Below are 144,179 nucleotides of genomic sequence, written 5' to 3'. Positions count from 1 at the left end.
TGAATCTTTGCACAGATTAATGGACCCAAATAAAAAGCGGTTGGGAGGGATTTTTTTACCTTCAACAACATGATGTCATTACTTGGATCATTGCCGTCTGTAAATTTTGGATTTATGTGGTGCTCCTTTATTGGTATGCGGTCAAAGTCATTGCCATTGAGATCATGAGCACCAATCACTGCTGTCACTCCTGAACCTTTCAGACTGTGGAGAAGAACCAGGTAGTGGTTATGCAAGAATATATATAGTATTTTACTCTTTTATCATTATTGTTATTATTATTATTATTATTCCAGATGGTATTAGAGAACAAAGTGTTTCACATAAGCTCCTTCTTCAGGAGAAACTAACAATAGCCGAGGGAATTCAGTTCATCTTGCACTGTTATGTACTTTATCTGTCCTACAAGGGAAATGCTTAGTTTTGCTGCCTAGCTATACTCAATCTGGAAGCAGCATAGCGTCACCAGCAGAACTGCACCACTTGGGACAATGGCGGGTTAAGTGGCTTGCCCAAGGGCACGATCAGACGTACCTAGTCAGGTTTGAACCCACAACCGTCCAGTTGATGGCTCACCTCTCCTACTAGGCTACCAGCCACCCATTTTATGTACGATGCTTGTTAGTCATTTTATGTACGATGCTTGTTAGTCATTTTATGTACGATGCTTGTTAGTCATGTGCTTGGGTTGGATCCCCCTTTCACAGATATGGTTTTCTATGTGGTCTTGGTGAGCAGTTTATAGCTGCTGGGTTCAGGATTAGTCATTAGCACTTTGTTTACTGTAAAAAGTTTGAGAACCACTGCAGTAATGTATGTAATATAAATCTTTATTATATCCTTTAAATATTTGTTTCATGTACAACCCCATTCCAAAAATGTTGGGACACTGCGTGAAATGTAAATAAAAACTAAATGCAATGATGTGCAAATCATTTAAACTTTATATTTCATTGAAAATAGTACAAAGACAACAAACCCAGTGTCAAAACTGAGAAGTGGACTGAGAAACTGAGAAATATATTTTTGAAAAACAACATTTTACTTTAAAAATATGGTTCACATCACTGCATTCTATTTTTATTTACATTCTGCACAGCATCCCAACTTTTTTGGAAATAGGGTTGTACAATCAATGGGTGTAATTCACCAACCATGCCTAAGAAGAAATTGCTCACACAGTTTTTACAAAGATTCTGACATTCAATAATGTTTTCTAATCTGAGAGTTGTTTTTAGGTAAGAACAGAATCTCCACACACTCAAGAGAACAAAGGTGCAAACAATTCTGCACGTTTAGAGCACATCATGAATCTGACATAGGCTTCTTTCACAGGACCTTTCTCAAGAACACATTTAAGGAAAAAAATTTGATGAAGATATTGAAAATATTGGTGAATGAGCCCCATGGTTCTTAAATGGTCAACTAAAACGATTATATTATGGCAGTGCTTCTCAAATTTTTACAGTTCCGTCCCCCCTCAGACATTAAACGTCCTGCTGTGGACCCTTATGTGAGACATTTCGGCTTGTAAAATCAATCCACCTTTAAGGTTCTGTGAAGGTATGTTTGTCACTTATCAAGGTACAAACAATGTAAATGTTCCCTCAAAGGTACAACAGTTGTTTTAAGGTCTAATTGTGTAACTTAAATAAGTTTTTGGAAAAGTACAACCCCAATTCCAAAAAAGTTGGGACGCTGTGTAAAATATAAATAAATGTAAATAAAAATAGAATGCAATGACTTGTGTCACGATTGGCTCATCCCAGTCCTCCATGTGCTTTTGTTTTGTTTTGGTCTTGTCCGTGTGCTTTCTTTGTTTTGAATCTTCCCTCTCCTGCCCCCTTGTTTCTTGACTCCGTCTGTTTGGTGTTATATCTTTTGGCCTCCGTTTTATTTTCTGTTCTCTGTTGTGTTCATCCTGTGTTTCTTTTTGTCATGTCTGTCCCCCGTTCTATCTGTGTTGGCTCTCTGACCCTGGACTGCTTTGACCCTGATAATGGATTCGCCTTTAATAAATCTTGCTTCTCTCAGCATGTGTGTCCACCTCATCATCGCTCCCCCACGTTACAATTTGCAAATCTTATAGACCCATATTTTACTCACAATCGTACATAGAACACATATCAGATGTTGAAAGTGAGACATTTTACCATTTCATGTAAAACATTGTCTAATTTAGAACTTGATGGCAGCAACGCATCTCAAAAAAGCTGGGACAGGGGCATGTTTATCATTGCATTTCTTTTAACAACACTCTAAGTGTTTGGGAAGTGAGGACACCAACTGCTGTAGTTTTGAAAGTGAAAGGTTTTCCTATTCTTGTTTGATAAAGGATTTCAGCAGCTCCTTGGGGGGGGGGTCTCTTTTGTCATATTTTTAATTTCATAATACAATAATTTTCCACTTTGCCTCAGTCCATCTTAAATGAGCTTGCTTCCACAGAATTTGGTGGTGTTTCTGGATCCTGTTTATATATGGATTCTTCTTTGCTTGATACAGCTTTAACTACCATTTATGGATTGCAGGGCGAACTGTTTAAGGACAATGATTTCTGGAAGCACTCCTGAGCCCTTGCAGTGATTTCCACTGAAGGCCTGAGGCCTGGAGATTCAAACATCCAAAATTGACCATTGGCCTTGTCCCTTGTGTACAGGAATTACTCCAGATTCTGTGAAGGTTTAGATGATGTTATGTATTGTAGATGGTGGGATGTCCAAAGTATTTGCAATTTTACATTTTTATGAATTTTTTTCCACAGTTTTTAGATGCAGTTTTTCACAGACTGCCCATTCATGTGAGTTAGTTCCAAATTGCTCCTCCAGCTGTTTTTTTATTAGCACCACATACTTTTCCAGCCTTTTGTTGGCCCCGTCCCAACTTTTTTGAGATGCGTTGCTGCCATCAAGTTAGAAATGAGTAAATGATTTTTCATGAAATGGTAAAATGACTCACTTTTAACATCTGATATGTGTTCTATGTTCAGTTGTGAATAAAATATGGGACTATGAGATTTGCAAATCATTGCATTCTGTTTTTATTTACATTTATTTATAATTTACACAGCATCCCAACTTTGAAATTGGGGTTGTACATATCTGTACCTTTTCATAAACTAATGTTTTAAAACAGAACAATAAAATAAAATGTTTAGAGACAAGATGGGTGTGTGGAGTCAATACAGCTTAGACAATTTGATTTCAGTGCAATATGGTACAGTTATGTTCCTTGAATAAAGGTACTGAGATATATACCCTTTAGGGTACATACCGACCCCAGTGACAAGAGGGGCACTGCCCCAGTGATAGTTTTGTGCCTTTTTTTCTGACAGTGTAGGTAGGGAACATAATTACACCATATTCAATTGCAAATATATTTTTATAAGTTACACTGATTCCATAATCTCCATCTTTACTCATTTTTACTTTATTTTTCTGTTTTTCTCTGAAATATTAGGTTTTAAAAAGGTGCAAAAACAAAAGTGTATTTATACAGTTTCTGACGGTGCATGGCAGACATTTACTTAATGTTTACCCTTTATGTGTATAAAGCTCTATAAATAAACAACATAAGGGATAATTCTGTTCTACAGTATTGTAGCTGGGAGGCAGAGTTCCTGGCAGAGCTCAGGGTGACAGGGGACAACTTTCGATATTTCGGAATCGGAAAGGCTGCAGCCTCAATATAAGGGCACGTATGTGAGAGTCTGTGTCTGTGAAATGAACAGTGAGTAAAAAAATGTTCACTCATTTGAGACATAGTCTCATAGTCTCATAGACAGTTTCCAGTTAGAATTTCACACGTAAACAAAATACTAACAGCTCAGCGTTGATCACATCAGCCACAAAATAACAGCTTACAGTAACCACAAACGGCAGTGAAAAAACAGTGTGAAAATGAAACTGAAGTTCACGACTAACAAGTGTCATACAGGCCAGGCTTTCTCTAAATATAAAGTAGTTTAGAGAACTTCCCCATAAAGTGAGTATTTTCAGAAGAACCCTTAAAGTGGTACATGAAAAGGTTCTTTCTATATGTTAAAGTTTCCTCTCATATACAAACTTGGTTCATAAATTATTAAATGCGTAACTAAAATGTTTTTTCTGTGGCATCTCTTAGAGCATCCGTAGGAGCACTTTTTTAAGAGTGCATTCAGGGCACAAGGTGTCACTGAATGGTTCAAAGTGTATGAAAGTGATGTAATTCATATGCTAACAGCCTTCACAGTTACAATGATTCAACTCAGTGAACACTTACACTCTCAGAAACGTAGAGGCAGTGGCCCTCTTGTCACTGGGGTGATACCCTTAAGGTAACTTTAGTCATAACTGTACCATAATTGTACCATAGTCCATTGAAATCATATTCTCTAACATACCCCATCTCATTGCCAGCCTTTTTATTTTAATGTTCTGTTTTTAAACATTAGGTTGTGATAAGTGAACATTTACATTGTTTGTACCTCAATGAAGGAAAAATTAACCTGCACAGCACCTTTATTTCTAACAGTGTATGAGAGATTTTGGACTGACAAGTTAGATAGCGCTCTCTGCCAACATCATCAAAATGCAGATTCAGGGGAAAATCTGCCGGAAGAATTGTACAGTGTAGTTCCTAAGAGTAGTAGAACGTAGGTTGAAATGCCCTGAATGTGTTCTGGTGGCTCATGGTGGCCTTATTACAACACCTCATTTCATTAATTTCCCTTAATTTATCACCTATTTGTATATTTATGACTTTGCATAAATTTTCACCTGATTATCATTATATAGTAGCATTATTTAAAAAAAGAATATTAACTTATTGTTTTCTGTTACTGCTGGACAGCATAGAACACTTAAAGTAAACAAACGTACCTTTTCCAGCAGTGCGCAGCCGTCATAACAAAGAGCGGAGAAACGAGGAACCCACCACACACGTTTTGTTTATTTCCTTGAACAGAAACCATGTAGGGCCTGGAGTGGGGTACAGCCACTGTTCCATTCACTATCTCAACATCTACACTGGCTGAGAGAGGAAGAGTAACGCCCAGCTGATTATAACTGTACGTACACTTATGCAAACATTTATGTTATGGACTTTATGGACATGGACACTTGCATCTGTAACATTGTTCATATGGGCATACTCAGTAAATTAAGCATTCAAAGATACAAAGTATTCCTTAAAAACAGTATATATCTCTTATTTTTCAGGTGTAATTTCTGATTACAGGTACTTGATTTTGGTCATCAGATTATGTAATCCAGATTACACGTAATTCCAACACTAAAGCTGTGTGTAGGTGACACCTACCAGAGTGGCTCAGATGTGTCAGCAGGGCACCCAGCAGAAGCAGGGAGACGAGAGCCATGATGCAGCAGACGGAGTGTCTGTTCTCTTCAAAGAGGAACAGGAGTTTAAGTAGTAAACACTCCTCCTCAAAACCCCATTTCCTCCCTACAGTGAGCTCTGCTTTCACAGAGATGTGTCTAATATTAGTGACAGAATTTGCCCTTAATGTCAATGAGCACAGTGCACAGCTCTTGTACACATTTTTGAATGCATTATAACCTCACAGTCAGACATAACAGAACATATAGCTAATTTAATTCAACATCATTTATGACTTGTGGATTAACACCCTTATCAATTCAGTTTACAATCTCAACCCTTTAAATGGCCAGGGCCCACTGGTGGGTCCAAGGTGTTATTATACGCTTCTATAACCTAAGAACAGCTCAGCCAGTTTGTACTAAGGTCCCTGTAGTTACTGAATGAAAAGCCTTATTATGTAATAAGCCTGGGATGTTAAGGGGTTGATATAAAATAGTAAACGCTAATATGCACAGTGGGGGACTATTAGAATGAGGCCCTTAATTTAGACAATAAAGTTAAAACAAAATACTACATACTTACTTTCTTTTTTCTTGAAGTTTCTGGAAATCGTCTAAAGGCCCATGGCATGTCCTCTCTGAATATAGCTGAAAACCAGTGTTGGGTTGTATTGTGACAACATATAATCTGGATTACATAATCCCAAATCAAGTACCTGTAATCAGAATAGCACATCAGATTTCATTTCCTTTTTTGTAAGTATTACATTAGTAAGCCGTTGTTATTTTGAATTTAGCAAGTGTGCTCATGTACTGCATAACACACTCTCAAAAATAAAGATTCCTCATTTGGTTCTAGGTCATTATGTGGAGACAAGCCTGGGGGTGCACAAGCATGCACTGCACCTTCAGTTTGAATATTTGCACCTTTTATTGAGCTTTGGGGTAAATGCAGCTTGACTGAGACCAGTGGCACAGCAGGCAGATAACGGTTTATGTATGTAGAGGGGCTCCACTCAGGTAGTATGGAGACTTTTTAATCCATGTAATGCTTGTCTGAATGAAAGGTGTTTGTGTGACCACTGCAAGCTGTAGATGTTTGATAATGTCAAGGAAATTAATCAAATGAAGCTAGCATGTAGATTTACTGGCATGGACATGTTAGGCTGTGTGTTCACATGGTTTGAACTATGAATTATTTGGTAACAACCATGATTATTTTGGTAACTATTATGAATTATTTATTAAGCACTATGTATTATTTGGTAGGTACTATGAATTATTAAGTAACTACTATAAATTATTTGGTAACCACTATGACTTATTCAATAACTACTATGAATTATTCAATAACTACATGAGTTATTTTTTTATGTACTATGAATTTTCAGTAACTACTGTGAATCATTCAGTACTTATGAAGCTGCTCAGACAGCCAGCAACGCCGTGCCCTGTAGAGGCAAAGGATGTGATAGTGTGATAGTTTTGCGGATTTTATATTGGGACTTTATATCAGCCCCTGTGACAGATTCACTGTAAGTTTCCACTCGAAGACTCTGTTTTACCCCTCTATTCACATAATCCTGACACAGAAAGATGAAAAATGTGTACTTAATAGCTGTTTAGACTGGAAATGTAATGAAAACAAGTGTTTATCTCCAAACTCTGTCTATAAGAGTTTGGTGCGGTCAGATGCCTACAGATGCAAATCTATGACTATTTAATGTTCCATTTATGCAGTTTCTCATGCATTTAATGATCAGGGGGAAATGGGCAGGAAATGTTCTCCTCATATCAGATAACAACTTGCTGATGAAATATTTCAAAATTAAGCTGATAACCACAAATATAAGATTGTGTGACAGCCTTGCCTTCCACACTTCTACTATGAGCTGGAGATAAAAAAAGGAGCTAACGAAATATAGTCACATTAGCTATGAGTGAGTGATTATTTTTCTCATGGCATTCTGACTCAAGTGCATATGGGCATGCTTGTGATACACATCAATATTTTTTCTCAGGTTGCAATGTGCTGAGGCTCATACTGTATAGAAGTTCCCAGTGTTCTGCTGACTCAATTACTGCAGAGTTCCAAACCTCCTCTGGCATTAACATTAGCACAAAAACTGTGCAGCTACATGCAAGCACAACGCCAAGCGTCAGACGGAGCTGTGTAAAGCACGCAGCCACTGGATTCTGGAGCAGTGGAAAAGTGGTGAATGCTCAGGGGAACATTACCTGCCTGACTGCATTGTGCCACCCATAAAGTTTGGTGGATGAGGGATAATGCTATGGGGGTGTTTTTCAGGGGTTGGCCTATACCACTTAGTTCCAATGAAGGACAATCTTAATGCTTCAGCAGACCAAGACATTTCAGCCAATTGTACACTTCCAACTTTGTGGGAACAGCTTGGGGAGGACCCTTTTCTGTTCTAGCATAACTGAGCCCCAGTGCACAAAGCAAAGTCCATAAAGGCCTGGCTCAGTGAGTTTGGTGTGGAAGAACTTCACTGGCCCACACAAAGCCCTGACTTCAACCCCACATATGTGTCTGACCTCACATATGCTCTTCTGGATGAATGGACAAAAATTCCCACAGAGACTCTCCAAAATCTTGTAGAAAGCTTCTCAGAAGAGTGGACGGTGTTAGAGCTGTAAAGAGGGACCAACTCCATATTAATGCTCATGGATTTAGAATAGGATGTCGTGAAAGCTCCTGTGTAGGTGTCCCAGTGCTTTTGTCCATGTAGTGTATATGCCATTTTCAAATACAGGGCATATATTTCAGACATACACTATATTGCCAAAGGTATTCACTCACCCATTGAATTCAGGTGTTCCAATTACTTCCATGGCCACAGGTGTATAAAACCAAGCACCTAGGCCTGCAGACTGCTTCTACAAACATTCGTGAAAGAATGGGTCGCTCTCAGGAGCTCAGTGAATTCCAGCATGGTGCCGTGATAGGATGCCACCTGTGCAACAAGTCCAGGCGTGAAATTTTCTCGCTACTAAATGTTACACAGTCAACTGTCAGTGATATTATAACAAAGTGGAAGCGATTGGGAACGACAGCAACTCAGCCACGAAGTGGTCGGCCACGTAAAATGACAGAGAGGGGTCAGCGGATGCTAAGGCACATAGTGCGCAGAGGTCGTCAACTTTCTGCAAAGTCTATCACTACAGACCTCCAAACTTCATGCGGCCTTCAGATTAGCTCAAGAACAGTGTAGAGAGCTTCATGGAGTCGGTTTCCATGGCCGAGCAGCTGCACCAAAGCCTTACGTCACCAAGTGCAATGCAAAGCGTCGAATGCAGTGGCGTAAAGTGCTGCCACTAGACTGTAAAGCAAATTAAATCAAATTTATTTGTACAGTGCTTTTTACAACTAATGTTGTCACAAAGCAGCTTCACAGAATTCCAGTAAAGACAAAGTTTTGACATAAATGTAAAAACACCCAGGTGAGCAAGCCAAGGGCGAGCAGTGGAGCCAGAGCAGTGCAGACTTATTCAGTACTTATGAAGCTGCTCAGACAGCCAGCGACGCCGCGCCCTGTAGAGGCAAAGGGTGTGATAGTGTGATAGTTTTGCGGATTTTATATTGGGACTTTATATCAGCCCCTGTGACAGATTCACTGTAAGTTTCCACTCGAAGACTCTGTTTTGTTCAGTTGTGCATTTCTCAGGTGTTCTGTATGTTGTGAGATGTATTTTTATTTTTTTGTAATTTGCTGGTTCGTTCTTTTGCATATCTCAATATGAGTCAATTACATTTTCAGACCCCTCTATTCTCATAATCCTGACACAGAAAGATGAAAAATGTGTACTTAATAGCTGTTTAGACTGGAAATGTAATGAAAACAAGTGTTTATCTCCAAACTCTGTCTATATAAGAGTTTGGTGCTGTCAGATGCCTACAGATGCAAATCTATGACTATTTACTGTTCCATTTATGCAGTTTCTCATGCATTTAATGATCAGGGGGAAATGGGCAGGAAATGTTCTCCTCATATCAGATAACAACTTGCTGATGAAATATTTCAAAATTAAGCTGATAACCACAAATATAAGATTGTGTGACAGCCTTGCCTTCCACACTTCTACTATGAGCTGGAGATTAAAAAGGAGCTAATAAAATATAACTCATTAGCTATGAGTGAGTGATTATTTTTCTCATGGCATTCTGACTCAAGTGCATATGGGCATGCTTGTGATACACATCAATATTTTTTCTCAGGTTGCAATGTGCTGAGGCTCATACTGTATAGAAGTTCCCAGTGTTCTGCTGACTCAATTACTGCAGAGTTCCAAAAAAACTGTGTGCTGGGAGCTTCATGGCCTGGGTTTCCATAGCCGAGCAGCTACATGCAAGCACAACGCCAAGCGTCAGACGGAGTTGTGTAAAGCACGCAGCCACTGGACTCTGGAGCAGTGGAAAAGTGGTGAATGCTCAGGGGAACATTACCTGCCTGACTGCATTGTGCCACTCATAAAGTTTGGTGAAAGAGGGATAATGCTATGGGGCTGTTTTTCAGGGGTTGGCCTATACCGCTTAGTTCCAATGAAGGACAATCTTAATGCTTCGGCAGACCAAGACATTTCAGCCAATTGTACACTTCCAACTTTGTGGGAACAGCTTGGGGAGGACCATTTTCTGTTCTAGCATAACTGAGCCCCAGTGCACAAAGCAAAGTCCATAAAGGCCTGGCTCAGTGAGTTTGGTGTGGAAGAACTTCACTGGCCCACACAAAGCCCTGACTTCAACCCCATCAAGCACTTTTGGGATAGAGACAGGCCCTCTCATTAAACATTAGTGTCTGACCTCACATATGCTCTTCTGGATGAATCGGCAAAAATTCCCACAGACACTCTCCAAAATCTTGTAGAAAGCGTCTCAGAAGAGTGGACGGTGTTAGAGCTGTAAAGAGGGACCAACTCCATATTAATGCTTATGGATTTAGAATAGGATGTCATAAAAGCTCCTGTGTAGGTGTCCCAGTGCTTTTGTCCATGTAGTGTATATGCCATTTTCAAATACAGGGCATATATTTCAGACATATTGCCAAAAGTATTCACTCACCCATCCAAATCATTGAATTCAGGTGTTCCAATCTCTCCCATGGCCACAGGTGTATAAAACCAAGCACCTAGGCATGCAGACTGCTTCTACAAACATTTGTGAAAGAATGTGTTGCTCTCAGGAGCTCAGTGAATTCCAGCATGGTACCATGATAGGATGTCACCTGTGCAACAAGTCCAGTCGTGAAATCTCCTCACTACTAAATATTCCACAGTTAACTGTCAGTGATATTAAAACAAAGTGGAAGCGAATGGGAATGGGAATAAAGTGGTCGGCCACATAGAGGTCGCCAACTTTCTGTACAGCCAATCACTACAGACCTCCAAACACCAAACATGTGGCCTTCAGATTAGCTTAACAGCATAGAGAGCTTCATGGAATCAGTTTCCATGACCGAGCAGGTGCGTCCAAGCCTTACATCACCAAGCGCAATACAAAGCGTCAAATGCAGTGGTGTAAAGCACTACCACTCGACTCTAGAGCAGTGGAGATGTGTTCTCTGGAGTAATGAATCACGCTCCGTCTGGCACTCCTAACCCTTGTGGAAAGCCTTTGCAGAACAGTTGAAGTGTTATAGCTGCAAAGGGTGAGCTGACATCATATTAAACCCTATGGATTTAGAATGGGATGCCACTCAAGTTCATATGCATGTGAAAGAAGATGAGCGAGTACTTTTGGAAATATAGTGTATATTAACATACACAAACATATGTTTAATACATAAATTTAGTAATATGTGCTGCTTCATGTTATATAATAGAGGTGGCGGAAAAATCGATTCTTAGACACATGGCGATGCAGACATGCTTTCCTCCCATTTCCGGCAGGACACTGTTTTATGAGGCTGAAGTCGCTTCTTATTCTCCAGCTTCTTGTTTGAGAAGTTCGTTTCTTGTTCGTTCCACCTTAAATTCTAACTGACTATAAATTACTTAGAAACTACTATGAATTATTTGGTAACTATGAATAATTTGAATAATTCAGTAAGTATTATGAATTATTCAGTAACTACTATAAATTATTTAGTAACCACTATAAATTATTTAGTAACTACTATAAATTATTTGGTAACCACTATGACTTATTCAATAACTACTATGAATTATTCAATAACTACATGATTTATTTTTTTATGTACTATGAATTCAGTAACTACTGTGAATCCTTCAGTACTTATGAAGCTGCTCAGACAGCCAGCGACGCCGCGCCCTGTAGAGGCAAAGGGTGTGATAGTGTGATAGTTTTGCGGATTTTATATTGGGACTTTATATCAGCCCCTGTGACAGATTCACTGTAAGATTCCATTCGAAGACTCTGTTTTATTCAGTTGTACATTTCTCAGGTGTTCTGTATGTGAGATGTATTTTTATTTTTTATTTTTATTTTTAATGTGCTGGTTTGTTCTTTTGCATATCTCAATATGAGTCACTTTAATTTTTAGACCACTCTATTTTCTCGTTCCACCTTAAATTTTGACAGAGGCGCCGAATGTAAATGCGACACCATTTAAGGTGGAACGGGAAAATTAGGAGAAGCAGACCTCATTTTCACAACGGTTTAGTGTTTGACAATTGTACCAGGAAACCAACTGCGCTGCTTATTGATGCGAAAAATTTTGCTATTTCTCTTTGCTATTCCGTTTGCTTCTAGCTTGGCGAGACTGCGTTGCTAGGTGACCAGGACTGTGCGCGCACACACACACACACACACACACGCTAACACCGCATTGTATCGCGTCTCATCTGCTCCAAACGAGATCACTGAATAAGAGCCTTCCAGTCGCCACATCACTTCCATTTGATTTATTAATGAAAGATTTTGGAAGTAAATTCATTATGGATCATTACAAGTACTTCAGATGGCATTGGTGACGTGCACATCTATGAGGGTACCATTAATGCTCAATGGTGTAATGAAGGCCACGTCTTCAGAGAAGGCCTTGCTTATTTCAGCAAGACAATGTCAATCACATTCTGCATGTATTACAGCAGCATTGTATTAAAAAATGTATTAAAAGAGTCTGCGTGCTAAACTGGTCTGCCTGGAGTCCGGTCCTGTCAACACTGAAAACATTTGAACCACAGTGAACCACAGTGGTAAACAAGCCCCCATCCCAACTTTTTTGGAACGGGTTGTTGGCAACAAATTCAAAATGGGCACAGATTTTTCAAAAAAGCGGATCATCTGCCTCCATCTTGCCCTATCCATTGCCTCCTCTACTTTCACACCAACCATCTCCATGTCCACCTTCACTACATCCATAAACCTTCTCTGAGGTCTACCTCTTCTCCTTCTACCCAGCAGCTCCATCTCCAACATTCTTTGCCCAATATATCCACTATTCCTCCTCAACACATGTCCAAACCATCTCAACTTGACCTCTCTGGCTTTATCTCCAAACTGCTCCACCTTCACTGTCCCTCTGATCTGCTCATTTCTAATCTTGTCCATCCTTGTCACTCCCAACGAAAATCTCAGCATCTTCATCTCCGCCACCTCCAGCTCAGCCTCCTGTCTTTTAGACAGAGCCACAGTCTCCAAACCATACATCATAGCAGGACGCACTACTGTCTTGTAAACCTTCCCTTTCACTCTTGCTGCTGTCCTTCTGTCACACTCGTTTTGAAGTTAAACCGAGAAAATAACCAGTTCAGGGTTAATCAGGTCGTAGCTGGAGAACCAAGTTTAGCTTTAACGTTAGCTTGCTGCCTCACTGCTATCATTCATCTGGCTGGCTGGGTAATATTAATATGGCTAGCCTTAGCTAGCACAGTAACATACATCTTAAACTGAAAAGGCGATCTCTTCTGATTGTGTGAATCTATTCCCGGTGAAGTTCGGGATCTTTGGGGAAACTGGAAGCTTTGACCTCTATTAGATTCCTTTATTTTTGAATAAGTGCATTTGGGAACGCAGCAGTGAGGCAGCTTTGCTAGAACCCAGTGGTCCAACGCTACTTTCGTACCCTACAGTCTCGTTTTGGTAGACAAAGGTGACGTAGGTGAATAAAGCATATAAACTGACCAACCTGCTGTCTTTCAACCACTTTGAGAAGCTTTTCTTCATCCCTACAACATCTTTTTCTCTCTCCCTCTTCCGTTTTCTGTTTTGTGCCCCGGAGAGGGTGGGGACGGAGTGGACGGGCGCCTGTTTAGTGCTGTGCTGTTTTTTGATGTGTATTATCATACTTGAACAAACAGCTCTTATAGAAAATGCAGACTAGAAATCATTTTCCGGCATCGTTTTGGCGCCCCTCTAGTGCAGCGCCCATATGCGCCGCATACGCTGCATACCCCCTTTTTGCGCCACTGACTAGTACATTTCCCTCTCTATCCTTTATCAGCATAACCTGCTGCACATCCTTTCCAGCTCTATATCTCTGTTTAGCCAAACGATACAAGTCCTTTACTCCTTCTTTACTGTCCAGCCTCTCATACAGCTCATCATAGGCCTGAGCCTTTGCCACCATTCTTTTTGCTATGCAACTAGCCTCACACTTACTCCTGCCTACTTCCTTCATCTCTCTGGTTAGCCCACTTTTTCTTAGCTGCCTTCTTCTTCTGAATACTCTCCTGGACTTCCTCATTCCACCACCAACTTTCCTTGTCTTCTTTCCTCTGACCAGACGAAACACCCAACACATTCTTGCCAGTTTCTCTCACCACCTTAGCTGTAGTTTCCCAGTCCTCAGGTAGCTCCTCACTGCCCCCAAGGGCCTGTTGCAATTTTTTCCTGAACTGCCTGCAACCATCCTCCTCCTTCAGCTTCCACCATCTAATCTTTGGCTCTGTCTTCACTCTCTTCCTCTTCTTTGTTTCTAATCTCATTCTACAGACAACCACCCTATGCTGCCTTGCTACACTTTCCCCTGGTACCACTTTACAATCTCCAATCTCCTTTATGTGGCATATCCTGCTAAGGATATAATCCACCTGTGTGCACCTCCCTCCACTCTTGTATGTCACCCTGTGTTCTTCCCTCTTCTGAAAATATGTGTTCACCACAGCCATTTCCATTCTCTTTGCAAAATCTACAACCATCTGACCTTCCGCATTTCTGTCTTTCACACCATACATACCCAGCACCTCTTCATCCCTTCTGTTCCCTTCACCAACATGTCCATTGAAGTCTGCATCAATCACTAATCTCTCCTCTCTAGGGACACCATCTACCACTTCATCCATCTTACTCCAAAATTCCTCTTTCTCCTCTAACTGACAACCAACCTGTGGTGCATATGAACTGACCACATTCAAAACTACACCATCAACCTCCAACTTCAGGCTCATGATCCTGTCTGACACTCTCTTTACATCCAGAACACTTTTCACAAGCGGTTCCTTTAGGATTATCCCTACTCCATTTCTCTTCCTCTCTACACCATGATAGAACAGTTTGAATCCACCTCCAATGTTCCTGGCCTTGCTACCTTTCCATCTGGTCTCCTGGACACACAGAATATCTACCTTCCTTCTCTTCTATCTCTGTCTGCAAGCTCTCTGCCTTTACTAGTCATTGTCCCTATGTTCAGAGTCCCTACTCTAACCTCCACACTCCTGCCTTTCCTTCTCTCTCACTGCCTTCTAACACGCCTTCCTCCTCTCCTCTTTGATGGTCTTCGACCTACAGAAGTCCAATTTCCACCGGCACCCTGCTGGTCAACAGCACCGGAGGTGGTCGTTGTTTACCTGGGCCTCGACCGATCCGGTATGGCAATCATATCTGTGATCCGCATGATAGTTTTGGCACAAGTTTTATGCCGGATGCCCTTCCTGACGCAACCCTCACCATTTATCCGGACTTGGGACCGGCACCAGAAGTACACAAAGTACACCCCTAATGGCTGGTATATATATATATATATATATATATATATATATATATATATATATATATATATATATATATATATATATATATATATATAAAAATATATGGACACATTTGAAAATATATGCCTGACCCTTCATGATATATATATGCACATATATGACCAAATATCAGATTTAAATATGGGGGAGTTCTGTTCCACCTTCTCAGTGCATGACACTGTGTCAGAAGAAATTAAAATTCAAAGCAAATGGCACAGTAACAGCTGCTGCTCATGTCTATACGGCAATCTTGCTGAAAACCTGAAGCTCTGGATACAAATAATTCCAATTCAGGTCCAGCCACGTTCCGTGTTGTGTCTTGAGGTGGGCGATATGGCAAAAATATTAGAAAATTTTCACAATACACGATAAGTCATGATATAAATTTTTCCAGATATCTGATCAGTTGGAAGAGAGAAAAAAGAAGCAGAAGTTCTACAGTTTCAAAAATACTATCAAAACCTGTGAATACAATGTTTTTCATTTAATATTCGTCATATATTTATATATTTATATTGTTATATATTTATATATTTCATTTAATATTTGTCATAGCAAAGACCATGCAAAGTCATAAAAAAATTGACAGTGTCCAGTGTATGGTCAAACCTGCAAGTCATGCAACAAAAGAAACCACTTTGCAACAATTCGCTAAAGTCAAAGCTAAATCTGTTTTAAAAAAATGAAGACCAGGAAGATTTCTTCGTAGGAACTGTTGAAATCAAAGGAATTGAGAAGCTAAGAGCAGCTGAGATTCTCACAACTGAAACAAGTGAGGGAAAAATGATCTAAACACGTTAAAATAAGAAATAATAGAAATAGTGCTTTCAAGCTCAACACAGATGCTGAATGCAGCGTCATTTTGGAAAAAATCTACAAATCACTTGGAATCAGCGAAAAGCTGATTTGCAAAAGGCTACTTTGCAAGCTGCTCACATACTCTGGCCACCAGATGTCGCCAGCAGGACAAACATGATTTACCTGCGAGTACAAAGGACAGAAACACAAACAAGAATTCCAGATCATCAGTACTGATGTTCAAGCCATACATGGACAACCAACCAAAATTAGGCTTGGTTAAAAGAAAACATGAAGTCAAAGCCAAAGATGATAAAAGGGTGTGGTCATCAGACAAAACCTAACAAAATCTGAACCTGCGTTGATCCACAACAGCTATCAGGTATGAACACTATTCACTATGCACTGTTGAAGAGGTGGTATCAAGCATGCTAATCCAAAGGCACTCTCAGTACTTGATGCAAATCAAGGCTTCTAGCAGATCAGATCTGACAAAAAAGCTCCAAAATGCCCATTGGGAGATGCAGGTTCCTTTATCTTCCATTTGGGGTATAACCAGCCTCTGAGGTGCTGCAGAGGGCAATAGCACAGATGATCGAAGGTCTGGACGGTGTTGTCATCATCAATGATTCTTGTCCAGAGGGAAACAGCTGAAGAGCACGATCACAGACTTATCAACTTGCTATAAAGAGGTAGAGACTGGAATCTCAAACTAAACAGAAACAAATGCAAAATTAGAATCAAATAGGCCTTCCCTGCAGAAGGCCTCATGCCAGATGAAGAGAAAGTGAGAACTATGATACATATACCACCACCCAAAGACAAGCAAGGAGTCATGAGATTTATGGCTATAATGCAATACCTTTCAAATTCATACTCAACTTATGAGAAGCCAGTGCTCCTGTCAGAAGGTTACTAGAATGTGATACTAAATGGCCCTTGAACAATGAACCTGAAAAACCTGTGTCACTTTCAGTGGATGCTAGTTTAGAGGGAATCGGAGCAGTTGTACTGCAAGACAGCAAGCCAGGAGTGCTAATCAACTGCCAATGCAGGTAAATGCAAATAAAAAACAAACCTCCTGCCATCGTGTATGACTGTAAACAGGTCCATCAATATGTTTATGATAGAGAAATTCATGTAGAGAATGACCACAAGCCATTTGGGGGCATCTTCCCTGTCCCTGAACAAAGTCCCACCAAAGTTGCAGAGAATGCTTCTCAAGCTTCAAAGGTACAGTCTCAAAGTTATATACAAACCAGAGAAAGAAATGCATACGCAGATTCACTGAGCCATGCATACCTTGATGAACAGACTGAAAACATTTGCTGAAGAGCTGGAAGTCAACCGGGTCACAAGTCAGCTGCCATATCCGAGGAAAAGCTGAAATGCAAATCCCGCATACAAGTAACCAAGAGAGGCAAGGGAAGAAGTGCAACTCCCAGAGAGATCCAGGCATACTGGATATTCAAGGAAGAAATAAGCTACACATCAGGGTTGCTGTTCAAAGCCCTGAGGTTCGAAGCAGAATTCAGCAGTTCTGTAAAAGACTGGGAGTTTCAGCACATCACTTCGAGCCCAGGCCACAACTAGGCAAGTGGCCAATCTGAGAGAACGGTTGAAAAGCTACTCAAGAAGACACAGTGTGGTAAGGCTAAGATCCATATATTATTGCCCTATTGGGGTGCCTCAACACCACTTGAGGACCTAGTTTTCCCCCTACGCAGCTTCTGATGGAACATTCCAAACCTCTGGTTTCTACCACTTTCCTAAACCTGAAATAACATTTAGATACAAGACAAGTTCAGGGTGAAATAACTCTCTACAGACAATGTGTTTCTCAGACATTCATGCTGGGGAAAATGTAACAATTCAAAGAGGCAAGTGGCAAGTGGCAGGAGTACATGAGCAGCTAAGATCATTCACTGTTCAGACACCTGAAGACATACAGAATAACCAGAAAGCATCTTCTGAAAATAAGAGAAAAACACTTTTGTAGTAGCTTCAATCAGTGCAGCTGCAGATTCACAGTGAGAAAGTCATGTCAGTGATGCTGACACCTCCAGCAGTCACAAGACAGTCTCACCCACAAGAAGGCTACGAAGACTAAGAGAATGATTTGTCCTTGAATGGACAGTAAAAGGTCCATTTGTTGCTGTTGTTTTTTTTTCTCTCTCACCCTATCTGTTCCCTTTTTGTTCACAAAAAATCACCCCAGAAAAGGGGGGACTCCATGTACCTAATAGGTATCTGTACTACAAAGTGCGTTGTATTGATGTGAGGTATGTTCTGAAAAGAGGAAATGAAAAAAGAGAGATGCTGTAGCAGCAATGAAGGTTTGCATGCTGATCACCAAAACCACCATATGTTGTGTTCTGGATGCTGGTGTGCTGGTATGACCATTCTGGGTGAGCAGCTAAACCAGCACCAGACCAGCACTAGACCAGGACAGACCAGCATAGAATCATTAGATGCAGCAACCAGTGCTCAGTGGCATGATACAGTTATTGTGGAAAAAACCTTCTGTTACCAGAGCAAGTTTAAGGAGAGCCTGGTCTCTTCTTATCACTACCATTATATCAAAAACCAGACTGAAAAATTCTAGAGACCATTGGCAAGAGTTAATGGAGCTAAACAGCTATAAATGAAAACTCAAGCATGTTTCTAGCCATTGGTGCATGACCTTCCTTTCATTTTGGAAAGGAGCATGATGTATTCCATCAAAATATTAAAGAAAACTTAACAGTATCTTTTCCTTTCTCTACAGGAAATGGGTTTTTTTGGGCAGCAGGACCAAAGGATATACTACATGCTAATCGGTGGGTGAGCTGATCAGCTCATTAGCTGAGTAGAACAGTTCACCCTCACTGACGTCATACTGTATGTACTGTTAGGCTGGCTTTTACATGGTGAAACTTTAGGCGCTTGAAGCCTACATGAAACTGAATTGCACTTTGTAAAGTGTCCTGCAACTCATTTGAAACTCGCAACAGTTGTATGATAATCAACCAATCAAAATGCAGATAGCACAACACGTAATCACTCAGACCAGTGGACAAGAAAATAAAAAATATTACCACAAAAATATCAGTAGTGTTGAAATATTTATGCTGTACTCTGTTCAGAAATGTGCTTTTTCTACACAAAAATGATTAAGGATTTACAAGCTAGAGCCCATTCATTTGGCTATAGAGCACCCTTTAATGTTTGACAAACGTGGAACAATTCTGCAACGTTATCACCAATAACAGCACAGGTAGCTCTTTCCTCAACTGATCAGATAATATTGCCTAACCATCAGTATAGTAACACATCAGACTTATTTAAGCGTAAGTGTAATATTTAATCATTGCTAATGTCCTGAGTTTCTTAGACAAGTATCTGTGCAAATAACATGAACAAACACACATGTGAATGCACTGGGCATTGCCTGATTCACTGTGTGGGTACACATCGGTATACTGCAGCTGTAAATGGCACAGCTAAGCTCCCATATGATTATTTGCACAAGAGCAGCCAGATGATCCGTTTGATTAAAACTTCCTACAATGACATTTCCGTTTACTCCAGAGTGTGAGAAAGAGAAGAAAACATAATATAAATAAGATTACTGGAAGCAGTTGGCTTTTACATGTCAGTGTTTGAATAGCTTCGAAGAAGTAAGTGAAGGAAAGATAAGAGAGAGTGAGGTTGTGATACAAAGCCCTTAACAGTTTATTTCCTTTTTCTCAGATATTTATACAGGAAAAAAGGAGCCACGATTTCATCTTCATCAAGTGTCCTGTAAGCAGTGTTCATCTAAAGCTTACATATACAAAAACACAAAACAAATTCCAAATATACAATACAAATCACCAAAGAACAAAGTATCAGAAGTAAATAAAATGTACTGCTTTCAGTAAACTGGCCAACCACCATCTGAACTAGTCTTTCTTCCTCTGTTTTGAGTAATTTGAGTGCTTGAATTCAGTCTTATGATTACATTTCTCCTCATTTGGATGTCAGATGTGAAGTGTGGGCACGTGGGCTTGGCTGTGAGGAGAACAGCAGAAGAAGGAGTGAAAGGGAGATGAAGTGTCTTAGGAAAAAAAGGACAACCTGATGCATGAAAAGAAAATACAAAAGACTAAAATATGACTATTAATAAGCACTACACTGAGGCAGCGTGACTCATGACTCATTGTTTTGCAATGCTAACATCACCTATCTGCTTTAAACTTGGTCAAGAGTAGAGGTAATAACACTTTCTACCTTTTCATCTTTATAACATACAAGAGTTTGCGCTAGTCTAACATAGTCTAGTTTCATAATAGTAAACACTGGTGTCCTGTTACACCACAAATGACTAACAACGCAACTCTCTGCTTGAGCAGCTCTGAATAAAACTTCCATTTTAAGGTGATTATTTACAACGATTAAAGTTAAAATGTCAGCACTTCAGACTTTTTGCTTGAAAATACCACAATAGATGGTTATTTAAAGGGAGATTTCTGCATAATTCAGCATTTGAACAAGTAATTCAAAGTGGTTTGACGTTAAATAGTTAAATTAGTGATCAAATAATATACTATAATAATAATATATTATAAATAATATAAACTTTGCCTTACAAATATAAAATATTTGTAATATCCTATTTTAGGCTGAAATCTTATGTCCAATCTATCGTAAAACAATGCCTCGAAGATCAAGCAGTGTAATCACAATCATGTGATGTAATAGCTTTCTATGAGGCATCTTTTAGAGACATTCAATGACTCAGATGTCTGGTTCCACCACTGTGAACAATTCTGATTTGGGAAGCTCCTCTAAAATGTATAATTTCACGTCAAACCACTCCGAAAGGCTTTGTTTAGATCTTAACAATCTGTATTAAATGGATTAAGATGTACTTGTAGTGTACATCTCTGTTTAGTTTTTCATTTTCCCTTATAAATCATGTAGCAAGAAAATCATTTGCCTATTAATAATGAAACTAATGTATGAAAATGAAAATAATGAAAATAATGTTAATATTTGCAGTTGTATCCAATGAATTAACCCTACAACTAAGCAGCATACTGACATGTCAGATCTGTATCCGTCTAATGATCTAGGTTTAACTATTTCTTTATATATTTTGTTTTACACGTTACACAATGCACTATTTTGCTGCTGAAAATATAGTACTGACTCTAAAGGGACAAGGGGAGCTTAGTCCTGACCATTATCACCCCAGACAAGGTACTTTTAGTAAAAACACTGGATTATTTCTGACAAAATCTGCCTTAAATTACAATTTAATGAATGATTTAAACCTTTATGCTTTATTCATTATGTTAAAAATATCAGCTTTCCGATTACTGAACTGATTTGACAACTGCAGAACTTACTGACGGACTGTGGCTAGTGACATTGGCAGATACAGTGGATAAATAAGCTCAGTGGTGCTTCACTGTTGGACATGTTGAGCCCCATGATGCCCTACATACATATACTTACTAAGCAATAAAAACCACTTAGGCCTTGGTTAATTCCTTCATGCCATAAAAAACAAAAACATTCCTCCTTCAACTGAGGGCAGACAGCGAACCAAATGATTCTTAACTTTGTTAAGATGCTGCAGGTTGTGTTATTTTAAATATCTTTTTCATTTTATTAAATATATCAATATTTTACAATAACACTGGACCTAATCTCCTTATAAACCTATTTAATTTCCATGTGTCTTGCTTATATGACACCACATACTAACGACTGATTATGAGCACCTAAGACCACAAGATAAATAAGAATTTACACACAATTACATAGAAATCAACTACAAGAATGATTAAAATAAAGACTACACAAATGAGTTAAAGTGTTTCAGTCTGGCCTGAAGTCACATACCTGGCATTGCACAAGTGAACCAACAACCCAAGTGGCACCAGAAGCACAGTGTATCAGATATGCAACATTCCTTCAAGACAGTGAAGAGTGACTAAACAGTTTCTGAACAGGGTTTCTGAACAGTTTCCCGTAATAAATTGTTTCATGAACAACATGTGCTAGTTTTGTGAGTGTTTCCTGAAAACCTTTGTGATTGCTAACTAACCCGGAACCACGTTTGGTAAAAATCCCCACTTACCCACAATCAAACTACTGAGTCACAAATTCCTGACACTTCCGACTTCCGATCTTGTGGGATATTACAGTGATTGTTGTTATTACGATGATAAAAACTTAATAAACCAAAGTTGCCTATGTACAATTACTGTAATTATCATATTTAAAAGGTCATGAAATCTTGAAAACATAAAAAGGCATTCTTCTGAGAATGTAAAAACAATTGTATGTCATTTTTAACAGACGCAGCACAAGGTTGCATGGTCATGCGAAGCATGCTGCCTGTCTGTCATCAGTAGAGCAGGCCAGGGTGGAGTTACAAAGCACTTTACCACTGGTTCGACTAGCTGATTTGCAACACAGTGTTTATACAGTGGACAACCCTCCATTTGGCAATGGAGAGAGTTAAAGCAAGAGAGTTAAATTCTTGAGATGCCCACTAGAAACTGAACTGGTATCACAACATCAACTTTCATTTGCCCAGTGTTTCAGACTGTTTTACCAGACAAGTTTAAAATACATAAAAAAAACTTGTTTCCTTTACGGAAAAAATTTTCCTTTGTGGAAATGTATTTTCTGTCTGGTTATTGTTTATAATACAGTGTAAGGTTCTATTTGGTGTAATCTGAGAAGAAGCAGAACAGGACTAAACAGTCCAGTCAAAAAAAGCAATGTTAAGTTTGTAATAGTGTAGCAGTACTTCATTTACATGAATTCATTCATTTTTACTGCAAACTTTTTTTATCATCTGTTCTCATGATACCATGGCATATTTACAAAATAGATTGATATTTAACTTTATAATACTGTTCAGCACTACTATGTGATATACAAAGGCTTTCAGGAGACATCTGCACTTTCATAATAATACAATCCTATAAGATAATTTATATCATTAAAAAGTGAATTTACCATGCAAGTAGGACTCCTTTTGGGTGCTTGTCCCAACTATGGAATGGGTTTTAGCCTTCCAGTTCTATACCTCAGAGGAGTTTTTCAGGAAAACATTTTCCTTCATTCTAAAATGATCAGTAAGGAAAGTTTTTTTGCCAACTATGTGGATCAATCCACATCTACAGTGAACACTCCTCCCTCTGTAGGCATTGACCACCTTCACCACCATCATGCCCTGTATCAGCATCTAATGCAGAAGCAAAAGGAGAAATCAAAAAGAAAAAATGTATATTTTGTGATGGTGTTGAATGGCTGGAGATATAGGAGCCCATGTAATGATCTCTTCTGGCATGTTTAACTAAATCATACCAGGGCAGAGTGATTTTTGCTAGAAGACATCTGGAGTACCATCTTTACCACCCAAAACAAGAAAAATATGGACTACACCAAAATGGAAAAGGTTAGTTGGTTTGTCCGCAGCATTTAGTGATAACGGGAGGCCTTCAGTGGCCTGGGCTGCTCACAGCACCCCATACTCCTGCAGAGACTTGATCAGCACAGTGTCCTTAACGTCACTGAAGACCATGCGGATGTTGTTGGTGTCTGTTGCGCAGGTGAAGTGAGAGTAGACACTTTTGCTCTTTTTCTCAGGGCTCAAGGCCTGCTGGGTATACATGTTACGGATGTAACTCATGGCGGCATCTGCATCCCGACGCTTGCCTAAAGGAGGCGTCCAACAAGACAGAACAAGAATGGTCAATGCAAAGGACAACAGGAGTCAGTATACACAAGTAAAGACAGGTAGAACAAAATGTGAACAAATGAGGAGAAGTAAGAGAGACAAAGAAAGTTCCAGATCTAAAAGTTCTCTATTCTGGAGCATTTCTATCAGTCCATTTGTCATGAACGTTTCATACAATGTAAAGAGTGGCTGCTGTTGTTAAGTGATGTCAAACTTTTTAATAAAAAAATGGAAATACATGTTTTTTCTTGGACAGTGACAACACATTATATTATTACATTATATCTAGCTATATCAAAGGCAATCCAATTCTGATCCTTTGTTATTCTACCAAGTTGCACTTTATCCATAACTTTCAGCACTGAGTTGCTTTTTTCAAAAGTTGACACAGTGGTCCAAATGTCTGCAATCTGGAACTACTTGTAAATGAAAATACTGTAATATGTGCAATGTCAGTTTTTTTTTATTTAAGGTATCCATCTTTCTTCAGAACGCAGTTAAACTAGCCACATATAAAATCTGACTGTGCAGCTTAGCAATAATAACATATTTACTGCTGAGAAAAAGGAGTAGATCTAATTTAGAAAACAAAATTTAAATATGTAAGTAGCATATTCAAGACACTGTGCATTTTCATATCAAGTTACAGTCTATCAAACTACGTGCACACCAAAAGTGATTCTACTGCAGCATTTCTAAGTAATTGGTATGGCCAAAATCAACAGATCACTCAATAAATCTGGATCACATGTCAAAGAAAAGCAGAAAAAAACAGTAAGCATACCCTAGAGTGATTATTTAAAAAAAAACATATTCAGAATAGCTCACATAATGAAAGAACTTGATTTTACTGTACTCTAATTGGCTTCACATATGATGACTTACCCAGATAAGACTAATCTCAATGTACTTGAAGTGTGTACTTTTGGGGGTGCACTACTAAAATATAGACATCAGACTGGGACTCAGTATAGGCAGATACTCAATATTAAATGGCTCAGATAAGAATTTGGGGACAAGCCTTGACTGAGTCAACCCAAACAGAAACAACTAAGATGATGATTGTTCCTCCTGGAACTGCTGATGCTCCTGTGCTAGAGAGTCACCTTTAAAACAAGCCTTTTTCTTTTGGTAGTAGCCTCATCAGTGCAGTTCACTAAATTGTCAAGTCAAATTTACATCAGTAAGCAACAGGGGCATCACAAATCCCAACACACAGGCAGCTGTCATAGCCAAAGGATGAAACTTCAACCCAGCTCCAGCACTTAAGTGGCCTACCTTCCTGTCTGATCCCTCATGCAAAAAGCTGGCTATTTTATGGTTGCCAGGGGTAACAGAGGGAAACGAGAAAGTGGAGATTTGGAGATACAGAGATATGCAGGGTCCTTTCCAGGGCCTCCCATATCAGCTTAAGTAGGATGGATTTTTGCTCTTTCCCCTCAAGTGTGTGTAATTTGAGTAGCAGATTCATCGTACCTGTGAAGTTGGAGAAGTAATCCTGCAGGTCTGATGTCTTGATCTTCTCAGCTAGGATGTCCATTTTGTTGAGGAAGAGAATGATAGAGGAATTGGCGAACCAGGGTGAGTGGATGGTGGTGTAGAACAGCGTCAGACTCTCTTCCATACGATTCTACATCAGGGGGCAGAAAAAAAAGGAGAGCAGAGTGGTTTATTCATCTTAAGGGATAATAAAAATGGGACAAAGATACTTATTCATACACTGAGAATGCAAGCATTTAAAGTGATAGTTTAGGAAAAAATACAATTTCCCCCTGGTTTTGTAGTCATCTTTATTAAAGTTAATTTGTTTAACCAACTTAGATTTGCTTGTTCATCCAACATTAGGCTGCCAATAAAATGTAAAACTTCGGTACTGGTCATAAAGCTTCATGACACCTACATAAGCTTGTAATGGCAACAGACATAACCCTACATAAATGTTCTTAAATGCTTATACCAATAGGTGTAATTTACTATAAAGGTTAACTTTGGTAGTTTTTCTCAAAGTTGCCTTTATTACAGCCCTTATGATTTGTATTGAAATAAACATTTAAAAACATTTATGTAGGAGTATGTCAGTTGTCCTGACAAGCTTATGCAGGTGAAACTTGGTATACAGTATATTTACGCCCTTTGGCAGAACATCATGTCTTAACAAGTTTTTAATAAACAAATACTTGTCTTTAGCTCACAGCCTCGCTAAAGAGCCCAGGGTTTGATTCACTGCTCAGGAAAGACTCCTAATGCTATATTAATTGCATCTGTAAGATGATCAGATGGCAAGTCAATGTAGATAGGAGAGTCTGCCCAATGCCACAATTGTAATATAGGCAAAGTTAAAAAATATATATATTTTATTGGCAGCCTGTGGTTGCATAAACAAACGAACATAAGCTTTATTAACCTTTGTAAGGATGACTACAAAAGCAAATGTTGAGAAAAAAAATTTAATGTATCATGTTGCTTTCAAATGTTGAGTTCTCTGAATTGTTTCTATTTTTGACAGTGAATCTATTTGTGTTTACCTAACAACTCTACACAGTTTTAGGGCAAATGTGTTTGCACCTTGACAACTGTTGGCAATAATCCAACTCATTAGAGTTGAACCTAATAATGCAGAATCATGCTTCTAACTGATGTAGAAATCACAAAAGCTCCCCACCCCACAATATAATGTTATTGTAGTACTTTACTTCTTTAGTTCTGAACAGGAGCTACAAGACTAATATCACCTGTTAGCAATCAGCCTTATGGCTCCCATGCAAAACTACATAAGCAAACTTTGGACAACAAATATTTATTGGCTGATTGATTGCCGGTGGTGTAAGGGAAACTGTGCAAATTGACTTTGGGCCAAACTACAGCTTTAGGAGTAGGGCAAGTAAAAGGAAGGGCAGAGAGAAGGAGGTAAAAGCAGAGTGAGATACACTGACACACTTGAGCTAGTTTAATAGAAGATATGCCAACCACTTCCCCTCAGGGATAATGATATACAGGGAGTAAGGTAAAGAATGATAAAGAAGCACAAAATCCTCCACTTACATCGCTGTTGTTCTCCTCCAGGACCTGGTCATACTCGCTGAGCGAGGCCAGGAAGATGAGCGACGTCACGTTCTCAAAGCAATGGATCCATTTCCTCCTCTCTGACTTCTGTCCCCCGACATCCACAATCCTACAGCAAGGAAAATGTGATTCACATACAGCTGCACATTATTGTTTGTTAATCATTATCATGACGTTGACTTAACCCATATGAATATCTTTTATGTGGCAATACCGGATTTCAAATATATGACCTATACAGTATAATATAACATAACAATTTCACTTAAATCCAACTATATTTATCACATGTGGACATATATGTGACCTTTACTGAAAGTGGCTATTTTCAAATATGGGACATATATTGTAGCCACATATGAACATATACAAATATATATGTGTAACATATATTTAACAATATATGCTAGAAAACATTCATGTATACATGGCCTATATTACACATACATATGAGCTTCATGTTATATATCAAAGTTTATGCATCTTTTTTCTTTCACATACGTCCTAATGGATTGAAAATTAGTATAATAGCTACACATTTACACCCTACAAACATGCACTTTGTAAGCTATGAAATTAAATCATGAAATCATTAAATAAATAAAGATACTATTCCCTGACAAATTTGCATATTAAAAACTAAACAGTTAACATAGTTACTATAGCTACACAGGGATGTATGTATCATATACACTCACCGGCCACTTTATTAGGTACAATAATTGCTAGTAAAAGGTTGGACCCCCTTTTGCCTTCAGAACTGCCTTAATTCTTCGTGGCATACTTTCAACAAGGTCTTGGAAACATTCCTCAGAGATTTTGGTCCATATTGACACGATAGCATCAGGCAGTTGCTGCAGATTTGTCAGCTGCACACCTATGATGCGAATCTCCCGTTCCACCACATCCCAAAGGTGCTCTATTGGATTGAGACCTGGTGACTGTGGAGGCCACTGGAGTACAGGGAACTTATTGTCATGTTCAAGAAGTTTGAGATGAAATCCCAGTAGATCAGCAGTTTCTGAAATACTCAGACCAGCCCGTCTGGAACCAACAACCATGCCACGTTCAAAGTCACTCAAATCACCTTTCTTCCCCATTCTGATGCTCGGTCTGCACTTCAGCAAGTTGACTTGACCACCTCTACATGCCTAAATGCACTGAGTTGCGGCCATGTGATTGGCTGATTGGCTATTTGTGTTGAACAGGTGTACCTAATAAAGTGACCGGTGAATATATATATACGTGACCCGCTTTGATAAATGTGCATATATGGCCATTTAACAGACATGGTAAAGGCTCTAATGTACAAATACTTATGAGGACAGGAAAAGGCAAGGCTCACTTTAAGCATACATAAAATTAGGCCCAGTCTTGAAATTCAGTTGACTACAGCCAAATCGGGCTACTCACACAAGAACTCATTTGTGGGTCTCTGTCCATCAACACTACTTTTTCATCCAAAATATCTCAAAACATAAACAGCAGACAGTTATCAATCAAACAAGCTTGTTTTGCCTTTCTGTCAAACAGCAACTTGGTTATCTCCACATCAAGGAAATAAACTGCAGACACAAATGATCTGCACACCACAGCTGCCTGAAAATATTAACAGTTGACATGTTTGATTTACATCATGTTTTTTTCCCCTTAGCTTTTGGAATTGATTTACTAAGTAATGGCCCTGGCTGATCATGTCATTCATTTAACATGGACGAAATGGGCTAGACAGAAAACAGTAATGGCTTAGGACATGACACTGTGTCAGAGAATTTCTAATGCCTCCACAAAAATTAATTAAGCGTGATGAGGAAAACACTCAGATGTCAACATCTCAGTACTGCAGGTCATGCCAACGGTGTATAAATCCCTTATGTATAAATCCCTTATGTATAAGTAATTTTGTCCCCAGTGAAAGTTGAGTTACTGCATGCTTATTACTGTATCTGGGAGTGATCTATACCTGAGTGTGATCATTTTGTGCTAGGTCAAACTGCTTATTACATTACCTGAGTGTGATCCTCTCCACTACAAAAGAGTAGTCATTGATGCCGGTGGTTGGAAAACGCACCCGCAGCACATCCTGGAATGTTGGGATGTAATCTGGGGCTGCGATGCGGTCTAGATTGGTGATGAAGCTATAGAAAAGTTGTTATTAGTAAGAAGCAGCACTGTTGTAATCATAAAAACATGTAGAGCGAAGCATAAGACACGGTTAATTAGACAGAGTACATATGGAAGTTGTTATCTCTGAATATGTGTACATTGTGTTAGAATAGAGTACTGGCTTAGCCTGAGCGTTAATTAAATGTCCAGGATTTGTTTGTGTTTCTTATCATGAAAGAGTTCTGAGAACTGATTGAATAGTGAGAGGATATATGAGCGACAGAGAGAGAGAGAGAGAGAGAGAGAGAGAGAGAAAGAGGCAGGAAGTCTGTGACAGGGAAGGACATGATGATAAAAGGTAACAGGAAAATGCCTAGCTCTGTCCATCACAGGAAATTGGATGATAATGCGTAATGCAGAGTTTAATTAATAGATCTGTTTTAGGAGCTCGCTTATTAAACAGTAAGAATAAATTGTGTGTTATCTGGAGGCTCAGTGCAAGAAAAAACTGAGCATGAACCTAATTTGACCGCAATCCTGAACACTGGAGTTTTAATAATATATAAACACAGCAGGATTTTCTCTGGTTCTGATCATGCTTCATTTCTAATACAGCCATGTGGCGCCATCTGGTGGACATATTTGGTTCAGTACAAATTGCAGCATGAATGTGCTCAAAATGTGCTCTAACCCCCCACCCCCCCAAATACAGTGTGACTTTACATATTACGAACTATTCAGCAAAGTATTTTTAGATACTTTATTCAATATTTCAATAATTCTGTGATAAGGAAGTTATTAAATTCTACATAATATACTGTAATCCATTTCCATTACTTTTTTGGCAAGTTGGCAAGTCATCTTGACTTGACTTTGGATTTGATCTTCTGGAATACAATTAAATCTGGACATTATATACTAATAAAATTATCAATATTCTACAGCTTTCTCAGGTGTTTTAGGGCTGTTCATTATTCTGGGCACAACTAAAAGTTCTTCATTTCTATTTACAGCTTATGATTCTTCTTGAGCACTGATTCTAAACCTTTTGAACAGTACAGTATTATTCATTAATTACTATAATACTATAAGTAGTAGTTAAGAGAGTGCGGAGAGTCGGCTGCACACAGACCCTCAGGACATTAGGGGAGTTCTGAAAACTGCCAATGGAAATGTCTTTCTTCGTTAAATATTAAAGTCTATGGACTTATCAATATCCTTATCAATAAAAACAGCCTACTAAACTATATCTGCAATACCACAGTACAAGACTGTCTCTATTAGGTTTAACTGTGCAGTTCTACACAGAGCTAAAGTGAAGTCTTTGATCAACTTACTACTCTGTGGAGTCCAGTAGTTGGTATTCTCTTCGGCGACTGTAGCAGATTTTAAGACCGGAGTCTGCCCACAGACGCTGAATAGCATCCACATATCTTCGCTCCAGCTGTGTCACCTGATGTGTGATTACTTCTTGGAACCACTGAGCATACATCTATGAATATGGAGAAAAAAAAACACACAAATGAAGTGTATGATCGCAAACATAATATACACACATTCTCACTGAACTATCTGCAATTTCATGAGGATTAATTAGATGGTTGATTAGACGGCCCTTCATTGCTGTTGAGGACACAGCGGAATGCTTTAACGTTCATGCTGCAAATGTTATGTGGCCATATAAGTCCCTGACCACCTCTAAAGATGCATTAAACCTCATTCACACCTGAGCTTAGGGTTGTCCACTTATGATCGCATCACCCAAGACAGATGTTAACATCAGACATTCCTATTTTAGACTGATAGGGTTCCTGTCTGCTGTCTGCTGTTTAAAATGTATATATGTTTTATTTTGTGCTTGGATATCATTTTACTGTATTATTTTGCAACTAAATCCTATTTCGGGGCAATGACAAAAACACATTTTCAACAAATTTTCCATTTTTGATTTTTTTGTACATATTTTCAAAGTCGTGTCCAGCCTAGAGTGAGTTAACAACTTAACCTAAACAAGGACAGTGATTCACTTAGTGTCCTTCGTGTGTGAGCATATAGCAAAAGACAAAGAACAATGACTGAAAGTTAAAAAAGTCAAATTTGGGAGCATTTTCTTAAAATGAAAGATAAAGTAGTCACACAGAGCACAATGACTTCGCTTTCCACGGAAGCACAATGTTACCTTTGACCTCTAGAAAATAATCCATGCTGGTCGGGATTCTGAAGCAGCAGAACGATCAGTAAATGGTATCCTTCCCTACACGCTGGTGTTCTGACGAACCGAATCACTGAGCTATTTTAAGCTAAATCAGTTTCAAAACTATAGAACATTTGGCAGCTCTTCACAGTGCTACATACATTAGCTAGCTATGTACTATGTATTATTGTATTATGTGTGGTATGTTATACATTATTATCTTTATTATTATGTTATTATGTATTATTATCTTAAATTTTATTATTTTTTAAAATATTAATATTATATATATATTTATTTTATAATGTAATTCTTAAATATAACTCATTTTATTAACAAAAAATGCTGTGCACTCTTGCTGGAAACCTGTTTACAAAAAGCATATTTTTAAACTGATTATGAGCTGCAGCCTGAAGAGCTTTAATGTTAATCTACATATTTTATTAATATATGACATATTTTATCTATTGCATATAACTTACTGTAGCTCAAGATTTAAAGCAGGTTTAAAGCACTGCACTTTTCTGTGGTGATAATTTAACTCTTGCTGAACAGAATCTCAGTTTGTCAGAACATAAAAAATTATTCTTACTCTTCACATTTACAGGCTACATTTAAGATGATTAACCAATGACTAGTCATGACTAATCAACATTGTTTTGCAGCCCTATTCTATTATCTAATTAAATTGATTTCTTTTGTATTGTAAGATTGGAACACATACATTTCAAGGTATTTCAAGGCAACTGTCAATACACAAGTCAGCAAAGTTAAGCTAAATGGACCATTTATACTTATTTCCATGAGCACAAGCCAAAATCAAGGAAAACTACTAGTGCAGACTGTTTAAAAGCCATGCAGGGCCCCGATCTTCTGACCTCATTCTGTTGGTTGGCATAGGGGATCCTAAGGGCTGACATGGCTCCTGTCATGGCCTTCATAGCTGTGAAGATATTCTGAAAAACCAGTTTGGTGAAGGTGCGTCTGTCCTCCTCCGTGTAACCCTTTCCATGGATGATCCTCATCTGCTTGATAAAAGTGGTTTTCCCACTTTCTCCAGTGCCTAGCAGAATGAAAAACAAACAGAGCTCATCCATTAAGCAGTCAAGTATAATTAAAAGGCCTGAATCAAGAAATATGTAATCATTGTTGAGGTTTTAAAACACTGTTCACCTCCTAGCCCATTTGGTTCATATATAGAAAATAAGCTGCAAGAACACACACACACACACACACACACACACACACACACACACACACACACACACCATCTAAGCCGCTTCTCCCTCAGGGTCGTGGGGCTGCTGGAGCCAATCCCAGCGGTCACTGGGTGGAAGGCAGGATACACCCTGAACAGGTCACCAATCCATTGCAGGGCAGACAGACAGACATACACAATCACACACTCACAGCTAGGGGCAATTTAGCATGTCCAAATGGCCTGACTGCATGTCTTTGGACTGTGGGAGGAAACCAAAGAACCTGGAGGAAACCCACGCAGACACGGGGAGAACATGCAAACTCCGCTGCAAAAACAACTAAATGTATTTTTTGTGTGGTCAGGACACCAATGCATTGACTTACGTCCGACAGCAATTATATCAAAGTTACTGAAATTACCAGATGAGTGTTTCAGTCTGGAATGTTTTTGAATGAGTTATAATAATCTCAATCAGATCAGAGATCATTTACATATCGCTGCTGTCTGAAGAAAACCTCATATGTCAATTTGTGCTGTTTTTCAGTTTCTGACATACTGTATCAAAAAAGTGAAAGAAAAATAGGTTTTCCACAGTATCAGGTCTTAAATTCTAAAGAGTAATGAGAAGTTGGAAAATGGCATAATAAATAAAGAATAATAAAGTAAATGACAATTAAAATGGACCCTCATAGAGCAGGTACTGTTTGGGTGGTGGATCATTCTCAGTGTGTGATGCACTGGTACAAGTGGATCAGACACTCAATGTCACTGCTGGACTGGGAACAGTCCACCAACCATACATATCCAGCCAACAGCATCCTGTGGGCAACATCCTGTGATCACTGACGAAGTACTAGAGGATGATCCACACAAACTGCAGCAGCAGATGAGCTGTCGTCTCTGGCTTTACATCTACAAGGTGGACTGACAGGGTAGGATTGTCTAATTGAGTGGACAGTGAGTGGACACAGTATTTAAAAACTCCAGCAGCACTGCTGTGTCTGATCCACTTGTACCAGCACAACATACACTAGCACACAACCACCACATCAGTGTTACTGTAGTGCTGAGAATGATCCACTACCCAAATAATACCTTCTCTGTGAGGGTCGATGGGGGTCCTGACCACTGAAGAACAGGGTAAAAGGGAGCTAACAAAGTATACAGAGAAACAGACGGCCTACAGTGTGTAACTGTAGAACTACAAAGTGCACCTATATAGTAAGTGGAGCTGATAAAATGGATAATGAGCATAGAAACAAGGAGGTGGTCATAATGTTATGCCTGATCGGTGTATATACATGGCCCCTTGAAACTGAGGAGAAAGATCGAGAAAACCCGTCCCATCAAAAGTGCATTGTTTTCATCGATCAGTGTTCTCTCACTACAGTACCTAGTATACATTACCCAAATCTCCTCATTTCAACAAAGAAATCCTGACTGTTATTGCATTACTGAAAGTGAACCTAACAGAAACAGTTCTCAATTTTTGGCTTCTAGCAGTAACTTCAGTAATTTGGCTTCTCTCTGCATTGCTAGCTCACAGGGGAAAACAACATTTCAAACATTTTACCTTCAATTATGTGCCTCAAAAGACTATTTTTTTCAGAATTTCCCCCTCATCTTTGAGATACATATGAGACAGGGCTTTCCCTAGTACTGAAAGTGAAAGATCTTGCTCTAGAGACTCCTGTAGGGGTTATGTGGGCTTATTTACGGGATGTAGACTAACATGTAGAAACGATTACATTTTTATTTTTCGTTGGCGTGCTCTTTTACCTGCTATTTTTAATGCATAAACTCAAAAAATACAATTAACTACAATTAAACTGTATCATACTGCCTTGAAGGGTTGAGAAAATACCTTTCACCAAAAAACTTACCCATCACTGTTCTCTTACTACAATACCTAGCACACATGTGTCATACAACCATTGCGAATTCCCCCATACATGTAGAGGCTAATAAACATTGATGTTATATTCAGTTTCCTAGCCGTAACATTGTGTGGCTTCATTCTGCGTTCACTAGCTGAATTATATAAGCTATAATTAGGGGCCTTGAAGCACTTGTAGTTTTTCAAAAGTTCCTCCCACCTTCAAGATGCATCAATTGACAGGGCTTTCCTAGTCTTTAAACTTGAAAATGTCACTCTTACGCATGTAGGAGTCACCTGGGCACGCTTAGAACAGATATAGTAATGCTTACTATAATTTCCTCTTTTGGTCAGTATACTACTTTAAAGGATTATGAAGCAACCTGTGTAAATACTGTGTAAATAAGCACAACCTTTTTTCCTTTTAATTGTTCATCAATTCATCAATATTCATGACCATGTAATTATGCATTATGAATATTTTTAGTGCATAAACACGCAAAAGACTTCAGGACAAAATACAACAAAACACAATAAAAATGTGGGATATGGTCCCTTGAAACCATCCCACCAACATGAAGGGATATATGTTGCATACATGTACTGTAAATAAGTAAATTCCCTTCAGTAGACTGTCAGCCCCTTTACTGTCGGACAGTTGTACTACCCATACACCAGATACGCTGGAATGTAAACTATCCTGTTAAGAATGAGGCGACAAAACATCTGAGATGTTTTAATCACAACCAGACAGACTGCAAAGGCCGTCACAGAGCGTGTTCGATAGAGAAATCAAATGGCTCCCACTTGTTTACTTATGCACACAGACTCTTATTTTGCTAGATTTTGATTGATCTGAACCTGCTGACTCTTGATGGTGTTATCAAGCACAAGCCTTCTGTGTGTTACTGGTGAAAGAGAGCTGCTAAATGAGTGAGCTGTCCTCACTTTAATCACTGTTTTTATAAGAGCAAATATTTGCTAATGAGACCTGCGAGCAACCACGATCATCTCCCGATCAGCTGTGGGGTCATAGCTGAAGACAGATGAATGACATCAGAATCTTTACAAATACAAAAACTATTAATGTGCTTTCAGCAAAACGTTTACTCACATATTTTAAGCTGGAATTCATGACCTACAAGTCTCCAAGTGTAGCCTTCTTCGTAAAGTTAGCCGCATAGTTTTATTCACTTATCTCTGTTGTTTCTGATCTTAAGTCACTTGACAAACCACTTGTTTATCATAAGAAACATACATATCTTTCATAGCCCACAGTCTCACACTTGCATGTGTAACTTCACTGTCTGCTTCATGTGAAACTACAGTAGAGGGACTTGCCATTGAATCAATTCATCAATAATCTGCACTGCAGAATGGAAACAATAATAGACTCTGTAGTGCTCTGGTCAGGTGAATCTGACTCAGTGATTCAGTCATTTGCTGTTTGCATAGTGCTGTACCAACACAGTTGCATAACCTAATGCTATACCTACTTGTTCTTTTTACATATAATTTAAAAAGTCCATGTACCCTTTGCTTGTGTTCAGATTTCATGATGAACAGACCAACAGAACTGCTCCAAAATTACTTGGGGGGGGGGGAACTTTCATTACAAGTTAAGGGTGTTTTTTCCTTCTCCTGTGATGTGACCATTTTGAGATTATGAGGTTTTATTGTATATAAGATTACTGAACTTAAAGAATTGCCCTGTAATTCTATTTACTAAAACATAGTCATGTAGCAGCTTTTTACAGGGAAACTTTAACTTTGTTATCACAATTTTATATTGTATTTTTAGTACAATACTGTAGTACGCAAATACATCATATAACCACTGCAAATCTGCCCGTGCGGATAAAGCTGCTAGCGTAGCTTCATCCACATGGGGATACATACAGACAGAAGTGATGGTCTTCTTCCTAACAGTAATGTTAGCTATCTGGCTTTCTTGAGCCCACAAAGCCCTTAAGGACTTTCAGAAGTTTCTCCCATCTTTCAAGATACATCATCACAAGTGGCTTGTCTTAGTCCTTAAACTGGAAAATCTTGCTCTACAGATTATGCCGGCACCTCTGGAGGAGTCACCTGGGCGTGTTTACAACGTTACAACAATGTATCAAAGATTACATTTTAATCTTTGGCCAGGGCTTCTTTAAGTGTCTTAAGGATTTTGAATGAACCAATCGAATGCTTTGTAAATGAACACAATTTGTGTTTAATCAGCATTCATGTTCGGTCTTCCACATTAGCCTACTTCAGCAGTGTCACACTGGGTTCCTTCTGGGCCACAGCTCCGCAGAGATTATAGTTTTCCTCTTCTAACACTCTGTAATCAACTTATGAAGGTCTTTCTGAGCATCTAATAAGCAGAATCCGGTGTGTTTAATGAGGAACAGTGCTAAACTCCACAAAGCTGTTTTCAACCTGCATTACTCTTCACCAGGTATGTATGTAATAACTCCCACATTTTGTAAAGACCAGCATGAACTTTTTGCCCAGTTGTGGTGTGACCTAGGCTACCTGTAAAGTGTGTCAGCACTTACCTAACAGAAGCACCTTTATCTCTCGGCGCTCTCTCTTTTTCTGTTCTGCGAGGATCCGTCTTATTTCATTGTCTATGGCGACTGACTTCTTTTCATCCTCGGACAAGCAGCAGGTGCAGTTCCGGTAGCACCACCCCCAGCACCCCATCTCCCCTAGAAATGGATAGAAACGTTTGCTGATCACATATAGAGCGGACAAATTGAGATTACAAGTCAAGTACAGGAGCCGATAACAAGCCATGATCACATGTGTGTGAAATAAAGGGTCAAAAAAGCCAAATGAGCCACAAAAAGGTCAAAAATGCCAAATGAGCCCCAAAAATCAGGTCCAAAATGTACTCTAGCAAACGGCTGTGAAACTTCCAACATTCAGCATCCATCAGCACAGGAATCTGTTAGGCGCTCTTCTCTTCTATTCTAAAAAGTACTAAAGCTATAAAGTGAGGGGTGTAAGAAACAGCAGTGCAGATGCTGAATGAACTGAGTTTCTTTTCTCACAAACATACTTGTGTAGACGGTCGTAAAACCAGCAAAACTGTACTGAAATACATGGAAATGAGCAAATAAATGACTTGTTTACTTTACTCAGCTTACTAATAAGTAACTACTCACGAGTACTAATAAGTTGGTAGTGATAAAATCCCGTTAAGACTACACGTTAAGTGAAAGTAACAACGAAAAGAAAACTTAGCATGAGAATAATTCTGGAAGTTTCCTCAGTTTGCTGTGTGGACGACCTGTCTGGTCCTGTTGGGTGCCATTTTGGTGTTGTTATGAGAGGAGGACTACCCCATACAGCGCCGACACGCTTATCAATCTTGGACTTTCCCCAATAAGGAAATACGAGACCACAAAACTGTTAACGACGTATAGCCAACAGGTATAGATTAAAAGAGGACTGCCTACCAAACTATTTACCTATTAACATATGAGAAATGAAGGGGAAAATCACTTACCTTCATTCGTCGTCACACCTGTTCCGGGAAACTTAAATCTTCGGCTCTCGATGAGAAACTCGATCCATCTTTCCTCAGGTGAACTGAGGTCGAACCAGAAACTTCTTCTCTTCACCCTTTTCTTCGAAAACTCCAACGGGCTCGATATGAAACGGTTTCAGTCACATTATTCTCTCTCGCCTGGCAGCGGAAACTGCCAGCTAACTCAGGAAAAGTCTAACTTTAACAGAGAACTTGAGGAGAATGTGAGCACCTGAGCCGAAACGCTCCCATTGTACCTCAGTGGAATGCGCCCTCCACCTTTTTCATTTCCCACCCCTTTAACGTCAAGGCCCCGCCCCCTGCGCCGTGATTGGCTATAAATGACATACACACCGCCGATCGCGATGCTTTGTGCCTGGTTATAAACTGATCGAGCCGAAGTTGAGCAAGTTAGCTAGGTAGCGTTAGTGAAGATGGAGAAAGAAAGTAAAGACTGAAGTCTTACTTTCAGCTTACTTAAAGTGTTTGAGGGACACATTTGAGAAGAATGCTTTCATAGTCAAGTGGGAACAGTTTCTCATCCACAAATGGAAAAAAATACATTTGAACAGCCCTCAAACTCGTCATTCCACACTCAGCGAATGTCAATAAGTTTTCGACAGGTCTGAATCATTCTGTAAGCTGAGCCATTCAGAGTGGCTTCGCATCAAATGGTTTCTTCCAGTTCATTCTAATTTCTGATTTTTTACAGTGGTGGTGATATGGTATGTCTATGTCAGAAATATAGCCCTTTTATTCACCATCTAAAACCACTAGTGAAGCTACACGTCATCAGAATTGTTGTATGTAATGATGATAGTGATAGAATCAAGCAATAGAACAAAATAACATCAGCGCTGTGATTTGATCACAGGCACAAGATGAAGGCGACCTCTAGTGTTCTATTGCTTTTATATCAACAGTTAAATAAATAAGGTAAGAAATAAATAAATTGGCCCGTGAACATGGCTTTTAAGGGATACTTTTTTAATCCCACAAAAAATAAATTCTGAAACTGTCATCACCACTGAGCAAGATTTTCTGTCAGTAGCTGTGACAGAAGAACACCCAAACAACCTGGAACTAGCCAGAGATCACAGTTTGGCTCCTATCACCACCAATGTGAACAATTCTAGAACAGAGCATTTCACACCAAACCACTCTGAATGAGTTTGTTTGGTTCTCAACCATTTTATTATGTGGAATTTTTGAAAAATCTGTTCCGCTATGAGAAACTCTGACTCTTGAGTTGTAGTTTCATGTTATTTGTACATGACATCTGTAAATACCTGAATGATACATAGGTAATAAAATATTAAGATGCTCTGCACAAGATTTTTAATTAAATTGCATCCTATCCTTATGTTAGTGGTATCCATCTACATTTAAAATAAATGGAGCTCTAAACAATCCACTTTTAATTCTTAGCCCAAAATGACTTGGAAAAAGTCTGGTTCTATTGACTTACATTAAGTGTAAAGGAAGTTTTTTCCTTCTACTGTAAAGTTGTCATTTTGGAGATAGGAAGGTTTTGCAGTGATATATACACAGTATCTCACAAAAGTGAGTACACACTTCACATTTCTGCAAATATTTCACTATCTTTTCATGGGACAACACTATAGAAATTGAACTTGAAGTAGTCAGTGTACAGCTTGTATAGCAGTGTAGATTTTCTGTCCTCTGAAAATAACTGCACCTGTGGGGCTTCCTCAAGTGGAAGGAGGAGGAGATCAAGGTGTCTTAACATCCACCAGCTCAGTGATGTCATCATGGAGGACTGGTAGAGGATTCCAGTAGCAACCTGTACAGCTCTGGTGAATTCCATGCCCAAGAGGGTTAAGGCAGTGCTAGATAATAATGGTGGTCACACAAAATATTGACATTTTGAGCACAATTTAGACATGTTCACTGTGAGGTGTACTCACTTGTGTTGCCAGCTATTTTGACATTAATGGCTGTGTGTTGAGTTTTTAGGTGTGTATATATATATATATATATATATATATATATATATATATATATATACATAGCGCTTTGGTCGTAAAGTAAAAGCTAAGTTCTCAGTTGTCATGAACAGCCTCTTTATTTTCCAGCTATTGTCATAGGTTACAAATGGTTTACTACTTAGGGAACAAGGAGTCAGTTTGAGATGTGGCCTGGCCTGTGAGACATTATGACAAATGGCTGGCTGGTTCTCAAGCTCATGTAGACCAATCATGGTGTGTCAGGTTTAGCAAGGGGCATTGCAGGTGTGGTGTTGGTCAAAAATGCAAATATAAACTTCTGGTCAACACCAGTGCTGGAGGCAGGGCATGTCAGAATGTGGCTGGGTAAAAAAAACATAACTGTGTCATTGAGGGAGGGTCGAACGTTTACATTTACATTTACAGCATTTAGCAGACGCTCTTATCCAGAGCGACTTACAAGAAGTGCTTTGTCAATCTAGAGAAAGTATCTTTGCTAGTTACCAATAGCTTAGAGAAAGAGACAGTCCTGGGCTCAGATACTGCTAGAAACAAATATGTCACTGCAGACACCAAGAGAAAAAGAACCAGAGTTGAACGCAGAACTCTGTGCCATTCAAAGCAATACAATAACAATAAGATACAATACAATACAATAAACTACAATACAGAGTGCAGTACAATAAATAAGTGCAGCTTATGGTTCAATGCTCATTTAAGTGCTGTGTAAGGAGATGAGTCTTCAATCTTTGTTTGAAGACAGCAAGAGACTCTACTGTTCGGACAGCCAGTGGGAGTTCATTCCACCACCTGGGTGCCAGTACAGAGAACATTCTCGACGCTTGTCTTCCGTGTGCCTTGAAGGATGGCGGGTCAAGCCAAGCTGTACTCGAAGCTCGAAGGGCTCGTGGTACAGTTCGAGATTTCACCATTGCCATCAAGTAGGTAGGGGCTGGTCCATTTTTGGCTTCGTAGGCAAGCATTAGGGTTTTAAATCTGATGCGTGCAGCTACAGGAAGCCAGTGAAGGGAGCGCAGCAATGGGGTGACGTGGCTGAACTTGGGCAGATTGAAGACGAGTCGTGCTGCCGCATTCTGGATGAGTTGCAGAGGCTTGATGGTCTGCATGGGAAGACCAGCCAAGAGTGAGTTGCAGTAGTCAAGCCTTGAGATAACAAGAGACTGCACTAGCACCTGGGTGGCCTCTCGGGTGAGGAAGGGTCGGATCCTCCGGATGTTGTACAGTAGATACCTGCATGACCGAGTCAGGTTCGCGATGTGAGTCGAGAACGATAACTGGCCATCCAGGGTCACACCAAGACTTCTTGCCTCTGCAGATGGAACAATCAGGGATTCTCAAATGAGATGGCAAGATCATGATGAGGACCTGTAGTCGCAGGGATGAATATCAGCTCAGTCTTGCTGGGATTGAGCTTCAGGTGGTGGGCTGCCATCCATGTAGAGATGTCAGACAGGCATGCTGAGATGCGACTGGAAACCTGTGTGTCAGAGGGAGAAAAAGAAAACATTAGTTGAGTGTCATCAGCATAACAGTGGTAAGAGAACAGACTGCTGCAGGTTTTTGGCATCTCATTTGAAATATGTTCACGATTAAGCTTTCTTTACTCTGAGCCTAACACACCTTAATAAACACATTTTAACTGCACAGTCTTCATTCAAAAAGGTTTGATTTGAAATGGTTAATTGTAGAGAGACTTCTTTCAGTGGTGCTCAGAGGAACCAGGTGTTATATCTACAACACAAATATAGCCACTTTATTTACTATCCAAAATCACCACTGACCCTACATGTGTCTTCTTAGTTTTCACATAAAATGTTGATAACGGTGAAATAGTGGTAATTCTAAAAAATGTGAGACTTACAACCCTGCATGCACCTCTCTACCCTTAATGTATTTTTTTAAAAAGGTATTATAGGCCAAATCTATTCTATCCTATCTCAAAACTATCAGAAAACAATGTTTCATGTGCCAGGCAGCATATGCTTTTAGAGGCATTAAGCACTTCAGACGTCTGGTTCCTATCACCACCATTGTGAACAATTCTAACACTGTAAGTTTCTCTTGAAGGGAGCATTTCACACCAAACCACTCTGAATGACTTTGTTTAAATCTTAACAATTAAATTATGTTGATTTTTTTTAATTAGTGGAATCCACTTTATATAACTAAGATGTCTGTGGCCCTGGACTTCTTTGGCCCAGGCACTGGACTTTCCTTCAATAACATTGATGGTAGTTTGGAGGATTTACAAAACCTGAAGTGAACTGAATGTTTGTCTTCATAGGTGAACAAGCAAGTATACTTTGTTTCAGGTGTATGAGCTGGAAACAAAGCCTGGGCCTCCAGAGAAATCTTGGAGTGAGAGCATTGACATACAGTCAGCCCTTTTGACTGCATACAGCATGTATGTGACAAACTGGGTGTGACAAAATGTGACATGAACATAAAAATCTGATTCTAAATCAGAACAACTGCCCTTAGAGGTTTTAGAGTGGCTGTGACCCTGGGGTCTACATTTAGACAGATCTAATATAAATCAGCCAGTTGAAAAGCTGTTTATGTCATTCATAATCACTAACCTGTGATGACATGTAGTAGTTTTTGCACTGGTAGTGTGTCAATGTAGCTTACTTAAATATTATTAAATAATTCAGACATACACAAAGGCATTCAGAAGGTTCTGATGTGAACTGTTCCATAACCAAAGTCAGAATTGCTCACAGTGGTGGTGATAGGAACCAGACGTCTAAAAGGTTTAATGCCTCTGAAGGCTCCCTCACTGAAAGCTATCTTACAAAATGGTAACAAATATGTTGCCTGATGCTTGAGAAATTGTTTTATGATAGTTCTGAAACATGTTTTTGGTCTGAATCATATGTAATTTAAATGATTATGGCAGAAAATTCAGACCAAATAGTCCCTAAAGAAAAACTGTTTTTCTTTTCAGATGTGTCTGAAAAAAACATAATCTAAATAACATATACAAACTCAGGAGATGTGTAGGTTCACTGGTAGTTTTGAATTGCAAATAAATGGCAGTAATTACATTGAACACACTGTGACCCCTGGTCACTTTCGCCACCACTGTAAAGAAATCCGAGGCACCATTTCAAGGGAAATCATTCTAACTACATTTATTTCCATCTCAACAACTGAATTATGTATAAATTTTGAAAAATCTGTATTCCTTTTTTTTTCTACTCCACCACATTTCCGGAATGTATTATTTCTAATGTATAACACAGTAATGAAAACTATTGTATGCCAGTATAATAACCATTGAACATAATTTGGTTTCCATAATCTTTGAAGTGAAATTTCATTGACTTCTCAAAATTGCTTCATAATTAGAAGATTAAGATTTAAACACAGTGATTCAGACGCAGTTTGACATGCAATGCTGCATTCTAGAGAAATTTACTGAGACAGAATTGTCCACAGTGGTTGTGATAGGAACCAGACGTCTGAAGAGTTTCATGCCACTAAAAGTTCCCTCACAGAAAGTTACTTTGATGGGCAGCAAGATAAGCTCAGCCCAACGCTAACACCAACGTGAAACACAGGGAGGGGGTAACAGCAGGACATGACATCCAATCAGGGTAGACACTTCTAACTATTAGCAAAGTCCACCCTTCTCAGGCAAAAGTGTGCACCAAGCAACATAACTACACTGAGAACAGCACCAACATCAGCAACAACAATAACAGTGCCTTTCTAATGCTACGTCCCCTAAGCTCCTCACTCACGGCAGTGCGGCCTGTGGCAGACGCCACAGTGTATTCAGGGTGGAGGGACGCATGCAGGATGTTGTGCGGAATAAATAGTACTCAGTAAGGAAAGTTAAAGAAAACTTTTTTCATCATTATCAATACTAGATATAAACCTCAGAAGAATGCGTGGGTTCAGTGGTTGGCTAGTAAATAAAATGTCTGTATTTGTGCTGTAGACACCTCAACCCCTGGCTCCATTCCACACATTTTTTATTTGTTGCCAAGCTGCTGAGTTGTAGGTTGGACTGTGTAGGTTAAAACAATAATGATATTTGAACTGAAATTTGAACACAGTTTAATGGAGAACAATAGGCCACTGACAGCGTGTTTGATAGAACGCATGATTTTGTCAATGAGTAGAATATCACATTTCTAACTGCTGCAACTATTAAAAGATTAGTTGTTTAAAAAGAAGAACTGGTATTGTGACTCTTGCCGCAACACCACCGCATACAATGTGGTACGCTGGTAGCTCATTGGCTTCGGCTTTGCGTGCAACCGCTGTGGCTTGTGCATGGCATTTTAACTACAATTACAGGCCCCTATCCTATATTATTCTTGTACAATCCCATTTCCAAAATATGCCATGCAGAACCAAATTTACAAATTAATGCAATGATACGCAAATCATGTAAACCATATTTAAAAAAAAAGAAAATACTACAAAGACAACATATCAAATGTTGGAACTGAGAAATGTCATTGTTTTTTGAAAAATATATGCCCATTTTGAATTTTTTGCCAACAACACATTCCAAAAAAGTTGGCATATTTACCACTATGTTGCATCACCTCTTCATTTACCAACACTCTGTAAGCATTTAGGAATGGAGGAGACTGTGGTAGCTTTGAAAGTCAAATGTTTTCCCATTCTTATTTGATATAGGATTTCAGCTGCTCAAATCGGGGGCTCATTTGTTGTATTTTTCATTTAATAATGTGCCATATATTATCAGTGGTAACAGGTCTGGACACCAGGTAGGCCAGTTTAACACCCAGACTCTTTTAATACAGAGCAATGCTGTTGTAATACATGCAGAATGTGGTTTGGCATTGTCTTTGCTGAAATAGGCAAGGTCTTCCCTGAAAAAGACACAGTATGGATGGCACCATATGTTGCTTAAACCAGTATATATTGTTCAGCATGAGTGGTGCCTTCACAGATGTACGCATCACCCATGCCATGTGCACTAATGTCCCCCTATACCATCATGAATACTGGTATTTGAAATGTGTGCTGGTAACAAGCTGAGTGGTCTTTAGCCCAGAGGACACAGTGTCCATGAAAAAGAATTTCAAATGTTGATTTGCTGGACCACAAAACACTTTTCCACTTCCCCTCAGTCCTTTATGATGAGCTTGGGTCCAGAGAGGGTGGCAGCGTTTCTGGATCCTTTTTATGTACAGTTTCTTCTTCGCATTTTAGAACTATAACTTGCATCTGTGGACTGTTTTCACAGACTGTAGTTTACAGAAGTGTTTCTGAGCCCATGCAGTGATTTTCACTACAAAATCATGTCGGTTTTTAATGCAGTGCTGCCTGTGGACCCAAAGATCACAACCAGCAAATACTGTTTTGCTGCAAGCCTTGTCTCTTGCACACAAAGATTTCTCCAGATTCTCTGCATCTTTTAACGATATCATGTACCGTAGGTGATGAAAAGCAAAAGTTTGTCCCTGTTGCTGCAGTAACGGCATCTACTCTTCTGGGAAGATTTTACACTAGATGTTGGGACATTGCTGTGAGGATTTGATTGCATTCAGCTGTAAGCATTAGTGGGGTCAAGTGCTGATGTTGGAAGATCTGGATCACTCCAGCTCACCCCAAAGGTACTGGATGGAACTTCATTACTCCAGAGAATACAATTCTACTGCTCCACAGCCCAGTGCTTGGGGGCTTCATAGCCCTCTGGCCAACACTTGACATTGAGAATTTTCTATGGATATTATATAAACTGTGTGTGTGCAGTTGAACACTTTTTTCATATTTTGGATATACAGTGTATTTGATAAGCACACATATATATACAGTGGGGGAAAAAAGTATTTAGTCAGTCACCAATTGTGCAAGTTCTCCCACTTAAAAAAATGAGAGAGGCCTGTAATTGACATCATAGGTAGACCTCAACAATGAGAGACAAAATGTTTTTAATTTTTTAAAAATTTAGAAAATCACATTGTCTGATTTTTAAAGAATTTATTTGCAGATAATGGTGGGAAATAAGTATTTGGTCAATAACAAAAGTTCTTGGCAATGACAGAGGTCAAACGTTTTCTGTAAGTTTTTAGAAGGTTGGCACACACCGTTGCTGGTATGTTGGCCCATTCCTCCATGCAGATCTCCTCTAGAGCAGTGATGTTTTGGGGCTGTCGGCGGGCAACACGGACTTTCAACTCCCTCCAAAGGTTTTCTATGGGGTTGAGGTCTGGAGACTGGCTAGGCCACTCCAGGACCTTGAAATGCTTCTTACGAAGCCACTCCTTTGTTTCCCTGGCAGTGTGCTTGGGATTATTGTCATACTGAAAGATCCAGCCACGTTTCATCTTCAATGCCCTTGCAGATGGAAGGAGGTTTGCACTCAAAATCTCACAATACATGGCCCCATTCATTCTTTCATGTACACAGACCAGTCGTCCTGGTCCCTTTGCAGAGAAACAGCCCCAAAGCATGATGTTGCCACCCCCATGCTTCACAGTTGGTATGGTGTTCTTTGGATGCAACTCAGCATTCATTCTCCTCCAAACACGACGAGTTGTGTTTGTACCAAACAGTTCTACTTTGGTTTCATCTGACCACATGACATTCTCCCAATACTCTTCCGGAACATCCAAATGCTGTCTAGCAAACTTCAGACGAGCCCGGATATATACTGGCTTAAGCAGGGGCCACGTCTGCCACTGCAAGATCTGAGTCCCTGGTGGCGTAGTGTGTTACTGACAGTAGCCTTTGTAACGTTGGTCCCAGCTTTCTGCAGGTCATTCACCCCCGTGTGGTTCTGGGATTTCTGCTCACCGTTCTTGTGATCATTTTGACCCCACAGGCTGAGATCTTGCGTGGAGCCCCTGATCGAGGGAGATTAGCAGTGGTCTTGTAGGTCTTCCATTTTCTGATTATTGCTCCCACAGTAGATTTCTTCACACCCAGGTGCTTGCCTATTGCAGATTCAATCTTCCCAGCCTGGTGCAGGTCTACAATCTTGTTTCTGGTGTCCTTCGACAGCTCTTTGGTCTTCACCATAGTGGAGTTTGGAGTGTGACTGTTTGAGGTTGTGGGCAGGTATCTTTTATACAGATAACGAGGTCAAATAGGTGCCATTAATACAGGTAATGAGTGGAGGACAGAGGAGCCTCTTAAAGAAGAAGTTACAGGTCTGTGACAGCCAGAAATCTTGCTTGTTTGTAGGCGACCAAATAATTATTTTCCACCATTATTTGCAAATAAATTCTTTAAAAATCAGACAATGTGATTTTCTGAATTTTTTTTCCTCATTTTGTCTCTCATAGTTGAGGTCTACCTATGATGTCAATTACAGGCCTCTCTCATCTTTTTAAGTGGGAGAACTTGCACAATTGGTGACTGACTAAATACTTTTTTCCCCACTGTATATATATATATATATATATATATATATATATATATATATGGATTCAGTCCTAATTGTCACATAGCGGTGCATAAAGTCTTTTTTTCTGAATGCCTGTGCTGGTATTTGACACTCCTTTTCGTCTCCATCTTTCTGGATGTCAATCTTTTGTCCTCGCACACTAAACCGGTTCAACAGGCCTTTCCTGGTGGTGCTCAGCAAAGTCCCCAGTGTTGAATTATCACCTACAGTGTTCACCAAAGTTCTTTCAAGGGCCCATGTCACACTTTTTGGACTAAAAGAATTTGATGTAGGATAGAAACATTGTTTATGTATAAAAAATGTGCTATTAACTTCCCAGTACATACAGCCCATATATGGAAACTGCGCTTCAGAAACAGCCTGTTTGGAATTCGTTGTTTTTGTGATGTCACATATATCTGCTATTCACTCCATCCCTCATCAAGCTACAAGGTGTGTTTCAGCCCAGACTGCGTTCTGAAGGAGGCACAATACAGGTCAGCTAATCAGAACAGAGCTCATTTACATATATCAGTCTTACAGGAACAGGAACAAAAAGTAATCTGTTTAATTCTAAGGGATAAAATTAAAGGCTAATTTTACTAAAAGATACAACACAAGCATTAAAAGTGGAACAAATAAGTTGGAAAATGTAGTAATATAGTTCATCTGGATACACATAAAGAGCGTAAGCATTAATACCACCCTGGGTGTGTGTGTGTGTGTGAAGGTCTCACATATTGTGATGTATTTATATTTCACACAGCAGGCTATATGAAATATGGGAAACAGGAACATGGAGGTGCAGTCAAACTTTTTGGTGGAGTAAATGTGTCTGGGTGAGAGAGGAAGAGGAACTTAACTGTGTGGCAACATGAATGGCATATGGCTATTGTGACAGTAATTACCTGAGGACTTACCCCAGATTCAGCTCAAAAAAGACTAATTAGCTGACGACTGGCTGTGGGAAAACATGACACACAATCAAACCCAATAATTGAACACAGAACCAAAAGGTCTTTGCTATTTTATGTGGAGAAACATTATTCCTGAATTGTTGCACTATTTGTTCGTGTACTCTTTCACAGAGTGGTGAACCACTCCTTATCTTCACTTTGGCCTCCTGAGCATTTTATATAGAATAAGAGCTTCTGTGGTGAAACTGCAGTGATGAAACACAACATGCACAGTGTTTGCATTGTTTAAGCGTTTTTCACAGCAGCAATTAAATACAGCTACCTCCTGTTTTTCTACAGATCCCTCTGTTTTAGCACTTTGCATTCTTTTCCTTCAATAACACTGATGGAATATGTTTGGGCAGAAATGTGTATGATTTACAAAACCTGAGGTGAATGGAATGATCATTTTCGTGGGTGAAAAAGTGAGTCAACTATTTTTTTTAAACACTGTTGTCTGATATATAGAAAGCTACGAGTGTGCTGTCACTTTTATCTCGACACAGTTATTATTGTAGAGAGGTGTGAAATGTTTTCACCCCTTACCTTTCAGCCCTCACTCCTTGCTAACTGCTCAACACAGTCACGACAGAAGTATTTTATTTACATTACAATAATTAAAAATATCTGAGTTGATTTTTATTTTGGTGGTATTTGGTAGCACTCGTGGGTGTCAAAAAGAGGCTAGTGAATAATGACAATAGCAACAGAAAAGAAGCATCATTTATTGAACAATAACAGATAAAAATAATTTTAGACTAATTTCAACTATGTTTTCAAAAAACTGAGATGCTGAATAAAATCTAAATATCAACAGAATGATGTGCAAATCGCTATTTTAAACCCTATATTTAACTGAAAATGGTGCAAAGACAACATATCAACTGTTAAAATTAAACACATGGTGAAGTGTCTAACAACTAACTAGGTTAACTGGCAACAGGTCAGTAACATGAATGGGTATAAAAAGAAAATCTTAGAGAGGCTGAGGCTCTCAGAAGAAAAGACAGGTAGGGGTTCACCACTCTGTGAAAGACTGCGCAGACAAATAATGCAACAAATACATTTCTCAACATAAAACAGTAAAGAACTTGGGGATTTCTTCATCTATGGTACACAGTGCTGTTAAAAGATTCAGAGAATCCAGAGAAATCTCTGCACACAAAGGACAAAAGGTCAAAAACCACTATTGGCTGGCTGTGATCTTCAGGCCCTCATCTGGCACTGCATTAAAAACAGGCATGATTCTGTAGTGGAAATCACTGCATGGGCTCAGGAACGCTTCTGAAAACCACTCACTGTAAACACTGTTCATTACTGCATCCACAAATACAAGTAAACTTCAGTAAACGAGGGAGATGTGCATCCAGAAAAGTTCCCAAGTCGCATGACTTCATGGCTTGATGGTCAGACCTTTTTACACATTTTACCGTCCAATGGCATTGCAGGGCTAAACAATAAGACCTAATGGCTATGTAAATGTGGTGTCACAGGATTTTTTTTTTTTTTGCAGGTTTGTTTTTGGTACAGCTAAAAGTGATGTTGTAATTTTGCATCAAGGGGCCTTACAGGGTTAAAAACAGGCATGATTCTGTAGTGGAAATCACTGCATGGGCTCAGGAACACTTCTGAAAACCACTCACTGTAAACACTGTTCATTACTGCATCCACAAATACAAGTTAAAACTCTACCATGCAAATAAGAAACCATATATAAACAGGATCCAGAAACACTGCTACTTTCTCTGGGCCTGAGCTCATTTAAGATAAATTGAGTGGAAGTGGAAAAGTGTTCTGTGATCCAACAAATCAAAATGTGAAATTCTTTTTGGAAATCATGGACACCACAACCTCCAGGCTAATGACCATCAGGGTCATTTTTCTGTGAAGTCCTTGATTATTTTAGTAAGAACAACATTCTGCATGTATTACAACAGCATGGCTCTGTACTAAAAGAGTCCGGATGCTAAACTGGCCTGCCTGCAGTCCAGACCTCTGACCTACAGAAAACATTTGCTGCATTATGAAACAAAAAACACTACAAAGGAGACCATCTATTGAGCAGCTGAAATCTTATATCGAGCAAGAACAAGAAACATTTCACTTTAGAAAATACAGCAACAGGTCTCCTCAGTTCCCAAACACTTACAGAGTGTTAAAAGGCGATGCAACGCAGTGGCACTACATTACTACCACAAGCATCAAAAACCCTTTGCATATATCTGCCACCTATAGGCCAGGTTTTTACAAATCCAGGTTAATCTTAAAACTAGACTAAAAATAATTCCCCGTTGTGATTCAAATGTAGACCAAGACTTGAGTTAATCCATGCTCCTCTCTACCTGTGATTTGCTCTATTATGCAAAACGTGTGCAGCCCATCACGGCTGTAACACGCCGCTCGCTCGTGAATATTTAAACGCGTTTGATACAGGTGAGGCCCACCCACGGCGTTTTAAGGCTTGAGGAATATTCAACCAGGAATGGGCGTTGTCCGTCCAATCGAATCTCATGCTGTGCCGAGTGGCACGCCTTCTCAGTGTTTAAAAAAAGAAAAAGTCGTCTTTTCTCAGCTCTGATTGGTTCTGCCGGCTGTCAATCACCACTCGTTTACAGCGTTCGCAGTTCCACGGCGATAAACGCGATTCACAGGCTAACGGAGGCAGAGGCTTTGATGAAGTAAATTTTGTATTCGGGGTTTTTTCCCCCTCGTATTAATTAGAAGACGCCGCTCACTGTTAGATTTAATCTTTCTACGATAGCTAAGGTTACTGCCAGGAGGCGACAGAAAGAAATGAATGATTGCCTAGGTGTTTTGTGGTACAAAAAAGGGTAGCTAGCTTGTTAGCCTGAGTGATTTTTGCTAGCCTGCTGGCTATCTGGCTTTTACAGTCTGTAAAAGCAAATGTTTGCTAACGGTCACTAGCCTGCTGATCACCAAGGTAACGTTACGGCGGCTTAGCGCAGACGGCATTTATCTGCACGGTCATGTTTTATTTCGTTCTGTCATTCTTCGCCGTCTGTTAGCTAGTCGTTTAGCTGGCTGGCGTGTCGGTTAGCTAGCTGATGGACAGTTTTGCGGGCGGTCTGTGTCACTACTCGGGCGCCGTTTGGTCTTGGTACTGGGGCGGTTAGCTAAGCTAGTTAGCGAAACAGCACGGATGTCGTGGCAGGCAAGCTCGTCCCGTCCACACCGGGACTCAAGCTGGTAAGGGTCGGCGCAACAAAAACACCGGCACAGCGGAGGTCTGTCCGTGGGAAAAGTTCCTTTCAGCCTGAGCGGTAGTTTGCAAGCAAGACAATCTGCTCTCATTTTAATGAGCAGAGTTAAGACGGCTGGCCTCAGAAATCACATCTGGACGTACACTACTAGCTAGCATGCGTGCTAACTAAACCAGATAAACATTGGCTTAAGCTGTTTTGGTTTCTGTCTGTCACTTCTTCCTTTCGCTCTCCGGTAGCTAGTTAACGCTAAATATGTATTAAGCGCACTATCTTTTCAGTCGTTGTTAACAGATTCAGATATCAAGGGCCCTAATTAACCACAGGCCCCGCAGTTATTTCCACTCTTTTTTTCAAATCAGCCTATTTCATATCGAAGGGCCTCGTTTTTAGCATTTAACGCCTAAGAGCATCCGTTTTCTGTTCCGAAACATTAAAAAAAACCCGAAGAGCCACCTGCTAGAGCCCGGCCTCCGTGTGTCTTTAAATTAAGACTCGTATCTTAAAAACACTACGGCGATGACACTGGAGTCCATGATGGCTTGCTGCCTGAGTGAGGAGGCCAAGGAGTCGAAGAGAATCAACGCTGAGATCGACAAGCAGCTTCGCAGAGACAAGCGAGATGCGAGGAGAGAACTGAAGCTTCTGCTGCTGGGTAATGTAGTTAGTTAACATTGTTTTTTCCATTTTCTCCAGTGCATCTGGAGCCTGTCGCGCCACGGTTCACACATTATGTAGGTGCACTGTGGCTTGCATGCACACTGTCTGCCCAATGATGTAGAGAAATTTCAGCTTCTTTTAGTGCACTCATTGCTGACACAGGGGTCCAGGTGGCACAGACAGCCTGTATGCTCTCAGTAGATGGGAGCAGTCTCACATGAGCCTAAGGGCACTGTGTGCAATGCCAAGCATCGGCTAGAGGGGTGTAAAGCCCCCAGCACTGGGCTGTGAAACAGTGATACTCGATTGTCATGAGTGGTAGACCACCATTAGTTGAAGTGGTATTTGCGATTGATCCAGATACTAATAATCCTCACTAATGCTTGTGTGGCTGAGTGCAGTCAAATCCTCACATCAGTGTTCCGGCATCTAGCGTAAAACCTTCAAAGAAGAGACTGATACTTCAGCAAAGAGGGGGCAGTCTCACTATTTATGAATGCCCTTCATTCCAGAGGAAATGTTGAATGAACGGGTGTCTACAGTCATTTGCACATATACTGTGGGATCCGTTGTGGTATAGCTCTATGAACTTGTTTATGTTTATATATATATATATATATATATATATAATTAAAAAAAAAAAAAAACGCCTCACAGCAGTGGTTACTAGACTTTTTGCCTTGAGGGATTTGTATTGAGATGGCTGTCTGCTTTGGGTGCCACTAGCAACCAGTACATCTGTCACTTAGCGTGAAAGGATAGTGCATTTTCCATCAAAACAGCTGCAAAACAGTTTGCTTCCACCTTGACTTGAGTGTTTACTTTGTGCTTTTGCTCTTAAAGCTTTTATGAATGCAGTTAGATTTTATAATCCTGTTGAACCAAGGTGTTCACTGAGCTGAAGTTCTGTCAGAGTTCAGTGCCGCTCGTCTTGTAACAGTACAGTCATGTCTGGTGACGCCATGTGTCAATACGTTTGTGTCTTGTTTTTATACTGTCTTTAGCTATTATGTAAAGTAATTACATCAGTTATTTAATTGGAACTTGGGTTACTGTTTCTGTCCAGCAGTTATGCCAATTTTAGGTTTTTAGGTTTTACATTTCCAGATTTTAGGTTCAGCACCATCACAGTCCGTGTCTAAACTTCAGAGCTTTGTTCTCTAGTTTGTAACATGTAAATGACGTGCATCTAACATCCCACTTCAGCCACCTTTTGACAATAGGCCACAAATACGGTGATGCTTGAAGATGGTTTCACAGTGCACAGTATATATATCATAATGGTCTGTTAAGTCTGCAACAGAGTAAAAGCAGTGGCACATTTAGAAAATACTATTAAAAACTGACATAGTGCATCACTTTGCAGCACTACATCCAGTTATGCAAGTCCAGTTAGGTGTCACCACTTTTTTGACTTTAATGATGCATGCAGTGGCTCAGTCTTCTTTAAATACTGAAAATATCCATGATATGTGCAGAAAAGTACATTGGCATGATTGCGTGGGGATGCACAGCAATATCGGAATCATAACGGTATTGGCTGATATGTTTCGATCTGGCTGATTATTTCAAAAACGCTAGTTGATGACGAATTTATTGTACTGTGGAAGAGCAGAACGATTTTGATATGTGGTCATTTGGGACAAATGAAGCATTGAAAAAAAATCCAAAGCTATTAATACAGTAGATTGCATTTAACATTTCAGATAATGTGCTCAAGTAAACCCCATTTAATACATGGCAAATTATGCTCTATATGTAATAGGGCATGCAGTTGGAAAATGTGTAAATAGTGACAGTATCCATGATATGATCAGAAAATGTGTTGTGACATGTTGTAGTATAATTTATCACAAAAATGATAAATATGGTCATGTTGCCCAGCCCTAGCAGAATATTTGCTGGGCTACTGCACTAAACGTCTGCATTGTATTCAGGTATCTTCATTTATAACCTTATAAAATGAAAAATTTACATGTTGTGCTAATCCAGCTCGATTTAATTCTAGTTTCTGTTATATATATATTTTTATATATATATATATATATATATATCAGCATGGCAAGCAGGGTTGGAAATTAGCACTGCAGTGGTGGGTGACGTACCAGCAACAATTTAGCCAAAAAACTGCATATACAGACAAATAATACAATTGTAGCAAATAATGTGATTTGTAACATTCCACAATGCTAATGAGAAGCCAATCGCAGGGCATCATAATGAATTGTGATGCCCTGTGATTGGCTTCTCATTAACTCACAAATGTTCTGTATGTAGTCAGCACAATTTAGATGCCAATAGGAGAACTAATAGTTTCATCTCTGGGACTAAAATCCTAAAATTAGAAGCTATAAAAGGCCACGACTCATCCAAATGTCACATCCAGATAAGAGAGAGCACAGGTAAAATCAGAGAATTTGGCTGCCATAAAGGCACTTACCAGCCTGAAGACGGCCCAGTTGGAGAACATGAGCATACTGTTTAGGAATTTTGCGGTTGCAAAAAAGAGATTAAAAATGGCAATGCAAGTAGATTACTTAGTTACATTCTACTCATATAAATTGAATAAAATAAAGTTCACTTATCCGGCTTGGCATTTGAGCTGATATTAACAATAGCTGAGATGACTTACCTTCAGCAGCTGTCTTCACTTGGATTACTTTAGATTGGCCACCTTTCTCTGTGCACACCTCCATTTCAAGCAGTGGTATCGTATTTGGACAGTGTACAACGGCCTTTATGATAGCGGTAGTACAGTTTTTGTGACATTGTCAGCATACAAGAATGTTGATACTCTCAAACTGAAGCTGTTTATCAAGGAAAACTATGATGCGTAGCTCAGTACACATGATCATGAGATTGTTTGAACGCTGTAGTGTATGTATCACAAAAGCACTGTGTGTCCTTGGTAAGCACAAACAGCCATGCCAAACAGAAGTGGCTTGTGTGAGGCGTCTTCTAAGGGAGGGACTGAGGAAAGCGCCAGTCCGTCACTATTAATTACATTATCACCTAATCAAATAACAAACCAATTATTTTGACATAGTGGACTTGTAGTTTGATGTAAAGGACCAAACAATAAAAAAAATACTTAACTGAAGAACAACAGACTTTGCATAGCCTTCCGACCTACTTTAATAAAGCCTTTAAAAAGACTCATATAAATGGGTGTGTCCATTGGGCTCAGTTTCATACTGTAAGGGAGACCAGTAGGAGAGTTTAAAATATACAGTGTCATAGGGTCATCAGTTCAGGTCCTGGAGGGCTGGAGTCCAGCTCAGTTTGGTGATTTCCCTGCTGGGCTAGACCGCAGCCCTGTAGGACCTGAACTGTTGACCCCTCCATTGTCATCATGCGAACTGGTTTGATCAAGAAGGTAAATTTCAATGGATTCTTTTTTAATTAAGCAATTGTGATGGCCATGAAGAAGATGTGCATTAACACAAGAGGATTGGAAGAATATAAACCACTCTAGTCTTGATTCCAGTTGTCTTGAGGAAGCTTGTATGTGGTGTGTTTTCTCTGGGATTGAGTAGTTCAATTGGTGACGTCATCACCAATGCTGGGAAAATCTTTGATTGATGGCAGTAAGCCTTCTTAATTGCACTGTGGTGGTTATTTGATTTGCTAGAAGAGAATGACCTATGTCTGGAACACACTTTACTTCGACCGTGTAACAAGCCCAGGCAGCGCTGTCACTGAAATAGCAGCTTCTTTTTTTTTTTTTTGATGTAACAATAGGTTTCCTCAGTGGAAGATCAGAGAACTGCTTCATTCTTTCTCCTCAAGCTGTTACATGACCATATTGTTGTCCATTGAAACTGCTTTTTTTTCAGTCAAGGACTCAAGGCTAGTTTTGACCATACAGGCCAAAACTTGTGATTTGCTTTTGCTTTTTGTGCTCTGTCTGCTCTGATGCCATCTTCTGTGCAGTCACAAGTTACTAAATGGTTGAAATTGTAGTTCAGGGAGTTAGCACATTGTTTGAAATGCATGATTTCTTAATCTTTTTTTTGACACCAAATTTAAAAAAATTTCAAGCCAAAAGTGTAACTCATGCTCACAAATGACTTTGATTTACTGAACTTGGGTGAACTTACCTGTTGTTGGGAGATTGTAAATTTGATCACCAGTGATGCTGGGATCTGGAGTCTAAGAGAGCATAATTGGCATTTGTTTCTGAGATGGTCTTCACCCCCGATCTGTTAGCTTGATGCTAGTCAACATGGGCATGTGTTAGCTTGCGTAACAGAATTAGCAGTTGGCCTTCTCCTCCAAGCATGTTAAGATGTCCAATGAGGTTGCGTTAATGACAGTTCAAAAAGAAGCGTTTTTTGCTTCGCAGGCTTCACCTTCCCAGCCTGGTAGCATCATGTGGAGGAGACCTAGCTAGCGGATTGGAATTGACAGTGACTAAATTGGAGCAAATTGGGCAATTATAATTAAAAAAATAAAACAAAAAAATTAATAAGCAGCGCTGAAGGTGAATAACATGCATATGTTAGAAATGTTAGAATCATGGATGCTGATAAGGCTGACCACTTAAGTATTGAAATTGTTTTATTTTCTAGTACTAAAGTACTAGAAACCAAACGTTGATAGCATAAAAGTATTGAATGTCAGTACTCAGCCCTAGATTTGAGGCAGTCCTCATTCATGATGACTGTAATAGGATGGTGTATTTGAACACCTTTCAGTTTTTAACAAAGTAAGTCACATTATCCAGCATATTTAAACATGGACTACTTTTATGAGCTATTAGGGCTGTGTGATGTGGACAAATCACATTTCGTATGCACTGTTTCATATAGCCATTAATAGATGCCTTTCTGTATATAAAAACGTATTGCTTTGATTCAGCACTCACAGAAACTCATCTGGAATGTCTGAGATTTGGTCAGAATGCTTACATCACTCTGTGAAAATAATATTGATTTCTTAGAAGCTCTTTTGCATGTGGCAGTCTTCTGAGACACAGTGGGGTAAGGGCCAATATTGTGATAATGATTAACAAATAACATCTCTATAGCCTACTTTCAAGGAAAGTGTTGACCTGATAGAGGTGCGGTACAAGGGGACATCAATCAGGTGTTGTCACCTTTCTCAAGTGTGTGGACCTTAACATAAAGACCATGTGCTTATCATTTGTTTGCTAGATTACTGGCTGCAGTTACATCAACTTCTTTTAGCTGTATTATATTTCAGAAGTTGTTCAGAGTTGTTTAATGTGAAATGGTTTATTGTTGTGGAACATACTGAGTTTCTTTACAGTGGTAGTGATGTCTACAAAAAATATATTGCCACTTTATTTATGATCTAAAACCTGAAGATGATAAAAGAAAAAGTGGTGAATCTGGAATATTTATTTATTTATTTTATTTATTAGTTTATTTTTTTAAGGACAATTTTGCCTCAGAATGGCCCGCATGTACCCTTCCACCATGAATGTATTTTAAAAACATGTTTTAAGCTTTTATAAGCTTTTTGCAAAACAGTGCATCAGACATCATACAGCATATTCGCAACCATTTCATGTGATGATGATAACATTTTGCAAGGCAGCTTCTAGAGAAGTTAAACTGTTTAGATGTCTGGTTCCTATCACAGCCACTGAAAAATTCTAATGTTTCATAGAACTGAGCATTTTGCATGAAGACTTGGTTTACATCTTATTGACTGAATTAAGCCGATATTTTGAAAAATTCCCCTCTCTACATGAGAGATTTTCTTTCTGCTTAAAGCAACCAAAAGTAACTATGTTAACCATTTGGTAACCTGGTGAGCTCATCAAATATTTGACGAATACAATATTTGGAATGGTCACATGATATGGTGTTTTGAACTTCTGTCTATCAGCAGAAAACAAGTTATGTCCTGTCACTTTGATGCTGCTCAGCTACTCTCATGCTAACATGACAGGTTCAGCATGAGTGTACACCCATATTCATGTTGGATGTTTGTCATCTTCCTATTGATAAACTGCCTGCGCTTGCAGATGCAAGTTAAACTTAGACTCCTATTGAGTGTCTTGGGTCTAAGTTCATGTTTGCTTTTTCCTTTTATTCTGGCTTTCTCAGACAGTGTGTGTTTATGTATATGTGTGCGCGTACTCTTGTGCAGTGAAAGAGGCTGCAGTGAGAGAATGAGGCCGAGCTGAATGTGTGAGAGAAAAAGAGTGTGTTGGCGTTCTCCACTGGAGAGACCCGAGCCGAGGGCAGCAGCTCTCAATATCAACCCACTCTACTGCTGCACACAAACGCATGCTGTTGCTGTGTCACATGATCCGCATGAAGTGAAGGAGAGGGAGGGAGGCTTGGTTTTATTCTCTCTAAAAGCTATGATTATTTAAAGGAATATCCATCAATTAGCACAATGCAAATGACATCATGCCAATCAGTGACAGAATTAGCTTCCATTCATTGTTAGTGGTGTATTAATGCAGCAGTGCATCGTGATGTACCTGTCTCAAGGTGGTGATTCAACTTTATCTATTTTTAATTGTTGGAAGATTGGCTGATTTTATAGTTAAGGCTATAGTAATTTTAATATGATTCCAAAAAAATCTACAGAATGAGCTAAGAATGCAGATGTCAACTTGTTTTGATGGATGACCAGCCATTATTCTGTCATTAATTGGTAGGCCTTAAATCAAGGATGCAACTCATCAAAATTTCAATAATATAAAGAAAAGCAAACATAAGCATGTTCAAAGCTTTTCTAAAAATACTTCATATGCCCATCATATACCACTGTTATTGTCACAATAAATTTGGTTTATTAATGTAGAGGTCTGCACGGGTCTAATTATTTATACCCCCACCCTCCTGATTTACCACTAATCACATCCACCTGTACATTCCTGTCCACAACCCTAGCACCATATTATTATTATTATTTTTTTTTTTTTTTTTTTTTTTCCCGCGCTTGCCTGATTCAACCACATGGCATGCCCACTCGCGCACCTGCCTACTTTGGGCTATGCATGTGGTCCTTGTCAACTCCTGCCTGTGTTTGATGTAATCCACTCCACTGATATAACGGTGTTCATGCAAACCTGACGGAGCCTCCAGACCCATCACAACGCCCAAACTCAGCAGCGCAAATAAACGTTTCAATGTTGCAACAGAAAGTAAATATTTTATACATATTGGGATAATCAAAGCTAAGTGAACTACTTGTACACGGCACCACACAAAGAGTGTCACATTATGTGACGTCACTTTCAAGTGGGCGACACCACAGGCCAAAAAAAAAAGCTTTTTAGTTTTGCTACTAACATTCTTCTTATCTATGTCAGCGTTATATTATTAGCTAATTACTTTATATGACATCTACAAGGCAGCTGAAATGAATTTAAAGCCAGATCAGAGACTGAGGTCACAGCACAGGTTAAAAATCCAAATGAATCCAAATGAGGGGAAAAAAATCTGTTTGATATGTACTGGATGCTTGGTAGCTTCATGTGCTTTACTGCTTGGGATTGCTAATGTGTTTTTTCTCACAGCACACTTGCAGCTCATTTACTGCTTGCTTGTTTGCTTCTACAAGCAGCCAATAACTGTCTAAACCCGCCCCACTCAGCCAGCCATAATACCCACCCAGACGAGCCTGTTGGCTGTTTACCTGCAATGACTGTGGTGCTTCAAAATGAATCCCACCCGTAAATTATATAGTAAATCACACGGGTCCCACAGGTGAACTGGCCTTGTAGGACATTTATATTAATACACCAGAATATTAGAAAGTATTTCTTGTATGGACCTTGGAGCATAGTACTGATACTTGAGGCCGAGAGAGAGAGAGACACAACCTAGGGTTCATGATTGTGACCAAATACTAAAATGTTGACAAAATGGCTGGATTATATTCTAAAGTTCTGAAGTGTGTTAACATTATCATTACCACCCTTGTACCCTGTAGATGTTTGCGTTCGACGTGGTACATTGTTGTAGTTGAGTTATGGTCCTCTTAAAAAGTGGCTGTGAATACCACTATTATTAGCTGCATGCTCCATTTTTTTTATTTTTATTAGACCTTTCTAGCGGGATCAGTTGCTTGTTGTGCCCTCATGCATGCAATTTAAAAAGGTTCTCAACTTCAGTGATGAACCTGCCCATTTAGATAGAAAAGGTTCCTTACTGGATATTAAGCACAATAAAAGGTTTTTTATTATAAACAGTAACATGGATCGAGCAATTGTTCATTTGTTGGTTAATGGTTAATTATTTACATCCCTGCAACAAATGTTGGAAATGAATGTTTTTCATGTAGAAATGATGTTACAACATTTTCTTTTCTGATGCTGTCATATGAATAAAGGCTCAGTATTGGCTGATACTGACTGGCTGATAACTGTTTTTTACTTTTTTTAAATTTTTTTTATGTAGGCTCTCTTTAAAGTCTTGTAAAGACTTTTCATCTTTGTCCATCCATCCATCCATCCATTTTCTAAGCCGCTTCTCCGTCAGGGTCGCGGAGGGGTGCTGGAGCCTATCCCAGCAGTCATCGGGCGGAAGGCAGGATACACCCTGGACAGGTCGCCAGTCCATCGCAGGGCTTTTCATCTTTGTAATTTTTTTTAATTGAAACAATTCACTAAAGCCCTTTTAAAAAGTTGGCTATCGTGCTCAGACCTCTCAGACTCCCATTACCTCACAGGAAGAAGTGAACAACTGACATGATATTCATTTTGTTTGTTTCCCCTCTGATATCTTAATTTTTTTTTTTTTTTTTTTTTTTTTTTTTTTTTTTTTGCTGGTATACGATCAGTGCCATCTCAAGTGGAAATCACGCTCACTGATTAAAACTAGCCATCTGGGAGTATCCGGTCAGAATAAATTGGGCTGGAAGGAGGATCACAAGACTGGATTTTTTTCAAATGTTGCTTAAAAAGTTTGTTTTGATGTCTGGCATATTGAAAAAACATACTTGTGGAATCAAGATTATTGGAAATCAAATTGATCTTGGTTGAAGAATCTGACATTTGGTTTGGTTAGAAATATGATTGAATGTGAAAATAGAGCTAAGTGTGTAAAGCTTGGTGCATTGTTTATCTTAACACGGTGAATAGTCCACCTGCATTTATGTATTCATACCAAAACAATGTAATCAAATCGTGGCAATATATGACACTTTGTGATGCAGTAAATCATCTTCTATAGAACTGTAATTGAATCATTGTAAGGTGAGAGATTTGTGCCCCAGTTATTAGCAGTATTAGTGTATTTGACTGAACCTGCTTTACTTTGTTATCCAGCCTTTATTTTGGCACCAGCACAGCTGAATTGCAAGCTAGACTGCTCCTACCTGTCCATAGTGTGTTCCTTCCAATATTTACAGTTTAAGAAGTGTTGGAGTGTCTACTCCACAAAAGCTGTGTGTTGTAGAGAATACTCAATGACTCAGAGGTGTTTGAGTGTGTGTGTTCTTTGGCACACCCATCCTGGATCCGACTGGATTCTCAGGCATTTGATGATCAGAGCGTTTGTTCGTTAACCGCCAATTTTTGGCTGCCCTGTTTTAAGTATTTGGCATTTCCTGTCAAGGATAACTGCAAACCTTTCCTTTAATATCTAATAACTGTATGTTAGGGTTAAATCCATAATGACATCTAGCTTAAATTCAGAACCAAAACAGACATCATTGGATTTAAACTCTTTGGCTAAGATGTTTATTGCAGAATCCTGCTTTATTTTTTAATCAGATGACTTCTGTTTTTTGTGGTGTATCAGTGTCATTGTCCTGCTGGAGACCTCCAGAGTACAGTAACTAGGAAGTACTGTTCCTGTCCTTTTCTGGAATTTTCTGATACTTTAATGTCAGAATCTCAGTCTAATTTTGGTGTCAGTGTCCTGATCATTTTCAGCCATTGCACAAATGCAGTTACGCTTGTCTTTTAAACACACAGGTTTGTACACGTGACTTCCAAAAATGGAGCGTGCTTTAATGCTAAGAATAAACTGTGGCTGAAGTGGTGTGCTATACTGCGGCATCATTTACAACACCAATCACATACTTTTGACCACAGAACGATAAGGTGTGTATAATTTGCATGCAAGGCGATGCAAACTCTCACCTCATGATTTTCATGCTGAAACCTTTTGTTGCTATGAGAAGCCTGCAGCCCATGTCCAGTATGAAAGTAAATGAAACATTGTTTACTTTTCAGCATAAATGTGTTTTTTGTTTGTTTGTTTTGGGTTTTTTTTAAAGTTTAGTTAACATACAACTTAAGTGTTCATATTGTTGTGAGGACTACTGCAGTGATACTCTCTTACTATAACACCATGTTATGTAACACCTCATTTTACTGAAGACCTTATTTCATAAAGTGATATTAGCAAACTTTAGCGAAAAAGCGACCAATTTGGCAGGGGGGTACCACCACGGTTATCGCACAATCAACACAGTTAAGGAATTCCAACAAAACCTGATTTGATGGACGTGGTTCAATGTTACATCAAACAGGATTTTCTAAAAATCGCAATGACTAAGGCCAGTGACTACTTTGTCCACAGACTCAATTTTTAGAGGCCAAAATGTGAAATGTTGTGGTCATAAGCACTGTGCAGGAGGCAAGATCAACTCTTCAGCTCTGGTCCTGGAGATCTACCTTCCTGCAGGACCTAGTTCCAGCCACAGTTTGCTGATCAACATTGTCCCAAGCTCCTGACTGGCTGGATTGGATATATTAGCGTTAAGTAAGGGGCAGGGCAGGTTATTGGTTACAGGTTGGAACCAAACTCTGCTGGAACGTAGCTCTCCAGAACCAGAGTTAGAGACCACTGCAGAAGAGAAAGTGTATTGTCCAACTGTGTGTATATTTTAGCACACAGATCAATGAAATTAACGAAATGGCTTTGTTGGGAATTGTCTATAGACAGAGCTGTCTGTAGGGGCTGTTAAAGCAGGCCATGTGAGTATATAAATTGTAAAAAAAAACAATCAAACTTGAAAGACATAAGTGATGTCCCAGTGAGGTCCTTGGATGCATTTCTGATGTGGAACTAAACCAACTCGTGTTCCCTGCAATGCTACTCAATCCATGGTAACTAATATAGCATAGCTAGCTAATATTATTTAAAATCAGATAGAATTTACTGATTTAAGGTAAATTGTTCTTATTTACACTAACAATTACTTAATTTTAAGTAGGTAATTCACTATGTTGGCCTTGAGTACTAAACAAGTACTACAGTCTGAAAAATATTGTTGATGCATCCCTAGTATTAAATGTGACACTGCTGGTTCTTATTTGTCTGTTTCAACATTTTAACATTCAGGAAAACTAAATATCATGATACATTGTGAATCGTGAAAATGTCAAAGTATGATGGCTTTTTATGCACTTTGCCTACTCTTACTTGTGAGTGTGAAGAACCTTTTAAAAGTTCAGAAGTTCAAAGTTTTATAAAGTTTACTAGAACTGAAAGTCAAAGCCAGGAACCTTTTAGGAACATTCATCTTCAAGAGTGTAAATTTTGGCTGATCCTCATATTTGGTATTTCATGGTATCCTGGACTTTTCAGTTGTACACCAAAAGCTTTGTTTGAATATTATGCCCCTGTAACTTCTGCTTTGCCAGTATTGTCTGTTCCCTTTTACATCTGGTCACGGAGCCTAGTCTGCATTTTTTTTTTTTTTTTTTTTTTTTTTTTTTTTTTTTCTCTTCAAGAAGCATCCTTACCTCTCTGTATCCATGAATGGGCATTCTAACTGGCGATCTAGTGGCCAACAGATACTTGTTTTACATCTTGTCCAGATGGGTGGAGTGACACTGAGTTTTGATCGAACAGAAACCAAAGTAGGCCTGGCTGTCAGATGGACATTTAAGCCCATTACAAGGCAAGGAATGCAGAGAATGCCCCCCAAACCAAGAATGCGGCATCTTGATATATGACTGGTATCCTGTTATCTGGCAATCAAGTTTTTTTTTTTTTCCCCCCTCGAAATGAGCCTCACAATTAAAATCCCAGCCTGCTTTTTGACATTTTTCCTATCCGTTCTTAGAGCCGTTAGAGTGCAATTTTGGATCTCGCTTGCTCAGGGGACCGTTTGGAAGTGCCTTGGTGGGACTTTGTACTGCCAACCACTCTGGTGTCCCAGGCAACAAGATGTCTGGCTGCCAGGGTGAGAGTGGTGAGGGGGAGGGTTAAATCTTATGACAGAGGGCAGGCAAAATAAATCAAAATGGCTTTATCCGCCTGCAGTTGTCTGAAACAGCTGTGGGCTGTTCTAATGCATGATCTGAAGCAGGTGAATTCATCTTCTGCTTCTTATCATTGGATGCTCCCAAGATGCTAAAGCAGGAAAAAAAACTGTCTTGAGTAGGCCTAAGTGACATAGACTATCAATTTGCTACGTTTTTGCAATTGTTACTATGTGTTGTGGTTGTGATATGTTCCGCCATATACTGAAAACCTTTGAAGAACTCTGTGCTTTGATGTGACGTGATTAAAGGAATGGTTTGGCAAAAAATGCAATTTGCACCCCTCATGTAGATCAGCCAAGATATGTTTGGACTCTGCACTTGTGGATGTGGTTGAGGACACAGTATGTACTTACTGTACTTACTAACTATGAAAATCAACAATCTTTACAGAATGGTTTGGTTAAAAAAAAGAAAAGAAAAAAGAATAATACACAATTTTCCATTTACCTCCGATATAGTCAATCCACCCTTACTTGTTTGGTTTACAGATGTTTCTTCTTTAGCTCAGCACTGCAACTATGCTATATGACAAAGTGTGTAAATGCTTTACCACCACACCTATACAAGCTTGTTGGACGTCCTGTTCTAAAACCATGGGCTTTAATGTGAAGTAGCTTTTAATAGTTTACATTCTTCTGGGAAGGCTTCACATGATACTTTGCAGTGTTTCTGTGGGAATTTGTATCTGTTCAGTCAAAAGAGCATTTGTGAGGTCAGACTCTGATGTTGGATGGGAAGACCTGAGATGCAGTTGACATTCCAATTCATTACAAAGGTGTTCAGTGGTTTTGAGGTCAGGGCTCTGTGCAGGCCACTGGAGTTCCTCCACACCAGACTCATCAAACCATGTCTTTATAGACCTCGCTTTTTCACCCTTGACTGGGGCAGATCTAGCAGGGCAGAAACTTCACTAACTGTATAGTAGAAAATGTAGTGTCCTGTGACAGTACCACTTTTTAAGTTGAGGTATTCAGTATGACCCATTCTACTATCAGCGTTTGTCTGCCGAGATTGCATTGCTATATGCTTGATTTTATGCACCTCTTAGCAAGGAGTATGGTTGAAACACCTGAACTGAATAGTGAGTAGGGGTGTCTACATACTTTTCGCCACATAACATGTAAGGCTAATGTTGCTAACCAACATGAGTTCCAGTCACCAAAATCTCTTCTGTAAATAAATAGGCTGGGTAGCATCCCCAGTGCAAAATGCCTAAGGGCAGAATTCTCACAGCACATAGTACGAGTTTGTTATGGCTACTGTCCACCACAACTGTCGTATACTGCATCTAAAAACTCAAAGCCATTGTTTTTAATAAAGATGCATCCTCTACCACAGACATTTGTGCACTGTACACCATTTGTGCACCACAGACTACTTGGTGACTTCCAGCAGTCCTCATTGTGTCTCTGAGTGCTACTGCTTGCCACTCAGCATCTTGCCATTACTGCATTATGTTCAGAATGAGACCACATACAACTGATAATGGGCTGAAAAGTGATGTGGTTTGAAATTTTACATTGCGTACATTACATCAGGCACAGACATCTTCAAGATAAATGCAAAATGCTTGATATCTCCACCCGAAGCTTGCTTTTTAGCCTGAAGCTTAAGTGGATTACATGAACATATGAAACAGCATGTGCATATCATATTTCTAGTGCATTATCTTTGCTAAAGTTACCAATATAAATAACATTATTTGCTTTGTAAAAACCAAACTGGCATTTTAAAATTCTTAAACGAAAAATGTGTTGCCTGTTTTTGTAAAATTAAACAGAGTTCTACATTTAAAGTAAGAGGCAAATGTCTTAATCCAATGCATGATTATGCTACATTTTGGTTTAGGTCTAGGGGCATCATTCAGACACAGCTGTAGTGAATTGGCCCCATAAACCTACAGTGCAGATTAGCCAAAGTGAAAATAATAAATTGACCTATCATGTATTTGTATCAACATGATTAATTTCAGTCGTGCCTTTGTATTTATTAGCTTAGTTACATTATGACTGACTTATTTCACCTTGTGTCTCTCTTTTAACTGGAATCTTTAATTGCTGATTGGTATCACATTGATACCAAATCAGTACAGAGAGGATTTATTGCATTAAATCTATATGAATAGCATAGAGATGGTAAAAAGATGAAAGTCTGAACTTGAGCCTGAAGTGAATTTGAACTTGGTCTCATGGTGACCCTGCTTAGCTCTGTGCTTCTTTGGTCTGCCTTTAACTAATGGTGCTAGTAGTTGTCCTATCCAGGACTGTGTTTGGTAGGTTTGGTTACAGAAAATTGGTCTCTGGTGAGTTTTAAAAGGCAAATCCTACTTAACTGACTCCATCAGAGCTAAACATTTAGAAAAAGAATGCCATACTCGATTTTTACCTCAAGAAAAAAAAACTGAGCCTTGACAGGAATAACTATTTCATTCATTTGTGGTGAAATGTATGTTCTCTATCTTAAGTGTTCGGTCCATATTTAGCCTTTCATTTGCCATAGATTGGTTCACTCAGGTGTAGGGAAGGACATTCAGTTAAGCACTGCATCAACCTGATCTGCCTCAGTCACGTTTATAATTAGACATGGTACTTGTACATCAAAAAATATACAACACTTGTCAAGTGGTCCACTTTGAATTTGATGGCTATTTTTAACTGACATTTCCAATTTTTGGTCAGTCTTTCTTTCAGGGTGGAGCAGTTATTTGCCATGAGGAGGGGGCACGGTTTGGCCTGCTCCTTTGAAAATCGGTTTACTCTGTGCTAAATGCTGTAAAGTGTTGCCATGACGACCATCTCTGCACCAGGACTGTGCAGTGGCCAATGTAGCCTGGTTTCTGTCCTAATGCTGTTGCGCATGCCTTATTGTTTAAGAAATTATAAATCTAAATTGAAGATCAGTGTTACTACCATGCTGCCATATATAAATCACATTAAAGCTAGTTACACTGCAAACCTGTATCTAATGTTCTTTGTGCCATACATTTTTTTTTTTTTTTTTTTTTTTTTTTTTTTTTTTAAATAATCTTCTCATTCTGCTACTGTACAAGGTACCACCAATGATGTGCAGGTCAGAACTCTCACATAGCAAATGGACCAAGTCTCTGTCTGTGGCATGACCTAGATTTTACTGCATAGCACAGATCTACTAAGGAAGAAAATCAGCAGTGAGCTCCAGAAATGGTCCTTATAAACTCAGAGTAGGGGTATGAAAACATGTAATTGGTTTATGATGAATTATTTTGTGTCAGAATCACTGTTTGGTTGATCTTGACTAGTAAAGCGATTGTTTTGATTCACTTTACCTTCCTTAGATTCTGTTGCAGTGTTGGTGTCTGTCCAGATACCAGCAAGAAATCATGGCTGTGATTTGGAAGTTTATGTTAACTCATAGGTAGATGAGAAGTTGCATTTATCTGACTTTCTGTCTCACTGCTCAGTCAGAACTTAGCTTTATCCTCAGGAGTTTGAGGGAGCTGTGCTTATGCAACCAAACCGTTTAATGGGATTCCCCTGTCAGCATACAGCCAGCTGTGTGTGCGTGAGAGAGGGACGGAGAAGTTGAGGTTAGCAGAGAGAGGACAACTTGACAAACTGACTTTTTTTTTCTTTCCACCAAAATTGGTCATCTCTGGTTTATTACAACAACAAAGGCTTCCATTCCAACATTTGCTTCATCTGAATGCGCAAGTAGCCTTCTGCTGCTGCTTTTTTAAATGAAGGGCCACTGTTGTTGCATTGCTTTAATGTGTGTGTGAATCCAAACCGCTCATCTCTGCCATCTTACATTTTTACTTTCCAGTTGCTTCTTTATCTGGATTCATGCTATTTAGTGACTTTAACTTGACATAAAAAATTGAAAGAATATTTGGGATATTTTGGTTATCCAGCACTCTCATACCCTTTGTGTTTGTTGCTCCTCTCTAGGCACAGGTGAGAGTGGCAAGAGCACCTTCATCAAGCAGATGCGCATCATCCATGGGTCAGGCTACACTGACGAAGACAAGCGCAGCTTCACTAAGCTTGTCTACCAGAACATCTTCACCTCCATGCAGGCCATGATCCGCGCCATGGATAATCTCAAGATCCAGTACAAATATGAGCAAAACAAGGTAAGAATCTATATTCAGTGGATAGACTGAACTAAAAGCAGAAACTCAATTTGAGAAACAATACACTAAAACCGACTCTGCATGGAACTTTTGGCACAAGTGTTAAGTAGTTAATTTAATTTAGTTAACTTAAATAAGCTAGTGGTGCTAGGTGTTTTGGAAAGTAGTACTGTGATGACTGAGCTCCATTTTTTTTGCTTCTTCAAAGGTATGTTAGGAAAGGGGAGCAGCATTTGATGAAAAGAACACTTTGGTTACTGTTAAACATGGAGGTGGATCTATTATGCTTTGGGGTTGTATGGCAAGGAAATTATGTAGGGATCGAGGGAAGAAAGGATTATTTCAAATCTGTCTAACAATTCTTGGAAGCAGAAGTGACCAAGTCAGTTAAGAAACTGAAGATGAAAAGAGTTGGATATAACACAGTGATTCTAAACTATACTATTAGACTCCTTGGGCAAAACTCCTACCACCACCTTCACCTACCTCTGTGAAGTTTGTAAATTGTAAGTCATACTGGATAAGAGCGTCTGAGAAATGCTGTTAATGTAAATGCAAGTATAAGACAATCTGCCATAAAGTCCTTCAAGAAACAGTAGATTAAGGTTTTTCAGTGGCCTATGGTGTCGCTTGACTTGGTTGGTTATTGAGAATCTGTGGGTAAATGCTGTGCATGCATGGCAATCTATGAATTTGGACTAGAATAATTCTAGGACAAGAGAGGAAGAGGAAACCTTAAATCAAGAACAGAAAGACGTGGTTGGCTGCAAGAAATGTTTGGAGGCTGTGATTTCAGCCATATGGGGTGTAATTAATACTGGCTGAGAGAGTGCTGGAACTTATGCACATGCCACATTTTAGGGTTTCTTTTCCAAATATGTAAATTCTGAAAATAAATAGTAATTTATCAGAATTAATAGAATTGCATTAGAATTTGGAGAAATCGAAATTGATTTTTTGCTGCACCCCAACTATTTGTACCAGATATTCCGTTCTTGGTTGGATGGCTCAGTTGTATTGAAATGTGGCATAAGGGAGAAGTGTGGATCATGTGGGAAGTTTGGGGTTTGGAAAAACTGTCCTAATCTGATTCCTTAAGGACAATCTTTACAAGGCCTTTACTATTTACAATATTGTACAATTTAGGCATTTGTTGTGTCTTCAGGCCAATGCATTACTGGTGCGAGAGGTGGATGTGGAGAAGGTGTGCTCCTTTGACCAGCCCTACATCAGTGCAATAAAGATGTTGTGGGCAGACCCGGGCATTCAGGAAGCCTATGATCGCAGGAGAGAGTACCAGCTCTCTGACTCTACCAAATAGTGAGTTTGTCTGCATTCAACATCTTCAGCGCTTTCCTTGCTCAGAGGTGTCTAGCACAGTGGGGAGTAATAGTCTGAGACCACTAGTAAAAATACTTTGATTATGCATTCTTTTCTATTTTAATTGAATATTGTTTTATTACCGATTATACTGTTAGCATAACAATAGTTAGTGATAGGCAGAATCTGTGAAATATTATAGGAATTTCAAGATTTTGTAGTATTTGTCCCAGTTTTGCTTTAATGACCACATGTATTCAAGTTAGCATGGACTCTAACTCTAAAGTAGATGTGATCTACAGATCAGCAACTTCTATCACTTTTAGTGTTGTCAGAACACAAGTTTCAGTAGAAGGAGTAAGACTCTACAATAATCTGACCTTTTTGTACAGGGCCTTAATGTGGTCAGTGACACAGATTTTAAATTTGGATAGTGACCTAGAAATAGAGCATAATTGTGAACGTTTCTTTTTTTTTTCTTTTCAACTTTTCTTTTAATTTTTTCAAAGTTCTAAAATGTTCTGTGGTTGTTTCCAGGATTAATTGAAAACCATCCCAGATTTTCAATGTTGTCTCAGACTTATGGACCCCACTGTAGTTACGTAATAAGCAATTAGTCATGGTTCCTTTTTGCATGATTCAGACTGTCGGCAGGTTGTAAGTTTATACTTTAGTGTGAAACGAGAATTGCCTCATTATGCAAAACATCTGTGCATAGCTACCTACATGTGTTTGCTGTATTTCTCTATGCTGTAATTGGTTCACCCCCCACAGTTACCTTGGCGATTTAGAGCGGATAGCTGCCACAGGGTATGTTCCCTCCCAACAGGATATGCTGAGGGTCCGAGTGCCCACTACTGGCATCATAGAGTACCCTTTTGATTTGGTGAATATAATCTTCAGGTACCGCTGACCGCAGACCTGCTGTGGCCATACCATCACCTCTGTCACTGTCCAAGCACTCTGCTGCTGCACTGCTACCTGCCCTGATCGCATTCTCTCTCTGAATCTGAGACTTCCTCTGCCATAGTCTCTGATGCCACCACTGACTTTCTTCATAATGCCCCAGACTCAAATGTTTCATTGTTATAAATGAATGAGTAGATTTTGAAAAGGTCAGTGAGATGCTATCAGCACTTTGGCTGCTTACTAAGATGTCATGGGTTTGGTTTTGGAGGGAAGCTGAAGACTCGGAAGGGTATTGGTTCAGATCCCTGAATTGCAGGATCCCAGCATTCCTGGGGAGACCCACTGACTGATTGGGGAATGAATTACCTGCTGTCATGCCTCAATTTTCTTTCTTGTTTTTCTCCCTCTCTCTTTCTCTTGCTGCATCTTTTCTGTCTCTAGCTATCTAAGTGATCTGGATCGAATTGCGGACTCGTCGTATCTACCAACCCAACAAGATGTGCTTAGGGTTCGCATTCCAACTACTGGGATCATTGAATACCCTTTCGACTTGCAAAGCATCATTTTCAGGTAGAACATGGAGACAGGAACTATTATTTAATTTTCATGTTGTCGTGGTCATTTGTGTGCTTTTAATCAGTGTGGTATAGTTGGTCACATTTGTCTGCTGAAGCTTAATGAGTAAAAAATAGAAAATGTGAAGTCCTTAAACCATCGTCACTTCTCGTGATACTGACACGTAAATATAAATATTCCTTCCACTTAATAACAATCATCTTGTATATTGTTGTATTTTATTGTGATTCCATGTTGTGTAAAGAGTATATTTAGTTTTATTAGTCTTATTATTCATTTTCATATTTTTGGGTGAAAAGTGGCTGTAAGAAATGCCAAAAACTCAACAGAAAAACATTATTTCCATGTATTTAGTCAGTGCTGTTCCATTCGTGTCTGCAGAATTTAGTAACTTTAATGTAGGATTAGTTGTGCCACTTATTTTCACAAGTAAATCATGGCCTATCTCACTGAAAAGCGTGCTTCCCATGGAATATAAATAGTTTTTCGCAGTTAGCTTTTTTCTGCATTTAAAATAAAAAAGCTTAGCTTCTAGAATGTGTTTCTTAACTTTTGCATATTCGTTCCCTACCATTTTATGAAGGATACTAACAGAAAAATTTCCTAAAATTATTCCTAACAGCTGAATTTGCCCCAAATGTCTTACTAAAAAAAGACCTCAAAAACTGTTTAGAATAAAACTTCAGTGTCTGCTAGATTAAACAATAAGATTTCAGTAATCATTTCTGTAAGATCTTTTTACTTGAGATTCTGCAATGAAATAAACATTTTAATTCTTGCATCATCTAAAGGTTGGATTTTTTTTTATACAAATGCATGCACATTAGTAAATAACAAATAAAACTTTCAATCAAAAACTACTTGTAGGAATATCAATTAGCTGCCAAAGATTTATTGTGAAATCTGGTGTTTTTTTTTAAAAAATAAATAAATAAAAAATACCCTGTTTACCCTAGTGTCTTGCTTAAGACATTAAGGTTTTTAATATTTGTCCAGCAGAATGGATAAAAAAGTGCCACATGGGTTGTATATGGCTCATTCTACCAAACTGGTTTAGAGTTCAAAACACATTTTGGAGTTTTAACTGACTTTGATATTAGACTGAAATAATTTAGCTTTGAATCATTCCTTGATATCATTCATTTTACTAAAACAAAGTATACATTTCATTTTGTCACCATCAATACAAAACACTTCTGAAATTTTACTGAATGTTTTACTTTACTTTTTCTTTTACTTTAAAAGTGATACTTTTAGCTAATTTTGAGCATAATTCAAAAATGCTTGTGAGAACATGAGCAACAAACACAGCATTGAAGAGATGTACATATAATCATAGCTTTTTAAATATTAAAACACAAAATTAATTGCAGACTGTGTGTTTCTGTAGTAAGAATTCTTGATGTGCACCGATTTTCAGACTTTGGGGTTCCTTTGCTTCAAAACAATGAAATCTAACTGCTCACAATATGGCCATAAGAGACTGGGAGGCAGCCTCACTTCCTACTCTAAAATAAGGCTCTGCCTATGGACTAAATCTGTGGGGGGGGGAACTGCAGTTTAAACTAATTTGTTAGAATGATCCATATGTGATACTGGCACTAAGCAGACTCTATCAGCATGAGTTGGTCTTGCTTTTGTTATTAGCGTAAAGAAGTTGCTAGGGTAAACGTAGCATTACGGCATCCCGACAGAGCCAACGCATTACCTCTGTCCTGTGGCATATGCTGTTACAGACCTCAGCTTTGTGAACCCCGCGGCCTCTCTTCCTCCATTTAGGAGAGTAGAGGAAGAAACGAGAGGATGCCACTGAACAGGAGTGATTACGAAAGCGCGCAGATCGATGGGGAGCCAGCATGTTGAGCCCGCCTACGCGGACCATTGCTAGAAATAGCTCCGCTCCCAACGAGGTTCAGCTCAAGAGGTTCCCTCTCTGCTCAACATGCTCACAGAACAAACGCACTTTAAGGACATTCGCTGCAGTAATCCTTATTATGATGCGTCTTATTTAGCAGTCCCATTTGGACATCTTACGACTGTTTAATAGTAGACCGGTGCGAGAAGGTGAAGTACCACAGGATGAATTACACTAGAGGCGATTTTAAGACAGGCAAAAAAAAAAGATGGCTCACAACATAATGCCTACACTGTGGCATGCCAAACGCCTCTACCTCAAACGTTTAATTGCTTTGGAACCAGATGAAATTGTCTCGCTCTCCTGTAGCTCATCCTACACAGAATCACTTATCCTCGTAAGTAGGTCAGTCAGTCATCCTAGCTGCAGGAAAAGAGGTTGGCTGAAGCGAAGGAGCTTTATTTTAGGCTGGAGCTCCTGGAGGAGCCCATTTATCAAAGCCATGCGCCAGGCCGCCAGGGATGAAGGTAGCAAGACCAAGGTGCCAACACAAAACAAATCTGTGCTTGCATTCTCTTTTAACTTCTGCTGAGAATTGGTTTAATTGTTCAGATTTGTTTGATCACAATCTTATTTTTAAGTGACGATGATTTGTTTGTCATAGAGGTATATTAGTTATAGGGTAATTTCATCATGATTTGATTGATCCAAGAGTGCTATGTTTTGTATAAATACTGTACACTGCAATAGTAGTTTATTAGCTCCACTTACCTTGTACTTACTCACTGGCTATTTTATCAGAAATACCCACCATATAGGTGCAATTTGTAGGTCTATAATTACTTGCTGTAGGCCCTCTGATGCAGCACAGTTTGTCAGCGCACCCACTACCTTACTGCAATTTCCCCCTGGGATCAATAAAGGAATCTGAATCTGAATCTCTACCCCATCTATCAATGGGAAAGGACCTCTTTAGGACCACCATTGACCCATTGACGTGGCATGTAATTGTGTGTTTTTTTTATATATATATATATATATATATATATATATATATATATATATATATATATATATATATATATATATATATATATATATAGATAATGTGTGTGTGTGTGTGTGTGTGTGTGTGTGTGTAAATAAATAATATAGATATGTTGTCTTTAGTTGTTGAGGTTTCTGTGTAATTTTCTGTTAATTATTGTCGTTTGAACATGGCAGTTCTCCTTCACATTGTATAAAATTTTCATGATGATGGGACCAAGAGAAATGCCCCAAAATCAATTAAAAAAACTTTGATCAGATTCATTATTTTATTCCTGATGTCCGATCCAACTTTTTCCACTAACATCAGCCTGATATCTTGTATTTGATCATCTCTCTTTATTAGATGTTACTAGTGAAATGACCATGACTGTAGGTAGAAGGTAGGTCTATGTAACGTGGTAGCTCGGTGTATTGTAGAATTCATTAGTGCCTCAGGGCCAAATACTGGTTAATGAACTCACGATGCTTAGGTACGTCTCTGACTCCACATGCTTTGGAACCTTTATAGTCCCCTTCTATGAACCACTACATGTCTTTCCCTCCTATATGCCTTTCATTTTGCTGGCTATCACTTACATTCTTCTGTCGTCACCATGAGATTTGTCCGTGCAAATGCTTTGCTATTTCTGTGCTCTAAGGATGCATCCAGATTTTGCCGTTTTTGAAAGCTGTTATTTCCAGCATGTTCTTTCTGTTGCATGTTCTTTCTGTTGCATGTCATTTCCTACTAGAAAGACAGAATGTCTCATTTCCTTTCTCATCTACTTTTATCCCAGTAACTAGTGCAGGTTACTTCCTGTAGAATTATTACTGAGGTTTGTCAATTTCTGAGCCTTGACATTTTCACCATCTAATGTAATTTTTTTTATTTAAAAGATTGGCCAAAACGGTCTTAAACTCTAAAATCTGGAATTATTTAATCATTGTCCAAGTAAACAAACCATAGATTTACTGAACTATTTCTGTCTTCTTGATTAAAATTGTTGGTTCTTAAGAAACACATGTTGGTCTTATAAGACATTTCTGCCAGTCACAAGAATTTTGACATAAGCTCAGTCCTTTGTACTGTATGATGGGTCAGTTACATTTAGTTGGAATTGTCATTAGTCTATAATACTATAATAATAGCAATTCAAACTGTTTTGTTTCAAAGCATTCATTACCTTCGCTTTGATTAATGGGAAGTCTATCCAGGAATCAACAAAGATCTTAGACAAACTTTCGTGACTATACTGTGTCCTGCATAATCATCCTGCTTTCTGTATCTTTTCCATCAATCAAAGAATGGTGGACGTAGGAGGACAGCGGTCAGAGCGCAGGAAGTGGATCCATTGCTTTGAGAATGTGACATCCATCATGTTCCTGGTTGCCCTGAGCGAGTATGACCAGGTCTTGGTGGAGTCTGATAATGAGGTGAGCTGATCTTGAGCATTTGTTCACTTCATCAGAAGTTTTAGTGCACAATTTCTGTTTCATGCCAGAGTTTAACATATTGGGAAAAACAAAACATAAGGCATGCCATAACTCTTCTGCAGGCCACATGTTTTAATATAATATCTATAATTATATATTATATACTTCATATTTTGTTATATATCATGTAATATTATATTATGTATAATATACGTTTCTTCCAAGATAGTAAATTCAGCACATACACAGTAGTGTTTTCTCTGTAAAGGATGTGTAACTTATTTTCACTTAAAAAAGCAAAGCATGTCATTTGATGGGGACTACCAAATGTTTACGTATGACTGGATTTGAGTTTATGTAATGCTTAAATGTAAAGCTGTAATATGTAACCGGTTCTGTTACTTTCTGTGCTCTACAGTAGAGAACTGGTGAAGTACTAAAGTAAATGTATTATTATGTAAAAGTCGAGTTCAAGTAACTATACTGAATTGCATTGCTGTGTAAAAAAAAAAAAAAAAAAAAAAAAAACTGCTTAAAGTTGTTCTTTTAGTAATTTTGTTAAATTACAGTGTGTGTATAAAGTTATGTAGTAGAAGTGAAGCACTGGAAAAAAAACTAGAACTAGAACTAGAGACCCCTGTAATGGTTTGGCAAACACGAAAGCAATAGAGGTGCTTGATCACATCACTCCAAATCTAGTGCATGCATGCTTCTAGGACACAATGCAAATGAAGCCTGGTGTGGCAGGTAGGTGGTTACAAAGGCAGTATTAGGAGTTAAATTAAAGGGCCATTTATATATATACAGTACTGTGTGAAAGTTTTAGACATATATGAAAAATGATGGTAAAGTATTTAAAAAACAGTATTTAATTTCTGTTAATTTGCACAGAAAAACACTAATATTAATAAATAGAAATAAGAAAATAAATAGAAGAAATAGAAAAACTAATGTGTTTTAATTACTATTAATGGTATGTGCTAAAAACCTAATAAATGAGTACACTTAAAAAAAAGTCACTTTCTTGAATGAAAGAAATTTGGCTTTGGCTCAGATTCCATTATTCATTGTAAAATTGAGTACATATTTTTGCTGATCAGTGTTCTAATTAGTATGAATAACTTATATTGACTGTTTTGATTTTTTTTTTTTTTTTGCGTAAAGTGTTCGCACGGGCTACTGGATGGAACTCGAGGTGTGCGAATGCAGTAGAAGTGTACTTAAGACCTGTAGTATGTACCCAGCTTTTTATCTGGTTTTGACCCTAATTTGTCTCTCCCAACAAAACCTCAAGATCACTCCCTAGTGCCTGAATCATGTCACAGCAGGTTTTTGTGGTTTGATGCATTTCATTCCTCAGTCTTATCAACTTGGACACATTGGAGATGCTACCAGCCCTGTCACAATTATGACGATCACCTGTTTGCAATTATTTGAGCTGGCAGCAGTTATTTTCCACAATTGTTAGCTTTGGCAGTAGTGTTTAGACCACAAATACAATGTGAACTCTGTGTGCTTTTGTCAGTTGGATTGAGTGACATTCATGTGAGTAAAAGAAGGCAGAAAACACATTTATTGAGACCTTTTGAGACTTCTTTTCCCCCAGTCATTTTTTTAAGTCCCATGGTTAGTGCCTGGCATTAGTTGGCATTCCCTGAATCAGTTTTATATCCATTTTTGAAGGCCTGTTTGTAAAAGGGTGGGAACATCCTTGTGATGCTTTCCGGCATCAGCTGGAATCCTGGCACACAATTTCCCAGTGATTTGCATTTTTAAGCGGTTCACCGTTAAAAAAAATCTCATGAAGTTATGTTCTTGTGTTAAACTCCATGAGAACCTTTCTGATTTAAGTTTGAAGTAAATATTCAGTGATATTTCAGAGCAATTTAGTGATATAGGGGGAACCTATGTGAGAGTGGCAACAGTGGCAAAATGTCCACTAGCCAGCGTTGTTTTGGATGTAGTGAAAAATCAGTGAGCACAATTAAGTGCTTTCTCCTTGTAGTTTGCATTTTGCTTGTATCCAACCATAAAATAATTGTTTAAAGAAATTCAGTCGTTTATTTATTTTTCACAGCAAATGAATACCATAAAATCAGAAATGTTTGCCCATAGAAATCTCAAAACCTTGACCAAATCCTGACGGGACTGGTAATCTGGTGATTGACAGATTCATAATATTGAACTAGTAGCTCAGTGATTAGTACAGAAATGTCCTTTAGTTCAGTAGAAACCTACTAGTATCTTGATTTTTCCTCTAGCCAGTCAGACCACATTTTTCACATTTTTATTCTGTTACATCTTTCTACACACCAGGAGCCAGAGGCTATAGAATGCTGATTACCTGTCTCTGATGTGTTGGGAGCTGGAATAGAATGCAAATGTTGGCATATGGTTATGGTCACAGGCTTTGTCTCTCTTTCACCCCCTTTCCCCCCCTTTTCCCCTCCTTTTATTTATTTATTCTTTTTTTTTAATACAGAACCGAATGGAGGAGAGCAAAGCCCTCTTCCGCACGATAATCACCTACCCCTGGTTCCAGAACTCCTCAGTCATTCTGTTCCTCAACAAAAAGGACCTGCTGGAGGAAAAGATCATGTACTCTCACCTGGTCGACTACTTCCCTGAGTTTGATGGTAAATTTCTGTGCTTTTTCTCAGTCCTCCCACCCGTCCTTTAAACATGCTAGGCTTTGAATGGAAGACTGCAGGGACACCATGTGGGAATGATGTGTATTACAGCTTTTTAGTTGATTTACAAAAAGTGCACTAGTGTGTCTGCATGAATGTAAATAAATGATTTTGTAATGTCAAACTTTGCAGAGCACAATTATAAACCAGTTTAGAAATAAATGTGGTGCTTAATAAGATCCTTTGATTGGTGGTTTAAACTAGGGATGCACCAATCCTGAATTTAAGGCCCCCCCCCCCCCCCAACCTTAAGCTGATATGTGTAGGAATTTCCAGTACTTTTACTCTGTTTGCCAAAGTCACATTATAAACAGTCATCAATGAGCCAAGTTGGCATTTTAAATTATTGAATGAACAATTTGTTGCCTGTTTATATACATTATTGCCAAACGTATTCACTCACCCATCCAAATCATTGAATTCAGGTGTTCCAATCACTTCCATGGCCACAGGGGTATAAATCCAAGCACCTAGGCATGCAGACTGCTTCTACAAAAATTTGTGAAAGAATGGGTCGCTCTCAGGAGCTCAGTGAATTCCAGCGTGGTAACGTGCTAGGATGCCACCTGTGCAAGAAGTCCAGTTGTGAAATTTCCTCACTACTAAATATTCCAGTCAACTGTCAATGATATTATAACAAAGTGGAATTGATTGGGAATGACACCAACTTATCCATGAAGTGGTCGGCCAAGTAAAATGACAGAGCAGGGTCAGCGGATGCTGAGGCGCATAATGCGCAGAGGTCGGCAACTTCCTGGAGAGTCACTCGCTACAGACCTCCGAACTTCATGTGGTCTTCATATTAGCTCAAGAACAGCATAGAGAGCTTCATGGAATGGGCTTCCATGGCCGAGTACCTTCATATGCTGTGGGATTGTTTTTCAGGAGTTGGGCTCGAGTGAAAGGAACTCTTAATGCTTCAGCAGACCAAGAGATTTTGGACAATTTCATGCTCCCAACTTTGTGGGAACAGTTTGGGGATGGTCCCTTCCTGATCCAACATGACTGCGCACCAGTGCACAAAGCAACTCTCATAAAGACCTGGATGAGTGAGATTGGTGTGGAAGAACTTGACTGGCCTGCACAGAGTCCTAACCTCAACCCGATAGAACACCTTTGGGATGAATTAGAGTGGAGACTGCGAGCCAGGCCTTCTCGTCGAACATCAGTGTTTGACCTCCCAAATGTGCTTCTGGAGAATGGTCAAAAATTCCCATAAACACACTCGTAACCCTTGTGGAAAGCCTTTGCAGAAGAGTTGAAGCTGTTACAGCTGCAAAGGGTGGACCGACATCATCATATTAAACCCTGTGGATTAAGAATGGGATGTCACTCAAGTTCATATGTGTGTGAAGGCAAATGAGCGAATACTTCTGGCAATATAGTGCACCATGAATCAAATGAAGTGATTTTGCTTTTTGCTTTATAGATATTTAGTGAAACACCTAGTAATTATATTATTTGGTATAGTTTGTGCGTTTTTTTTTTTTTTTTTTGTAAATGACTGACTGTTTTGATTTTATTAAATTTGCAACAAGCAGCTGATTCTCCTTTGCCCGCATTCAGGTCCGCAGAGAGATGCGCAGGCGGGTCGCGAGTTCATACTGAAAATGTTTGTGGACCTGAACCCGGACAGCGACAAAATCATCTACTCGCACTTCACCTGTGCCACGGACACAGAGAACATCCGCTTCGTCTTCGCCGCCGTCAAAGACACCATTCTGCAGCTCAACCTCAAAGAGTACAACCTGGTGTGAGGGGAGACAGGGATACCTGCAGCCCAGGCAGAAATACGATTTATATGTACCCCACACACTCATACACTTAACATAATCAAGACTGACACAGTCCTACTCTTCACAGGCACAGATGTTTCTTATATTCAGTTCTTTTATTTGGCCATTTTTTTGTCATTCAGGCAGTGTTATCAGTTGCTGCAGGAAAATACAGGCTCTCGCCTTCTCACATCAGCTGATAACTCCTCTGCCCGTCCCTTCTGATTGCTTCTCTAACAGAAGGGCTTGGGCAGTCGGACTGCGTGTGGCGGTGGTCGACAGGGTCCTAGTTTGCACTGTAGCAGTTGCAGGTGAGAATTGAGGTAAGACTTTCATCAGAGGAGACCCTGACCTTAATCTTAAGAGGAAACGATGTGAATGGAAGAAGAACTGCAACCGCATATGAAATGCCAATGAGAATTTTGGCACAGGCGCTATTCTAGCAGGGCATTGGGTGCAGTTTTTTCTGCATGCCTCTCCAAGGCTAAACTTCAGCTAAACTTCACCTTGTATGCTTGAATGTACCTCGGAGTTCTTTTGGAAATAATGGGCGTTAAGACATTTCTTGGAGAATGGCAAAGGCTGTATGCATTGATCAGATTTTTGTATATTAGGAGTAATGAAGAGACTTCTCGCAATTACAAGTTCTACCGCTGCACTCCAAAAAGCAATGGTTATTCAAGAACCATGTGAAAATGGGCTCCACTCTCAAATTAGGGGATAGATTGATAACGGTGTTATGACCATGTCTCTATATGTACTAATCTATCTAACTAATTACCGCTCTGCATTAACAAATTTAATGATTCTATGAAAATTATTAGCAGTAGGTTTACCATTTAGCCAACTTTCCATTTAGCTACAAATGAAGTACATGTTTTTGCCAGTATTGGTTGCATTACTCGGTACAGTTGAAGGGATGCAATGAATATTTAATGAAGTTTGCAAAACAAATTTGTATTTTATGTATGTTTACATACATTGTTAAGAAACTCTGGCTCAAAAAGTTTTAATATAATCCAGGTATTATTTTGCCACATAGTATCTATTATTTAGACGATGTGTTATAGTTGTTGAATACTGTTATGCAGTGTATCGTGCTTATTTCATGGTTAAATTTAATAAATGAAGGTAATCTCAAAAAGCTATATATGTACAGAGAGGGCAAGAAGCAAGATTGAAGTAAACCATAACCCCTAACATAACTCTTAGTGTTAACTGCTGGTTCCATGTAGAACTCTTCTTTTGGCCAATATAGTACCACACAAAAGAGTGCTGTACAAAGTGAAATCAATATTTTCTATTTATGTAATTTATGGACCAGATATGTAATGTTAATAATAGGACTCTCCCCCCTAATGGTTCTTTGAAATGATAAGGGGGTCAGAGTCCATACTGCTGTAAAAATCTATTGGCTAGTGATTTGCTTTTCTTCCAGTATTTAGTACATGGTTGTCACAGTTCTGTTCATGCTTAGGTTTTTTTTTTTATGCTTGAGAAGGGGAACTTTTTATGCGCTTTATGCAAATAGGAAGGCAGTGGTTCAATTCTTAATTGGTCTATGCTTGCATTTTGTAACATAGTTTGGTATTGTTTCAGTACCATATCTTAGTTCTTGCTGTTGATAGCTCTTGAAATTCCATAGCTGATCTTCCCAGTAGGTTTTTTTTTGTCTTTGCTATGTAATTCAGGTGAGTTTTCATGCTTTCAGTACAAGGGCTAATTATAGGTGAAGCTGATGAAACGAAAGGACTCCGTTAAAGACTACAGAGCAATAGGTGGAATGAAGTGAGGAGCTGAATCAGGGAGGTGGTGTGATGATGTGTGAGTGGTAGGATGGTTATAGTCACCACAGGCTGGGTTTTTTTAAGGAGGGATACACCTCAAATTGTTTGATTTGACGTGATTAGAACACCACATGAAACTCTAAGTAAATGCGAGCTTAGGTAAAATTTCTTCTCTCATATTTGTATATATCTATTTTCTCCCCTGTAAGTGATTCTAAGTTGAATCTCTGTTATGTCAGTATGAACCATACTCTTGAGGTTGATGTGAAAGTTGTAAAACTTGTAATCATTTTCACATACATTTCGCATTTATGCAATTTTTGTTTTGGTGCAGCAACAACAGGGGCTAGCTGGATGCTTTGATCGTCCTTGGGCTCGGTTATTAAAAAGCACTTACATTTCTTTGGTGGTTGTGCCCCACTTGGTTTATACGTTTATTGCAAGAATTATGTCCTATTTATGGATGACAAACATCTTCCTTTGTATTATACTCCCTTTAATAGCAGTGATCGGTATGTTCTGTCTGTGCTGTTTATCATTCTTATTGGAACACTTGAATCCTGAGAGGTGGTGCAGCTTGAGAACAGCCTAAGTCCATGCTGTACCCACGGAGGGTGCAAGTCATTTTCTTGTTGGTGCCACAGACATCACTTATGAGGATAACTTCTTTTGATTTTGCCTGTATCTGGATGTATTAAAGAAGCTTTTTTCTTGGCTTGGAAGTTTGTGCCAGTGTTGCACTGTACATGCTGTTCTTTGGTTACATTTTGCTATAATAGACTAGAAGCATTGTCTACATGTATGATATAAGTTTGGATACTTGCAGAACACATGAATATGTTCATGTACGAGTTAATATCTTTTGGTGGAGAATTCAGGTGCCGGGCCAGTGAAAAGTGCAGTATCACTTTCAGCATAGAGGTAATATCAACACTCCTCATATTTTGTCGAGCATTTCCGATGATGGAATTATGTATATTTATATCAGTACAAACACTAACGTGTGGCTGCATTGCCTAGAAGCACCACATGCAAGGTATGTCCATAGGTTTGTAGACAAACTGCTCCTCCTCCTTTGCTTCTGAAAATGAGGGTATGAAAATAAATTCCACAGATTCTGAATAATGTAGTTGTTTAGATGTCAATAGAATCATTCAGCGTGGTTTGATATGGATATGAAAGGGTGCATGGAAGAGAAACTTTATGGACTAATTTCTTTACACTGGGTTGATGGGAACCATGTGTTGATCTGCACTGCAAATATTTGCTGACATCAGAAGCTTGTGAACTTCTACACAAGTTCTGAGTAATTTGCCTCATAAGAGCCTACATTTATCCCTTTGCCTTGGCTTTTTAAAAATGTTTTAGGCCAAAACCTCATCTCGAAAACATCATAGTATCCCAGGCATCAGGAAGTATTTCATGTAACATTCACTGAGAGCTTTTAGAGGTATTACAGCAAAAAGGAACTTTTTTGAATGAAGAACATGCTATTGTGTGGACTTGATTGAGTTTTGGGAAGGGGAAGGTCTGCTGTCAACAGAGGATTCTGGGAGAGAATACCTCCACTCCCCCAAAACGCAGCACAGTGGCAGTTCAGTCGTTATTGGGCCAACCCACAGATGCAGTTTTTTTTCTTTTCTTTTTTTGTGGATACATTACAACTGAAATATGAAAGTCACATTATTCATGTTGAGTTCTTTCTTTAGTAGCTTTTGAATAACAACTAAAAAAAGTTATGTATGTAAATAATTGTTGGCTAACAAGACATTTAGCTTTCATTTATTCTTGACTGAAATTGATAGAACGTTGATTTCTGTGAACTGTCAATACAAATATGAGAGTTGAACAGCCATCTACAAATTACATTGCAAGCAGCAATCATCGGGGTTCAAGCACTGAGCACTATTATGGAGCCATTTGATCACACATGATGGGCAAAGTTTTTAGAATGGCCACTTATTCTTAATAGATGTGGGGTCTCAAAAGAAGATGGCTGCCAAATTTTGTACACATTACCCTTGTGAACTTAGGAATTCGACACAATTTTTAAACCAAAAAAAAAAAAAAAAAAAAATCAAAATACCTTTTAATAACATTTAACATTTTGGACACGACATATTGGCATAGTTGTTGAATGACATGAACCAAATAATTTCATAGCAATTCCTCTTGTATGTTAATTAATAAAAAAAAAAAAAAACTTTTTCCTAGTAATGACCACCTGACCTGCCTCAGGGGATTGGTTTCAGAATTTGTAACTTTTTCACTAGTCAGGAGTTTTTAATGTCTGTGAACACTTCAGACGTCTGGTTCCCATCACCACCACTGTGAACAATTCTCACTTGCTTAGTTTGTTTAGAAAAGTGCATTCACCTCAAACCACTCTGAATGACCATTTGTTGTGAAGTAATTAACCATAATTTTTGACAAATCTGTGAAATTGCTACTAAAACCCCACTCCAACTCATCACAGAGGTACCCGAAGGAGCTCCATCACTCCAGAGATCAGTTTCATTGCTTCACTGCCCAGTGCAGGGGGTGGGAGGTGCATTCATACCCCTGTTGCTGATGCTTGGCATTAAACATGGTGACCTTAGGCTCATGTGCAGCTGTTCCTGAGCGTCTCGTTCTATTGGCAGTGCTTTTCTATGGAGATTATAAGCTGTGTGCGCAATTAAATGCCTGTGTCAGTAATGAGTGCACCTTAAAGTAGCTGAATTCACTAATTAGAAGGCATGTCTGCATCCTTTTGGTACCAGCAGCTCCTGTAATTTCCAGTTAGCAGTAAAACACTACCAGAGTCCAGTGTTCCAATGTCATGTATTCCAGAAATGAACTACAGAACGTTAAGCTTTAATCACTGATCTGCTTTCCAGGGGGGCTTGTCCAGCTGATGAATTCTTGATGGCTAGCTTTTGTTCTCCCTGAGTCAGTGTGCTGAACCAGCTGAGATCCTACCACTTTTCTGTTTGTTCAAGCTTGTTCCTGGTACTCAGAGATCTGAACACTAATTAATGGAAAAGATGCTTTTGCTTGGTCCACACTGATGTGATGGATATATAAAACATGAAGCTACTTTTTCTTTTCTTCTAAATGCTGATGCATTGCCTGAACACTTGTATGTAGGACCACTTAATTATAAAGGGTTTTTTTTGTAGTGGTGTATAAAATTAAAAGTAATTTTGTTTTCTTTTGCTCTTTTTTTTTTTTTAAGCGTACCAAATGTAAATGATGTACTATAATGTGTGCCAATTCCCTTTCTTTGTAGAGCCAGACTCTTTTAACAAGTGCCAATATTGTGTAAAATCATAAAAAAAGGACTTGGGTCTCTGTATTTTATGGTTCTGTTTTTAAGCAAGCCAACACCAAGTATGTGATTAAGTTTAAAAAAAAAAAAAAAAAAGACAGTTTTGTTCTTTATTTAAGGTTAAAGATGATAAACTGCTGTTTTTAAACGAAATGACATCCTAAATGCATGTATTAGTTTTGCTGGGGTGGGTCGGGTGGCCTAACTGTTGATCATTTACAGTATTTTAGCCATATTTCTCTTTTGTATGTTTTCATTTCAACCACTGTTGCCTGAACCTCATTCAAACATGAAAACGATTTTCATAACCTTCTCCTTGAAAGAAAAGTTATCCGTTTTAAATTGGAATAAACTTTGTTCCTATATTTAATGTCTCTTTTTTTTTTTTTTTTTTTTTTTTTTTTTTTATTAAAGCAGCTGTTTGCAACATCTGAATCTACTTAAAGGACCCATATAATAAAACAAAAATAAATGTTTCAAAGTATTGACTTAATTTCTCAAAACGATGAAGCCCTGCTGGTGACATCCTGTATGAATAATAAGAATAATGTGAAATGGTAAGGCATGGGAATGAGAAGTTGTGCCCATGAGATGATGCCTTATTGAATCGTGGCCATGCATTAGGATCTCCGTTGATAGATTTGATAATTATTTAGAGATCCTAAGTCATTGTTTTGAAAAAAAAAAGGTTTTTTTTTTTTTCCCCCAAAGGGGGCCAGAATGAACACTATCAAAATACCTGAGGGCCAAATATTCATCAATGATTTAAAATATTCAGGGTGGGGGATTATTTTTATCACTGGAACTAAGGTGCCTAGGCCAACCCCTGAAAAACAACCCCATAGTATTATCTCTTCTCCACCAAACTTTACAGCTGGCGCAATGTAGTCAGTCAGGTAATATTGTCATGGAATTCGCCAAACCCAGATTTGTCCACAGAATATGTTTCCACCATTCCAGAGTCCTGTGGCGGTGTGCTTTACACTACTCCCAATCCCATTTGGCATTGTGCATTTTGATGTTAGGCGCACATATAGCTGTTCGGCCGTGGAAATTCATTTCGTGAAGCTCCTAACGTGCAGTTCTTTTAATGATGTTTCTTCCAGAGGTATTTTGGAACTCTTCAGCGAGTGATTCAACAGAGGATTGGCAAGGTGTGCTTCATCATTAGGCCAGCCCCACTCTCATTTTTTGTAGTCTGTCGCTTAACAACAGTTAAGCTGTTGTTGCTTCGAGGTGCTTCCATTTCACAATAATAGCATTTACAGTTGACCATGGCAGATCTAGCTACACAGAAATTTACAAACTGACTTAGCATCTTGTAACAGTGCCACATTTAAAGTCACTGAGCTCAGCAGTGCAACTTATTTTACCGTCAGTGTTTGTCTATCAAGACTGCAAGACTACGTGCTTCATTTTATCCACCCATTAGCAATGGGTGTAGCTGAAACACCTGAACTCAATATTTAGGAGAGGTGTCCAAATACTTTTGTCCATAAAGTCTATTTTAACATTAAATTCATTACAGTTTCTTGACATATGAGGCACACATTTATTAAGGTTCTTGATGAAGAAAGTGATGCTCTTGAAATTGCTGGTCACTGTCAACTGTGCTGTCTGGGTGTATTCATGACTAAATATCATTCAGTAAAATAATTTGCAGGTAAATTAATTGTATGTTTACAGAACTGCTGTCTCAGTCAAGTGAAGGAAACAACTGTGACATACAGGCCGGATTCAAACCAATCCGCAGGCCATGTTTGGCCCTAGGCCCGGACTTCGGATCCCCCTGAAATAAGTCAACATAGTAACTCAAAGCGTTGACATACTGCTGCTAGAAACAGGAGAAAAATCATTCTCTACCTGTTGCGAATGAGCTTCCATAGAGTATGGAAACTTTGTTTTTGTGATGTCACAATATCCAGCACACTTGCACATGCCCACCTATTCAGCTCACAGCAGGAGTGTCTCCACCCATCTCATCTGTTCAGTTCTAAGAGATAAAAAGTTGGAAAATGTAAACATTAATTACATTAAACTACTCAGGCGTCATAAGAGGACTTGGGAATGTGTGATATGGGCCCTTTAATACAGCAGAAAGTGATCTCACGCTGAGGTGCGTGTAGTCTTTGTCAGGAACAAGTGAAAGGTTTATTCAGAGCTATGATTACAGTGCTCAATAATTCAACAGCAACACATTTGTCGCCCTCGTGTGGCACTACTCAGTGAGTCCTGGTAGTGACCATCCTCTGTAGTTCTTTATCTGGAAATGCATTAAAAGTCCTAGCAGCTTTTAACTCTGTTTCCCTCTGAAAAGGTGTGGAAAAGGCCTGTTTGGCTTTGTGCAGAGCCCCGTCCTGAGATATTGCTTAAAGCCAGCTAAGCCTATGAGGAAGGTGCTCAGGCGTTAATGTGGGTGTGCGGATCCAGACGCCTTCAGCGTAGTTTCACAGCAAACCAATCCAGAGGAGGCAAAACAGTCGGTCCTCTCAAGTCTGAACACAGCGCTTCAGGGCAAAAAGGGAGCCCACATTCTTCATGGTCAGCATTTGACGAATGCGAACAACGGGGCTGTGTCGCTTGGCTTAGATTGTTTTCACATGCCGAATGATACCTGAGGAGAAATCTCCGAGACACAGCCCTCCTAATCAGCGTTACCTGTGTCGGTGCCATACTAGCGGGTTTAGCTAGCCAGCTCCATCAGCTACAGCTGGCAGCGGCGAACAAAGAAGAAGAAGCTAAAAAACAAGATTTTGAGAAGCTTTGCTTTCGCTTAACGTCTGCCTAGCGTTTGAGGAGAAAGTGGGCACACCAGAAACTGACATGATGTTTCCACAATCCAGGCACTCAGTAAGTGTTTTGCTCGTTTTTCTTCACCGTGTACTTACAACTAGCAGGATGACATTAGCATACGAAGCTAGTCCGCTAACCCGCCTCGTCCCTCATAGAGCTCCGCTAGCTGACGCTGCTTTCCTGACAAAACTTGTGAGCCTTTGTCATTTCTGTACATGTTATAGCTGTTATGTCCGGCTGGCTATCCAGCTGCGTACCTGAATAAGTATGTGGCATCTTTTTAGTGAAAAATGAGTCGTGTTTAAAGCTGTAGTGAGCGATTTTTAAACCATTTTGTTTACATCAGCACAGTTGCTAGCTAACTTAACCTAATGCAGAATTCAGTGCAGAGTAGAGAGCAAAACCTCTTAGTCCAAAGATTTCAGACTCGCTGGAACTTTATTTTAGCCAATTATTAGCCCAGAATAACTAGTTTTCTAATATTTGCTTGTTTTTTTGTTCACAGACAATCGCGAATAGGCCAGGTAACGTTAGCTAGAGTTTATATAATGAACGGATAGTTAAGGTAACACCTCAGACCTGCTCACAGAAGTGACATAAGTTCTGATTAGAGTAAATTATTTTGCTCCACTAATACAGCTGTAAATGGACTGAACTTCCTTCCTAACAACGTGAAATATTAATTATCTCCTTATGTTATAAATGCAGTTAGTCTCTTTTTATTAGTACTTTTTCCAGCTGGAATTAAAACCTTTGCTTTCTATTGGAATTAGCTTTTTAGTCATCAGTAGAGACCACTGGTTACTAGTTTACTATCAAATGCATCTGGAATCAGTATCAGAAGACCCGTTAAACCATTAGAATCCTTTACACTGTTATAGCACAAAATACCATTACTGACTATTGAACCCCACAAAGAAACAAAAGAAACTTTTAATGGTTTCTGTGATTTATTTCAGCAGAGTTGTTGCTCATTCTTTGCAGATGAATACACCTGGAGTAATACAGCTAGATGACTTTCAACACTGAATCACTGTTTGAGATGGGCCATATTTGGGACTGTACTGATTAACACTAATTCTACACCTTTGCAATTTACAGCCTACATATAATGTGTTGTAACCCTCTCAAATCTGTTACTAGGGGTGCGACAGATGTCAGAACTCTTAACATCACCCATCTTGAAGACATTTTAAGGTTTAAGAAGTTGAAACGGACAAAAAAGTATGAGTGCTGCTACATTGTGCTACATTTATTATGCTTATCGCGACGTAATTGATCACCGTGACAAACGTGTATCGTCGTAGTGTTAGAAATAAAGTTGCCGTGCAGGTCAATTTTTTGTTCAAACAGTGTAAATGTGCCCTCAAAGGTACAACAGTGGGTTTTAAGGAGCAGTTGTTCTTATTTGCATTTTTTCATAGCCTAATGTTTTAAAACAGAGCAATATAATAAAAAGCCTGGAGATGAGACGAGTGTGTGGAAAATATAATTTCAGCGGATTATGTTGCAGTTATGTTCCCTGACTAAAGGTACTGAGATATGTACCCTTCAGGGTCCTACCCCAGTGACAAGAGGGGTACTGCCCCAGTGATAGTTTACTACCTTTTATATCTGAGAGTGCATGTTGCCCAGCCCTGTCTGTTACCTTCTTGAACAGGTCGATTGATTTTCACTTCTGGGATGATTATTTCATTGCAAATTTGTATTACAGTAGTTGTGTTGAAACGTTTTGCGCAGGTTCTGAAAAATACCATTAGATCATATTAACAGATCACAGTCGCTCTCAGTTCTGCGATTGCCATTTTTGAAAACCCAGTGTAATTTGGCATCAAGCAGCCCTAATACAGTTACAGCTTTTAGTGCTTTATTTCTTCAGTGGGGGTTTAAGTGGCAGGAACGCAGCAGGTGTGCTACAGTAATGAAAGTCAGGGCAGCGTGTGGAACATCCTCAGACACTAGGATTTGTGTTAGTGTGGGTACAGAACAGAAATCCTCTTTATTTCTTGTTCTTGTCTTTGAGTTCTGTGAAAGGTTAGGAAGGACAGAGAGAATAAATAGCAGAAGTGCAGCTAAACTAGTGATCTTTGCAACCCAGAGGTTTGAAGCATGCTAGACGTTTCCGTCTAGAAATGAAAGAGCTCAGTTATTTGAGGGGGTGGGCATACCCTCCATGTTTTTTTGTTTTTTTTTTAAACATGTGTTCTCACTTTACTTGAAGTCTATTTATGATATTTGTGTACAAAAAATAGCCAGAATTCAGTTATATTCCCATTAAACAGGCTGTTTTTGTCAGTAGATCTTTAGGATTGATGTGAGTAAATGCAGCTGTAAGACCGGCTGTCTTGTGTTGTGCAAAAGCAGTCTGGCTGAAACACTTCATAAAACTTTAGTGTAAAAGGGGCGGGCCAGAACTGCTGTATGTTGAGTAAGTGGACTTTAAATTCCAAAACTGTCATCACCACTAAGCATTCTTTTAGTTTTTTATTGCAACAGTTTTATGGTTCAGTCCGATTTGGTCAGACTTTGAAGATCTACATGTGTGGCGAATGATATTCGGGTCATTTCTGGCTGATTCCAGGTTGTTTAGGTTTTCTTCTGTCACAGCTGCCAACTGAAAAGCTGCTCAGTGATGATGACGGTTTGGGAATTTAGTGTAGTCTCATCTTCAGAGTCTGGCCAAATCTGCTGTTGGTCAAATCCATCCATCCATCCATCCATCCATTTTCCAAGCCGCTTCTCCGCCAGGGTCGCGGGGCTGTTGGTCAAATGTGATCTTAAAAGTATCAGTTTTCTGTTTGTGACAAAGTAAGAAGTAAAAATAAATTCAAATAGTTTGAGCGTCACCTACAGTTGTCAAAGTCGTTGCTTAGCAACAGCGTATTAGCGGAGTGATACAGTGTTTATGAAAAGCCTGTGATGTTACGGCAAAATAACAGCACTTCTCATCCAAACAGCTTGCATGGCTGGAACTAACTGTTGTATAAATCACGATATCTCATAATGTGCTTTTTTGAGAATATTGTGGCTGTCATCAGTACTTCTGCAGGATTGAGAGTATAATTAGTCCTGTTTTGTTTGGTTTAGTGTAGTGCTGTATGTAAAACCTTATAAATCACTGATTGTGTTTACATGCACAAATCAATCTGATAACTGCAGAAAATCAGATTTTGTCGGAAATCCAATCATGTTTCACTTCAGTAATCAAATAATGTGAAAACTCTAGGCCTATGTGAGTCAGACAGTAATCTGATTTCTGATTTGCAACCAGCCCATAAACACAGAAGAAGACATGACATTAACATAATGTAAAACTCAAACTTCTTGCAGCGTTTTAAACATTGTGCCACTTTACTAGAAAATGTGAACATCTAGAAGACGAAGAATATTTAAATCCCTCATTTCATCGATAATGTATTTGATTTCAGCCTCGCTCCAGAGGTGTTTTGCTGAAACTCTGTTGCACACACGCGTGGACTGAGAACTCAAAAAGAAATTGGAGTAAGAGTTTACATACACTGAAAAAGCTGATAACTGAGCTAAAACCCAGGTCTCTTTAGCGGATTTCTTAATTGGATTTCTAGATCCAGATGTTTCTAGATTTCTAGAACAGTATGCTGTTTACATGAGCATTTGAATAATCAGATAACTGCAGAAATCTGATTATGATCGGATTATTGAGTGATGATCTTTGATATATATTTTTTTAATTGTGGCAATATTTTGTCTGTTCCCAATTGTTACATGTAAGAAAATAATATTTATGTATTATGAAAAATTCTTAAGGATCATGCTGTTACATTTTTGCCATAATCTCTATCTCTGTGGTCCATAAATAAATATAGACAAATACAAATAAATTTGACCAAATACATTGAAGACTAGTCATATTAATGATTATTCAAAATATTGGAAGGAACAGTCACAATATGTAGCAGCATAACTGCTGCCTTATTTGCTCCTCTCTGTCCATTCCTGGAGTAAAGTTTATCATAAAACCGTATCACAATGAGACATCGCAGTATTATAAAGTCAGACTTTCCCTCACTCGTTTGCTCATTATGGTGGTTAGTTCTGATCATTATCTGATAATCTCAGAGATGCCCACTGCTACCTGCTAGGCTTAATTCAGCCACCGAACTGAATGTTTGATCTCTTTGTCTTGCTTAATGATTGGCAACACAGGTCATTGTGCTTTCAAAGCGTGAGGCAAACTCCTGTGACCTGCTCCTGCATTGATTTATTACAGTGCAGTGGCTAATAAGGTGTTCTTGGTGATAATGCAGCAGATATTTTGCTCTGTGGTAATGCAGAACTCCACAGTAAACTAATTGCAGTGAATTGAACGCGTGATGCATTATGCAGCTGTGGTTATGAATTGTGATTGAGTGATTTTTGCCTTTCGGTAACAGCGTCTCTGTGGAAATGCCTGTAGTTTGTCAGGCGGTCTGAACGCCCATGGTTTTTTCTGCTGATCACTGAACACTGCTGTAACATCTGCCATTATCAGAGCACTAATAGCACACACAAGTACATGCAGATGGTAATCCACTGGATTAATCCAAGAGTTCTAGAGAACACTAGTCCATTTAAAGTCAACCTGAAAACAAAATTGGCCATTTTTGACCTTAGTTAGTTCGTGTTCCTGGTCATATTAAGCACAATTCATCATACTCTACCATTTATAGGGCCAAATTAGAGTTTTTCTGTAGTCTTCCAAAGGCCACTAAGGCATCTCATTTTTATGGCACTTTGCACAAGCAGTTTCACCTCCTGCTTCTATACCTCTCACTGCTCCTATACCTCACAGCTAACTTGGAGACCCTCACTGATGGTACGTATTTCTCTTGGAAATACATCATGGGATGGATGGAGAACGTGTTATGATTTCAAATTTATTTTGACTTATGAATATATCACAGAGAGTTGTATTGAATGCTAGGCCATTTATAGTTCCGTTTACAAGCACTTCTGGAATAGCCTGACTTACGTCAGTGTAAAACACATAGGAGGTTATAAAGCACCTGAGTTTAATAATGTGTAACATTGTTTTGTTTACCCCTTCCATTTCTATAGAGTATAATTCTGTCTGTCCCCGCGACCCTGACGGGGAAGCGGCTTAGAAAATGGATGAATGGATGGATAATTCTGTCTGTTTAAAGCATGTGGCCTTTTTGCTTTTTTTGTGATTTATTTCATTTGTCAGGCCTCGTCTACGTGTATCCAGATGCGTTGATAAACATGAACAGCAATACTGTTTTTGAAAATGTCTGCACCAATACCAAAATGCTGAAATGACTCTAAATTGCTCGCATGAGAATGCGGGTCAAGTAGGAGGTAATAACACGTTATACACTTTAATATTGTGCATTTCAAGAAGAACATAAAGCATCTCATGGAGCTAAATCAGAGATTTTTACCAGTGTGTGAGCAGGACAGTAGACTTGCAGCCCTCCAGGCCTCCATAATTTGTCATTTCTGTTGCTGAAATGTCCACACAGTCCTGGCAGAGAAGCTGAGTTTTATTAGCTTTTCAATTGGAATTACAGTATCAGGATTTAATTCCAATCTTTTATAGATCACATCAAATATCTTAAGGTATTTTTAAGATTTTCAGTCTAGTCATCACCCCGTTCACAAGAACTGAGCGCAGTATGTTCTGATGCTTCTGCGCTACACGTTAATGAAAAACATAAAGCCAAATTCAGTTATAAACATCGGATAAGCTCTCAAAGCACCCAAAAATTGCTGAGCTCCCAGAAACATCCCAGTTGTCAGTCATATTTAAGACAGAGTTCTGTATGCTTTATAAATGAAAACAGCTACAGACATGCACAAATTCTGTTTTTAGGAAGCTGTGTTTTGTCCACACAAAGACTGAAAAGAGTTTTTTAAAAAATCTGTTTTTTCAAAAATATCCAGATACGTGTGAATGGGCATTCAGTCATAACGTTGCAGTGGACTGATCTAAGTATGCATGTCCAATCTGTTGACTAGTCTGGCCATTACTTGTCTAGGCCATGTTGTAATCAGGCTTAGATCGATTGTTTACTATGACTGTCTTAATTGGACTGTCCGTCAACCTGTGTTGTTTACTTTGACTGTTTTAGTTGGACTGTGTGTGGACCTGTGCTGTTTGGACCGTGTCAGTCGACCGATGCTGTTTGGACCATGTCAATCGACCTGTGCTTTTTTTATATGAACGAGATCTTTAGTGGAAATAACTGTCAGAGATCAAAACCAATCATCCATGATGCATCCTCTAAGAATGAAGTGGGCAGGGCTTATTCTTCATACGATGTTCATTGTACTGTATGTTATAAATTATAATGTTTTCAGTTGTATTATTATATAGAAGTTGGGAGTTTGGAAATCCTTACAGCTTTGCCATCTTTGGGGCTTATTTTGTTGGAGGTGTGGTGTGGAAAGAATCGAGGATTTGAATAGGTTCTTTATTGAGAGCTTTTATTTCTCTGTGTAGTGTTTAGTTAGGGTTCTGCAAAATTGACAAACTTGTAACAACATGTAAAATATGGAAAATCAGATTTAATCCTCACCTCAAAATCAGACCTGAAAATGTGGGCCTGTATCTGTATCTTTGTAAGTGATTAATCAGAACAGGTTCAGGAGCTATTTATATGTAGAAAAGCTTGCTGGCACCAAATATCATGAATGCTGAGCAGACTTTTGCAATGAATTCATTGCAGTGGCCAAGTGGCCAATTAAGAGTAATATATGATTAGTCAGTGCAGTCCTGCTGGCTCAGTCAGCCGGCGCTGAGGACAGGAGAGGCTCTGAGAAATCACCAGCTTGGCTCTGGCTGGTCTGAATGCCGGCCAGGGGAATGGAGGCAGAGCGCTACTTGGTTGCCACGGCAGAGTGACTCCATAGCAACGACATCTCGTTGTTCATGACAGCAAAGGTGTTTACTGAGGCTGACCTGAATGGCTCACAGCTGCGGTTGTGTGTCCTGCTGCCAGTGTGACGGCACTGTGAGACACGCTGATCTGATATCTGCAGGCTAAAGGCAACACCCCCCCCCAACTTTACCCTGAGGCTCTGTCTGTCCTATTTTACTCTCCTCTGCCGAAGCTGTAAAAATGCATCATGGTGCCTCAGTCTGAAGGTGGTGATTCAGCTGCATCGATTTCAGAATCTTATATTGCGTTATAATGTAATATTAATTGATTAGAATAATACTGAATAAAGTATGCACTCATTGTTTGGATAAAAAAGAAACAACCCCAGAATATAATTAATGCTGGGTCTATTGTTTTTGTTGTCTATGCTCTACTAATATGCTAATTGAATGATGAATTAAATGTTGATTAGAATGTATTTTCTTGTTGAATCAGCAGAGATTAGTTGGTAATTTGCATGATGATAATGTCTACTTTAACTACTACTTTTTGTAACAGTAAGACACAGAGCCTGATTGACAAACCCATTTCAGTATTGTGCTTAGTGAATCTTGTAAAAAGCGAATGGTTTGTTATTGAAATTCAGGTCACACTGGGCTGAAAGCTGAAACCGAAAACTGAAAAAAGGCTGATGCTGCATAAAAACATGCATAAACTAAAAATTTACATAAACTTGATAAAATTATTACGGTTTAGGCCACAGTGTTTGCTGTAAAATCCAACATTAACAATACAGAACAGCTGGTCTTCCAAGGCAAATAATACCATTGGTATTTAATTATTCTTGTCATTTTAAGCCATTATGTCATTTTAAAAACGATGTCTACAGACAGCGTTGGCGTGTTAGTGGTGACTTTTCTTCTTTTGTTGTTTCTGTGCGTCAAGCAGGATGTTGTGTTTTCAGTGGAAAAGTATTTGGGTGTTTTAGCTCCTCTTAATACAGTCAAATAGTTCTACATGGCCATTTTCACAGTTTACCTGCTGCTGCTCGCACCGTTTGAAGGTGCCTATGATTGCAGGGGAGCAGGAGATAGAAAGGAACAGCCTTTAAATCAGTATTTCTTAATTTCCTTACCAGTCAACTTATTTGTGAAGTCTTCAGTCGTGGAACTTCATTATAGGTCTGTTTTTTTTTTTTGTTTTTTTTTTCTTGTTCCATTTTCCCCTTCTCTGTTAAAAAAAGCTAAACAATAACAGTAGGCTGTTGATTATAATGTAATCTAGTAAAATAATGCTTGATTAATCCTCGCTGAAGTGACTTAAGTGCTAGTTGCTCCACGTTGCTTTATAATAAGCTGTGAGTAGCCTGTTATTGTTTCAATTGTGGTGTGAGCACTATGGCAGTTCATTGAGAAGGTTGATTGCATTCAGTTTTTTTGTTGACCACTCACAACAGCCCTACCTGTGATTTACTGAAATTTCCTTCACTGAACCTTTTTGGCTGAAAGCGATCAAACATGATACTTTTAATGACTGAAATTTCAGGGCATCCTTAAGTCCACTTGTATTGTTGGGCCTTTGGCTTAAAAAACAATTACTAATCTCTTAGACAGTGGCAGCCCAAGCGCAAAAGGTTTGTGTTAATAATTATTCATGTAAAATTATCCCAAAGCAGATAAGTCAAATCGTGTTGATTTCAAAACAAAATGAATCATTTCCTAAAAAAATTGGATTTAAATCAATATCAGGTCAGAGGTTTACACCATGTCTATTTATCTGCTTCCTAGTGTTGGTGTATTCAGTGTGATAATGTCATTGCTGTCTTGTGTTTGGTCATGTGTGGGCTCTCAGTGCAAACCCCCTAATTCACTCCGGTGCCCTTATGCTGCATTATGGTGCTATTAAGGCCCAGCGCAGGGTAATAAGAGCAGGGATTAGGAATTTAGTGCTTTCCAGGAGCTGCTGCAGCATTTTAACACAGAGCACTTGCAGCCAAGGCTTTAATTTTGCCTCTCTCTGCTCTCTTCTTCCTCAAGTAATATTTAATGTAATCATAAAGAACCAAGGGTCTGTATAAGTAATTTAAGCACCGGTGTTAGTGGCGAAAACCTCAGGTTGCTCACTGAATATCAGCTGAGTTTTGGTTCTGTAACGTGGAATTAATAATGCACACTTTTTCTTTGCGGACTGGATCAAAATGTGTAAAAATATTTCTTCTCTTTCATTTTCCTGTTTATTTATTTAGCTATATGTTTTTAAATGGAATGAATAATAGACCTTTTTCATGAAGAAAATGCTCAAAGCTGTTCTAAATCAAAATCAGGCCATCAAACATGTGAGTGAAATGGCACACAGAAAGCGCAGCTGTAGGCAAAAGCGACACTGCGAGTTATTCATGTACTTGTGAGTGCATGTTTTAGCGGAGCAACGTGTTTTAGTGGTTGTTGTTATTGGTGACCTGCTTTGCCTTCAGACAGCTGTGCTTCACTTCTCACCCACTTAGCTCTGGTTAACTGCTGATATTAAATCATTAAAGAGCCTACGCAGGGTTTCCCACAGCTGTTCTTAGTCAAGATGGTGTAAGGGACTGATATTATATACAGATTTATCACTGGTCATTAGCAGTGTTCCTGACTTTATCTGAATTGAAAAGGGCTTGTGAAACCGCATGTGGCTCTATGGCCAGCTGTGTGAATCAGGCCGCTTGATTTGAGGAATGGTTAATTACTCATGTTGCTGTCAGATAACAGTTCACTGCAGAACTATATACTGGCGAATACTGTGAGTTTGATAAATCTAGCTCAATACTTGTTATTGTTCAGGCATTATTATCTTGGGTTTGTGGGCCCAGTCGAGTCCAAGGGCCTGTTTACACTTTTCAACATGGGTAGTCGGTGATTGAATCAGGTTTGGATTTTACTTGATTGCATAAAAACCCAGGTGTAAGCACCTCAAGATCGGGTTACAATAGGATCACTGAAACCCCATTGGGAGGTGATCAGAGATGGATCTTGACCACATTTAAGGCATGTATAAACTAAATGCCTTTTCTCTTTCCATATACAAATATTTGAGTGTTATGTAATGCGTCTGCTGAGCGCTGACCAGCAGGCATTAGAATAAACAATGAAATGAAAGGAGGATATGCAAGGCTGGAGTTCCCCAAACCAAGTGCCTTCTTGTACTTTGAGCTGTTGAACAGGTCCAAGCTGAGCTTGGCGCTTTGTGTTGTAACGATAGAAACGGTGAACAAGAGTAAAATGAAAATTACTTGCACATTTATGTGCTTTGCATGTGGGACAGTCAAATTGGATCTCATCTGGGCAAATGGGGAATGCATTTTAGTGAATGTCAAAAGAATACGGCCAACCCAAATAATCAACCTTCAGACTAATTATGTGTATCCAGCTATGATCCAGACATGAAACACTTGAAACAGGCTTTAAAAGAGCTATATTGAAAATCTGCGATTTCATTTACATTTGGGTCCAGCAGTATATTTCTTAATGGCTTTTAGCCTAGGGATGCACAGTGATATCAGAACTGTGTTGATATCAACAGGTAATTGGCCAGATTTGATAAATTATGACAGGTATTTGATGATGCATTTCAGAAGAGTAGAATATGTAGCTAATGTGGAATACTGCTACAGTGCCTGCATTTATTTTCCACATTTATAAACCTACACAAATAAATGCTACATTTCTCCACAATACTATTGCAGTTCTCCATCATGCTAATATAATTGGATCCAGTCCCAATTTCTTAATTTTATTCATGTTTATGTATCAATGTTCATTGTTATATGACAAAAACAAAGAAAAAAATTATGACAAACAAAAAAATAATGAAATGATTGCAATATACAGCGATGGATGACCGAATGTTCTCATTTAGCCATCCATGACCAAGTATACCTAAAGGAATTTCTTGGTGAAATACTTATTTTGTGTTGTTGATGGTGATGATGATGATGATGATGATGATTTATTAATAATACTAATAATAAATAATAATACATTCTTTGTTTTTCATTCTTTTATTATATTTTGTGTTCATAGGAAGGGCGTTTTAGGCACTCTGCTTCGAGTCTGCCTTTGCCTAAAAACATCCCTCCTGTGATAAAAAGGCAGTAACCCACAGCCCTTCGTAGCTTATTGCTTATATAGTTCATTATTCGGGTCCATTATTGATCTGAATTGGTGAATTCGAGGTCACTGTTAGATCATCAGTTTTTTGACTAATGTGTAATTGGTGAATCATTCATTTCATGGCTAAATTAATGGACCCTCATTGGTGGGTCATCATTGGTAGATCATCAGTTCTTTTATGTTCAGCCTGTTTTCCAGCCCTGTTCTCGCATCCCGCGTTCTGAATGATCAACTTTTCTGAAAATATTGTTTTTCTGTATTTTATCATATTTTATGTTCATGGGAAGGGAGTTTTAAGCACGCCGCTTTGTGTCATGCCTAAAAACACCCTTCCTGTGATAAAATCGTAGTAACCCACAGCTTCCATCCATCCATCCATCCATCCATCCATCCATCTGACACAAAAACCTACAGATTTCATTTGGCTGTTTTTTTTTTTTTTTTTAAATAATACCAGTGCAGTCATCTAACATGCTGTATAATGGGAACGTCTTGAATCATCCAAACAGCCATAAAACACTCATTTGTATAATTTGATGTCAGAATGCTAACTTAACACTGTTAACTGACGGTGGAGATTTAAGGTGTGTGTGTGTGGCTTTTTGAAGAGAGCTAGCCTGTCAGCAGATACACCACTGCTGTTGTCATGGATAGAGAGATAAATGACCCTAGCTGTACACACGCTCGCGTGCTCTGTCGTGTGTGATCTGATGTAGTGGGTGGTGCTTTATTGAGGCCTCTTCAATGAACAGAACAGGCCGCTGCTTTTTTCTCTTAAGCCTCAGACATGAAGGTTAATCCTCGCCGTCCCACATCTTGCTTACTGAACCAGTGCCAACACGCGTGCACTAAAAAGCCTTCGAAAGAATTTTGTTGTTACCATTGTCACAATATTGGCTTACAGACAAGATGTTTGTGAAGTTGCCCGTTAGGCCTGTGTCTCGTAACGGTTAACCAGGCTACTGAAACAGCCCCCCATTTACCAGTGGTTTAAAAACCTGTCGTTCACTTATTAATTTATTTCAAGCAAATCATAAGAAGACACTAGTGTTCCAATGCAAACGCTTATCTGAGCTTTTAGATGTGTTAAGGAAATTGAGATGTTACATTAATAGCATGTTTATTGTGTCTAACATTTGTTCTAGTGAACACTGTTGTTTAAAACAGCTTCAGGTGAAATGGCATCAAAGAAGGTATCAGGCTAAGCTAAGCGCCATCTGGCAGTAAAATAAGTGTGACGTTCACTGTTGTGTTTCTTTCTTACTAAATTAACTATTGATGGTCTCAAAGTTACCAGATGAAAAGTCCTTTTCTTCTTTTGTTGTAGTTAGTTGAATTATTATTTATTGCTATATATGTAAAATAACCTTTATGGAAATAAAAATTAAAGGAAAAGTCCCTGTCAAACCATCCCAAATAAGAGGCCTCTCTCTGGCACAGGCCTGTTGTCTCTTGTTTTTCACCTGCACCTGTAGTGACTCTCGCAGCCAGACATTTGTGTTGCATCATCACCACACGCACTTCCACCAAGGGTCTTTTTAACTCTTGTCTCTTAGGAACATCAAACACAAAAGAGCAGCTGTTTGGGTCATGACTTGATGCAGTGCTGAACACTGTCGTGCTGAGTTTTCTCTGGCCACTGCAGTAGAGCGCAAGGCACAGGCTCAGGGTCAGGAGCAGATTGCGTGCAGATGAATGTTATTTCCTTTAATGAATTCCAGTAGTAGCTGCAGCTAAAAAGACATGCTAGTGACTGGTCATTATGTGTGCTGTGTTTTATCACTCCATTTTGAACCTGCAAGATGTAAAAGTTTTTTTCTTCACACCATTTAAAATGCCCTTTACGTTGTGCGAGCATTGAGTTTACTACAGAGGAGCAGAAAATGTCAGCATTTTATTTTATTGCTTTTGCAGTCCAGCAGGAATGAATGTTCTTTTTCTCCATAACACTAGCCCAGGTACCAAAGAGATCAGTGCTTTGGCTAACCAGCCTTCACGAATCCTCACAGCAAAACACCAAGCAGACTTCGCAACCTACCAAGAGTCAGTTAAAATGGCTTCTAAAGACTACTCTGATTCAGCAGGTGTGTACAAATGATGACGGTAGTGGTTGGATCATGAAAAAAGATTTTAAAAAGTATTTGTAGCTTGTTAAACAGGATAAAAACTACTGTTATGTGGTGTTTTCCACGGTGATGTAGATGTTTCCTTTTCCCTTAACGTGAAGGACACGCTCTGGGTTAATTAGGCCATGTCTCCTTTCGTTATGATTATCAGATACTTGTGGTGTGGACTTTTTCAGCAGCGTGTTCTGCATGTGTTGTTATGCGTTTGTGTGCGTGTGTTTAATGTGCACTAATGATGGTGTACACAGATGTGTGCACTACAGAGTGCAGCAGTGTTGTGAAACAGAGGATCCTGTTGGCAGCCCTTTGAGGGACACCGTACACAGATGAGAGGACGGGTACACATGGATGAGTAAATTAATGGGTCATCATTAGTAGATAATAAGTTCTAGATGTAAATTAATGGGTTGTCATTGGTAGAATGAATTATCGTTGGTAGAGCATCGGCTCTTTGACCAAGTTAATGGATCATCATTGATGCATCACAACGTTCCGTGACTAAGTTGATGGGTCATCGTTGGGGAATTATCAAGACTATGAGTAAATAAGTATCACTGGTAGTTCTATGACCACGTTCATGGATGGATTAATGTTAATTCTGTGACTTAATTGATTGAATCCCTTTGTTAGATCTTGAGTTCTGTAATTAAATCGAATGGATAATTGTTAAATTATCAGTTTATGAGTAAATTAGCATCATTGGTCATAAGTTTATGACTAAATTAATGCATACATTGTTGGTAGAACATTTGGTTCTGTGACTCAATGAAACAATCTTTGTAAATTGGCCTCATTTCGTAGATCATGAATTCATAGATGGGTTATTATTGGTAGGTCATTGGTTCTGTGAATAAATTGATGGATGATTGATGGATCGTCAGCCCTATGACTCAGTTGTTGGATCATGATCGGTGGATCTTCAGTTCAGTGATGAAATTAAAGGATGGATAATATTGGTAAATCATCAGTTCTGTGACTAAATTCATGGATTGGTTATTGTTGGCTCTATGAAGATATTGATAACTCAAGATCTACCAAGATGATCTTTGTTATTAAATTGAATGAATCATTGATGGTAGATGACCAGTCTAAATAATCTTAGCATCACTGTTTTTTGATCAGTTTATGACTAAATTCATGAATAGATTTGTTGGTAGATCAGTGGTCCTGTGACTAAATAAATGAATCACCCTTGGTAGATTGTGAAGTCTGAGTAAATTGATATCATTGGGTACATTATCAGTTATTTGATTATCATTGGTAGATCGTTGGTGGTGTGACTAAATTAATGGATCACTGGTAGATCAGTCCTATAACTTCAGCGATTAAATTAAGGGATGGATCGAATTGGAAGATCATCGGTTCTGTGACTAAAGTGTCATGGGGGGTGAATTAACAAATTCAAAGTCTTTGTTTCAGTTCTTTTTATAGAACTATCAGTTCTATGAATAAACGAATGGATCATCATTTGTAGATTGTCAGTTCTATGACTGCAGTAATGATTGAATCGTCATTTGTAGATCATCAGTTCTTTGACTGTTCTCACGCCCCACATTCTGAATGATCACGATGACTCGTAATCCCTGTTTACCAAAAGAAGCGCAAAGGCTTACGAGAGCACCACCCAGAGCTCATCGACAGCCTGCTGCTAAGCATGGGGAAATCCCTGAGGAGGAGGCTGCTGCGTGGGATGCTAATGCAGCGTTTAGCTGTGAATATCTGCTCATTCTTTTGAGTTTATCTGCATCCTGCCTGCCAGTGGCTTTTCCGAGACGTGTTTGTTTGAATGCGTTCCCTCAGCTTTGAGCGCTCGTTGTCAGGTTATTTGTTTTGTGGGCTGGGAGTAATCGGCTGCGCTCCAGAGGTCGTGACCCCAGCGAGCCTTTTTACAGTCGCGGCATCAATCACAATCACAAGGCTCTCGGCCAGTAATCGCACAAATCAAGCTGACCCGCCCACTGCAAGACACGCCGCTGCCCTGAAAACCTGATAACTACTTTCAGTCCCTCTCTCCTAATCTCCCTCTCATGCTTTCTCACCATCTCTGTCTTTCTCTTTCATTCCCCTTCCCTCCTTCTCTCTGGCCTCTATACTTTTCAGTCCTTTTCATCTCTTTCTCTCCCATCCTATCTCTTTCACTCATTCTTTCTCTTTCATGCTCTTTGTCTCTGCCGCTATCTTAATGTCTCTATCGGTCTCTTTCATCTTCTTTCTTTTTCACTCTTTCACATTCTTTTTCACTATGTTTCTATCTTTCCGCCTCATTCCCTCTTTTAATGTTTTCTCTCCATATTGTGCTCGTTGCCTCTTTCTACCTATTTTTCCTATATCTTTCAACACCCTTTGTTCATCAAGGTTGCATAGAAAGTAGTGCAGATTCGCCCAGAGTGGTGTGCGATTACTTCCTGTCTGATTCAGGAAACTGTCATGCGACAGCAAAACAGGCTGAGATTTGAGTGCAGTTGATGAATTGGCTCCAGTGCATGGAAAGTGCCTGCACACAAGTACCTTATTTACATATCATTTGCAATGAACACGCCCCAATTTTCCCTCATTTGCATGAAACACACCCTAATGTATGCAGATGTTTCAATAGTGAGTCAATAAAACTAAATTATTCAGCAGGTTCTCCTATGAATTTGTCCTCGTGGGCAGAGTTTGGGGTCAAGCAGGACTGCTCCCTCACTGACCAGAGGTTAAATTGCTGTGTATTGTTAAAATTGCGGTGATGAAAAAGAATGTGAAAGTGAAGTTAACAAGCTCTTATAGCTTTTTTCAGATGGTAGAGTGTTGTGATTGTGTAGTTCATAAAATATTGGCTGCTCGAGGGATAACATTATTATAGATACGATGATTTGTATTTTTAGGGAGGTAGTTGTTTACTGTGTCTATAGTATAAAGCAAAACTCTTTAAATGGAAAGTATAGCTGTATGATCGTAATGATGAGGATCAGGGTCTTTTTTCACTACTGAAATCAGATTATCAGGGGCAAGTAATAATATTAAGCCAAGTCTGTACTGAATTAAAATACAGTAGTTAATAGCTACCTTAGCATAAATCACCAACTGCTTCATAGCCTAGATTTGAGCTTAGTGTGAGCTGTCCTGACAACCAGGGGTAACTAATTTTGTATTGCTTGTGGTATTGTTATTATTTTATTTTTACTGTTAATGTTATTTGCTGCAGTGAGAGGACCACAGTCTTTTCACATGTTTTCCTTTTGTATCTTTTTTTAACTTTTTTTTTTGGCCTCAAATATTACGGAGAGTGGTATTGATAAAAGTATGGATATGTTTCATCGATATCGATATCGATAGCCAGTATCAATATCAATACCCATCCCTGTTGGTGGATAACAAAACTGTTGTGAACTGGTGAAGTTTGCATGCACTCATTTCATGATCAGATTTGACAGTACGCAGCTTCAGTGAATAAGGTCTATGGTCTTTCTCAACATCCGTCTCCATTCCCTTCCTATATTTTCCTTTCTAGGGTTGCACAATGAAGATTAAACATTCAATGTTAAATGCATCTGTTTGGTATCACAACATAGTTAATAATTTGGCTGGATATGCCACAAGTACAGGCTTTTCCCCCCTGTAAATACAAATCTAACTACCCTTTCCTTTAAGCAAGTAGCAAAACAAATACAAAGCACCACCCACTATTGTGCAAAATAAAAATAATAAAATGCTAATAGCTCCTTGCATCAGATCTCCAAGAAGATGTTTGGCTGAATGAGATTATGCAGTGTCACTGAAGCAAAGCACTGCTCTTATGAAGATTCAACAGCTGTTTGACTGTTAATGGCACCCCCTTGTGGTGAATTTGTAGCCTGTAAAACTTGAGTTCCGTTAGGCACTTCAGTCTTAAAACAAGACGGTTTGCAGTTACGCTGCAAATGTTAGTAAGTATATTTTTACTTTTGATATGGACCTGCAAACACGAATATATGTAATTGATTAAAGTTCTTTATGATGCATTAGGTTTGTTTTTACAGTACCTATTACTGCTTCATACATTTTACCAGTCTACGCATTTTACATGTGACACAGAGAGTGAGAGTTATAGTCATGCATTAAGCATTTTTTTAGTTCTGGATAGATGTGCTTCAGTTTATCAGAGAAATGTGTGTTCATTGAGCTGTGTGGGGAGGGTGTTTTGTATTTTAGCTCTTGAGCTAATTGGTTGTTCTCCATGCGGGAGGCGCCTGGGCTTCAAACACTACATTCCCGTCAATGTAATTATGTCACTTTGGCCCCGTGCATGTGAGGTAATTCGATCCTTTTGGTCATTGCAGACCTTAACAATATGTTTATTTTAGAAACTCATACCACAATACCGATAAAAATGTGATTGATCCGGTTTGTTTCTTTCCCCCTTTTTCTTTCTTAGTCTCTCAGTGGATCTCTCTCCCTCCTTCTCTCTCTCTCTCCCTCCCCCTGGTGCTGTTTCTGTTGAAAGTGTTGTTGTTTGTTTTTGTACAGTGTGTTATGTGACTGTTCTGATTTTTTTTTTTTTTTTTTTTTTGTGAGGGGGGCGTGTTTTTGGGAAGTGTTCTGCAGTAAAAGTGTTAAAAGTAGAATAATCGCTTTAAAATGTCTTAAAGAGGTCCGATTGGCTGAGTGAAGGAAAGTGGGATAATGCCATCTTTGTGTGTGTGTGTGTGTGTGTGTGTGTGTGTGTGTGTGTGTGTGTGTGTGTGTGTGTGTGTGTGTGTGCACGCGCACACCAGAACTAGGACCATGGAGATAATCATCCAAATCAAATTCCCGCCCAACAGGATTAGCTCCCCTTCCCGCCACTGGATTACAGAAGCCTCCAGTGCAGCGGTCCTGAAAGCCCCCCTGTTACTATTCTGAGCTTTGATTAAAGCACAACCTGCCTTATTCTTCCTGTCTGTCATACCTGTATAATATAGTACAGTAACATTTCCATAGACTTGCCGTTTTCCATTTTTGCTGTGCAAGGATCACAATTCCTAAATTTCTTTATTCTATAGAGATTGTGGAAAAGATGTTAGTTATTGTGTAGTGTAGTAAATATGAGCTAAAGTCTGTTATTACACTGCCACATTGCAACAGACACTTTGAAACGTCTAAAACAGTAACAAAATCAAGTGTAATATATTTTTTCCTTACCCCAAATATAGTTGATCAGCCAACAATACAGATATAGGAACTGTGGACTAAGGCCAGTGTCTGCTTTTCCATATACATATTTGCTGATGTTGATATTGATGCTGATTTTAACGCATGACAGTAGGTAACTGGTGTTTTGAAATGATGCATGATTTTGTTTTTCACTTTTTTTTGCATAATTTGAAAACACCAGTTACTCAGTGTAATGTGTTCAAATTTCTTGATGAAGTGACCAATAGAAGTGGTCAAAAATTGCTTAGAAAGAAGTGCTGTAACATTTTAATTAGATTAGATTTAACAGCAGTTTAATAAGGCAGTAAGCAGAAAAAACACTTAATATTGCCAAAAAAAATGCATGTAATATTTATACAAATATTAATTTTGTGTGTCAGTGTCTGTGTTTACATGCAAAGATTTTTGCCGATCCGATTGGATATATTAATAGGTTAAGACTGAGGTGTTTATATATTCACTCTGCTCAACAATCTGGTGGAAATCCCTGTTTTCATGCTCACTAAAAGTAATCAGATCTGAACTTGCACGCGTGTGTAGCATGGTGTAGACGTTGCCATGACAATGAGCATCACGTGAGTCCAGTCATAATAAGACAAATGAGCTGCTATGAGTTTCTTGAGTATTCAGCTGGCATGCTTGTGCTGTGAAGACGTCATGTTCTGACAGAAAAGCTGGACGCTCGTCCCACCGCCGTCTTTTAAAGGTCACAGCATAAACTACATCTCCTCTGCAGACCAGTTTCTGCACCCGCATATTGTACGTTACAAACTTTTGCTATGACGTGACGTACATACAGGACGGACTTAAACTTTCAGATTGGGAATACAATCAGATACAGGCATTTATATGGTTATTATTCTTTATTATTACAGGATTATCCACCTTGTTCAGTCGAACAGAAATTGTATTCCAAATGGCCTCAATCAGACTAGTCTATTCCGATTGAGCTGTTTACATGGATGTATTCTATTCTTATTGAGCTATTAGTCAGATTATTAATGACTTTTTAGGCTGCATGTAAACATGGCTAGTGTGTTCGTTTAACCATTTTTCAAACCTCTCCTCGAGAAGGGGCACAGAATTATTAGTAATTATCGTTCACTACCTGGTTTGGCTTATCTAATCTTCATTGTGTTCAATCAGCAATGCTGGTGATGGAGTTTAACAAATATATGTGATGGCTGGGGGTGTATGAGGAGAGAGATGGAATCAAAGTGTTTTCCAAACTAGCTCACAAGATCAACTGCCTTTTATGAAGGCAAAAAAAAACCTTGTTACTTTTTACTTTATATTCACTTGTATTAATTCTGATGATAGATGGTGATTTTACAAGCAAAGACACATTTACAGCCAAGATAAGTGTTTTAAATAATGTGCTTGGGTAACTTTTGCACAGTACTGTATGTCAGTTTCTCTAAAATTGCTGTCTCTTGTTTACCTGCTTGTCAATCAAATGTATAAACCCGCTCACTAAGAAGCACATCCTGCTTTGTTTAAAGCAAAAGCTGCAGCGCCTCACTTTTAAAAAGGCATCGCCTAAACAGCCCCTAAAACCACCAGTTGGCATTGTTAAAAATGAACAAAAGTATGTCGCACAGCTAATAACCGGAGACGCCGCTGTTCTGAATTTTGTCTGTGTTTTGAAATTTCTTAACCAATTAATGTGTTTTAAGGCAGACGTGTGGTGACTTTGGGCCAGCAGATTAAACAGTGCAATCTTCTATTACTTCAAACCTTCTATTACTTTAAACTTGAGACACTAAGGCCCAATCCGATGTCTTGTTTTTATCCCTGCCTCTTGATTTCGAGTGTCACCTTGTCTCTTGGAGTTGAGTTTCAAGTGGTTGTGGTTGAAATCTTCCCTATGAAATTTGACAACCCTCAATTAAACAAGAAGATTACTTGATTAACAGACTACTGGTGCTGCCCTGTTGGTGACCCTGATGGTCTGTAGTGATAGCAGAGGAGGGTAAAGTTCCTCTAAAAAGCAACCTGGCAGCTGGGCTTTATTTACATTTAGAGCATCATATGCCTTCACAGAGGGGGACAATTTATTCATTATCGCCCGCCACTAATTCTTCACTGATATGAAGCTGAAGTGAGATATTCGCCAGCTTCTTGTTCTAATTTTCCCATTCCACCTTAAATAGTCCAGCAGTTCTGACATATGAGGCGCCAGAATGAAACTGCTACACCCTTTAAAGTGGAACGGGAAATTTAGCTAACTAGCTACCAAGACATTGGAGAACTATTAACTATGTTTATGCTTCTAATGAAGAAAAGGACCATAGTACATTCAAACGACATTAAACTAAGGTAATAAGATGGTTATCATCATTTTTAATGGAGAAAATACATTTGTGGGTTTCTTTTGTCGCTCACACAGACATCTTGCCGGTTTTTCTTTTTTTTTCCTCATATCACTCTATTTGGAGTGTGACTCTGTAAAACCTCTGTTTGAAGGGCCATAACACTTCACCCTACCCCTCTTTCTCAACAAAAATTGGGATACCTTACCCTTGGGTGTGAGCGCACAAAACAGAGGGCTAAGGCCTAAATGGTACTGGCAAGGGGTGAAATGGGATTGGGCCTTAACATGTCTTGGCTGGAAGTTGTGTGAATTTGATTTTTGCCATTTTGTTTGTTTTACTAAAATGAATAATGGGCAGTTTATTGTAATCAAAAAGTATATTTGTAACTTTACTGCTGTAGGCCTAATCTGTTTATGGTGATTGGTCACTTTACATGTAAATGAAATGGCCCGTGAGAGTTGCTTGCGGTAATCAGATGGTAAAGCATTTTTAATTCCAGCAGCACTGCTCTTCTCACTTAAACAACCAGAAAGCTGCTAAAACCCAGATGTGACCGTATTTGGCGTGGAGGACAGGAGCAGAGGTAAACACTGAGATTAAAGGGTTTCAACTGTCGAATCCTGCTGCCTCCTCTGAGAGAGAGAGAGGGGGGGATGAGTGCTGATGAAGGATACTCACTGTCAGTTGCCGAAAGAATCACAATCTTCCTCCAGATTAATCTCCTCTGTCTTTATGGATGGCACTGCTGGGAATGCAGGCTTTTGTTTGCAACCCCCCCCCCTTCCTCCATTTTTAAATAGACTTTATGGTTTAGAGGGAATTTTCTGCAATGGTTTGATTATGTTTTTTTTTCTGTTAAGTGATGAGGGTCGGGGGGCTGGCGGGAAATTACTGGAATGATGAATCCCATTTAGCTGCTGAAGACTCTCAATTTGCCCACCAGCACATAAAGCCTTTTAATGCTTTAATTGCATCTCAAAGGAACAGCGCAGAATAGCAAGAATCAAATTAGGGGATTGTCCTATATTTTGGAGCTGCTCTGTGTGTGTGTGCATTTTTGTGTGTGTTTGAGAAAGAGGAAAAAGTTGAGTTGACTTTGGTGAGATCGTCCTGTTTTTAAGTCTTTGTGAAAAGCCAGTGCTGGTTTTCTGCTAACTCGTGACTGCGAGATTTGAGATTTCTGTGTTTTCCTTTCACTTTAGTGTCCACGCTCCTGTCCTAATACTGTACTCCAGCTGCCTCTTTTCTGGCATGTTTTCTACATAGCGCCCAGCCTTGAACCCAGGTACACCAGAGTTCCATTTAGCGAAGCCTGAAGACTTGGCGAGCAGCTGCTGAAAGCTACTATTGTGTGGGTGCAGCGTCCTGGAGCTCTCCACCATACGATACTCTACCTGAGGCTATTGACTCTGAAATTTTGAGAATTGGAGTCATTTCCATACTCCAGCGTTTCTCTCAGGAAATGAGCTCTCCCAGGCTGAGGCTAAAACATACCGCGTGATTGGCCCTGAGAAGTCTGTGCTCACTCAGGCCTCTGCACTGTGGGAAAAGGAGTTATAGGAGGAGGGATAGACATGGTTATTGGGATATAATCATCAGAATTATTGTAAGTGCTACTCGGACAGGACAGTCTTTTCTAGACGGGTGACAAATTAATGGAAAAACAAAAATCGAAATGATAGTGCATAAAGGTGCTTCCAGACAAGTGTACTGTATTTTCTGTGAGATGTATAAAATGCTGAACAGGCCCAGCTGACCTCAATTCTGGATCAAGATGGCAAGAGGAACGCATCTAAGTGACTCTGAAAGAGGGTTCATTATTGTTGACTGGATGGCAGGAGCTTCAGTCACTCAGCTGGTTAGTATATCAATAGGAAGACAGTGACTAAAGTGACTTCTGTATTTAGGTCTGTAGGAAAGACATCAGTAAACAGGGCTGGAAATTGCGCTCTAAAGTGCACATTCAATGACAGTGATGCTCGTGCATTAGTGTGACGTGTAAGGAAAAACAGAAAAGCAAGTGTTCCTCAGGTGCTGAGATTGAGGCAAGAACATTCCATCCAAAACTACCGAGATAAGGATGTTATAGTAGAGTTGCAGTGCATAAACCCTAAATAAATGCACATTTCAGAGTTTAGTGGTGTGAGAACCAAACACTTTAGAGATGTGGAAAACAGTGATCTGGTCAGATGAGTCATCCTTCATCATATTCACCACGAGTGGGTGAGTGCACTGTACCCCAAGAGAACGGTATAGACCTGAATGCTTGAGGCCTACTGTGAAGGGGACCGGTGCCTTTGCTATGCTTTGGTGGCTTGTTGTTGGTATGGTTTGTGTCCAGAGGTCACTATAAATCACTACAAAATTATTCTGAGGCATCACCTCTGTCCTCTGATGATTTCTGTCCTGATTAGGGCTGCAAAGACTTATTGACATTATCGATAATGTTGATAATAAACAACAAATCAAGTTAACGATTAGTTGACTTGGTGAGGTCTTTTCTTCTTTTACATCTTGTGACTGAAAGAGGGAAATACATATAGATGGATAGTACCAGGGCTTTCAAAAACCCAAAAAAATTAAAAAGTATAAAAAATATTTACTTAAAAACCATCTAAAAATACGGTTTTATGTAAAACTGAGCTCAGTGGGCAGCGTGATTGCCAGGTGGGAGTATGAAAGAAAAACACTACGTTCTCGACAGAAACTCAGCATGATGAGATATGAATATCTTAAAACTGCGGTCAGAAGCAAAAAATAGCACATCACTGTCTGCTTTTCAGCTGATTCTTATGGGAGGCAAATCCTGCCAAAAAGGAAATGAAAATGAAAACAATAAAATGTAAATGCCACTTTTTGCCATTTCTTTTTCCAAACATCTGCGCAAATATATCATAGCGATCGGCTGCAAATCTGACAAAATGAAAATACAAAATGGATAAATCAACAGCAAAGCGATATTCTGTGATTCCGTTTTCGGTGCTGACGCGCTTTAACTGTCAGAATGAAAAGGAAAATGAAAACGATCTTCAGCGCCACCTGCTGGAGATTCACTCTTCATTTTCCAGTTTTCTGTTTCTTTTTCTAACTGACCGACATGCAAATATATGTTCATTAGCACTAGGCAGGGTTACGGGGTGCATTTTAGGACAGCCACAGCCGAGGAAAAACACGTCATGTCTCAGATCTGGTGACCAAATGGCCCCAGAGAAAAGGTATCAGACAAAACGGCCTCAGAAAAAACTGTGAAAATGTTATACTGGCATTTATATCGAGATACACCATAGTTTTCTAAGTCATACGAACCAGTCTATTTGGTCTGATGTTCAGTTTCACCAGATCTGAGTCACGGTGGTGTTTTTTTCTGAAGACTTGAAGTCTTTTATCTTGAGGAATCATGGCGATTCTGACGCAGATGCCTGAGGATGTCCTAAAATGTGTCCCGTAGCCCCGCCTAGTGCTAATTAACATATATTTGCATGTTGGTCAGTTAGAAAAAGAAATAGAAAACTGGAAAATGAAAAGTGAATCTCCAGCAGGTGGCGCTTTTCATTCTGACAGTTAAAGCGCGTCAGCGCTGAAAACGAAATCACAGACTGTCGCTTTACTGTTGATTTATCCATTTTGAATTTTTGTTTTAATTTAGTGAGATTTGCAGCCGATCGCTATGAAAAAAACATAAAGTAAACTTTGCATTATGATTTTAGTTTTGACACGTATCATGAAGAAAAGCCGAAGTGAAGTTTGTGTTTTCTTATTTTTCTTAGCTTTTTCATTTTAGATTTGGTCATGAAAAAACAGAATAACGACTACAATGAAATGACAAATATCAATTTATTTTTGTCACAAAGGGCTTGTGCTCATGGGAAAATGAAATTGCAAATGAAGGCATTTCATTTTCAATTTTGGCAGGATATTTGTACAGATGTTTGGAAAAAGAAATGGCAAAAAGAGGTTTGCATTACATTTTATTGTTTTCATTTCCTTTCTGGTCAGATTTGCCTCCCATAGATTCTGTTAGTTTAGCAGAGAGAATAAGCAACACCTGTCAAAGGGAGCTGTATTATCAAACTGCTGGTTTAAACTGCTCAGCTAAACTGGGCATCAGGGCTACTTCTATGCTAATTAGGAGTGTAAGAAAGTAGCGATGCACTCGAGCATTGCAATTTTTTGTGATACTGTATCAATTCTCAGAAACACTTGGTTTTTAATTAATAGTTTGCATACAAGGATTCGTGGCAGACTGTGGTTTATTTTGTGATTTAAACCACCGACCGCAAGATAGCAGTGTTGTAATCTTTAGCCAGTAGACGTTTCCTTTTACTTAGATTTTTTGCCTATGGTGGTTTGTTTTTATGCTATGATAGTTTTCCTAAAATTTGATTTTAAAAAGATTGGATGTGTTTAATATTTTTCTCTGGGTTTTAGCTTTGGAACTCTTTGGGTCACTGATGTATAATATCTGCGGTTTTTGGATTGTGGATGAAAACACACACATTTTAAAACGCTAAATTGTGCGCTGGTTATTGTCATATTGTAATGAGCTGCTTTAGGTCCTAGTGCTTGATATGGCTGATGTCTGGACTGTTACTGTGTGATCAGTAATATCAGATTTTAGTACATGAAATATTAAACCGCATATACTGATTAGGGGTGTAAGAAAGCATCAGTGCCCTTGAGTATCGCAATCTTATATTTTGTGATACTGTATTGATTTTAACAAACACTATTGATGTATTGAATCAGTATCAAATCTGTTTTATTCATTGTTGTTTTTTCATTAGAGGAGAAATACAGCAAAACAGCCATGTTAATTTGTGTTGTTCCTTTATTGTTTCTGTATTTTCAGGAGTAATGCAGAGAAATGTTGTGCTCTTTAGAAAAGCCCTTATTAGAAAATGTAAGTTGTAAATGGAAGTTGTTGTATGTTTTTATGAAAGAAAACAATTATTGTATTTCTAGTTTATTGAGTTCAGCAGTGATGCGGGCTCTATACCGGTCTGTTGTGGTAAAGAAAGAGCTGAGCCATAAGGCAAGGCTCTCGATTTACCGGTCGATCTACGTTCCCACCCTCACCTGTGGTCATGAGCTTTGGGTAATGACCGAAAGAATAAGACCGTGAATACAAGTGGCTGAAATGAGTTTCCTCCGCAGGGTGTCTGGACTCTCCCTTAGAGATAGGGTGAGAAGTTCGGTCATCCGGGAGGGACTCGGAGTAGAGCCGCTGCTTCTTCACATCGAGAGGAGTCAGCTGAGGTGGTTCGGGCATCTGGTTAGGATGCCTCCTGGACGCCTCCCTCGGGTCCACCTGGGCGGAGACCCCAGGGAAGACCCAGGACACGCTGGCGTGACTATATCGCCCGGCTGGCCTGGGAGTGCCTCGGAATCCCCCTTGGAGAGCTAGTGGAAGTGGCTGGGGAAAGGGAGGTCTGGGCCTCATTGCTTAGGATGCTGCCCCCGCGACCCGAACCCCGGAGAAGCGGAAGATGATGGATGGATGGATGGATGGATGGATGGATGGAAATATTATTGCCACACAAATTTCTGCAGGTTTTTGGTTCCCAAATAATCAAAGTAAACGAAGTCGAAATGGACCAACAAATCGGTTATGAACATATTTGTTAGTTACAGCCCTAATCCTGATGGGAATAGGATTTAGAATAAAAATAGTTTTATCATGGATTACAGTGACCCCATCTGCAGAGCATGAGGAGTCATTGAATAGTGTAGTGAGTATAAAAGTATGAAAGTAATATCACATGAATTACATGCTACGGTCACTAAATCTTAAACCAGATGAACACGTATGTGAGAGTTCTTTGGACTGACCTGTCAGACAGCCTCCCCACTGACATCTTTTGGGAGAACAGTGCTCCATTCCTCCAGTAGGATCTATGCTAAGGTGCAGTCTGTTCTGGTGGCTCTTGGTGGCTCAGCACCTTTCTAAGACTGTTTGTTTGTTTGTTTGTTTGTTTGTTTGTTTGTTTGTTTGTTTTTTTTCCCCTTAATTTGTCACACGTCTGTACATCTGTGAAGAAATGTTTATAGTATTTGCACAGGATAAATTACAGAGATGGAAAAGCGTCCTTAGAATGTGTAGCTTTTAAAACCTACTGCGTCTTAAATGCTAAAATATGTTAAATAGCATGGCCACATGTTAGCAGAGCTACATATGGAAATACTGAAAATACTGTACTGCAAAATGTGTTCAAGATTTTGAGACCCTGCTATGTTTCTGTTAGCCAACTATTAATGGCTTAAATCACATAGACCTAAAAAGCAAATCAACTGAAGGATTAATTAGATATGGGTCATCTCTTATGATGGCTGTGATATCTCTCATGATACGTGAACTTTAAACCTTTTGTGCCTTTGTCTTTTATTTGGAACTGTTTGAAATATTCTGTCATTGGGATATTCAAGAACTATTTGTTCAAACATGCAGATATTCAAATGGCAAAAATGATTATGATGCCCATCCCTGTTATTCTTATGTATTCCCTCCTTTAAAAACTCAACATTTATGTGCAGCAAACGAGTGCAGAAGGAGACAGAATGTGAAAATAAGGTGATTTTGCCCTTTGGTCGTACTCTAGGTAATGGGGCCCTGCAGGGACACCGGGCTGTTAATGAGAGAAACGCCAGCTGACTGGATCTTGATTGCCCATGTGCTTGAACTGCTGCTCATTAGCTCCTTTAGCCTGATCCAGCCTGATGGTTCATTCCCAGTAATGGTGAAGCGCTTTGTGGGAGAGCAGAATACCATTTTCAAAGGCTGTCTTCTCTCACAAACTCTCAACCCTCTGCATACATAAAATCCATGAAAACTGTACATAAAGCCACATGTTTACTTTATTGGAGGAATGAGTGTTAGAGTATTTGGGTGGCCCAACCCACTCCAGTCATATTACTTTATATGTAAGAAAGAAAGTCCCAGTACTGCAGCTCATGTTTTATCATGTTTTATTTTTAAATAACTTTTTTACTGAGCGAGAGATGAGGAAGCGCAGTGTGTCGAGACAAAGGCAGCTGATATTGCATCTCCTGCTAAGCTAAATAGGTCCCATAAGTGGAGCTACATATTGAAACATGACTACACAACTGACTGTTAGTCATGCACCAAATTGAAAATTCTTGGTTGAAACTGAAACCAAAATTTAGGACAAGCTCAACTAAGAACTGGAAAAAAAAAATCTGCCTATGAAACCCAGCATCCTCGAAAACAGAGAATGGTTCACTATCCATGTCGGTGAACATTGTTTTTATATACACTTTGAAGTTTGACACTGACTGCAGATGGTGTCAGCCTGCTAGTGGGGATTTTCTGTTTCTGATGTTTTACTGTTTTTTGCATATTGAGCAGGATGCCATGTTGTCAGTAGTTATCATGTTTTAGGGTGTTTTATCCTTTCTTGATTTTCAGAAATAATGATTACAAATTGCTTGTCTAATGACCTTCATAGAAACTGAAATGGTCCCACACAGTTGATCTGCTGCCACTCAAATTGAACGTCTGATTGACCAGCACTGGGAAGCAAAGGAACAAATACAGTGATTTAACCCTTGTGTAGTGTTGATGTGTTTGTTACTCACTGGTTTGGTGGCCCCACCGCATTATTGTTTTCTTTTTTAAATCAATACAGCCAAAATAATTTGTGTAAAAATACCAGATGTTTAAAATATCACAAATGGCCAGTGTAGGGTTCTCCTTTAGCAGCTGTAGCTAGTCAGCAGCGAAATGTCCACACACACACACACACACACACACACACACACACACACACACACACACACACACACACACACACACACACACACACACACACACATCAGGCCATGTAGGAGGAGATCAGAGTGAAGGGATTCAGCACCTCCACACTTTTACTCCCCACGGGTTCAGTCCAACACCACATGTGTAATATAAATGTGGGGGGGTCTACAGTGTGAAGTCAGTGTGTTTTATATGTTCTTCACAGAAAATGATGTTGAAAATAATAATAAGTTGCTTAATATTTTCTTCTGGTAAACACTGAAAATGGGTCCCATAGACCCAAACACCACACAAGGGTTAAATCACTATTTCTCATTTCATTACTAAGAAGGAAAAGCCATTCATGCTTTTACACAGAGAATCGAAACACTTTGAACTTTTTTGGGTAGAAATTGACTGAAAGTCAGCCATTACCTTTTTCATTACAACAAACTACAACAAGCAAGAAGGAAACATAACAAAAGACCAATTCCAACTAGTGTTTTGAGCGAGGGGCTCACTGCTTATATCACTTACAGCAAGAAGCAGCCGCTGGTCTTCCTGAGCAGCCTTCCAGTTTTGGAAGGGTCCAGAACTGCTCCAGTAATACCCTCTCCCTGTTCTCCTGCTGGAATACACAGAGACAGGGGAAATAACACCTGCTGCAAGTTCCTCACATGTAATACAACTGTAGTTTAGGAGCAACCCGGTTTTAACTGAAGGCTGACTGACAGGGTTTTTTTTGTTGTTTTGGGGAGAAAATAGTGTGTTATATCTCAGAAAAGACATTCAGTTATTTTGAACTGCAGGCGCTGGTCTTCCTCTGGAGAGTTCCCTCCTGATCTGGGTTTTGGAATTTAATAATTTCCAGAAGCCCCTCCGAATTTGCTGAAATGGTTTTGGAGTTGTTATTGTGGTTTTGAGTGGCATGCCGTTAACCATGCTAATCTGCGCTGTGTAGTGGCGCAGTGGGCAGTGCGCAGTATGACTGACTGACTGTTAATGCTTTGATTACAGGCTTCATCACAGCAGCTCAAATTCACTACGTCAGACTCGTGTGACCGCATTAAGGACGAGTTCCAGTTCCTCCAAGCACAATATCACAGGTACTCTCTCTCTCTCTCTGTCTCTCTCTCTCTCTCTGTCTCTCTCTCTGTCTCTCTCTCTCTCTCTCTCTCTCTCTCTCTCTCTCTCTCTCTCTCTCTCTCTCTCTCTCTCTCTCTCTCGTTTTCTGATACACCACATCCTCACACATGCTATGGTAAGGCTGGGCGATACTTGACATTTTGATGTTATGCACTATGATATTTAGTGTGGAAACAAGCTGAAATAAATACACCAGCATTTGTAAAAGGCTGTGGAAAGTCTATGAGAAAGGTGGCTTTTTTAATTCAGTGCAGAAGAAACAGGATGAAGAATTAAACAAATAATCTAATAAAGCTGTGGCTACTAGTAATCTGCTGCTTTCTGTGTGCTTTGTGCAGTTACAGCAACTGTAGTCTCAGCCTCAGATGTTCTGTCCACACTGAAGTGGGCACAGCTATCAGGAATTTGTCATTTGAATTCTGATTGGCTAGCCGCACTTCCGTGCCGTGATTTTATCTTTTAAACGGGAAAGGAAGTTTTGTTTTTCCAGGTAAATTGTAGCCAGCAATAGCAAACAGCTGCCTTGTGGGTATTCTGATGAAAATCACAATCAGGAAATCGTTCGCATCTGTGACCAGTTATTCACTACAGGCTCTCTATGGTAGGTTTAAATCTGCCGTTATGATCTATGCAGTTGTTACCGATGATATATTCAGATTTAATTAATAACGATAACAATTATGCAGCGATGAGTTTTTATGTCTGATTCCAATTTCTTCACAGCCTAATTGGCTGGTGGCTGGTTTTTAGTTGAATTTTTACAGCGTCTTTCAAACACACCAGCACTTTAAAGTGCTTTACAAAACCACAGAAAAATAAAAGCGTTTAATAATCATAAATATTATAACTTATGACATCCTGAGATATAGCACCTCTGAGAGGCTTTTGCAAAAGAAAGTTCCCAGTACAGAATAAAAAAAAAAATAACATAAATGGATTCTAAAACAAAGGACATAAGTGTTACAGTAATACTTTATTTGGAATGCTCCTTTTGTAGGTGACTAATAAACTAATTAACAGTTTATCAGTAACAATCTCAGAAGTAACAGTAGTGAAGCATCTGAATACACTGAAATAAATATCTTGAAGATGTTCTGTTGATACATTACTTACATTAAGTACATGTATTGTTCATATATCCATCACCCAAAACCTTACCTTAATAACCTTACCCAAAGCCTAACCCTCACCCTGGCCCTAATCCTTACCTTAACCTCAACCCAAAACCTAATCCTAAACCTAACTCTGGCCCTAATCCTAACCCTAAACTTAACCTCAACCCAAAACCTAACCCTGGCCCTAATCCTAAGTTTAACACTGATGCAAAGTATCTCTCTTCTTCCATGCGGTCATTAAACCTCCACTTTTTAGCCTAGTCCATGATGTGCTTCACATCTAAAAATAAAAAAAAAAAACCCATGAGAGTTTTAACATGATTTATTTGATTCCATATTCAAAATCCCATATCATAAACAAATGATGTTTGGATATACATACATTCAAATAGCTCCTACTCCTTACTTGGCCTGCATTATTTACTTCGTAAACTTGCAGCACAGATCGGCCAAAACAAATGTAAAAATTGATAATTAGTCTTTGCTTGTTTTTGATTGTGCACCCTTAATAACATTTATTGTGCACCTTGAGAATGTGGGAGCTGCTAACTGTTATTTCTATTCCTTGCTCTGGTTTACAGTTAAGCTTGAGGAAAAAAGATTTTGTTGAATAACTCGTCTTTTCAACCTGTGATCTGAGGTCGAAGGTGCTGTGCAGATTTATTGGCTAATAAAACTCTCACTAGTATCATGCTTTGATTTGTTAAAGACGGAGGAGATAAAACTCTGTAAGAACATGAAGAGACCACCGTTCTTCTGCCACGTTTTTTTCCCTTTCTTTCTTTTTTTTTTTTTTTTTTTTTTTAGGCAACATGTCTGTGCGTCAGCCTCCCTCCTCCTATTCCCATGACAACGAGCATGCTGGCGTTTAACCCCCTTCCGCATGTGAGGCATTTAGAAGAACAGGGCCCCACATTTCCTGTGTCTATTCAGACCTTCGATCTGCCGTCATTGACTTCAATTGAGATTCCACAGACAAGGCGCCCCCCACCCCACCCCCCCCCGCCCTTATTTTTTTTTTTTTTTTTTTTTTTGCACTGCGTTCAGCCTTTTAAAGGAAATGTACTGCAGGCGGTCTCCTGAGCCCAGCCGAGCTGTCGCTCCCCCCCTGCAAATGCATAAATAGATCAGGGAATACATAAATCAAAATAAAGATGACAGCAGGAACGATTTGGAGGCGAAAAGCAGTGGCAATAAAACTACATCAGTGTGGGTTGGGTTTTCTTTTTTTTCTGTTTTGTTTTTTTTTTTTTTTTTTTACAGCATCCTTGGAGGCTTCGTACAGTCTCGGCCAATCAGGGACTGGCATGGGCAATCACAGGTAGCCTGGCAGCAAGGAGGATGGTCGCTATGACAACCCCCAATGTATGTTAAGGCTGTTTTTTTTTTTTTTTTTTTTTTTTTTTTGGGAGGGAAGAGAAGGCGGTTGCTTTTTTTTTTTTTTTTTTTTTTTTTTGGCTAAGTGGAAGCACCAAGCAGTGCGGAAGAGAGGGAGAGAGCGAGACCGCCTGTCATTCAGGACTAGAAATGAACATTTCAGGCTACAATTTTAACATTGTCTTACTGTGAAAGTGTGGTTGTTTTGCCAGGCTGTGTCTGTGTTTTCTCTGTGTTATGATGGCCTCCCTGTAATTTAATATTTGATCATTTTGTTCATATGATACGGTGAAGCCTGTGGTATATTCAGTCAGCCTCTGTCTGAGCTCAGTACAGTTTTAGGGTCGAACTGAGAGAAGTGACCACACACAGATTGAAGAAGAATTCCACCAGTTTTCAACGTCAGCACAATTCAATTGGTAGGATGGATACAAACTCATTCAGAATGGTTTGGAGAAATTCATGTAATTCATGAACTATCGGGAACTTAAAGATTCAGATTTATTTACAGTGGTAATGATGTCTACAAGACAAATATAGACATTTTATTTAATATGTAAAGTGACTAGTGAGCATTCATGCGTCTTCTGAGTGTCTATATATAATGTTGATAATACGGTGGCCAACAAGATCCTATTCACAGTACAGTTAAAAGCATGTTGTGAATGAATAAACACGCTGAAAACATAGAAAAAACTCATCACCATGACTATATCTCAGCTATATTTTACAAACACACTGCAAATAAAACACAACAGATGTGTTTCTGGAAGAATCAAAGTGGATGGTATGTCTGTGATGGAAAATCATTGAGAGAAGTAGATCAGACCACAGACAGACACTCACATCTCAAGTTCATGGTTAATCTGGCTGACTGGTTTGCTGTCTGACATGCCTAATTCCATTGCGGTACGGTGATCGTTATCTGCTCAAATAAAAGGTAACTTCATTTTACCAGTGAATATTTCTGCTGCATAGAATTTAAAATTCTGAATCGTCTCTGAGTGTCCTCCTGAAATGTTTACGTTGTGTTGTGATCTGCTTGTTTTCTGCATTTGCAGCATGTTTATGAAATGTAGTGCTGCGTCATCATTTTGATGAAAGTGTTTTCTGAGTTTGCAGAGTGTCTAAACCAATTTGCAATGCTTTTTTAAAACGCAGCACCCGTATTGTCATTTTGATGAAAGTGACTTCTCTGCCACTGTATGATGGTAAAGTAGCGCTAAATCTGGGGGAAAAAATGTCTTTAGGTACTATTTTGCTGTACAGTGATCTTCATGTAGCTCTCTGGAAAAATAAAACATTTTGGTACAAAATTTTATCTCAGAACTATCATGCAGAAATGTTGGAATATTGCAGGAATTCCTGTTTAAACTGTTGTGTCTGGAACTTTTGATGTTCTGGAAGATCTAGAAGCAGGTCTAACTTTCCTTTCCCAGATTCCATTGTATTGTCCATATCTACATGACTTACTTCATCATATTGTAGTTATTTTCAAATCAAGGCTAGTCCCCTTGTCTACCAAAGATAATTTACTAAAGATTTCACTGAAACAAGTAACTAATGTCTAGAAATACATAATGTTAAAATGTACCAGCAGTAATGTCATAATGAGAAATACTGGCTGTATTGAGTGGATTAAAGATGATGTCACTACATGATATATATATTTTTTTCAACGTGTCTTCTTTATTTGCCGTGATGGAGCTCAACTAAACAAAATAAATAAATATCAGCTATTAATTTAGTCAAGGTGGTAAATGAAGTCAAATATTCTGGAGCTGACCATGACATCACAGCACCAATGAGGGCTCAGAAACAGGATTTAAAAATCAGTCAGTTTACTCTGGACAGAGTGCTGCTTATTTAATTCAGACAACACAACATTCCTAAACTGGTTATAAAATAAGGGAAAAAGGTTTATGTTGTAATCCTAGGAAAATACTAATTCCAGTTGATGTTCTAGAATTGAATTTTCCAGTGGCACCTTTGTTTATTGTTGTTTGTGTGCTAATTATAATGGCAATATGACAGAAATGCCGCATTTCTGGCTCATCAGTCCTGCTTTGTGTGTATTCATCTTAAACTGCAAGTGTTTGTAATGATTCCATGTCTCTTGTGCTCTCTGTAGTCTGAAGCTAGAATGTGACAAGCTGGCCAGTGAGAAGTCAGAGATGCAGCGTCATTATATCATGGTGAGTAACATGCACACCACTCTCCTCCCACTTACTGACCCGTCTACCACCTGCCTGCTTTCATCTTCTTACTGCATCGCATAGCGCTCTCTCTCTCTCGCTCTCTCTCTCATACACATATACACTATATTTCCAAAAGTATTCACTCACCCATCCAAATAATTGAATTCAGGTGTTCCAATCACCATGGTCATTCCCTGGCCACAAGTGTATATAAAGCCAAGCACCTAGGCATGCAGACTGCTTCTACAACATTTGTGAAAGAATGGTTTGCTCCATTTGTGAAATTTCCTCATTACTAAATATTCCACAGCCAACTGTCAGTGATATTATAACAAAGTGGAAGCAAATGGGAACGACAGGAACTCAGCCACAAAGTGGCAGGCCACGTAAAATGACAGAGCGGGGTCAGCAGATGCTGAGGTGCATAGTGCGCAGAGGTCTCCACCTTTCTGCAGAGTCAGTCGCTACAGACCTCCAAACTTTATGTGGCCTTCAGATTAGCTTAAGAACAGCATAGAGAGCTTCATGGAATGGGTTTCCATGGCTGAGCAGCTGCATCCAAGACTTACATCGCCAAGCGCAATGCAAAGCTTGGAATGCAGTGGTGTAAAGTGCCACCACTGGACTCTAGAGCAGTGGAGACGTGTTCTCTGGAGTGATGAATCATACTTCTCCATCTGACAATCCGATGGATGAGTCTGGGTTTGGCGGTCCCAGGAGAATGGTAATTGTCTGACTGCATTGTGCCAAGTATAAAGTTTTGTGGGGGGGGGGGGGGGTTATGGCGTGGGGTTGTTTGTCAGGAGTTGGGCTCAGCCCCTTTGTTCCAGTGAAAGGAACTCTTAATGCTTCAGCAGATCAAGAGATTCTGGACAATATCATGCTCCCAACTTTGTGGGAACAGTTTTGGGATGGCCCCTGCCTGTTCCAAAATGACTGCACACCAGTGCACAAAGCAAAGTCCATAAAGACATGGATGAGCAAGATTGGTGTGGAAGAACTTGGTTGGCCTGCACAGAGTCCTGACCTCAACCCGGTAGAACAGCTTTGGGATGAATTACAGCGGAGACTGCGAGCCAGGCCTTCTCGTCCAACATCAGTGTCTGACCTCACAAATGCGCTTCTGGAAGAATGGTCAAAATTTCCCATAAACACACTCCTAACCCTTGTGGAAAGCCTTCGTAGCAGAGTTGAAGCTCTGAAGGGTGGGCCGACATGCTATTAAACCCTATGGATTAAGAATGTGATCGCACTCAATTTCATATGCGTGTGAAGGCAGATGAGTGAATACTTTTGGAAATTGTGTGTGTGTGTGTATATATACTGCTCAAAAAAATAAAGGGAACACTCAAATAACACATCCTAGATCTGAATGAATGAAATATTCTCATTGAATACTTGTTACAATACTCTGTACAAAGTTGAATGTGCTGACAACAAAATCACACAAAAATCATCAATGGAAATCAAATTTATTAACCAATGGAGGCCTGGATTTGGAGTCACACACAAGTGGAAAAACACACTACAGGCTGATCCAACTTTGATGTAATGTCCTTAAAACAAGTCAAAATAAGGCTCAGTATTGTGTGTGTGGCCTCCACATGCCTGTATGACCTCCCTACAACGCCTGGTCATGCTCCTGATGAGGTGGTAAATGGTCTCCTGAGGGATCTCCTCCCAGACCTGGACTAAAGCATCCGCCAACTCCTGGGCAGTCTGTGGTGCAACTGTCTCGCTCCATCCATCGTTGGTGGATGGAGCGAGACATGATGTCCCAGATGTGCTCAATCGGATTCAGGTCTGGGGAACAGGCGGGCCAGTCCATAGCTTCAATGCCTTCATCTTGCAGGAACTGCTGACACACTCCAGCCACATGTGGTCTAGCATTGTCCTGCATTAGGAGGAACCCAGGGCCAACTGCACCAGCATATGGTCTCACAAGGGGTCTGAGGATCTCATCTCAGTACCTAATGGCAGTCAGGCTTCCTCTGGCGAGCACATGGAGGGCTGTGCAGCCCTCCAAAGAAATGCCACCCCACACCATTACTGACCCACTGCCAAACCGGTCGTGCTGAAGGATGTTGCAGGCAGCAGATCTCTCTCCACGGCGTCTCCAGACTCTGTCACGTCTGTCACATGTGCTCCTGCTGTGTGAACCTGCTTTCATCTGTGAAGAGCACAGGGCGCCCAATTCGGAGGTAGCGGTCCTGCTGCTGGGTTGTTGCCCTCCTACGGCCTCCTCCACGTCTACTGGCCTGTCTCCTGGTAGCGCCTCCAGCCTCTGGACACGACGCTGACAGACACAGCAAACCTTCTTGCCACAGCTCGCATTGATGTGCCATCCTGGATGACCTGCATTACCTGAGCCACTTGTGTGGGTTGTAGAGTCCGTCTCATGCTACCACGAGTGTGAAAGCACCAACATTCAAAAGTGACCAAAACATCAGCCAGAAAGCAGAAAGGTACTGAGAAGTGGTCTGTGGTCCCCACCTGCAGAACCACTCCTTTGAGTGTGTCTTGTTAATCGCCAATAATTTCCACCTGTTGTTTATTCCATTTGCACAACAGCTGTGAAATTGATTGTCAGTCAGTGTTGCTTCCTAAGTGGACAGTTTGATTTCACAGATATGTATGTATGTATGTATATATATATATGTGTGTGTGTGTGTGTGTGTGTTAATTTTTCTCTCTGCTTTAATCTTTTCCTTTCCTGCTCCCTCTGTCACTACTTCTTTCTGTCTTCCCCCCCACCTCTATTCTCCTCTCTCTTCCTACTGCCCCACACCTCACCTCTCTCTCTCTCTCTCTCTCTCTCTCTCTCTCTCTCTCTCTCTCTCTCTCTCTCTCTCTCTCTCTCTCTCTCTCTCTCTCTCTCTCTCTCTCTCTCTCTCTCTCTCTCTCTCTCCGCCTCTCTGCTCTGTAATCTCATTGTCACTCGCCCAGGCTCCGTGTTGCTGTCTGATATCCCGCCTCTAATTGATCCGCCCAGCACTTTAATCTGATCTAATCTGTGCAGTATTGCTCTTCCCCATCATCCACCTCTCCCCTCCTCCATCTAATAGCCTATCGGGTTCCTGTACCGTCCCAGGACCCAACCAGCCAGAGTGATGTGGTGTTAGTTTGTGTGTGTGAGAGAGAGAGAGAGAGAGAATTGGGGGTGTTCTGAGTGGGCAGTAATTGCTTTAGTGACTAGACAGAACTGTGTCTTGTTTTAAAAGCGCACTTACGACCTTCCTCTTTAGTCAGGTCTTTAGTTAGCTAATTATATGTTTATTTTATTGTGTTTTACTTAATGTTTTTATATTTGGGTTTTTTTTTGTTTACTTAAAAAATGTATTTTTAACTTTGCTGTTCCTTTTTGACTATTCCTGTTTCAGTGAATTATCTTTTCTTTTACCTTTGGTCCCATCTGTTTATTATAGTGCTTCTACTTCTGTAGTTTTAGTTCTGTAAACTACTTGTTTAGAGCACTGACCAACTGCATGTTTTATTTTAAAGAGAACAAAATTAGTCCCATTTAACTGGATTTAGTGTTTTTGTCATTTAGTGTTTAGTGTCATTTAGTGGATTTAGTGGATTTAAGTTTTTGATAGTATTTTTTTAGATGTAGAACTACTGGTTACTTTTTCTCAGTTGTAAACGATCAGATGTCTCAAAAAAAAACAAAAAACAACAAAAACAAATCCTGACATTGTATATCTTGAACAGATTCAAAGTTGGTTATATTTTTTGATGGTGAACCATAAACCGAACTCGAGCATTAGTATTTAAATACAGTTTTTGTTTTGTTTCATTTGTTACTGGCCAGGTAGACTTTACTGTCAGTGTAAATATGTTTGTAGTCCCTTGTGTTGTGACTGAAGCATTGTTCATACACACACACACACACACACACACACACACCTGCTGTTTCTGATGGAGACGCCAGCTTGTCTGACAGAAAGCCTCTCCCTGACTGTAAGAGCTGTGTATGATACCTCATTGCGTGTCTCTCTAATGCTGTTTATCTCTCCACAGTACTATGAGATGTCATACGGACTGAACATTGAAATGCACAAGCAGGTGAGCACGCTTTCTCCTCATATATCAAATCACCTATGTCAATGAAAGGGTCTGTGTTGTGGGAAATATTTCTTCGTTTTTTGTTTGTTTGTTTGTTTTTAAATAAAAAAATGATGTAGTATATAAACAATGCACTTTTTTCCAAAATATACTATTCACCCCTCCCCCCCCCCCCCCCCCCCAGTTTGAAACAAAAACAAACATTGGGTTGAAAAATACAATTTACATGCATTCACCTATTCAGCCTACAGCAGTTTAGCCCTGCCTATTCATATTGAAGGTATACAGGGTGCTTAAATGAGTCTGTGGGTTTGACTGGGTGTGGATTGATGGAGCTGCTGTGACAGGATCTGCTGTTGCTCCACCAACAGCAGCACTGTTCATCAGCCTCCTCTGCACGGTGGTGGAGGAAATACAGAAAGAAATATGCCAGCAGCAAATCAGCGTGTGTGTGTGTGTGTGTGTGTGTGTGTGTGTGTGTGTGTGTGTGTGTGTGTGTGTGTGTGTGTGTGTGTGTGTGTGTGTGTGTGTGTGTGTGAGAACTGTCTGCAGTGGAGGGTGAGAGGTGCAGGAGAGGAGGAGTGCAGAAATGAATGCAAAAAAGAATACAGTGTTTTGTATGCAGCCAACTCTTTCTTTTCCACCATTTCTTGCTTTCCCTCCCAGCCTTCTTCTGTCTCTCTCTCTCTCTCTCTCTCTCTCTCTCTCTCTCTCTCTCTCTCTCTCTCTCTCTCTCTCTCTCTCTCTCTCTCTCTCTCTCTCTCTCTCTCTCGCTCGCTCGCTCGCTCGCTCGCTCGCTCGCTCTCTCTCTAGCTCTCTCTCTCTCTCTCTCTCTAGCTCTCTCTCTCTCTCTCTCTCTAGCTCTCTCTCTCTCTCTCTCTCTCTCTCTCTCTCTCTCTAGCTCTCTCTCTCTCTCTAGCTCTCTCTCTCTACCCACCCCCTTTTTCTCTTTCCATTTTATCTTAACATTTTTCTCTCCACCTCCTCTCTTTCTCTGCTTCTCCTCTTCTGCTTCTGTCTCTATTTCACCCTAATATGTCTCTCTCTCTCTCTCTCTCTCTCTCTCTCTCTCTCTCTCTCTCTCTCTCTCTCTCTCTCTCTCTCTCTCTCTCTCTCTCTCTCTCTCTCTCTCTCTCTCTTTTTCTTTTCCCCCCTCCTCTTTTGTGTTCTTTGTCATGCAGTGTGGTGTGGAAGTGTGGCAGGGCATTGTGCCAGCACTGTACAGAAACTGTGCTATTGCTGCTTCTCCCTCTTTGTCTCTGCCTGTCTGTCTATCTGTGTCTCTCTCTCTTTCTCAGCAATTACACAGGTCACACTCTTCTGGCATGCACAGCCCATCAGCACCCACCTTTTTGTGATACCATGGGGTGTGTGTGTGTGTATGCACACTTTGTATCAGCTTGAAAGCATTTTTGTGCAGTATTGTGCATCATCAGAGATTAATTTTTTAGCTTTAGGAAAAAAGGTTACCTATCACTGATGTCAGAACCAAACCTTGTATCTCCAAAATAGTAACTTTGCAGGAGAAGGGAAAAACACACTTTACTTTTTAATGTAAGTCAATGGAACCAGACTTTTTACTTTTTTCCAAGTAATTTTGGGCCACAGGATGCTTTTTACATGCCTGCAAAGTTCAGACTTTTTACTTCTATTGAGCCAACTAATCCCAAACACATTGTCTTTATTCTTTTCTCATTATCCTCTTCACACACTTTCTTCACATCCTTTCAGACTCATAGTGTTGTCTTTTCACAGTGGAAGGATGGACAGAAACATTTTTTTCAGATTTGAAATGAGTGGAGCTCCTGTCTCTCTGAGATAAAAGCTTTAAGTTTATGTCAGGGGTTCTTAACCTTTTCCATCCCAAGGCCCACCTGTTTATAACCACAAAGTGTAGCAGCCAACATTTTTATTCTTTTCTTAAATGCTGACACTGAAAACCTGTGAATTAAGGCCTGAAAAAGATCAGATCATCCAGTCAGTAGACTTGCAAAATTTTTATTTATGTTAAAAAATCATGACTGTAGTGATATTAAAAGGGGGGGGGCAAAAATTGTATTAAGTTGAGACCTGTCCAGGGTGTATCCTGCCTTTCACCCAGTGGCAGCTGGAATAGGAGAAGGTGTGTGTGTGTGTGTGTGTGTGTGTGTGTGTGTATTAAGTTGATCTTTTTTTCTACTTATGTTTTTATGATTTATAATGACGTTTAGCGGCTCATTACCAACTGCTGCCTCCCTCTGAGTACAGGCCTGCGGACCACTAGAGGGTGCTTCGTGGCCCACTGGTGGTTCGCAGCCTACAAGTTGAGAAACTCCGGTTTATATAATGGTGACAGTTTTTTTTGGTTAAATATTGTGCAGTTGTTAAGAATCCTGTTTTGTCTAGATATTTTATTTTTATATATATTCCAGATTCTTAATCTGTGTATAGATGTATGTAATGCATACATCTGTACGGTGAATGATTCTATGTGTCTGTGTTCTCTCTACAGGCAGAGATTGTGAAGAGATTAAATGCAATCTGTGCTCAAGTCCTGCCTTACCTGTCTCCAGAGGTATTGAAGGATGGCTATACATTCACCAGCCTTTCAATTAAACACAATTAATTATCCCTCCAGATGAATTTATGTGCTGCACATTAACTGCTTTACATTCACATTAGAACTAGAGCTGGTAGATGTTCATGCGAATGGAAATTTACATAATTTAATTAAAATCAGGTTTTTTTACTGCAGTGTTCAAAATGTCCAAATCAAAGTTGGTAAAATAGACAAATAGTAAAATAGTAGTGGCCTTAAAATTCTCAGGGATGTGGCATATCATTTCACCATTATATGCCACAAATAAGCACAGATAATGCAAACTAAGCTAATGTTATCCCCGAGTGGCAGAATCAAATGTTTGTCATGTTTCAGATGAAAGCATAGCAGACTCTCAATCACCTTCCACTTTGTTGTTTTCGAGGCAGCAGACATAAAAGAATAGCTGGTCTTTTGGAGTTGTCCTTAGCTTAAAATGGATACAAGACCAATAGCCGTGCTTATTTCCCCTCATGTGCTATAAGTGGTCTGCCAACCGGTACGTTGCAGCTCTTCCTTTCACCTGATGGTGGCAGCAGTGCTGTAAAGTGGTATGTACAGTTTTATGTGCTGCACTATGGTTACAAAGCTAGACAAAGTTTAAGGGTCTTCCTTCTATTACTAAACCTGCAGTTCTATTTACTGAACCACATTCAGTCAAGACTACAGTCATAAAGCGCTTAAACTTAACACTTAATACTTTTTCATCAAGAGCTGCAGCAAATGCGTGAGCCTCATTTCAAAAGACTGCAATGAATTTAATATCTGTAGACATGAAACAAAGCATAAACATTGCAGTAAATATTCAAGAGTGAGCAGAGAAACTAAAGCACCTGCCGCTACCTGAATCTCACAGCACCAACTTTAGTAGTTCAGTACATAATTACCCTTTAAGGCAGGAAAATAATGGTAGCTAATGCTGTTGCTGCGTTTATTTTATGCTTTTTATTAAGCTTTTCTTGTTTAATAAAGTGATTTCTGAATGCTGTTGCTGCGTTTATTTGACATGTAAAGAACATTAACAAAACCAAAATGTGTAGATTTTTGCTCAGTTTGTCTAACAGATCATATTTTTATATCATATTCAAGTAAACACTTGAACAGCAATATACTTAACTTTTTTATTGTTACTCTTATTAAACCGTTTAATTTTATTTGTTATAAGTGCGTACAGATCAAGTTCAGATTTGTCTGAATGAGCAGTCCACCAATAAAAGGAGCCTTGTGCATCTTTTATACAGTGATAGGAAACATGGAATGCTCAGATTCTACACTCTGATATTTTAAAAACGTAATATTTTGAATCATTCGTGAATAATATTTCACCACTTGGCACAGTTTGATTCGGCCCTCTTTGAAAAAGGTGTAGACACCCCTGACATAGGTTTATCTGTACATAGTTTAGTTTTGTTTTTACTTTGCATGACAGAAATATTTCAGATTTATTAAATAGTTCTTAAATGGTTCAAAAGTTAAGGGACAGGATAATAACCACTGTTAACGTATGGATGTGGTTGCATGTATGTGGATGGCTATACCGTGTAATTTATTCCAAAACCACCTTTAGAAAAGAAGCTATTGTGTCCACACAGCTATAATGTGGCCTTCACTGGTGTGTATCTGTTGCAGCACCAGCAGCAGGTCCTGGGGGCCATTGAGAGAGCCAAGCAGGTCACCCCACCAGAGATGAACTCCATTATCCGGGTAGGCTGGTCTTCACCAAAGCTGAATGTTCATAGTAGGACATGTAGGTCAGTAGTGGGCTGGAGGTTAGGGAACTGGCCCTGTGACCGGAAGGTTGCCGGTTCAATCCCCAGCGCCAACAGTCCCTGACTGAGGTATCCTTGAGCAAGACACCTAACCCCCAATTGTTCCCCAGGCGCCGTGGATAGGGCTGCCCACCGCTCCGGGCATGTGTGCTGACTGCCCCCTAGTGTGTGTGTGTGCTCACTAGTGTGAATGTGGTGTTTCACTTCACGGATGGGTTAAATGCAGAGGTGAAATTTCCCCATTTGTGGGATTAAAGTGTCACTTAATGTGTAGTCGTATATTTGGCCTCGTCCAGTATTAACATTTTGTAGCTGATCCCAAAACTGATTTCATCAGCCAGTATAGTAATTATATAAAATATATGGTAATTATATAACATTTTTATGCTTTATAGTTTTAGCTAAACAGAGCTCTACTGACAAATGTCAACTATTAATTGTAAAATATGATTCTGTTCTCAGTGATCATATTTCTTAAATTCAAATAAACAGCAGCAGCACAGTCAAGTGTAAATATTGTAGACATGGGGGGGGCTACCCATAATATCCCACGGTTTTAGTATCTGATAATTGTTCTTATCTGACATCAGTTATTTTAATAGAAAACAGCTTATGTGTTCTTCTAATCCTAAAGATTAGCTCTGGATTCATTTCACTAGAGGGGGACAGATCTGCATTTTGTAAAGCTGATGCAGATTACCAAGTGTTCTTTAGCTGTCCTTTAGCACGATCGGCTAAGGCTAAAACGCCAAATATGAATTATATTGGCTTAACAACCCTAACATTGCAGCAAACTCACCTGAAATAGTTGCAGACTTATAGACCTTAAGACCAAACACCAAAGGCCTTAAACCATTTTTAACTGTATTTTGAGACGCAAAAAGAACAAGTAAAATATTTAAACGGTTGTTTCAACAAACTTGTAAGTAGGCAATACTTTCAGACAAATCCTATTAGGAAGATAAAAATTTTAATGCAGAATAAAGTGCCATGGGCACAGCTGTGCAGCTGATTTGGGGATTACTGTCAAGCTTCAGCTGCATGGCAGTCTGTTCCTCTTCTTTAGTAAAAAGACATTTCACATAAGATATTTGAAGCAGTGCTAAACAGTCTTTCTTACTCATGGAAGGTACAAAGAGGTAGACTCCAGTAACTTTGATAAGAGTAGGAAAACCTTTGCTATTCAGCCAGTAATGTCAATATTTAGTGTACATGTTAGATGAGGAGTCCACGCATCATCTCTACAGTTTCATAGCTTATTGTTGGTGTCATGTTGTCTGTATTTGCTGGTTATACTAACTTTTGAATGTTATTGTTCTTGGAGGGATGATGTACTCATATATCTCGTATCTCGTTAATATGGCTGTGTGTTCCCGACTAATTTTGATATTCAAGTATCATGAAACGGGTATCTGCATAACTGCAGAGAAGGAAATAAAAACGAGAAATTCACTGATTTCAACTGAAATTTGTATTCAAATTTAGCATCATTCAGAGGAATACATTTCAGAGTGTTTTATTATTTTTATATATATATATATTTTTTTTTTTTGGCCCGGTTAACATCTTAATCCGAATTCCTCCAGCAGTTAATGAAAACTGAGAGCACAAAAGAAGAAAATACAGCAAATAAACAAAGAAAAATGCTGAAAAGTCACTTGTGTGTGGGAGGAAGCTTTTTAATGAGCTGAGTTTAAGGAATGAGCAGAATCCAATTTATGTACATTTAAAACTCTAAAAATACCACTGACCACATGTTAAATCCACAAGCCTCACTTAAACATGTTTACCTGTTACTTCATTACTATGTCAGCACAAATGGCAGAGAAAGCGGCAGCAGCAGATCCACGTTTGTTTATTTGTGTCTCCTAGTAACGGGAGGACGCGAGAGTTAGCGTGAGTTGGCGCGAGTTCAGTGAGCTCCGTTCAGTTCAGCAGTTCGGTTGGTTAGCGTGTGATCCCCAATATTTCAGTCACACAAAAAATCTGCAAAAACCAGTTGTATAATGTGTGATACCCCATCTTTTGTAATCTGTTAAGACTATAAGTCATGTAGTGAACCCAAGGCTTAACTGGTGCAACACTGGTTGCTGATGGAAACTTTCCTTAGTCACATCCTTAACAACGTATCTTTGGCAGGCACTTGTATTTAGGGGTAGCAAAGTAGAACATAACATACCTCACACATATACTTGCAAACACAATCAAAGCTTGTGTTTAACTGAGTGCTGGAGTACCTGTGCACATCCATACTTGTTAATGGTGTTAAAAGTTGAAATGGTATTTTGCTTCCTTCAGAAGTCACGCTAGTTTTTCAAACTTTGCAAATAATATTGGCCTGGTGTGAGTCAAGTATTGTTTAAAAAAAACTGGCTGACTGAAAAATATTTAATGCATGTGGTGATGGTCGACTGCAGTTGGCTGCATGTGGGTGGTACGAGGGAGTTCCCTGCAAAATCCATTTGAAATGTAGTCCTGCTAAGTCAGTATTTATGTAGGGTATGCTCTATTTTTGTGGAATAATCAGAAAGTCTACATAGTTTGCATCATTAAGCTGTTGTTTTCCAAAATATTAATAAAGTTAAGTTGGAAAGATTAGGATTTAGGTCATTGATTACCACTTGCGGACAACATGAGTCATTTTGGTTAATTGTCATCCAACTGATTTGTTTAAATATATTAGCTTTTGCTGCTGTTACCTTGTGGCGCGGGAACATTTGAAAAGCAGAACCAGTGTTTCATACCTTTCATACCATGAATCACACAAACACCAGCTGCCACCTGAATGGATAGATGCATTGCTCTGGCTGGATTCATTTGCATAAAGTTCAGCTCCGCTCTATTTTTCAATACACAGCATCCCCTAGACTCGACACGCTGGACTCATATGACAGGCCCATCATGCACAGACACTTCTCATTGAAAACAAATGGGACACGTTGTGCTGTGTTGATGTGCCTGAGCAGTGATAATGCAGCATTAGTTCACATATTAAATTTTTAAGTTCAATTTCTCAAGTCAGACTGTGTACATTTCAACAACCTTAAATGTTGATAGGAATGGATCATTTGACTGACATGCAAAACAGCCAGTCACAGTGTATTTACAGTGCAATGAAAACAAAAGGTTTACTGGCCTTTGAGAATTTTTTCTTGCTAAAGCTTTGAACGAAATTCTTGAATAACTTAAAATGTATTAGCATGAATGGTTTTTCAGTCTAGTGATTAGACCTTGCAAAAAAGGCTCATAAGCTTTTCATTGGCTTGTTGCTAACATTTAGGTTGGTAAATAGTAATTTATTTCAGATTAAACTAATTAAACTGATGCACAGAAGCACAGAAAGGAGCTAGAGGCGAGATTCTGAGAGCTGTAGTGATTTTAGCCAAAGATTGTGTTCAGGCTAATCAGTTCTCTGTGTTTTAGTGTATAGTTTGCATCAAACTTTTGGCGCGAACATTGTCTGTAAGTGGTCTAAATCTGTATGTATGATGCATGCAGGTTAGTTTAGTGTTCTAAAATACTAATAATACTCATATTTAAAATAGTGAATTGTGACACAATTTATCACAGTAAAGTATCAGTGTATTGATATATACACTGATATAGCCCAAAGCTAATACTGGTTTATATGCAGTGTATATCTTTTACTTTCTTCCTCTTCAACCTCAGAGACAGCTTCATTCTCTCCTTAGTGCAAGTACTGTCTCTATTAGTGCACACCCTTACTGTGAGAGAGGGTTTAAGTACAAGGCACTCGGGTTACTGTTATTGTTTTGGGGAAGATTAGAGCACTTTTGTTTTTAAGTAAGTGGCACGTCGACTCTGTCCATAATCAGCACAGGCGCCTCGCTTTTTTGAAACCAAATTAGCTTTAGATGATATAGGAGACATTGATTCTGAACTTTTAAACAGAGATTTTAGGCTTTTGAAGTAAATGAATGTAGAATTGTTAATATATCAGAACTGTCTGTTTACAGTTGTCTCCTCTACCCTTGCAGCAGCAGCTGCAGGCCCACCAGCTCTCCCAGCTGCAGGGTCTTGCCCTGCCCATGACCCCTCTGCCTCTGGGGCTGAGTCAGCCAGCCGGTCTGCCTGCCGTCACATCCAGCTCTGGCCTCTTCTCTCTCTCCAGCATCCTGGCCTCACAGGCCCAGCTGGCCAAGGAAGACAAGAGCGCGCGGGACGCCTCAGACAGCCACCGCGAAGAGGATGGAGACAAATCCGACTAAACGACACCCTACTGTCAATCCTCCAACGCTTACTGTACAGTGGAGGCTGTCTGTCTTTCTGCCTTTCTTTCTTTCTTTCTTTCTTTCTTTTTCTTTCTTTGGCACTCTACCTTGCTCCTCATTGCTATAAATGGCGGTTGTGTTTTTGACCCAGTATCATTCATTCCACATCATTCCACTAGCTTTATATTCACCAGTCCACCTTTATTGATGTATGCAAGTGTTTTTTTTTTTTATATATATTTTTTTTATTTTATAGTTATTTCTGTCTGAGTGTATGTATATATCTTTATGTAAAGTATATTCCACATTCTGCCTCGTTTCCGCATGGCCAGCCTGCTCCACTGAGGCACCATCAGTGTTTCGTTGACACAGTTTCTTCCCCTCCTTTCCTTCTGCTAAAGCGACTCTTCTTTAGCTCCTCCCACTTAATTACATTTAAAGGAACAATCTGAAATGAATCACCTGTTAGATGATGGTAGTTAAGTCTTGTAAGGCTTGTAGTAGAGTTTGAGCTGCAGAACATCTGTCTTTTTCTGCAGTCTTTAGAATGGATCTAGTGCTGCAGCTGTGAGTAGCAGTGGAACCAGTAGTATGACTTAAAGATGAGGCGTGAAAAAGTGACTTATTGCTCCTTTAAATGTTGTTTTTTGCTTTAAGGGAATATTAACTTATTTTTCAACCTAATCTTTATATATTGCATCTATATTGTACCGTCAATTACCACAGACAGTGATTTCAGCACATTTCTCTGGACTCGGAAAAGAACAGAAAACGCACTGTGTAAACTCACAATAGAAGCCAGTGGGCAGTTGCTGAATTCTTTGAATTTTAAAAACGTGACTTTAGCCCCTTTCACACTTTTAGGACAGGAATTAAATTTTAAAGGGGACCTATTACGCTCTTTTTCAGTGTTCATCATTTTATTTTACACTGTGTTGCAGTGCATGCTGGGGACTGTAGTGCATCTCGGGGTGAAATGGTCTAATAAAAATACAATTGAAATAATCTTGCGGGCCAAATAGGACTGTATCATGGGTCTAATTTAACTCTTGTGTTTTAGTCGTGGTCTAGGCTGATCAGCTCGACTACAGGATAACAGGCTTCTCGAGTAATATTCGTTTGTGCTGTGTTTGAGCGTTTACATGTTGGTGGTAGACAAACAGTGGTGAACCGGGTATTTCCATAGTTTTAGAGGTGCAGCAGCCAAAAAAATCTGCTGTTGAAGGGGGAGTGGCAGTGAAACTACCATCCTTCCCAAAATATCAACATCTGGCAAAAGTTGAGTAAATGGAACGTTTTGATAAACGAGTTTTCTGCCACAACTCAATTGAAAATGATGGAATATCTAGTTTGCATTTGTGTGTTTTACTGCCAAAGTGTAAATGCAGAATTTTGACTTTTTCCCATCTTTTGCTTTTGCTCAGAGCAGTGGAATAAACCGGATAGTGATTGTTTTTTTTTTTTCTCCAGCAACACAGACAGAGTGCTTGTACTTGTTCACATACATTCTGCACATCAATGAAAACACCCTGTTAGAAACATTAGCATGTGATCAAAACACTTTTAGGATAAAATAGAGGTTAACACTATCACCCAGCGCACATGCAGAAAAGGCAGTAATGCTTTCACATTGGCAGCATTTACATGGTGTCATGCCACCATCAGCTGTGTGCAGTTGCCAGTTCTGCTATGAGGCACGGAACAACAGTCTGTCAATGCCAACATGTAAGAGCAGCATCATCAGGCTTTACATTGAAATATTTGTGAAAGGATGCATACAGAATAAAGAAAACGTTATAGAAGCTTCGAATAGCAGTATGTCAGCTAAACCTAGTGGGGGAAATGAGTCACGTAACACCACCTACATACAGAATCTCAGAGAGAATAGCAACAGTGTTCAGGTAATATCATGTTTAGTTATGATCATATGAAGTGTTTTTCATTGGGAATTGGACATTCAAATACTATTATTTAAAAAATTCAATTCCTAGTGATCAAACCTCACTGCTTGCTTTCTTTGCTCACTTCTGTTTCTCTTCTCTGATTCACTAGACAGAAAAGCCATTTGGAAAAACTCACATTTCATAATTCATATTTTGCTGCTAACACCAATTCAACACACTCAGACAAAATACCACTTACAAGAACCAACTACAGGCACACACTCAACGACTGATGGCCTCCAATAGTTGGTTTAGTTTGGGTCCTAATCATGTAGGTTTTACAGTGAGTGAGACACATGAGGGAATGTTTTAGTAAGGCTGTTAAGGTTAAACCAGCTTTCAAACACTGGAGCAATACAGTAAAAGAAAAGGCTGTTTGGGTTACTTTTTGTTTTCCCTGTGGATTTCTGGTATCTATGGAGATCAGACAGGAAAATTCTGTCTTCACTGCTATGCTACTAATGAATTACATTTTTTTTCCACTGAAAGAACAATTTGAAGAATTTGAAATGAAAAGAGCTCAAATTGAAAATGGGGTGGGGGGGATAAATAAATAAATAAAAATACATATTGCACATAAATGGGCCACCAAATTCAGCAGCTGCCCCTTGGCTTCTATTATAATCGTGATTTGAGTCATGATGTTTTCTGTTGTTGTGTATGTACAGCTGATCACTTTGAAATAATTGTCTGCGGTAATTGACTGCGCCACACATGCGGCAGGTAGAGATTAAGTTGAAAAAGCTTTAAACTGCTGCTGTTGGAGCAAAACCTCATCTCCATTTTAAGCGTTTTTTGTTTTTTGGCATAATTTGAAAATGAAAATGCCTGTTGTTCTTTAATACTGTGTGTAATATTCCCAATGAATCGACCGAAAGTAATGGCCCACAGGTACTTGGGAGAAAAAGTCTGGTTCCATTGACTTGCATTAAAAGTAAAGCATGTTTTTTCATTCTTCCATAAAGTTATTATTTCGGAGATACAAGATTTTGTTTTGTCAGCAGCAAAACATTCCTTAAAATATGGGATAGGCATCATTTCTAGAGTGAGGGATTCTAGGTTGCAGATACTGAAGATCTAACTAACCTGAACAGAGACAGAATAGTGGTTTGATCCCTCTTTATATACATTTACATGTTTAGTTGTTTTCTAATACTATGAAAGTCTTTCTCCTGTCTTAGACAGAGAGCATTTTAGATAGCAGCGCTAAGATGCTAACCGAGCAGCTCACCCATTCACCAAGTGAAAGGGAACACTGTTTAAAACTGATTTTTTTTTTTTTTATGGTATTATCTGTTGCTGTCCAATTGGTAAGAAACCTGTTTATGTTGTTTTCCTTACAGATAAGTTGTGAGAGAAATGATGTGTGGTGGAAAAAAAACTTATTTGAGATACAAGAAGCACCTTCTCTAAGCAGCTTTCTCCTCTTAGATGGATGTAAGCACTAAAAAAAGGCATGTGCAGAAGTGCATGATGGATGAGGCCCCAGGATCCTCCATTTTAGTGACTAAAACGTAGAGCACACTGTTGTTTTCGGGCAAACTAGTAATATTTTACAACAGGGCTGCACAATATGGAGTATTGTGGCTGTGCTGCGATACATCTACTGTATGTTAAAGTGGGTTTTTTATTTTTAATCTGCATGATTTAAATGGGTAAGATGTAAGTAGAGTCATTCAGAGTGGTTTGGTGTTAAATGCTGTTTTAGAGACACTCAGAATTGTTCAGAGGTGATAGGAACCGGATGTCTAAAGAGTTTCATGACTCTTAACAGCTTAATCACAGAGGGTTATTACCTGAAATGCTTATGTATATGCTGATAGATGCCTGAGAAACTGTTTTATGATAATTTTGAGACGTTTTTGGCCCAACTTGGCCACTATTTTACCATTATCATTACATATAAAATCTCAACAGACACGTGTAGGTTCACTGTTGAGTTTTGACTAATTAAAATGGCTATAACTACATTGTGACCCTTGGTTCTCATCACCACCATTGTAAAGAAATCAGTCATGAAGTTTTTTTATATTGAACCATTTCACTTCAAACCACTCTAACTCACTTTCTTTACATCTCAACTATTGATTTATGCAAAAATGTTCAAAAATTTGTGGAATTCTCTCTTAAAAATTCATCACATTTTGACCCAAATGGTTTACTTTTGCCTGATTACATCAATACCCTGATTGATCAGAACGCATGTCTGTGCCTGTGATTGGTCAGGATGCTCACAGCACACAGAAAATCATTCTGGTTGGTTAGCGGGTTCATTTGCATATTGCAGCCTCCTGCAGTATGAACACTGCAAAGGCTGATATGTAGTAAAGATTAGCAAGCGATGTATTGTGCAGCCTTGCTTTATAATAAGGCTTGTTTATAGATTATTATAAATGCAGTAGGTGGATATAAAAGCAACATTTTTTCAAGGTCAGATCTTTTTTTTTTTTTCTTCTTCATCTGTTGTGCCATTTTGTCCATGCTGAAGTTTTCCCTTTTGACCAACAGGGGGCAGTAAGCTTGCAGCGAGTTAGCTCTGTTACAGCCATGATCTCTCTTCTGATTTGGAATCCCTCCCTTTTCTATTTTAAGCTGCTCTGATGGTCATTACACAAGCCTTTTTTTTCCCACAAAATGTCCCCTACCTCTCCTGAACAAGAAGATTAATGGTGCGTCTGAATGAAATGCACATTTATCCAATCAGCTCTGCGTGAGCTGCTTAGGTAAGAGTGAGAAAAAAAAGCCAGAACGATTTGTGAATTAATCCAATTTATGTGATGGATAACCTGCAGTCAAATTTTGTTTGCTAATAGATTGTGTTGCACAACCAACCTGAAGTACAGATCACTCCACTTAAGTGTTACAGGGCCTCAGTGCAAGAACAGGTGTACTGCTCCAGAGCTTAATTACAGGACATCACTGTGAGTTTGTTGTCCCCCCCCCCCACCCCACCCCCCCAACCAATTATGTCTTTTAATGAGCGAATTACTGTTGATCGCATTCCTGAAGGGAGGAATATATATATTTTTTTTTTTTTTAAATATTGGAACCTGAACCCAAATTTCATTCATGTTGGACTTCAGATGTGATCCTCACACTTGAGGACAGACGGCCTAGGCATGTTCATATACTGTTTGTATATGGACTCTCAGGCCATCTGCTCCAGTCTTCACAGCGTACAGTGGCAGTACCAATGTATACTCTTTTTTTTTTTTTTCTTTTCTTTTCTTTTTTTTTAAACAATGCTGACTATTTTCAGGTACATCTCGTGCGAGTTAGCTTGTGACATTTATTGTATTAATGACGTCTGCCATGTTTTGTAAACATATAGCTATTCTTTCACTTTGTTGTAATCATGTTGGTGCTTTAGATCTGTCTTTAAATGTCTGTATAAATGGTGATTTTTGGATCCAACATGTAGAAAAGTTCCCATTTCTCAAGCTGTACTTGGAGGTTTGAACATCGCCTGTGTCTTTGCAAATACATGTCAGGGCATAGGCGGTTTCTTAAAGGGGAACTCCACAGATTTTTCAGAACTGCTGCATGATTTTGTTCATGAGATGTAAACAAAATCATTTGTGGTGTTTTGATGTGAAATGGTTCATTCAAACTAGGGGTCATAAAGTCTACAACACAAATAACTATCGTTATTATTATTTATTCATTTACTGTCCAAGAAGTGAACCTTTTTAGGGGTGTAACGATGCATAAAATTCACAATTCGGTTTGATACCATACAATGGCATTCTTGATTTTGATACATTTTTCAATATAGCAGAAATTATCAATGGCTAAAACATGCCTTCTGTTAATGTCTTCAGACAGTTCAACATTAAAAGTACAATATTGGAAACGAAAGTACTGAGGCACTAGCTACAAGCTAACATGCTACAGTGCGATATATATATATATATATATATATATATATATATATATATATGTGATGCATACAAAACAAACAAAAAAGTTTTCTGAGGACATTCATTGAGCATATTCATAACCATTAGTTTAAGGCAGCTTTCAGTAGCTGTTAAACTCTTCAGACGCCTGGTTCCTATCACCATCACTATGGACAGTTCTGACTTCTTGTAGAAGGGGAAAATTCCATGTCAAATCACTCTTAATAATGTAATTATTCAAATGTTTAGAAAAATAGGTGCAGTTCCCCTTTAATGAGTTTCTTAGAAGGACAGTGCACATTGGGCCTCATTCACCAACCGTTCTTAAGAGGAAAGTTCTTCTGAAAACCCACTTCACAAAGATTCTGACATTCACTAATGTTTTCTTATCTGGGATTTGTCCTTAGAGAAGAACAGAATCCACACACACTCAAGAGCACAAAGTTGTGAACAGTTCTGTGGTTTAAGTCAAGTCGAGAGTAAAGAGCACGTCGTGAATCCGACGTAGACTTTTCTTAGGACCTTTAACAAGAACACATTTAAGAAAAGATTTTGGAGAATGAGGCCCAACGTTTCAACATCATCTCAACAGGCACAATAAGGTAAATTTATTGTGGTATGGCATCATCAGAACCTTTGCTCCATGAATGAATTTTGTCTTAAGTGAAGACTTTCTGGGTGATTTCATCATAAAATATTTCAAGAGCGTGTTGAGTGATGGGTGGGATATTAAAAAATGAAGGTGATGTCCCTGATTTTAATAGGATCTAGTTGTGCTACTGCTGGAGAAGATGACGTGCCAGTCTATACCCTCCACTGCAAAACTACCACCGTGCATGAGTGTGCTTTGCTACATGTGCTCACGTTCCAGACTACTTCTTCAGCGATGCTGTCTTCTTTTCTTTTCTGAAATGCCTGCTGCCAGCGTGTTTGTGTGAGTAGTTGTTATCCTGAGAAGTCAAACGATGAGATTCAGATCCAGACAGTTGAAATGTATGTGCTGTATGTGTCTCATGGAGGCCGTCAGCGACAGTTGATGTGTACCGTTCTACAGGAAACTAAAGCTTTATGTGTTGGTGGATAAATCTGTGTTTTGAGAGATTCTGGACTTACAACTGACCTGTCCGTGCTCCGCCTACAAACGTGCTCCTTCATACCAACTGTTGCAAGGTTGGACAAGCGTTACAGAACATGAGCAAAAATCCTGTTGACCCTCATGAGAAATTGCAAAAATATGCAAGTTATTGAGCAACGTTTAGAGTTGATACACTGTGCTAAATGGATGATGTTGTAGCCAATCAGCACCAAGCAGGTTGGAATCAACAACACTAGATTACACAACAAATCATTTCAGTCAACTCAAAATCAGTTTTTTATTTGACGAAAACTGAGTCGCAGTGTCTCATTATGCTCAGTGGCCTTTTTGCCGTATGTTCTCTAAAGCTTGTCCAACCTAGCAACAGTTGCTAGAGAAGAGCACATAGGGGAGCACCCCCCACTCCGCCTCTCCCCTGATCATTGCTTGCCCTTTGCTTGGTCATTTGCATAAAGCATTGTAAGCATTTTGAGCTTTGTAAAGGTCATTTTTTAAGAACTTTTATTTTCTGTATATTGTACAACCTAAAGTGCAAAAATAACTGTGTTATACAATAGCTTAAGGATGAAATATTAACACAAAAAAAATAACATTTTACTCTAGATAAATGGATATTTCTGCAGTAAGGAAATGCTTCTGGTGCCTTACAAATAAAATCAATCAGATCAGTGGAGAAAATGAAAGACGCTGCTGTTTTCAGTGTGTCAGACTGAATGAATGGGACGGAGTGAGTGAGTTGTCTCTGTGTCTTCCCAGTGGTCCAGTTCAGCATTATAATTTGTGCTGTTTCAATTCTTAAGTCATAAATAAATTTCCCCCTATTAAACTCTTAACAAAATTGTTGTGAGCCCACACATCAATTCCTCAGTCTCATAACTCCATTAGTAGCATATATTACTGTGAAAAAGTGATACTACTACTGTTAAAGGGGGATTCCACTATTTTGTCAAGATATCTGCATAATTGAGTGGTTGTAATGTGAACACAGTCGTTCAGAGTAGTAATGTAGAAATGGTTGATTGTAGAGCCTCTTCACAGTGATGGGAACCAGAGGCCACAATGCCATTTTATTTACTACCCAAAACCACCAGTGAACCTACACGTGTCCTCCGAACATGTATGTGTAATGTTAATGTTGACGATGTCAGGAATGTGCGAGAATACGTTTATTTTGGGGACTGTTCTGCCTTACATCATCCCTCATGTAATCCTCTGCCATGAATAGATTAAAACAAATGGATTAATATACATTTTAAGCCATTTTTTATCCTAAAACTGTCGTAAAACAGTACCTCAGGCCCAAGGCAGCACAACTGTTTCATGTAATAACTTTCTGTAAGGGAGCTTTCAGAGGTGCAAATCTGGTTCCTATCACCACCACTGTGAACAATTCTGACTGCATGTTTCTCTAGAACTGGACATTTCCACTCTGATTGACTGTTTACATCTGAACCATTTAATTGTGTAGAATTTTTGAGTAACCGGTGGATCCTTAAAGTTCTTTAAGTTCATTTTTAGTTAAACCAGCCATTATTTAACAGACAAGCCTCCAACACCAACTATATTATCAAGTGAGTCAGTATTTGTTTTGTCCACTCTGTTTTTGTGGACACTAATGCCACATTACTGCTATGTCCATCCTTTCAATCTGGGAAAAGATTGATTTACAGCCAATTTCTCCCAACAAAAGCTGTTTCCTTTGGTGGCACTGACATTATGTTCCCCTTCAAAGAGACAATAACGTGTTTGTTAACATGTTTTTTTATATATGTTAAAGTTAATGAAGTGACCACAGTACATGGGAGACGATCCTTCTCCTAATTCAGCAGTTCATTGTTGCTTGACAACAATAACCTACCAGACTCTAGAAGAACTACATTTCTTGGTGGAATACCTATTTATGTTGATTATTATTCATAATAAGAGAAATTATTTTCTGAAAAATGTTATATTATGGCGTATTTTATGTTGGCCCTGTAATGCACAACCTCCCATGGCTTATTGCCTTATTAAAAAAAATACCAAAAAATCTTGAAAAAATGTGACTCCTAATAACCATACAGAACTACCATCAGATAAACAGCACTTTCACCTTCGATTTAGAGGAGAAAATCTGCTTCAGATTTGAAAAAATTCACAGATGTTTCTATCCATCCTTCCACTGTGTGAAGACAACTCAGTGCTATGAGTCTGAAAGGATGTGTAAAAGACATTTTGTACCTAAACACTGAAACTGGACATCTGAGATGTGGAGGTTTTATGGACTAATGAGTCCAAATTAGCAATTGGGATTATTTGGACTATGAGAAGCAGAAAATGCAACCAACTTGTAACCCTACTTTCTTACTGGCAGTGATTTTTCGCTTCTTGTTGCCCAAATCGATGATCGCTTGTCGCATGTGGCCCTTTCTGAACTCCATCTCTTCACTGATGCCAAGCACAAATCTGATGAAATCCCACTAGAAATAAGAATCCTGGTGAGATTTCGCTTGTGTGCTGTTTTATTTTCCCCCAGTTTAAGAGGAAAATGCTGTGTGGTCTTTGTGAGTACTGTCTGTTTGCAGTGAAAGCACCACTGCCAGTAGAAACAATTATCTAGGAACCAAAAATTTACTATTTCACAGTGGTGGAGATGAAGCATGTACTACGCTGTTC

The 144,179-nt window shown here is 39.2% G+C and overlaps 4 protein-coding genes across 6 annotated transcripts in view; 2 read left to right on the top strand and 2 right to left on the bottom strand.

The window, feature by feature from the left end:
* Positions 1 to 5,391, bottom strand: part of LOC108430071 (mast cell protease 2-like) — a 6,392-nt gene extending 1,001 nt beyond the window's left edge. The window contains exons 1-3 of the mRNA XM_017702247.2: positions 5,296 to 5,391; positions 4,857 to 5,007; positions 60 to 204 (exon numbers count right to left, since the gene is read on the bottom strand). Of these exons, the coding sequence (XP_017557736.1) occupies positions 60 to 204; positions 4,857 to 5,007; positions 5,296 to 5,353 (354 nt within the window). The 5' untranslated portion in view covers positions 5,354 to 5,391. The remainder of the gene's footprint in view (positions 1 to 59; positions 205 to 4,856; positions 5,008 to 5,295) is intronic.
* A 14,363-nt stretch (positions 5,392 to 19,754) lies between these two features.
* LOC108430097 (guanine nucleotide-binding protein subunit alpha-11-like) lies at positions 19,755 to 37,998 on the bottom strand. Its single transcript, XM_017702282.2, has 8 exons — positions 37,730 to 37,998; positions 36,774 to 36,926; positions 32,029 to 32,213; positions 30,294 to 30,448; positions 28,860 to 28,988; positions 26,830 to 26,959; positions 25,264 to 25,417; positions 19,755 to 23,765 (listed from the first exon to the last, which is right to left on the bottom strand). The coding sequence occupies exons 2-8, from the start codon at positions 36,919 to 36,921 to the stop codon at positions 23,566 to 23,568; spliced, it is 1,101 nt and encodes a 366-aa protein (XP_017557771.1). The 5' UTR covers positions 36,922 to 36,926; positions 37,730 to 37,998; the 3' UTR covers positions 19,755 to 23,565.
* A 13,811-nt stretch (positions 37,999 to 51,809) lies between these two features.
* On the top strand, positions 51,810 to 85,322 carry LOC108430096 (guanine nucleotide-binding protein G(q) subunit alpha-like). The gene is made up of 7 exons (XM_017702281.2): positions 51,810 to 51,945; positions 68,088 to 68,272; positions 69,438 to 69,592; positions 70,943 to 71,071; positions 75,266 to 75,395; positions 77,878 to 78,031; positions 79,652 to 85,322. Exons 1-7 carry the CDS (start codon positions 51,810 to 51,812, stop codon positions 79,840 to 79,842), a joined length of 1,080 nt encoding a protein of 359 aa, XP_017557770.1. The 3' UTR covers positions 79,843 to 85,322.
* A 1,804-nt stretch (positions 85,323 to 87,126) lies between these two features.
* On the top strand, positions 87,127 to 142,207 carry tle5 (TLE family member 5, transcriptional modulator). Of its 3 annotated transcripts, none has more exons than XM_037545433.1 (7): positions 87,128 to 87,807; positions 117,124 to 117,212; positions 121,876 to 121,939; positions 125,963 to 126,007; positions 128,499 to 128,561; positions 130,215 to 130,289; positions 134,356 to 142,207. In XM_037545433.1, exons 1-7 carry the CDS (start codon positions 87,781 to 87,783, stop codon positions 134,581 to 134,583), a joined length of 591 nt encoding a protein of 196 aa, XP_037401330.1. In that variant the 5' UTR covers positions 87,128 to 87,780; the 3' UTR covers positions 134,584 to 142,207. The 3 variants fall into 3 exon arrangements, with proteins under 3 accessions (XP_017557769.1, XP_037401330.1, XP_017557768.1); XM_017702279.2 differs by having other exon boundaries at positions 87,131 to 87,807; positions 134,353 to 142,207; XM_017702280.2 differs by lacking the exon at positions 130,215 to 130,289 and having other exon boundaries at positions 87,127 to 87,807; positions 134,353 to 142,207.
* Positions 142,208 to 144,179: the final 1,972 nt, after the last annotated feature.

Source organism: Pygocentrus nattereri, chromosome 15, assembly GCF_015220715.1.
Source record: "Pygocentrus nattereri isolate fPygNat1 chromosome 15, fPygNat1.pri, whole genome shotgun sequence".
Classification (NCBI taxonomy): domain Eukaryota; kingdom Metazoa; phylum Chordata; class Actinopteri; order Characiformes; family Serrasalmidae; genus Pygocentrus; species Pygocentrus nattereri.
The sequence above is the reverse complement of the archived record's forward strand: the minus strand, read 5'-3'. Positions and strand labels throughout refer to the sequence as shown.

What these genes read in the sequence shown, in the direction of transcription:
- tle5 (XM_017702279.2), top strand. Translation starts at nt 87,781, where the DNA reads ATGATGTTTCCACAATCCAGGCACTCA. An exon ending in TGCAGCGTCATTATATCATG is followed by an intron (nt 121,940 to 125,962) that starts GTGAGTAACATG and finishes ATCTCTCCACAG; the next exon opens with TACTATGAGATGTCATACGG. An exon ending in AGATGAACTCCATTATCCGG is followed by an intron (nt 130,290 to 134,352) that starts GTAGGCTGGTCT and finishes CTACCCTTGCAG; the next exon opens with CAGCAGCTGCAGGCCCACCA.
- LOC108430096 (XM_017702281.2), top strand. Translation starts at nt 51,810, where the DNA reads ATGACACTGGAGTCCATGATGGCTTGCTGCCTGAGTGAGGAGGCCAAG. An exon ending in TTGCAAAGCATCATTTTCAG is followed by an intron (nt 71,072 to 75,265) that starts GTAGAACATGGA and finishes CATCAATCAAAG; the next exon opens with AATGGTGGACGTAGGAGGAC. An exon ending in TGGTGGAGTCTGATAATGAG is followed by an intron (nt 75,396 to 77,877) that starts GTGAGCTGATCT and finishes TTTTTAATACAG; the next exon opens with AACCGAATGGAGGAGAGCAA.
- LOC108430097 (XM_017702282.2), bottom strand. Translation starts at nt 36,921, where the DNA reads ATGGGGTGCTGGGGGTGGTGCTACCGGAACTGCACCTGCTGCTTGTCC. An exon ending in CTACTGGACTCCACAGAGTA is followed by an intron (nt 28,989 to 30,293) that starts GTAAGTTGATCA and finishes ACTTTTCTATAG; the next exon opens with CTTCATCACCAATCTAGACC. An exon ending in TGGAGGAGAACAACAGCGAT is followed by an intron (nt 25,418 to 26,829) that starts GTAAGTGGAGGA and finishes CCCCTGATGTAG; the next exon opens with AATCGTATGGAAGAGAGTCT.